The sequence below is a fragment of the Micromesistius poutassou genome (assembly GCF_964030765.1).
Source record: "Micromesistius poutassou genome assembly, chromosome: 15".
NCBI lineage: Eukaryota > Metazoa > Chordata > Actinopteri > Gadiformes > Gadidae > Micromesistius > Micromesistius poutassou.
The window spans coordinates 10,121,685-10,264,554 of record NC_140285.1 but is presented as its reverse complement, the minus strand read 5'-3'; the positions used below and the strand labels follow the sequence as shown (position 1 = coordinate 10,264,554).

The following is a 142,870-nucleotide window of genomic DNA, read 5'->3' as shown; positions in this document are numbered from 1 at the left end:
GGACATACACGTTTGTGTGTGCACAATGTTTGTGCAGAGTTGTCTGGGTTTGAATTTGTGTGAGTGTGTTTGGATATGTGTGTGTGAGATTAGCCATGGGTGTGGGAGAGAGTGAGTGAGTGTGTGTGTGTGTGTCACTGTTTACAAATTGTGAGTGTTTGTGATTGTATGCGCGTGTGTGTGTGTGTGTGTGTGTGTGTGTGTGTGTGTGTGTGTGTGATTATATGTGTGTGAGTGTGATTGTGTGTGTGTGTGTGTGTGTGTGTGTGTGTGTGTGTGTGTGTGTGTGGGTGTGTGTTTAGGAGTGCTTAGGTGCGCCGGGCCCACAGGCCAACCTCAGAGAAGGCTCCACTAATTGCGACCACTGGGTTCCACCTGAGGGGCTTCTTCTCTGGCTAATATCATTACCTAATCTGCTGTGTGTTGTCCCCCTTGCCCTCTCCCTCAGAGCCATGTTCTCCAGCAGCTAAAACCAGTGGTGGCGTGCGTTGCATTCGCCCTCACCCACCCACCCCCTCTCTCCCTCCCTCCCTCCCTCCCGCCCCCACACCACGCCTACACCCACCCCACGCCTGCCTCCCCCAGCCCAGCGCAGACTGCTGAGTCTGGGCTTGTGCTGCTGCTGGAAAGGGCCGTGCATCTGGGCTAAACTGACAAGAAAGATTAATACCTCATCCACACAGACAGACGCACACACATTATATATATATATATTTTAAAAAAAATCCTATAAAAAAAAAAAATATATATATATATATATATATATATATAAATAAATAAATATAATTAGACACACAGAACCATACCTCCAACTATCCTCTTTAACGCAGGTACAGGCACTGCCATCTCTGAAAACCCAAGCTACGGGGGAGGAAGGGGTGTGTGTGTGTGTGTGTGTGTGTGTGTGTGTGTGTGTGTGTGTGTGTGTGTGTGTGTGTGTGTGTGTGTGTGTGTGTGTGTCGGGGGGGGGGGGGGGGTGAGGCAGAGTAGGCATAGTGCCTTCTTCATCCTCCCTTCCTTCCTCCATGCCCAGGACCATTTTAACATCCCCCCCACCCCCCCCCCCCCCCCATATTTCAAAAAGCATCTTCAGGCCACGGAATAAAAAACAACTTTCTGCTGATGTGAGTACTCCTTCATCCTCCTGATCTTTCTTCCTCTCTTCTCCCCACTCCCCACTCACACCTAGACGTGTGGAGTAAATAGCTACACTTGAGCCCTGAGCTCTTAAATGGCCGCGTTCATCCGCGTGGGCTGCAGTCACTCCCAGTGGGTTCCTTCGGTGGTGGTGGTGGTGTTGGTGTTGGTGGGTGGGGGGAAAAACCCCACCACCATAAACACGCACTTGCAGTCTTTTTTTATTTTCATTTCCTACCAAAGCCGAGGCATATATAGTTCACTGGATCAAAGCGGTGGACTGTGGAGGTAGAACACGGAACGCATGTTGTTACCAGAGCTGAAGCAATGTTTTCATATTAACAGAATAAATCTGATATTTGATTCACACACAATTTTGTCTATGTTTTGATCACGTGAATGAATGTAGTTGGAGCTTCAAAGCTATTACTCTATTATGATAAAACACAATTTATGCAACTCCTAGTTTCACATCCAACCCTTCATCAGCTGACAAAACAAGAATGACCGACTTCTAACTAATGAAGTGTTGCAGGGCAGCAGCCCACATAAAAACAACCTCACAACAAGCCCGGGCTTTGAAGCCCCGGGGCCTGGCAGCGTCCGGGGCCCCGCCTAGAAGCTAAACTTCCCAGCGCGTCACCACCTTTCACACGCCTTGTACCCCACCTCTGTAGCGCTGCCCGCAGCCCCAGCAGGTCCCACTGGAAAGTCCCAGGTGTTTCCCTGAGGGCTGCAGAATGTGTGGCTTGGGTTCGGCCCCGGGGTGAGAGAGAGGCGAGAGAGGAGGGGGCTCTGATGAGGGCCGGAGGTGTTGATGTAACCTCCCTCTGCCGCTCTCACCTGCAAAATGCCTGCATGACTCACACACTCCTCCACACCTGTCACGGCGGGCGGGCGAGAGAGAGGGAGAGAAAAAAATGTGTGTGTGTGTGTGTGTGTGTGTGTGTGTGTGTGTGTGTGTGTGTGTGTGTGTGTGTGTGTGTGTGTGTGTGTGTGCGCGCAGAAGACAGACAACAGAGAAAGCAGCCATCATGGGGGAAAAAAAGCGATAGACCTAGGAAGGAAAGAGTTTAACCTCAGAGTGAAGGATCAGATAAAGGAGCGATCACTTAGGCAGAGCCAATCCTGGCCCATCTCCCCTTGCCTAAACACCTCCCCATGTCAGCACATTGGCTGCCTGTCAAGGAACACGCGGTGAGAGAAAGAGAGTGCGAGAGAGAGAGAGACAGATAGAGAGAGATAGGCAGACATAAAGACAGAGAGAGTGAGTCACAGTGTGTGTGTGTGTGTGTGTGTGTGTGTGTGTGTGTGTGTGTGGCGTTGTTCCCAAAGAAAAAGGAGCATTGACATCTATATTGTAATACAAGAGCAGGTCAGAAAGGAGTGTTGACTAATTACACATAGGGGGCTTAATCTATAACAGCTTGAGGGTAGAACTACAGTACAGTAATGAAGAGATTTGTTATAAATGAAAATAAACTACAAATACTGTGATAAAACTTTAACAGAACAGAAAACAAAGCAGAAGGTGGTGACTGCAGGTCCTCGCAATGCAATATGCTCCAACGCCTAGAACACAGAGTACAAAGTACAACCAAATAAACGATTAATAATTGTAGCGAAGTTTTTCATTTACGTTTTTGGAGTTGAAAAAAACAAAGACAGGATTTCACTCACTAATTAATCAACAAATAAATAATTGAATGAAATGCTAAATATATTTAATTTAATATACACGAATGGCTCAGACAATATATCTTAAATTAAATAATTTATACTTAAGAGTTAAAAACACGAAACAATCTAGGCTTAGCTGTTAGGATGTTGTGTCTCTTATACATATATCAATATTTAATTCACCTCTCATTGATGTGCGACTAATGCACTTGCAAAGATACAAAGGAAAAAGCGGCCAGTGCAGTTCAACAGATACAAAGTCCTCCTTTCTTGCCTCTATGAAACAATAAATCTAATATTTTAAATTTAGTCTGCGTTGAATAAAAGCTGCGTAAATATTGGTAATACATATAATATATCGGTAACACTATATACAAAACAATAAAGGCATTTTAACCATTGCAATTTTACTATGAGTCATATTGTAATATCGGAATATAAAAGGGAAATATTTGTGGGCATTACAAAGGGAACAACAGTGTCATGATCAAACTTGTAATGTCGTTTGCCGTGTAGCGCGAGGTGTATTCCCCCCTCTCTCCTCCCTGTCGGCACTCTGTGTCCTTATAAATAATTCATTTTTTAATCTGATTTCCCAGAGCGATTCTCAGTGTATTAGTCACATATTCAATAACGGCGCGCGGTGAATAATCTAGCACCGCATTCCCCTCCCCTTCACTTCACTCTGGCGGAGGTTCGGTGGGGGGGGGGTTGGGGGGGGGGGTTGCGGCGGGGGTCTGCCCGAGTCTCGGGTTGTGGAGCGGCGAGAGAGCCACGGTGGAGAGGAGGAGGTGCAGGAGAGTCACCGTTCAGGGGCATCATCAGTCTGCATCCCTGCAGGCGGAGGCTGAGCAGATGCACGCAGTCCTCGTACACGTCCATGTTTGGGATTATCTGTCTGGCTCACATCACGCCCCGACTCTCTCATCCGACTGTCGTACACTGCTACATATGAATGTCATGGGGGACAATTCCTCATCTGATTATTACATTTGTTTGGGGGGGGGGGGGTGGGGTGGGGGAAGTCTAAGAAAGATAGATAAAGATTTAAAACAATATACCATATCTGTTCTATACCTTAAAAATCATATCAGAAAATGTAGGCCTGTGTTAAGGGGTATATTAAGAATATATCCTATTTTCTGCAATAGCTTTTTTTATTCGTTATTTTATGTAAGGGATTTAGAGCAAAACATGTAAAATGAAAGAACAAATGGGCAACTCTAAATAAAATAACCGCCATATAAAATTTCAATTTCCAAAAGAGTATTACATTCTGGCTCTGGGAACATTTCCAAAACACAATAAAAATGGAAAAACAAGAAATGCCTTTTGAGGTGATAAAAAAAAATATATATATATATATATATATATATATATATACGTACATATATATATATATATATATATATATATATATATATATATTGGGCATTGCCTCTGCAAATAAATTAAAAAAACGCAAAATGTGTTGTGGCAAGGAGAAGACGGCGTGTTTACAGCGAAAGAAGCCAAGTGCTGCAGGAGGAAGGGCAGTGGGACCAGGGTGCGCCACGCCGTGCCAACGCCGGGCCGCCCAGGGGCCCCGTCCCCGCCCGCCATACTGTCTCGCCACACAGACACACAGGGACCCAAACACATGCCCCCACAGCCCACTGTGGTCGTGTGTTGTCCTCGTCCTGCTTTGTTACCCCGTCCTGCGCCAGCACGCTGAACATCTCGTTTAATCTTTCCCCTCCCGTGATTTTCCACTCTGAGACGAGCGGGGTCCCCGCAAGACGATGAGGGGGGAAGGCCAATAACAGGGTTTGTTTTCTGCTGATTAACGTGAATGATCTGCCACAGAGCTGTGTTGCGCCCGCAATGCCAGACAGCCCCGTCTAAATAGTTGGGCCACGATGAGGAAATGTTGATACACGCATCCTTAAGAAACGTGTAGTGTATTAGTGGTTAAAGGGTTAGTTGAATGAATGAAAGGAACTTTGTAATGTGTCTGGTTGGGACAGGGTGAGGTACAATGGAGAGGGTCTTGCTCGTGGAAAACGTGGTATTTCATGTATATACACTCGAATATAGAGACAATAGAGTTGAAAAAAATAAGGAAATATGTATACATTTTACATTTGCCTTTGAATATACAATGTTGATAAATGCACTTTAATAAAAAAAAATCCATTGGACTTATTGGAGGGTCCAGTTGGCTGTATGTATTCATTCACCTGTTCAAATAGGAATGATTGACCAACTCTGAATAAATGAAGAGAATGGGCTAAACTTGTGGAAAACTTTAATCTATTAACCCAATAATATGGTACTGTCTTTGAATAAGTTAGCCTATGACCAATGGTTAAGTGACACAGAGGAAGATGGGGGCAGAGCGGGGCAAGGGGTGTTAATGATAGAAAAGGTCTTGTGGTCAGATGTGCTTAATAGCGGACCAGTAAGCCAACAGGGTGAACAACATCCGCCGAGGTATTTGTTAATACACACGCAGACAGAGAGACTGTGGTATTGGGGGATGGAACCTCAACAGTTGGCTACACTAAACCTGGAGCACCCCCTAGTGGCCATATTTCTAAATATCCACTAGGAATCTTTTTTAATCTGTCAAAAGCCAGTGGATTAATATAATCAAGACAAAATGCGTTGAAGTCAAACTGCTGTTCGATAACCAGTACCGGCGCCGATTTACTTTGCTGTTAACAAAGGTCTCTTGTATGTGTGTGTTTGTTTTCAGAAAAACACATACCTTTTATAAATTTATACACATACTTCATTTCTGGAATAAAATACCTGTCAAGCCAACCATTATTGAGGAGGAAAACATGTATGTTGTACTGTGTATGTAATAAACAGTAACGAGAGAGAAAGATGTGCCAGCCCAATCCACTGTCAGGTATCCGCCTGCAACCCCCCCATAACTCTCATGTGAACCCTTCCCAGCCAGGAGCACGTATCCCCAGGTCTCCCCCTCTCCCCCAAACCTCCAGGTCTGCCTGTGGGGAGCTGAAGGTCATAGTGTGCTCCGATCCCCCCACGGCCTCGCTACAACCTGGGCTGAGATCTACCGTCCGTCCGTTTTCATCCAGGCTTTCCTAAATGGTTGTGATTAAAAATGGGGGATATGAAAGACCGGGCGTTTTTCTGCAATCTTGCACATCCTAATTTGGTACTGGGGGAGTTAACACACCTGCCAGCTTAACTGCTGACGAAGGTGATTTCTCAACTGTTGTTGTTTGTGCCGCTGGTTGAAGGAGAGGCGAAGACGGGGAGAGAGGGAGAGGAAGACCATGCTGCCGGGTACCATGCAAACATGCGCAAAGTACCAAACAACACACACACACACACACACACACACACACACACACCGCAGACACACACACACACACACACCGCAGACTCACACACACATACACAGACACAGCAGACACACACAGACACAGACACACACACACTCCACAGACAAACACACCACAGACACACACACTCCGCAGACACAAACAAATTGCAGACACACACAAACACACATTACCCATAGTTAACACATACACACACATAAAACACAAAAAACTCACACACACACCGCAGATTCACAGACACACACATACACAGCAGACACACACACACACACTGCAGACACACACAGTCACAGACACACACACACTCCGCAGACAAACACCACAGACACATACACACATTCCACAGACACAAACAAATTGCAGACAGACACAAACACACATTACCCATAGTTAACACACACACACACACACACACACACACACACACACACACACACACACACACACACACACACACACCTATGCCCACATACATATACTCCCACTGATCCCTGGCTGCTGCCAATAATGGGCAGCCCTAACATGTGAAAACGTTGACTGCGTGATGATTGATGGTAGTTATTTGTGGCTTTCTAACCCTCCTCCTCTCCCTCCTCTACCCCTCTTCCTCCTTTCGTCCTCCTCCTCTCCCTGCTCCCTCTCATCGTTGTTTTGCTGCTCCCCTTCTCCCACTCTCCGATGAAGGGAACATGATTAATAATGTGTAATGTTGCGCAAACGGCGTCCTGTCCATCATGCCTACCACTAAAGAGACATACCTCCGAACCTTAACTCGGAGTACGAAAACACAGACGCATTTCCAGCAGAGTTGCAGTTATTGCATCAAACAGAAAAGACAAACCTGCTATAAATATGAATATGTATATATATATATATATTTTTTTTTTTAAAGCCACCGCTTTGCCTATGTGTTTGGCGAAACATAACTGTGTACAACCATAAAACCAACCCCAGGAGCTGCTTCTTATACAACAAAAATGTAAAGTGATGTAAAGACTTGCGGAACCACAAACACAAAAGGACTTCTTCATGGCGGCAACGTATGGCTCCGTGCTAGCTGTTCCACTGTGCATGTGCGCTGTATGTATATTTAGCCCTCACTATAAAGGGACACATATAAATAAATAAGTGAATAAAGAGACAAATGAATAAGTAGCAGTGTGGTTCTGGGTGTCCGCTATTATTACCACACTGCCAGCTCCCTATCGATCACTCCCTAATACAGTCTGTGTGTGTGTGTGTGGATGTTTCTGTGTGTGTGTGTGTGTGTGTGTGTGTGTGTGTGTGTGTGTGTGTGTGTGTGTGTGTGTGTGTGTGTGTGTGTGTGTGTGTGTGTGCGCGTGCAACAACGTGTGAATGCATCACATCAGTGAGTGTGTATGGGCATGACCATCCGAAGAAAGAAAGGAGGAAAGCGATGAGAAAAAGAGAAAAGGAGGGTTGGAGAAGGAGGAAGACAAGGAGGAGGAGGAGGAGGAGGAGGAGGAGGAGGAGAGGACAGCAGAGGCCACGGAGCATGCTCCCCATCCATCATTCGACAGGACCCCACTTCGGCAGACAGAGGGCAGCGGCAGGAGGGAGATGTTTTCTCAGAAGGCTCCTTTGCTTCCTTCCTCTTTCCCTCCTCTGGTAATCAATGAGCAGACATCGTGCCCGGGCTGCTGCCACAACACGGGACAGGAATTCCTCCCGTTCTGCAACGTACCCTCTCTTACCCTGGCTTGTCTGCTCCTCTGCCCTCCCGCGCACCCTCTGTCCTTTCTCTGGCCTGGTCTTCAGTCTTCACCTTATTGCGAGGGGCTATACTACAGCGAGGGGTTCCCAGCCCGGCTGCAGACAGAGAGGGCAGGGGCGGGGGCGGGGAGGGCAGACAAGCCAGGACAAGGCCTTTAGACTGAAGATCATTACCTTTACATTATTAATGTATGGCCAAACCACAAAGGACATTCACAGACAATGAGAACGAGAGGCTGCCTCTGTGCTCTCTAGAGTGAAACGTATAGCTACCTCGGTAGAATGCAGAATGTGAACCACCCCTCGACTGGCCAGGAAAGACCACGACTCACACCTGGCAATGTCACATTGTAAAGTTTGCTTTTAGTTTGGAGGAATACGGTTTCAGAACATCTGATTCGATTTTGATTTTGAACAAAAAAGCAAAAACAAAAGCTAAAAGTAAGAAATCAAAACAAGAACAGCCAATGAATTGAACTGCAAACGTAAAAAGCAAACTCTTACTCTCATAAATATTGTACTTAAATATTTAATGCCCGAAAAAGAAGTAGGAAGAATTTAAAAGTTATCAAGTCCGACCCCCTTTCTTTGTAATATTATATCAATAAACCAAATGGTGGACATGTATATTTCAACTCCCCCCCTCTCCAGTGTTCACCAAACACAATGAATCAAATCAAAATAAATAATTCAAAACACAACAAGAACAAAACAATCAGAATAAAATATCTTGACGTCTTTCAAAACTGTGTTTTTGTGAAGAGAAAGTGGTGAACGGCAATGAGGATCTTCAGACCTCTGTGAGGTTGGAAGGAGAACTAAGGAGGGTGAGATGTGCGTTTCATTAGATGCTCAATACATCATGTGTTTTCTGGATCATTTAAGCCCCATTACAGAACAGTGGCACTGCTTTGATTTCCAAAGTGCCTTTCAAAGGCTTCACCTCAGGCGTTTATTCTTGCTCTCTCTCTCCCCCACATGGACACACAAACAAATATGCACACACAAACACATATACAGAGTAGACCATATCGTTACGCTAGATCGTTTCTGTGCTCCTACTTAATCCTCTGTATTGTCTTACTTGTGATGTTGTTTTATAGGTCTACTCTGTGCAGGAGTCCTCTCTCTCTCTCTCTCTCTCTCTCTCTCTCTCTCTCTCTCTCTCTCTCTCTCTCTCTCTCTCTCTCTCTCTCTCTCTCTCTCTCTAATACGTAACAGAAACAAGTACAGAAAAAAGTAGCCTTTTGGCAGCCAGGTGTGTCTTGGCTGCTGAACCCATTTGACTTGCCAGCCTGGCCAGGAAATGAACCCTTAGACTCCTCTAGGTAGTGCCATGGTCAGACTCTTGCTCGCGTGAGCGTGCATGTTCGCGTGTGCGTGTGTGCATGACCCCAGAGTACACACTGTCCGCGCATTAGTACTTGTGTGTGAGTGCAGGTGTCCGAGCAGCTGCAGCCGTGTTTGGGGGCAGGGAGGAGTGGGGAAGGTTCTGTTCATGGGGAGTGTTCGGAGCAATTGATACATTGCAAATAGAATGGACTTCCTGTACGGGGTCTGCGGCTTCGCTGCTAAACACTTCAGGAAACTGGATACACTCACACATCCTCTGAGGAGATAGGTGCTGGGGGAGGGGGGAGGGCTGTTGTGGTGGGCAGGGTTACTGGAAAAGTAAAGAGTAAGTAGAAAAACACAGAGCGAAAGAGAGAGAGAGGGAGAGAGAAATCCTGAATACCTCAATATCGGCCTCATGTTTTCGAATCGGCTTCCCTGTGGTCTCTTCTACCATGGCACTACCTCATAAATCCTTTGAAATTAATAATGTCAATTGACGGTTATGTTTTCGTCAAATAAAAATGATGATGATTATTTAGCCCTGTAGCTATTTTGTGTGGTACTACAGAGCTCATTTCTCAGACGATATAATTTGTCCTCCTCGCCCCTCCATCTAATGAGACGGGCATGTGGTGAAATTAACCGCTGAGAAGCAAAGCTTTGTATATCAGACAATCCAATGATCCTTCACCAAACAAACTCAATATGCATTAGATGGCAGCTTTGTGAATATTGGAAACGGCCTCCCTACTCGTTGAAACTTTGAGTGTGTGTGTGTGTGTGTGTGTGTGTGTGTGTGTGTCTATGCATTTGCACGTGCGTGCGTGTGTGTATGTGTGTGCATGCGTTTGTGTGCGTGTGTGTTTGTGCCTGTGTGAGTGTGTGCGTGAGTGTGTTGGGGGAGAGGGGGTACATTTGGAGGATGCACGGTGGAGAAAAATGCCAAACTGAAATCATCCATCACAATGCAATAAAAAGCCTCGAGCGCTGTGAGTGGGTGAGAACAGAGATGTTTGTATTGGCCCACTGGGTTTCCCCCTGTGTAGGGGCAATCTGTAAATGAACGTGTAACTGTTAAAAAATGTTCTTTTTATTAGAAGAATTGCATCATTAAATCACATTATAAAAACTAAAAATGCACCATTAATTTCGCCCTTCCAAACACTCATAAGTACATGTCTCCCACTCTGTCCCCGGCCCCATCTCGCTGTTCCCCCATGGGGCGGTTATTCCAAAGCCATTCAATTCCATTATGCAAATACACCAAATCGGGTACAGGAGAGAGATCCGTAAACACATGCCTGGACTTGGTGGTGTCCGAATACGAAAACAACAAATTACTTTCTAATCGTCTGCAGCGCGGGTCGAATGACTACAGTCCAAGCCGAAGTCCCAGGGAAAAGAAGGCGGTTTTTGAGGCCCAGCCTCAATCAGGACATCACCAGTAGGATGAATAATAGATGAGCGAGGTGATGAGATGAATCAGTTAAGGAGATAGGGGTGGACAGAGCAGGGCGTGCTCTGGCCAGATGGGACCTCCTGGGAGGGACAGCAGGGGAATGGAGATAAGCAGTGGTCTCAGGCAGCGGAGACGTCATGCCAAATAATGCCATTGTGGGAATGGAGAAACCGCCTTTACTGAGAAAGATAATACACTATGAAAAACACGCACACAAACAAATATTCAATGACCCCAATCAAAATAAAAATCTGGCCGTACTTTGCAAATACAGAGTAATACACACAAGTTATTGTTTTATGGGGGCCTTTAAAAGTCCCCTAATCGTACTTACGTCAAGGGTAATTACTATCTATTTTAAGGTGTTCCCCTTTAAAGTCCCCTTTAAATTCTGACCCTGATACACACACAGTCACAAACACACCACTGAGATATTCATTTTGCTTACACATGTATACATTTAAACACACAGCCAAACAAAGAAACAACACATATGTCATCATAAGCCCGTACCCACACCTATCCCTGCTCGTGCTGACCCCTTGCACAGCCACATCACACATTCTCCAGTGCTGACAATGCCAGCGCCGCATGACAAATGCAAACAAAAGGTTCCCCTATTCGTCACTGTAGGGCTAAGAAGGAGCATAATTATACAAGCCCGCAAATTATGACATTCCCCTGTTTTTTATTTGTCCTCCAAGAGTTTACATGGCGGATGGAGGGGCACCGGGGGGGGGGGGGGAAAGAGCCTCGCAGCCCCTCTATGTGGGCAACCCGAGTGGGCGCACACACACACACACACACACACACACACACACACACACACACACACACCAAAACTAAATATAAACACACACTCCTACCCCAACCAACAGACAAATAAACATACACAAAACATTTTTTTTTTTTCCCGCCCTTGCCGTTGCGTACCCTGTCTCGGTTCGCAAGGCATGATTAATCCATTGCCGAGTGGGGAAATTTTGACCCTAAACAGAAAAGTCCTGTTGAGGCTGCGCAAGGCACTGATTTATTTCTGCGCTCCTTCAATCACATTAATTATTCTGGCGCAGGTGCAGGCCCCAATTCCTCTTCCCCAGCTGTAGCCCGGCCCTAACTAAGTGACACATACACACACATACGCGCCTGCGCAGGCGTACACGCTCTGTCCCCATTGCCTGGTCAGGTCTCGCCTACAGAGTCTGGGTGGCACGGAGAACACGAGCAATCACAAAAAAAGATGAAAAATTACACACGCCGATCTAGCCAAACACAAATAGAAAGCCAATTACTGAAAACACAAATAAAGACGGCACCACATCCTGGAGGGATAGAGAGTCTACCCGATTACACCCGGGTTACACCATCTCTTTTCCCCCGCCAACTGCCCTCTTTTTCACACCGTAGCTGTCCTTAACTGACTTCACAGAGATGAGGTCATTGCTTCTGGTTCTGTGTGTGTCGGGGTGTGTGTACCTGTGTCTGTAATGTATGCACCAGCATCTGCGTGCATCAGCGTGTGCATTTCTGTGTGTGTGTGTGTGTGTGTGTGGGGGTGAAAGGCTGTCAAATGCAGTCACTGCGGCCCTGTGGCCTAGCTAAGTGAGCCATGGGCGTGCGATGTGTCACTGAGAGCTCCCCTCATTATGGCCTGCATTAGCACCCTGCCTGCTCATGATTAGCTCCCCTACTGAGCTCCCGTCCACACCGCAATGTGTCTCCATGTGTCTCTTACACGCAGGCGCGCGTGTGTATCCTTAGTCTGCGCTTGTGTGTTTATGTGTGTGGGGTTCCATGTCTGCATTTGTGTGTGGGTGTGGGTGTCTAGGGGCGACCTCTCTCTCTCTCTCTCTCTCTCTCTCTCTGGAACATTGTCTCTTCATCCCAGTGACAGCTCCCTCATTTCTCCATTACAAATGGCTGCTGGTCCTGGTCGGCATGCATCAGAGGCCCGGACACGGACCCCATCACCACTGCTCTGTCGCTCTCATTTATTACCCAGTTTGTTTGCACTCTTATCCGCGGCCTTGCCCCACCAGTCCATCCATCACACACACACACGTGCACACACATATATACAATCACACACACACACACACACACACAAACACACAGACAGTACTCACACTAAAACTTGCTTAAAACCCATAGGGTGTTCACTATGTAAACGCCACAGTATAGTCTGCATACAGAGTTGCCTCAATGGTTACATCTTCCCCTAAGTGCTCATGCACGTATCTCCACGCCCACCAATCATCAGCTAACAAAGCCTTTGGTTCAAATGGACACCTCTCCCATCTTTATTCATTTTCAATGGCACCACTCCATCATTGTCACAGGGCCATTCTCATCTGTTCCAATGGTCTAATTTACCCCTGCATTCTCGCCCCCATTCAATAAATGCTTTCCCCGACAGCAAATGTGTGTGTAAGACAGTAGCATTGATGAAATCTCCATCAATCTCAATCAATATCTGTCAATATTTCTAATGTAATAGATTTTTAAGTCGATACCTCGTGTCTGGCCCCGGCGTGTTTGCACGCTCTGGGACCTGCTTGAAGAATTCCCAGACAAGATTCCCGATTCAAGAGTTATATTTATCAAATGAAGAGTAAAACACAGGGAAGTTCTGAGCAATGAGATTCTTATGAAAAGGCATGTGTAATTTATGCAGTACGAAGGTGATGCGAAATAACTCGTCATGTTAATTAGAAAATACTTAGTAGTTGGTTATTCCAGATATTAAAGCTATATTGGATTACAGTGCAGATAAAATAGTCCCAATGTGTGCATTGAAGTATACAAGCCAACAAATGAATTAGGTGAGTTTGAGCAATGTTGAAAATGCTAATAGATTTTGGTAGGACACAGACAAAATACAAAATAAACCCATAGAAGATATAGTTAATTATAATAGTCACACCAGTATTGACAGAGGATAGCTTAATAGCAGCTATATCATCAAGAGCATGTAAGTATTCTATCGTTCAAAAGTAAATATAACAGACTGAATTTTGTTCTGATATTTACATCCCTTCACGTAGATATGTTATGCCTTTGTTGATATACAATATGATGGAACCAGACAATACTGTCTGGTTCAAGTACAATAAGACTGTTGTAACTATCACACCACTCTACAGCATTTGTATTGTTTCCTGTTTCAAAAGGCTCTATCAAACAACACAGTGTTCAGACTGCAGTCGATGTCTGCACCTCTTAACCATGTTGGTTTACCTTGTTCCAAGGTCGCGGCAGTGAGCAAAAAGCATCACCTTCCTGGAAAAACCTCCTTTACTGAAACTATTGTTCTTTATGGCAGGAATGGGCGAGCCAGAAGTAATCAATATTGTTAATTGTGTTTACTGGAGAACACTCATTCATATCGACACTCGTGATATCTCAGACTAATGTCCAGTGGAAAGGATGGGACTATGAGGGGGGGAAAGAGGAAAACAAAACTATAGAAAAGTACTTAGGCTTAGTACTTTGGTTTTATAATAGCTCTTGTTTACATCACAGTCTTTAGGACTTGGACAAATGTAGATAATATTGCTTTCAATATTTGGGACAGAGGTTATATCATCCCTTGGGGTGATTATTTTCTTTTCATATCCCACTACAAGTTACTTTATGGAGGAGGGTTTATAAATTATAAATGGAACTGCTCGGTCAATGGACATAGAGCTCAATCAGATACAATATAATAAAACATTTTAAGACGAGAACATTTCTCAAACACTAAAAACGACCCCTATTATGTCCACACCACTTTAACCACTGGGTCCAACTCGTGTGGAGTAGAGTCAAAGTCCAGGGTCTGTAATAGCTTCTGTGTTGTCCTCTCTGTGCACTACAGAGAGGACAACACAGAACCTGGTACAGACAGAGACGCACACAGCCACACACATACACCATCTTTGGGGGCCAGCTGCCAGCAAATGAAGGATCTCCCTCCCAATTCACTTGTTATTGTGCTGTCTGGGTGACAAGTATACCTATAGAGTGAGTATTTATTTCCGGAATGTTTTGTTCCGTTTTCCTGCAATGATGAATGTTTCTTTTATAAATCCATCGCCCCGGCTTTTAAACCATAAACAATATTTCTCTGGCCGCAGATTCCTTGTGCAGCAGTCTTAGGGAACCTTGAGATTTCCAGGCTCTGATTTAATGGCTCATAATTCCTGAAAGGCAATCCCTCTTCCCCTTCCAACGCTCCAATGCTCCATCCGTCCCGCGGCTAACCCCTCCAGGCCTCTGCTCACAGGCGTACCCCCAGGCCTGTCCAGGGGGCCAGTTAAATTCACTTAGCTGGAAACAGCACAGTGCCCCCTCTGTCGATGGCAGCAGCCGACTCACTAATGGCTGACACATTAAGCCTGTGCTTCTTACCCAACCAAATCGCTTTGTTTGTTCCTTTGTTTTGAAGAGATACCGCTTTGCATCATGGGCTTTGCATCATTTGCATGTTCAACACCTGCCAGTTTTGCAGCAAATGATTGCGTGTTGCTTGGATATTTCTTTCATAATCCATGCACAAAAATATCAGAACTTCCAGTTCTAATTGATTGCTGTTATGAGAAAGAGGATAAAACGTATATGTGAATTTAATATTACAGGGAGGGACAGCCGACGACTACAGTAGAGGCGAATCTGGCCTAGAGCCCAGTGCCCTCTCTAAAACCTGAATGATAATGATGATTCATTCCATCAATAGATACTATGCTAATTGGTAATTGATTAGTTTAAGGAAAACACCCGTTGCTTACAAATAAAGGCAGTTGACATCAGGGCCACATGAGGAGCCTTCAGCGAGGATTCCATAAAGGAGAATGATTTTATGGCCAATGTGGCTGTTTGCCTGCGTGGGGCCATGCAGGCTGAGGAGAGGCTCATTTTGAATGCCCAATAAATGTTCCCCCAGCCAGCCAACAAAGTACAAGGGGAGAAACAACAGTGAGTTAAAAAACAATCATTAGACTGGTATCTCTAATTGTCTTCCTTGGTCTCCTCGTGTTTAATCCCTGGTTCCCCGCCTCGCCTTCATTAACAATGGATGAATTAATTAGAAACCTTCATAGGATTTCTGCACAGTGAAGCCTGGAGATAAAAGACATCCTATCGCTCTCCCCCCTCTTTCTCTGTGTTTCTATTATTTTTTTCTATCTATCCCGTCATTGTCCTTAATTGTATTGTTTGCTTGTTGTGTCGATAGCAGGATTAATTTCACTATAGATCAGGATTATTGACCTTCTCGTCAATGTTATTTCATTTCTGTACGGTGCTAATTATAGGGAACAGGGGAAGGCAAATTGCACTGTAACTTGCCTCACTTGTTTTCCAATAGAACAGAAAGAAAACAACATTAAATCCCTTTTAGTTGCTCTCCTCGGTCAGGTAAATTCCCGCTCTATATCAGTGTCTATCTCGCCTCCATTGACAAGCGGGGGCGGGCACAAGACTGGCGGACGCGATAGGTCACTTTTTCCTATTTCAAAATTGTTAACTGTTCCGACCCATTTTCATTGTTCCTCGACGCTCCTTTCTCTGCGGTTTCCCTTCATTTTTAAAGAGCGCTAGGCAACAGTTCATAAACAATTAAGCAGCTGGCTAAGTGACACTCAAGTGCTAACCGACCTGAAAAACACTGTGGCATAAATTCAGGGTGCTAAGTGGAGGAAGGTGAAAATCATCTGTCTGAAACACCCAAATGGGCGCTACCTTAAGCAGTGCTTTACGAGCGTCTCAAAAGCTCCCCAGCATTGCATCCCAATTAGCTAATAAACGGCGAGGGAGAGACCAGACAACAGGTTTGCCTGATTGGGATTGTGCTGGAAATTATTTTTGCTTTGCATGTGTTTGTGAAGATCATGCCGGCATCCAAAACCAGAACAGCCCTGGGGCGTCCCGATGACGACAATCGCCCTAATGAGTCCTTTGTGCGAACGCATCTTTTTTATCCAGGTCTCCGGCAGCACAGCCGCATGCATGCCCCCTACGTTCACCCTGCCTCCCCCTCTCCTGCCATTCCTCTTTCTTCAGTCCTCTAATGAACTGAAAGGTCAGAGCACTAATAAAACTATTAGCAGAAATGAATCTCTCAGATGTGTTAATGCACTTTTAATTCCTGTTAGCAAATTTCATCCTTGAGCAGTTTGCTGCCCGCTAATGAGAAATAAAACGCCCCGCTCTTGGGAAGGGGGGGGATGGGCGCGCCGGTCATACACTGTATGTACATAATACAGACCTATAGTCTCTCTCTCTCACACACACACACACACACACACACACACACACACCAGCGCATCTCACACCCGCCCTGGATGCACTGAGTGTTATTCACGGACCGAGGCCCGTTCTCAGCCCTGTGATTTTGCAGGGTTAATTAAAGAGCACATCTCCATCTGTTCTCAGTCAGCCTCGGCCCGATCCTACACACACAATCAAAGTTATGTGTGGGACGCCCTCTGTCCCTGGAGGAGACACTGGGTAACTTAACGGCCTCCTGGGTTATACAGAAACACACACACACACACAGGGAGAGCAAACGAGAGTGTGTGTGTGTGTGTGTGTGTGTGTGTGTGTGTGTGTGTGTGTGTGTGAGAGACAGTCTGGTCATGATCAGGTGTCCTGGAGTCCCGGTGCCTGGCTGCTGACCTGACTAATTAGGTACAGGCAGGGCTTGACCCGTCTGTCTGGGAGTCACCAGAGAGGTGTAGGCAACCTATTAACCACCCAGTCTGTCACCCTTAGTGATAAAACACCCATCCCTGGCTAAGAGGACGGTCTCTTCATGAACAGAAAGGTGGTAATGTAGCGTCCTTGGAATGAGCACTTTACATTGACCGATTTAAACATATGTTTGAGGAAGGTGGGGAACCAACCAGTGGATAAACACTGTTATAATCGTTCATTTTACACTATCTACAGTGATACAATAGCTAATTAATTCTGCAGTCGCAATAGCTGTAAAATAGATTATATATGATGGTACCATACACTTCCTGAAGCTTGAGAATACCTCAACAATTATTAGCTTTATTATCAACTGTAAGAGAAACATTTTGGGGCATTTTGGGTAGTTGAAGCTTCCCAAGCACACAATCAAATCTACCAAAGAAAGTCTGAAAATGAAAATTCACATGTGCTGTCACATAATAGATTCACTAGAGGCTAGATGTACATACCTTTAGAACTTAGTGAGGACCAAGTCTCTACAAATGAAAGAGGTGCACCACCTTTGTTATGGCCACCAATACAAACTCACTCGTTGACATGGTAATATGTATGTTGATTCATGTGAGGGGATGTGCCCACAAAATATAACTGTCCAAAACAATACTTATATTTAAGCTTCTTTCTAAAAATGTTCTTATTAAGTAGTACAACACATTGTATTCAAAAAGTTTATGTTTTCTGAACATGAAACAAACAAAAAATATTTTTATTTTTTTTTGTTGTTTTTTTTAAGAATCTTCGGCAACCATCCATCATGTTACCAGAGCCCAAAGCAGTCAACAAATACACGTCAACAAATGGAAAATATGTATTCCTTTTTGTCATGAGGAACAGAGAAAAACAACAAAAAAAATTGCATTTCTGAGGCTATAAGCAGCACATATTTGGTATTTGCATTGACAAACTCCCTAAATCGATTGTCAAAATGATACATTTTCTGTAGAAAAAAAATTTGGCAACAGTAAAAATAATTTAATATAACAAACCAGGACGGTTAAGTCACAAGCATGATAACAGCTTGAAGTCAGTAAGTAGCTCCTAACATGCAACACACCATAAATCAGGGCTACGCTCATACATCAGCAGCTTCTGAACTTATAGGAGAAAAAAGTAGAAAAGGAGCACAGGGTGGCCCAGCAGGGAGGGGCGGAGAAATTCTATTACCAAACTCGGCCTTTTAATCAATAAAGAGATAAAAGATATTTTAATCAAAGACATATTTCCTTGTTTGTCTAATACCTCTGCAGCCGCCAAACACATAATCTTTAAACGCTGAAAAGGATGCATAATACTCTCCCAGAGAGCCACTCATCCATATAAACACAAAACAGGAGCAGTCAGCAGAAACACACACCAGCCCAGCCCAGCACACAGACACTCCATAGACGCCAAATTACATTTGGATGGGTATATTAAAGGGAAATTGCATCCTGTGAACTAGGATTTTATCCCCACACCCAACACACACAACTTGTGCACATACAAGAGCAGACACCACAAAAACAGGCACACACACACACACACACACACACTGCCTTGTTTCCGCTAGTTGGTAAAACATGGGTATGGGCTCCGTATTGTTTTGTATGTACGTGCACATGTACCACCACAACACACCCATGCACGCACACATCTGAAACACAAAGCAGCGCTATTAGTATCGGAGCTGTTTGTCTGACATGTGAGCATCCGCTAGCCCTGGCTAAAGCCTTTCAATGAGATTAGAGCGGTAACTGGAGCCCCTTTCCAAGCCCACTGAACTGAGCTCATCCCGGGCTAACGAGTCCGAGTCGGTGGGTCGGCTGGATCACATTCCGGGAGCCGGTGGGTCAAATACCTATTGACACTTAATAGAGTGAAATTAGTGTGTGTGTGAGTGGGAGTGTGATATGTGTGTGTGTGTGTGTGTGCGCATGACGTATGTGTCTGTTTGCGTATGTGTGTTTTGAGTGCGTCTTCATGTGTCTGTTTATGCATTGCTAATCTTGGACCCAGCAGTCCTACTATGTTATAGTTTCTAAAACTATTTGGCTTTACTAAAACCTACTTTCAAGGTTTATTTTGTATTTCAACCTTTTTATTCATTTGAGCCCTTTCATCATTGCGTTTCCTGAATTAAATGTACCAAATGTATTCAAATATATCTGAAGGATCCGATCCCAACACACCAGTGGCGATTTCTCTAAATGGTCAAATATATACTGTTGTGTTAACATTTCATTGACTAAAAATGTGTTAGAACACGTCCGTCTCGAAGACGAGTTCGTTCAGAATCAGCCGCTTATCGCAGGTCGACTGACTCGATTTCCTTCTCATACATTCCCGTAGCGTCACAGTGCAGTTGCCTGTTGAAGCTTAGCGTCCATCCACTTCAATGGGGCTGCATAGAACAGCTTTTTTTTAGTGCGTCGAAAGTCGACAGTCATTGGATAATGCTGCGATTATTTCCCTCCCACGGACACTCAGCGTCTCTGGGGGTGAATGGAGGAGTGGGCTGGCCTGGACGCTGGGCTTCTGCGTGATGATTGGAGGGTCTGCGAAAAACTGAGTTGCTGTTTGATTGACAGCGATTTTGAACTATAAAACGTTGCTGGAGCTCTCTTCAGTCCTCAGTCCCATCGCAGATTTTGCAAGCGAGTCGAAAGACAAACTGCAACCTATTTCTTGATATTTGCTTGGCGAAATTGCTAGACAATTTTCATCCTAAATTTCATAAATTTCATACACTCATACATTTATACACACAATTCCTTGCTTCAGTTTAACATAATTCCCACATTTCCTTGTTCAAGTATAATATCAATTTGGTAGTTGGCCATCAATTGATTCAGGGAGCCTGAGGTCTGAACTTCAAGTCCTGTATTCAGATCAGGACTTGCAGGGTGACAGGGGAAAGCTGTGTGATTTCTTGGTGTTCCTTAAAGACATGGAGTTGGACAGTGCAATGCCTCAGCTTTACAACCTGTTCTCATTAGTGGCAACAATTGGAGCTACATCTGCAGGTGTATAAAGGAGCTTCTCCTGTTTCAAGCGGCTCAAGTCCTACACCCATAACACAATGGGCCAAGGCCCTTTAAGCAGCCTCTCCTGGCCATTGAGAGGACACTAGTCAAGCCACTGGAAAAGACAGCTAGTTGGTATGACAGAGCATTGCCTTGAAAAGGAACAGAGAGGATCATTTACACTCAAAAAATACATTCATAAATTGACAATTTATATGATGTAGGCCGAAAATGAGCTTCCCCTCTTTGAAAGACCAGCAGCCGCCACTGAAACACACTATCCCAACAAAGGACTTTTGCGCATGATCTTCATGATTCAGTGCAGACACATAAATTGCCTGAAGTTGATTTTATTTGTTTATTTAAATAGAGCTCAAATATAGTATTTGCATTTGATTTGTTTAGTTATCACAACACAATTGGTTATGTGTGACAGATGAATATACATTGTGGAGAGCTGTGTTCCATTAGACAGATGTCAAGGTGAGCTTAACTGCATTAGAAACATAAGACTGTTTGGACACATTTGGACAATATAATCTAAACATAATTATTTTTTCTTAAAAAGTAGGATTAGAATAGTATGAACCAGTAATGAACACTGAACACTGTTACAATCAATTCCATCCCCAGTGCCTTGCTACTACCTTCCTCAGCCGCCCGACTCCTCACCTGTACAAAAAAGCGCGATCACATCACCCCGGTCCTCGCATCGCTTCACTGGCTCCCCATCCACTACCGCATTGATTTCAAACTTCTTCTGACTGTCTTCAAATCCCTCCATGGTCTGGCCCCCACCTACCTCTCTGATATTCTCCACCACCACATCCCATCTAGAGCACTACGGTCAGCGGACCAACTTTTGTTGGAGGTGCCCAGGACCAGGCAAAAAACCAGGGGGGACAGAGCCTTTGCTGTGGCAGCTCCCAGACTCTGGAACTGCCTCCCCCTACACATCCGGGCAGCCCAGTCGCTAAATGATTTTAAATCCCAGTTAAAGACCTACCTTTTTTCACTGGCCTTCGATTAGTGTTTTCTTTTTACAAGTGCCAGCAAATAGTGTCCCCTAGTTACCTTTAAATCCTCTTCTATTTTATCTTATTTTAACTCCTAGAGTCATTGTCTTTTAACCCTTCCTTTTCTTTTATTTTATTGCGTTTTTTTGCTTTAGGTCTTTTTCAATGTGTATCTGCACTTTCTGTGAAGCACTTTGGTTGCGGCTCAGCCGCATGTAAATGTGCGATATAAATAAAATTTGACTTGACTTGACTTGACTTCCTCACTTATAGCCTCTTCTGCCAGTAGGTTGGGTTCTGACCCCCTCTAGTACCTCCTTCTCAACCTCATGGATCAGGCTGATTCACCCCATGACATTATTTTCCACTGTATTCCTTTCATCATGATTTTCCTTAATTATATGTCTGTGGATATATATGGGTGAAATCTGTGAGCATACCTGTAGCCAGCTATGAGGTCACCAAGGTCAGGACATCAGTAATTCGTTTTGAGTGAAAAATACAATTTTTAAATAAAATTTGAAAAAAAAAAAACTTTGTGTCTGTCGTGTGTGACATCTGGTTTTGTGGGCAGGAGCCAAGTACACTATTTTTCAAACCGTGGCTATCTACATGTACTGCAGACTATCCCAACAAAGGACTTTTGCGCACGATCTGCATGATTAAAGGGGAATTTCACCGGTGGAGACATGAATCTGTATTGAAAGTGGGTTATATATGTAGTCGAATAGTAACATAAATTTCTAATTTGGTGACTTCTTGACCGAGAAAAGGCAGACAGTGACTTTTTGGTGCCTGTGGATTGAAGACAACAACTCCCACAATGCCAATCAGTGTTCACATCCTGAGGGACGTAACATAACAGCCAATCAGCATTCACTCCCTGCAGTCCAGAGTGAACTGCAGCAGGAGGAGAAGTGATTGTTGCCGTTTGTGGACTCCCAGAGTTCTATATCTAAATAATATAATATTCTATAATATATAGGTATCTATATAATATAATACAGTATAATATATAATATCATGGCCAAAAGCTGTATGCGCCTCTGGATGATATTATGAATTAAAGACTGCGTCGGGTTCGCAGACGTCTCTGGTCCTTCCACAACAAGTTAAGACTCGTAGTGGGGGTTATCTCGGCCAGAGTCCTGCACGGGCTCAGGTACCCGCGGGTACCCAACGGGTGACCCGCACAATTTGGATGAAACGGATGAAAAATAATGTTCTGTGTCGGACAGGGGTGCGGGTCGGGTCGGAGGCCTGAACAGCACGGGTCGGTCGCGGGTTTTGCGATTGCGAGCGAGACTTCTCCGGTGCTGGATATGTTATTCAGGAGCAGAGGAGTCAACTAAAACCGTCCATAGTGGATGATGTGCTTTTTTTGCACAGCAATCTAAAGCACCACGCCAACACCAGGTAGTGTAATTCCCCGGTGTTGCATCTAATGTGTCAAATTTTCCTTTGGGTGTGGGTTGGGCGTCAATATCAATTTATAGCGGGTCTGGTCGGGTGCAGAATGTAATTCGCAGGTACGGGCGGGTACGGGTTTGAAAAATAAGACCCGTGTATTGATTCTCGGCCATGGTGGAGAAGGAATTGGGGGAAGAAATGTTGGCTTTGACTCTCTGAAGGCCAGATTGAACCGTGACTTCAGATTGATGTGGAAGGACCAGAGACGTCGGAGAACCCAACGCAGTCGTTTATTCATAATATCATCCGGACCGGGGGCGCACACAGCTGTTGGCCGTGATATTATATATTATATTATAGATGTATATATATATATATATATATATAATTTTATATCATTTATATATAGAGCTCCAGGTCTCCCGCCGGAGCTCCCGGAGTGTTCCAGAATATCAACACGGCCAAAAGTTGTGTGCGCCGGATGATATTATGAATAAACAACTGCGTCTCTGGTACTACATCATTGCTTCTTTAGCGCTTGTGTGATCTACCGGTCACACGGTAACGTCAAAATCCATACCGTAACGCAAATTCACACCGGTGTACTCTCTATACTGTTTATACCATACACCCCTAAGGGGCCATCCACACGGAGACGCTTTTTGGTTTAAACGCAATGTTTTGCATCGTTTTGGCCGATCGTCCAAACTAATCCTGTAAACGCATCGCATGCAAACTGACTTTTCTGAAACCTGGTCCCAGGGTGAATAAATTCACAAACGCAGCCCTTCAGTGTTCGTCTGGACGGCCAATACGCATACTTGCGTTTCGATGATGTCATCGCCACACCCCTCGAGCGTAACCTCTTGTAACCTGTGACGACGTCTCATAACAACAACAATGGCCGACTACATGCTCGTGTTCCTGCTGGAGAAGATATTGTGCCTATTAGGGTTACTATCGCAAAATTAGTGGTGGGCATTGATTAATTTTTTTAATCTAGATTAATCTAGATTAATCTTGGAATTAATCTAGATTAATCTTGGAATTAATCTAGATTAATCTAGATGGCTCATTTGAATTCTGCCAAAGGCATTCATAATATGTGTGTGCTACCTAAATAATGACTAAAAGTAAGTCTTTGAGAACGGGTTTCTCAAGCCAGGTGGCGCATTAGACCAGGGGCTCATCTCCTGTTTCCAAAATGCATCACAAACTCTAGTATAACTTACTACACGCTTACTATCACAAACTCTAACGCGGGAAAATATAACGGCGCCGGGACACGCTCTTGCTACAGGTCCACGGCACGCTCGTCTCCGGTGCGCGTCGTGGCAGCAGCGGCAGCAGGGGCGGCGGTGGGGGCGGCGTTGACGGCAGACGGCTGGTACGCGTCCGCCTACCGCCGTACCAAGGCGGGTAGCTCGGAGGAAGATTTGGATTATTACAACAACAACAACACCAACTATTTCGACGCTCTGATGTCACGATCAACCCAAAACGTGTCATCGCTCACCCAAGTTGTTTCTATTATCATTGCTACATTGTCTCCAGCATATGGCGCGATTATGGACAGTATATTTTATTAAACACTCAGCTTCTGGTTAGTTCAACTTTGAGAATAGATTAACGGCGATATTTTTTTTATCGCCCGATAAGAGTCTCGCGTTAACGCAGCACGTTAACGCCGATAACGGCCCACCACTACGCAAAATATTATGCTCCTGTGCCACCACGCTGAGCAAAAAAGACTGATGGACAACCACATAAGCCACATTTTACAAACAAACAACAGCCATGTGTGCGCCAATTGAGACGATCAAAAGGGTTGCGTTAACGCTTTATTACTTGAGTGACCGTTTCCGGTGAATTTCTAAAACTAAAACAGCGCCACCTATACGCCTGGAACATGAAGTAGCGTGTTGAGTCGTATTGAGATGGATCCGTGTGGACGCAAATGTTCTTGATACGATGCCAGGGAAAACGGGGAAAAAAAAGATTGTTTTGGTACGTGTGGACTTGGCCTAAGTCCCACCCACTGGAACTAGTGCTTGTAGATTTTTAGAGCCCCCCCCCTTTCTTACACTTTCTGCTTTAAATGACGCAAAAATTGTAATTTTGCGTAATTTAAAGCATGAAGTGTTAGAGGTATATACGGATCTCTCCCGTCTCAGGGGAATTCAAAAATATGACTGGGTTTCTAACAATACACAGCTTAATGCAAATGAGTGGAGTGTCCCTTTAAGTGCAGACACATTCATTGCCTGATTTCAGTTGTTTATTTAAATAGAGCTGAAATATAGTATTTGCATTTGATTTGTTTAGTTATCACAACACAATTGGTCATCTGTGACAGATTAAACTACATTGTGTTCCATTAGACAGATGTCAAGGTGCGCTTAACCAGAAGGCTGCATTAGAAACATAAGCTGTTTGGACATTTAGAATTTGTGGTACGATAACTACAACTGTTAAAGTCATGTTTGTTTTTTGTTTGTGAAATCTATTTCAAGTCATTCTTAATATTATAATCTAAACATAATTATTTTTTCTTAAAAAGTAGGATAAGAAAAGTAATAAAAATTGTAACACCTATTAAGACAACTTTTTGCTTACAAATTAAACAAAGTCTCATAAAAGAAACGTAAAACATGGCCTTGATTTTTCATTGAAGTCAATAACAAAATAACACCAATGAGCATTAGGCCTGCTCTCCCTGAATATGATATGCATTGTTTACAACTGGCAGATTCTTCGTTCTGTTACTGATGAACACTGATGTTACAATCAATTCCATCCCCAGTGCCTTGCTACTACCTTCCTCACTTATAGCCTCTTCTCCCAGTAGGTTGGGTTCTGAGCCCCCCTGGTACCTCCTTCTCAGCCTCATGGATGAGGCTGATTCACCCCATGACATTATTTTCCACTGAATTTCCGCCTTATTATTCCTTTCATCATGCATTTCCTTAATTATATGTCTGTGAATATATATGGGTGAAATCTGTGAGCATACCTGTAGCCAGCTATGAGGTCACCAAATAAACAGTAACAGTAATAAACAGCAATAAACAGTTTGATATGCCCGGCTTGTGGAACGATTTATTATATATATATTATATATATTTATATTTTATTTTAGACCTACTATTTGTGTCCGCCATGTGTGACATCTGGTTGTGTGGGCAGGAGCCAAGTACACTGTTTTTCAAACCGTGGCTAGGTGGCAAACCATATCTACATGTACTGCAGACTATCCCAACAAAGGATTTTGCACACGATCTACATGATTCAGGACAGACACATTCATTGCCTGAAGTTGATTTTTTTTTTTATTCAAATAGAAATCAAATGTAGTATTTGCATTAGATTTTTTTTAGTTATCACAACACAATTGGTCATGTGTGACAGATGAATATAAATTATGGAGAGCTGTGTGCCATTAGACAGATGACGAGGTGAGCTGAACCAGAAAGCTGCATTAGAAACTGTTAGAAAGACTGTTTGGACATTTAGTTTGTGTTACGAGTACTAAAACCAGTAAAGTCATGTTCTGTTTTCGTTAAATAGGTTAAGGATAGTAATAATAAAATGAACACCTGTTAAGGCAACTTTTTTGCTGAGCCTTTCAATGCTGGAAGATCAGCCAAGTCAGCCGTGAAACTATTTTTCAGGACACAAACAGGAGCATTTGGGGCAATGACCATGGTTCCAGAATATAACAATTCTTTCTCTGACAACTCAACGACAAATTTGATGTGTGGAGTAACATGCATCCAAGGAATAGCAACCATCTTTCTGATTCCTTACATGGCTGTTTGCCTCCCATCCAACCTATGGGTGATGTGGCTTATCACTCACGGAACAAAAGATTCATTGGCAGCTGAGCTTTTCCATCTAAATATGGCAATATGCGAGACCATTTACACGTTGGATATTCCTTTATATTTCTACTGCTTGTTGTTGCACAACCAACCCTGTTGGTTGTGACGTTATTCTAATCATGATTACTGAATTTTCGGTGTTCATATGGTTTGGCCGTCCCCTGTTCCAGTGTTGCATCTGTGTGGAGCGCTACCTGGCTGTCGTTCACCCTTTGACCTTCATCAGGTTTTTCATCAGCATTTTCTGGTTCCAGTGAAATTAGCCTAAAATGCTGAGGTTGTGTTTGATTCGATACAAACCACATGTGTCTTGTGTTATGTGACTTGTTACAGGTTCAAGCCCTTGAGATTCAGAGTAGTCTGCAGTGGACTGATGTGGGTCGCCATTACGTTCATGCTGTTGAGCATTTGGAAAGTTCATAAAGGAAGCACAGTCATTATTGCAATCAGTTATTTCATGACACTGTCTGTAATTGTGTTCTGTTGTTTGTCAGTTCTTTGGTCCTTGAAGCAGCCAGGGCCAGTAGAGACAGAGAGGACAGGGGGTAACAATATGAAGAGAAGAGCTTTCAACATCATTGCATTGAATCTGGGGATTTTTTTGGTTACCTATTTGCCCACCTTTGTGATCTTGTCTTTGGCAGATATATTGTCTAAGGATATGTATTCTTATCTGTATAATCCTGCTATGTGTCTGACCGTGTTCAGTGGGATTGCCCAACCTTTACTTCATCTGCACAAGGCTGGGAAACTGCCTGGGACATGTTTTTTTACAGCAGTAAAACCATAGCGGAAAAATAAAAATAGATACAGGAACTTGTTATAACAAGATGTTTTCTCATCATGAGATAATTGTTCTCGTTATATTGACATATTTTCTCGTTACATTGAGATCTTTTCCTGTTCAATTTACATATTTTCTCGTTATATTGACATCTTTTCCTGTTGTAGTGAGATCTTTTCTCCTTATATTGACATATTTTCCTGTTGTATTGACATAATTTCTTGTTATATTGACATATGTTCTCGTTATATTGTGATATTTTCCTGTTATATTTAGGTGTTTTTTTTGTATAATATTTTCTTGTTAAAACAAATAAGTTAATTACAAAAACATAAATAAGATTTTATTAGCTTAAAATTACTTGGAAATATCTGTAGTGAATGCTGATCGATAGTGATTTAAATAATTTTATCAATATAACAATCACTTCCTGTAACTGTTGAAATCTATTAATAAAAATGCTGACCATACGTCTCTTTGTTTACAATACACTACAAAAAACCCTCCAACTCACATTACACACCCAGCCGAGCTATGCTAGTTCAACCCGGTATCATGCGATTTCGTGCTCATGCTCACGAAAATGTATCGATTTAATCATGTCCCATAGCATGATTGTCTGACTTTTTGCATGCTACAGAGAACAAAATGTAAACCCATGCATTTTGAATGGGAGCGTTTCTCAGACTTTTTCGTGCTATACAGAACGACAATTAAACCAATACAATTAAATTGGGAGATTTTCTTCGACTTCAGAAGAAGTGTGCGCAGATAGTACAGTGCACCCTCTAGTTATATATACGTGAAAACCACAAATGCAACAAAGGGTAAATGCTGTATCATGCATACTCCGATTTTTGCAGCAGACCCAAAAACTGAAACTAACCACGTCCCTTACGACGAAATATCATGCTACACAGAATGAAATGTAAACCAATGCATTTTGAATGGGAGCGTTTCTCAGCGTTTCTCAGTATATATTTATATATTACGGTGGCCGAGAAGGGTCACAACACATGCAAACACCACAACACCTGCAAACACTTTCATCGATTACACAACACGTGCGCTGCAAATTCCAAAACACATGCATATTCAGAAAACACCTGCAAATTCAGAAAAACACCTGCAAACTCAGAAAACACCTGCATTGATTTCACAATACATGCGTTGCACATATTCACAACACGAGCAAATAGGGAAACGAACTGCAAGTAATGACAACGGAAATGTTTCCGGGGGGACCATAATCAGTGACGGACCCATATCCGGTTGGCGGTTCTATTCAATTACGAACGTCTTCAGTCATTAGATTCTGCTACAAGAGATACGTGATTCTCTTTCATTATGACAGACTTATCTATGTGCTCTGATAACAACAATTATCTGCATGGACTAATACGTTATGGGTTAGAAAACCACTTTGTTATCAGAGCACATCGACAAGTCTGTCATAATAAAAGAAAAACACGTACCTATTGTAGCACAATCCAATCATAGATATATATACTGACTAGATATCATAGATATATATACTGACTAGATATCGCCTGAGCTGCGCTGTTCAGTGGAACGTCAATGCCGCCGCCATCTTGCGGCGGGGTAACCACTCACCTGAATGAATGAATGTCGATGGAACAGAAGTCCTTTCCCAGTCAAAATCACTCTAAAACACATTTTTTTTCTTTTACTATAATTACACGTCTGACCTATGTCAGAAACCAACCCGCTTGAATATTGCCTTAAAATAAGGTGTTTTAGAGTGATTTAGACTGGGAAAGGACCTCTGCCCCATCGACGTTCATTCATTCAGGTGGGTGGTTACCCCGCATTGTTGACGCATGCTTAGAAGCCGAATGCGATATCTAGTCAGTATATATATCTATGCAATCCAATGACTGAAGACGTTCGTAATTGAATAGAACTGCCAACCGGATATGGGTCCGTCACTGATTATAGTCCCCCCGGAAACATTTCCGTTGTCATTACTTGCAGTTCGTTTCCCTGTTTTCTGAATATGCATGTGTTTTGGAATTTGCAGGGCACGTGTTGTGTAATCGATGAAAGTGTTTTCTGAATTTGCAGGTGTTTTCTGTATATGCAGGTGTTGTGGTGTTTGCATGTGTTGTGACCCTTCTCGGCCACCGTAATATATATATATATATATATATATATATATATATATATATATATATTACGGTGTATTAGGGATATTAGGGATGTCGCAATACCACTTTTTCACTTCCGATACCAATACCCACAGCTTTGGCTATCTGCCGATACCGATGTCAGTCCGATACTTTGTTTGACTCTTGAACAAATAATAATAATTATAAAATATATGGAAAGACTTTGCTCATGATTGCCAATTAGCCACATAAAAACATCTCACTAAAGAAAAGTTCAATGCCTTAATCAAGTAAAAAGATTTGAACAGAGTTCAAAGTCTAAATGGAGTAAACAAGGTAAACATGCACACCATTTAAACAATTTAAAATGGTTGAAAACCAGTATAAAGGGAAGAGTTAAACAAATGACTAAAGTGATAAAGTCTGAAATCATTTGAGATAAAATATAGAATAGCTGAGCTGTTAAAGCTGATCGTTTGAAATGGTTGAATCAAGTGTGTGTGTGTGTGTGTGTGTCTTTGTGTCTCATTACTTGTTGTAACCAGGAAAAGAGTAATTGACGTTATTCTTTCACATGTAGTTTACAGTATACTACTGCTGGCCGAGTTTGTGTTCGCTGTTAATAGCCAATTACGCACTTACAGATCCGCGCCTCCAGCGACATGATTGGTCGAAACAAATATGACAAAACAAAACACTGAAATGCCCAGTTCGACCAGATTTGAGCTAATCTCCCATCAGACTTTAGATGTCAATCTAAAGTCTCAGACTTTAGATTGACATCTAAAGTCTGATTGGTGAGACTAATGCATTGCTAAATGTGCCCAAAGATAAGTTTGTTTCCTGAGCTCTGTATACCACCATTATGTCTCACACACGGCAGGCATGATAGGAGGCCCAACAGCAACTGTAGTAATAGTGATTCATGCTGTTCATCAGCCTCCCCGACAGGCTGTGTTTGAGCCCCTGTTCAATGTGGTGTAGCCGTGGTAACGGCAGCAACAGGACCAGGAACATCATCATAACTACTGGGAGAGTGTTTGGACGCGGGTGTGTGGATTCATCTTCCATTTTGATAGATTGACCCCAGGGTTCTCAATTTTTAAACACTAAAAGAGGCAGGCTGGAATCAGAAAATAAGTGAGAGCAAACAAGAGGACTTGTGGGAGAAAGCGTGATAAATGAGTGACTGAGATGGATAACCGGTCAGTAAAGTATAAACCCAATAACTTTGTTATGCAAGGCAGTGAAGAGACCATAATTCTGTGTTGTTAGCAATTAATTGTCCACCTCTGCTATGCTATAACAGCACAATAAAATGACAATCATATTAATGATGATAACACATGATTAATGATGTTAGAGTTCTACATATAGGCTATATAGAATCTATTTTTGTCTGATATAAATTGTCTCATCACATAAACTGCATCTTAGGCATTGTGAGAAAGAACAGGCATGCACCCAAGGTATTTCATCTCTCCTGCCCTGGCCCCCGGTTCAACAGTGGCCCAACCCAGTGACCTATCGGGATAACACCAACCCTGAGCCTCCTCAGAGTCCTCTGGGGCCCAGGGGCCACCGAGGGCCAGAGAAGGTGCCGGCTCCCAATAACAATAGAGGAAACTGTGTCCGGTCGGCCAGCACCCGGGCTGAGGCAGAAGGCGCCCCGTAACCATTGTTCTGCCATCCCACTGACAGCCAGTGATTTAGCACCGGGGCTAACCCGGGAGCGTTAGGGGAGGGACAGCAGTGGGGGGGGGGGGGGGGGGGGGGTCAGAGAGAACCCCTCCATCCGTGAGATGGCCGAATGAATCATGGCTGACCCAGTGTTGGGCCTGAGCCTGGTCTTTCCATATCCCCCCCCCCCCCCCCCCACCTCAACCCCACCTAACCCAGCCGCCCAGCACCCCCATCGCCCTCACCTCTCTCTGGACAAACATGACAAATTTGGTGTTTATTTACTTAAAAAGACCTGGAGAAGGAGCTAAGGGAGGGGGGCGGATAAAAAACGGTGTAAAATCAATACTAACTTAGCAGTTCTTGCCCTGCTGCGGCCGGTCAGGACCGCTGCGAAGGGAGGGGTGTAATGACGGGACGCAGCTGGCTGACCGTCGGGAGCAGAGGTGGAGAGAAAGACTTGCAGGGAATACGAGCCACCACCGAAGGCATCTTCAATTCAATCCGCTATTCATTCGAGCATTGCCATATTCGTATATCGCCGGGTTATTAATTAGCCGCAAATACAGTCATTTTATATTTTTCATTTGGTTCCCTAAACAGTGTGCATGTGCTGATGAGTGACGCCTTCGTCCCCTCGGAAACACAGCAGCCACGGCCCGGGGTGCCGGTGATGCATGTTCTCTGTCTGATCCTGGGGAGATAAAAATGTCTCAGAGTTGGAGTTCAGACAGAGGATCATTGCATGTCTCGGGGAGCCCCCGGGCTCCGGGACAGGGGGGAAACAGATAAGGAATGTCCCCGGGGGAGAGAGGCTGGGTGGCCGTCGGCAGGCCGAGCCCTCAGCAGCAGCAGCAGCAGCAGCAGCAGCAGCAGCAGCAGCAGCAGCAGCAGCAGCGAACCATCAGGGTCGGTGTCATATCCTACATCACATCAGCCGCCCATTCCATCTCACCACGGGCAGAGCATACACGCAGCATTGGCCATGGATGAAAGTGGTGGAAAATGGGAGTCATTGTAAACCATTTTCTGGAGCCCCGGAGCCCACAGGCCCCCCCCACTCCCCAACCAAACCACCAGCGCAACCCCCTCCATCTCCACCCTCTTCTTCCACAGTTCTCTTGAAGACAAATGGGTCTAGGGTAATGACAGAGTGCCTGGTCCACAAATCAGCAGCGGCCAGCCTGCTCGTCCGCTGCTTCCTCCTCCTCTTGCTGCGGCTCCGCCGCCCCCCCCACCCCGCCCCCACCCACCCCCCTCGCCCCTCCTCAACCTCAGCCCTTCCATTAGTCATGTGCACGCGGGCAACAGCAGCCAGCAGTCGTAATTAGACAAGGACAAATCGCCAGCCATGGACACGGACGGGTCCGGCCACTAAATAAGGCCCCGTTTCCATACCGACCAAGTGGGCGGCGAGCTGGACCAAAGAGATTGGGGTGTAGGAGACTGGAGCCGGGGAGGGGCGGGTACTGTTCAGCCGCGCTGCACTGTGGTCTCGGCCCGGCCTGGCCACTCATTCGTTACCTTACAGGTCTGTAGCTCGGAGCCTCCTTGCTTACCGTACACCCCTACACTTACCTATGCATCCTCATCGTCACAAACACTGAGTCGGCTCCCAGATGGAGCCCAGTGGTGTTGATGTTAGTGCCAATGCAGGCAGTACACCTGACTCTGGGGTCAAAGTGAAGACATGATGGACTCTGTGTCTCTCACTGGAAAAAAATATGTCGGAAAAATGTGTACGTCAATTTATCATACAGGTTATTTAATTATTCCATTCTCGGAAATTATCATTTTGAAAAGAAACCGTTCCGGAATTCGCCGCACGGCATCGCAACAACAGCAATATCTACTTCTGTGGACCGTAATAAACATATGTGAACCATATATGTAATGTCTTCCGCATGGATTATGGATAATGCTTATAATGTAGTGCAGGAACATAAACAGTATGTTGTGCAGTTTATACCCTTTACACGGATAGTTCGTTTATAAAAAGCCTAACCCTAGCATTGAGGTTTATTCAAAACAACAGTTCCTAACAATATGATTACATACAAGGAAAGTGTACTGAAGGTCAGTATTATAGATACATTATAGATAACATGAGTAAACCCTATTTGATGGGGGACATCCCCGCTCAAATTGGCTCTACCACTTAATCGTATTGCAGTTTAAGAGGTTGCAGTATACCCAACTCTTAAATTATAGCGTCCGCATTACCAAGTAACATTTGTCAACAAACAGTGCACATACTTGAAAGTTCAATAAGTGTTGTTTAAAGTAGACCAATTGTACATTTTAAGACTTGCATATTATTTGTGCAGACGATTTCTTGAAAAACCTGAAGCCTCTGCTGCTATCTATCTTTTATGCTCATTATAAACTAACTGTCCGTTTCAACATGGCTCAGGATTCAACACTATTAGTAGGTGCCAGCATTAAACCTTCCAGGAATCTATGTTTATATGGGTTGAAGAGAAACGTATAGGTTAAAAATGCAACAGAGCTGGAAACCCCATACTGCAACTCTCCCGCCCACACCAGTCAATGCAGGACCACTACGTCACTTGTTTTTGCGGTTGTCAAACCCAACTCCAAATAAATAAATTAAGCAAGTAAAGCGAAGCAGGAGCAATAAAGAGGTTTCAGGGTACATTAGGCGTAACATTAGATGGGTGGAATTAGCAAAAACGAAAAACCATCAAATCGCATTACACACTGCCAGAGAAACTAGCCGTCAACAAAATATAAATTAGTGCTATATCAAGGTGGAGCGGGCTGAATCTCCAGAGGAGTATCAGTAACAATTGTTTTGGCCAGGTCAGAGCTGCGCCCCGCCTGCTCCCTTGGTGGAGCGGGGTCGACCATGAACTGACCGCCACACACACATACATACACGGTATGCTCCAGCGGAGCAAACTTTATTGATCTCCATCCTAATTTCCTAATTAGTTTTTTATTGGATTTCATAATCGTCATCAGGACACATCAAAAGAAACCCGAAACCCCAGCAAGATTTTCTGCCCTCCTCGACATAATTTTTTGAGTTTCATTTTTTTTTTCTCAAATGAAGCCATGTATTCAATTTCAACACCCCAGCTGTGAGAGCAACCCTCTGCTTTTTTTTTATTTGCTTTACTTTTCCACCCCAACTCCTTGGACAGCAAACACTGCACAAACACACCATTTTTCCCATGTGCAGTAAGTGATGTTTAGCATCGCACATTTTCTGCATGATCTGCTGCTATTTGTCACACTCCTGCTCTCCCCCTAGTCGCCCCTACTTGTGGCGTTCCTTAAACACACTGCAGGAAGAGGCAAAGAAAATAGTTAAGAAACATTGTCCCTTGCTGACAGTTATTCTGGCCACTGAATTATCAGTGTCCTTTTAGTGTCCCTCACAGGCTTCCATGGCCCAGGTTACTTCATGCGGACCAAAGGATCTGTAGCCATCCTTGGACCCATCTGTTAAAGGGACTGAAGGAAATAGTCGTTTTTACATGAGAAAAAAAACAGCATGATGGAAAATGTATTCAACAATTTTCGGAACTGAAGACGCTTGCCACCTGGCGATATTTCCCATCACATGTACCATAACACGCCCTGCACTATCCTGTAACACTGTCTCTGGGCCCTGGATGACACCAGTTAGTGGGTATTTTGCTTAACACAGGAAACATGGCTGTAGTCCCAGTGTATTGTAAAGCTCTGAGATCATCCACGTGCTGAAAGATTCAGAGTCCAACCCGGGGCAATAGTTTCCAGGAAATACAAAGTTTGGCCGTCATTACAAATATTTGTGTGCCCCGTTGAGAGATTGATGACATATGAGGAATGAAGAATGTCAAAGCGATTAAGGGGACGATGAACATTAATGTTCTCTTACACAGAACGGGACCATTATCACATCATGAAAATCTACTTTAACTACAGACACAATTGTCAAATTAAAGGAACGGGTGTCCTTTGGGTAGTATTACCCTTTGGGTAATTACAAAAGATGTTACTTTTTAGCAGGGACAGCAAGTGTATCAAAAGAGTAAAAGACTAACCAATTCTGTAAAAGTAATTAACCTAGTCTGTACAAGCCAGGCTGGGTTTAAGCCTCAATCCTTGAAGTTCTGCCAATATGCTAGGATATCGTTGTCTACTACTTTTCTCCTTCCCTGCACCCCTCCATCACCACCCTTGGTCAGTATAAGGTGTGTAACGGGGCCACAGGTCAGTGGAAGGGGCTTAAATCCCGGTGAAGATGTTCTTGGCCTTGATCACGGTGCCCATCGATCCCTGGCTGATTCCCACTCAGATACGTCTTATTTTATTAGTGGCTTCGGCCTTCTGCCGCCCAATTTCACTGTGATCAATACCAACATCGGGATAGCCCATATTTTTCTCACTTTTAGTGCCTTAACACTGTTTAACCGTGTCACCTGATAAACGGCACGCCCTTCCCAAACACTGATTTCCTATTGATTTCTCCCTCATTCTACCATTCCTTCCTTCGTCACTCTTCCATTGTTTTTATCTCCGCTTGTCTCCCTCTCTTCTCCTCACTCAATGCCTCACCTCCCCTTCCATCGGCAAGGGAGGGCGCTATGTCGGCCATTTTACTATCTTCTCAACCACAGTCACTCATTCTGTTGATGGTGATGGTGAGCTCAGTCATACCAGGGCACCGTGACACCGTGTACTTCATCATCGCTCTTAATGAGAATAAGTGAAGTATTATCCAAATGCCACAACAATGGTTCATCAATAATTCGTAACATGGCAATCATTTAAAATAATCTGAAGTTTCTCGTAGAAAGTTCTTGCTATAACTGAACAACAATTGCTCATAGTTTCTTGAAAAAAAAAAAAGTTTACATGGCATTGAGGGTTCGTAGCTTGCCATGTACTGTTGGGCTAACCTGCAATGTGTGCGCATGCATACAGGCACTATGTATCTGTGCACGCAAGCATGGATTTAAGGGAGGCCAAGTATCCACAGAGCACAATAGAGTGCACACAACGCAACAGATGCTATGACAACCTGGTAGGAGACAGCTCCATCCATCATCACTTGTAGCCCTGATGATCAAAGCAGGGGCTGGACAGGAGAGCAGCATGCACTGGGAGTTCCAGCAGGCAGTATAGAGTATCTGTGTAAGACACCCTGCAAATGTAATATCTAATTCAAAATTAGATTAAAAAGTTACGAGAATGACATTCCTGAAAAATAGACATTCCTATTAGACCTAAATATAGGTATCAGTTATTGCCCATAGTCATCTGATCATCCATATCAACTAAAGCAAATATTTTAAATTGACTGAGATTATCTCTCCCTATTACAGTTAGATGTAAAATGAGGCCCTACAACACCATGATATATTATTATATTGTTTAAGTGGCAGGGCCTGGATAAGTCAAATTATATACATTTATTACTGAAAAAAGGTGGATTTTTTGTCCAAAGTTTGGACAAAAAATGTTGCCTGAATTAATGAGGAGCAAAAGCCAAACAAAGAGACACTAAGGACTTTCCACCTGATCAAAAGAAAAAATGTTAAACTAGTATGAAAACACATGGTTTACGGTTAGAAAAAAAACTAGTCGGGTCTCTACAAACAGGCATATAAACAGCATCTGTAAGAAGATCCACCAACACAAGGTGACATTTTATTAGTCCTCCACTCCTGCACTGTAACAGTGGGTTACGTGATAAACTGACATTTACAGCCAAGTTACACAGAGCCGGAGGAAGCCCGCTGAGGAACAGACCATGAAGTCACGATAGGAGAGTGGGTGAGAGCAGAGACTTCCGATTAACACAAACGGAGAGTGCAGGGAGCTCCCCGAGAGGAGAAACCAGCATTTTAAACAGCAAAAAAAAAAGCTCAAAAGACATCCCGCCTTTACCGAGCACATCTGCACCAGGTCTGTATCAACCGCCACGACCAGAGAGGAGCTAGAGCACCAGCTAGTGTTGGTGGAGCTTCACCGCCTGTGAGCGCGCCTCACACCCAACACATAAATCACGAGCAGGCGAGTGTAAAATTCAATCGGCTCCTTCCATCCATTTCACGTGAAGCAGACTGAAGGCTGGCCTTGTAGTGCCTGAAAAAGAAGGGAAGGGAAGAAAGTGGAGGGGCTGGGGGGGGGGGGGGGAGGGGGTTGTGTGGAGGGAAGAGGCGCTCCCTACACTTCATCAGGACCCCTACTTCATAACAAATGGAGTGTCTCTACGGCGGAGGAGTGCCATCAGAAACGCGCGTTCTCTCTATCCATTTAATTCCGGCGGTGGAGGAAGGGTCAGGGAGGGGAGCAGTGGGCGCGGGTTCTGCTCTCCGTCCCGGCGCTTTCCCAGTCACACAGTAAACTACCTTTTAGGAATTGTTTCTCAATAAGAAATGATCAGTCCATTTATCTGCACCAGGCGGGCCTGTCTCCTCACCCGGACCTCCAATATTTTTCGTTTGACCTGATCAGGGCTATAAACTAGGCCGAGACACTTTCAATTTGTCACCCACGGAGGCCCCTGCAATTCCAGGCTACTGATTGCATCCTACCTAGCAAATGTAAAAATCACTCCCCTGCTTGAATTTTCTTTGGTGAGGGGCCGGGGGGGGGGGGGGGAATATTTTCAGCCAAGCTGTATCCTGTTTTCATGGAATGATATTAATTCACATCCATTCACTTTATCATGAATGCGATAAGGCTTTTTGTTTTTTAGAGCTGTTGTTCATATATATGATATTGATTTGGATTTATGAGGTGGTATGGTATCATGGATATCAAATACAATTGCATTCAGGCTTTTTACCTTTTTTCCCTGCCAGGTCTGAAATGTTGCTCTTTAGGAATCAAATTTGCTCATCTCATTAAACGGTTTGAGCTGACTGAAATGAACTATGAATGGCTGTACCTTCTTGACCGTCATTATCCACATTACTAATGATCGTGCCATAATCAAAATGTAGACTCTAGTCAAGTCTATTTGAACATTTCTGTGCTATTTGCCTGCGTGTTAAGTTACTTATTTTGAACTTGCTAATACATTTGGTTAATATGTGGTCAAAGAAGGTGGCCAGATATTTGATTGTTTTTGGAACAAAATGTCCCAACGAGAACATTTTGACCTTCTCCAGGTCTTATCCAACATTACACGTGGGCTCACAGTGCTATACCAGTGTTTTAAAGAACCAGCCTAGACCATTTAAAACTGTCAGGCTCAACACGTCATGCTTGAATAGTCACCAAGGAGAGAAAAATTAACCAGTTTGTTTTCTTTCAAAACACGTATAAACTTTGAACAGGGGTAATTACAATTCACACATGACTTCCTTTCCCATTAAACCACCAGAAACAGTTAAACATTCCTTAAATTAGATGGAACATGTCAATGATTTTTTTGAAGCACGGAAACACAAAGGGAAACAGTCAACCTCATACACACAACCTGTTCAAATTGCTGCCTCGTCCAAACCACATGCCCACTATTAATCACTGATACATCCGGCTGTCATGCCTGGTATCATGGCCATCGTTGCACAGCCATAATGGCCAACTGAGTGGAACACAAAAACACATGCAGATATTTCATCTATATTGTCTTATACTTCCATATAGGCGATAGTGACACTTGGACTCACTCAGGTCAAATCTCCTCTCGTGTTCGGTTGACTCTGGATCGTCGACAGCTGGGCTTCAACATGTTATGCTTCCGATGGATCCTGTAATAGCAGCAATAACACAATATCAACGGCAAGCACTGAAAGCATTGGCCTTTAGTGTGTAGTACATCAGCATGATTTATTGGATTATTTATTTGCAATGTACACTTTTAAATAAGGGAAATTACATTACAAAGAGTTGGAATGTGTGCTAAATTAAGAATGTAGGCCTTGCTGTACCTGCTTTCCAATTTCAAAAAGCATTTTGGAAGATCTTTATAATGCATTACTGGAACAATAGCTACAAAAGATAACTATATGGTTATGGTATGAGACTGTGAAATGCATTAACACAGATTCACACATTTAGGACCTCCACTTGACATTAGAATAAATCCAGTAGCATATTTAGATTTTTCGATTTTACTCCTTATTGATTTGTCCCCATAGTAACATAAATGCTAATCGGCTATGTTGGTTTGAATTCACATTGTATACCACCTGAATCAACAGGCGGTGTTTATACTAACGGTAAAGCTAACATCAACACTTTGTGTTGGTTTTACACAGCAGCTATGTGTGAGTTGCAATTTAGAATATTTCTGCTGGGACCCACAACATGGACATAACGAGTGATGATCGTACTTCCGTATTAATTATCGCCCCACGTGGTGTTAGGACCTATATCTGAAGGTATTTACGGTATGACTTATTTTCAGCAGAGCGGGTGGAAAAAACGTTTCCTTGCATACGTTAATTAATTAAATCAAATTAATTTAAAAAGTATTTTTTTGCTGAATAATGCTTTCATGCATGCCTGGTCATCCGGAGCCCGCTCTTGACCCCAGTTCATACATAGCCTAGTAGGCCTACTATACAAATATGACGACTACTGCAACATTATTTTCATGTCTAAACCTATGTCAACGACGAAATACATGCCTAGGAGAAAGGGGCTCAGTGGAGTCTAGAATACATAATTATAAGACTGATTTAGACTAGCATATTGAAACCTTTACATCATCCTCGTCGGTTACGCTCCTTCCCATTCTTGCAAAGTCCAACATTGACACCCCCTGGATAAGTAAGGCACTGCATGCAAACAACAGTCACAGCATCCACAGGCAGACACCTCAGAGCATGGACATACGACTTTATTTGATGATGTATTCGAGAGATGAAAGGGAACAGAGCGCTTTGTCATAGTCAAACAACTACATGGTTTTAAACGTTATAGTTTGGCTGCATACAGATTCAGGGTACCAGCACAAAGGTTAATGAATCATTGTATACGACTGCTATATTTGTGATTAATCTATACACTGATTTCCAATATATTACTATACATCACATGCAGTAATTCATCAGGTTTCTACTTATCTAATCGGATCAAATATTTCTTGTAATTATTGTATTGTCCTTAAAATGGTTAACGGTCTCACTTGATCTAGTTATTTCAAGAATACGTCATCTAAGAAAATCATGCAGGCATGAGTTCATAACGTTGTGGAGAGTTTACTTGACAATTTCACTTTTATGAACCAAATGTAACAAAACAAGAACAATTATTTCCTTGCTCACTGATTGCTTTCAATTCCTTAACCCAACATTTCAACTGAAAATATATATATATAAAAAACAAATAAGGATAAAAGAGAAAACAATATGAGGTAGGCATTCTTTTAAAAAATAAAATAATAAAAAAGAACTAAAGATGTGGTGGATGCCTCGTGGGCACCTCCCGTTGGAGGTGTACCACCCACTGCCTACTGGGAGTAGACCCCCGTGGTAGACCCAGGATGCCCTCGAGGGATTCCATCTTCCAGCCTGCCTGGGAACACCTATAGGGGTCTCCCTGGAGGAGCTAGAGGAAGTTGCCAGGGGAAACGGGACACCTGGACTGCGTCCACCGTAACCAAAAGTGGAGAACCGGTTTCAAAAAGATGGATGCATGGACGGATAGCAAGAAATGTTTTAATCAAAAACGTTGTCATCAATCCTGACAACACGTATGGAAATGCAAATGAAAAAATATATTTTTAAGTGAAAATAACCAATACAGCAAGAGGTGATAAAAACATAAATGCTACTTTCTTTCTGATGCTGTTTGATGAATGTATAAATGGATGCAAGCACAGGAACAAATGGCACTTAATTTTGGTTTTTGAATTCACAGTTTCGTAATTCAAACGCTCAAGTTTTACCTTCACATTCCATTTGAGAATAGAAAGTGAAATATGGTTGATAAAAAATTGGCACAGTGTGGTATCAAGGCTACTTTGAGATAGCCAGTTGTACACTGACAACAGTTTGAAAACAGTAGTCTGAAGGAAAACAACTCATTCACATTTGTCATTCAATCTGGGGTCTTCACACAAATTTTAAAAACATTTCCAGCCACAGCAAGAAACATTAATGTGTTATTAATAGACAATCAAATTAAAGATGATAAGCTTCCAAAATTTGAAAATGAAAATTTGCTCTGCATTGCAAACAAAAACAAACCAGAAACAAACAACAGAAAGAGGCACCCAGTCTATGTGGAAAGATAATAAAAAAATAACTCCCTCAAAAGTAGAAAATCCAAACAATCTAATGTCCTTAATTTTTGTGCTGCACTGCAACAGGAAAATATACAGCTTTATGAAACGAAGACGCCAAGCTCTAGGGAATAGGTCAGTCTCTTACAGAGCTGTCATTGAACACACTTATTACTATGTACAGGTATGTTGGGTCGCCACTATCTGACCACATCTGAAAGGACACAAGTAAGGCACATCCTGAACTCCTGCCACATCCAACAACTGACCAAATCACAATCAGACACTCCGCTGGCTTCTAGACAAAATAACAAAAATAACAAAAAACGCTTACAAACGTAAGCAAATCACCAGTGTCCGATCTAGCATGGCCAAATAGGGCCTCCTTTGTGGAGGGGCGTGACTGTGCAGATGAACAAGAAGTTACATTACATGTATATATAAACAGGAAGATGAATGGGGGCACAGTGGTGCTTTAACTGTGGGGATAACTGTGGTCTTCATAGCTGATCTGGGTGGGTCTCAGAGAACACGGGATCTCTTACTGGCTAGTGACCCATGCTAAAGGAACACAGAGAATAATGTATCTGGTTAGAATCAATGCATGACACAGTTAAGAGTCCACCATTAAATGCTAACAATATGACTGGAATATATCTGCAAAATGGGTTGGCATACTTAATTTTACTGTTTTTATAACTGCATGTTTTATAACTACATGGGTCCCATTAGGATATATTTAGGAATAAAAATAATTATAATACAAATTAAATATAAAAAAATATTTAATTTGAACATATACCATGACTATTTGTGTGTTTTGCTTACCTGGGCTTGCTTGTAAAAGTGTGGAGCCAACTCAACCAACCAGGTGGACTCCACAGCAGTCACGTCACGCATGTAATACTTTGCCGTCTGCACCACTTCATTATAGACCACCCTGAGAGCCATATGATGAGAAACATTAGATACATTATAAAGTTAAGTCACTCAAATCCATCGATTAACTTATTTAAAATGGTAAAAAGGTTCAAACGAATTCCATGTATGTGTAAGTGTACCAGTTCAATATCCTAAGAGGATATTTTTCCTCACATGCTCGAGATTAGCATGCTATTTTGGACTTGAGGGCATATGTTCATAGATTGTCAACATGATTCTAGAGAGTGGATTATATTTTCCATATATTATATTAAATAAAATAAATAAATAAAATAAATAAAATATTCAGAGATTGTAGCATGATTGTAGGGTTTAGCAACATTTCACAAATTGGTTCAGTATTAAATTTGTTGACTTCATCTGGTATTGATCTAGCTGGGCTAGGATGGAAGTGAAAGGGGCAGGTTGTTGATTGTTTGAAAATATACAAAATGTTATTTTTCTCAAAAAGGGAACTTCAGGGTGTATGGATGCCCGTCTCAAGAGGTTTGCGTAAAAATGGTTGACAGGCGAAAACGATAGACAGCTTGTGTGTTGACGTCCATTATAGCCTATCTGAAAGCTAATAGATGAGGCCAACAAACAAAATATTGAATCCAATCCACAACTAACAGTGTCTACATTCTGGAGTCATACTAGACAATACTGGTATGTGGACCGGCCCATGGGTCCAAAATAGTAAGACTCACCATTTTGGAGGTTTTTCACCGTACAACACAGAACTGGGGTGGATATGAAGCTCACGGTCATCCCTTAATGTCCTGCAGAGAGCATTGAGGGTAAATATAGTTTCATGTCAAATGATTATAAGAGTTGGAACATTAACACACAACTAAGAAAGACCCACCTGTATGAACCTGAATGGTGAATCCGGGCTGCGTTGGCAAAGAACCCAGCAACGATGCACCGAAGGATCACGTCTGGGTCGCCTGGATGACAATACAAAAAGAGTTACACCACCCATCCCGCCATGCACCGATCAAATCTCACACACACACACACACACACACACACACACACACACACACACACACACACACACACACACACACACACACACACACACACACACACACACACACACACACACACACACACACACACACACACACCTTCACTGGAAGTCCGTGGCACCTTGAACTTGTTCATGAGCCGTCTGAGCTGCTCCCTCACAGTGATGGCGCGCAGGAGGCCCTTGTAATTGAGGAAGTGCTCCTGGCACCACTGGGAGCTCTTCTGGTGCTGCAGAAGGAAGCATGGTAGGAATACTTGTAAGCTCCTAAAAGCCTTGCCAGGATTTATTATTTTGTCATCAGCAAAGAGGAGCTTGTTGGAAGCTTGTTGTACCTTGAAAAGCTTCGTACACGTTCAACATGGTGAGGTGGTCTCCTTCAGCCACTGCAAACTTCCGGTGCTCACGTGCCTGCAGAATGAGATGCGTGTGTTAAAGGTGTGTGTGTTAGAGGTGTGTGTGTGTGTGTGTGTGTGTGTGTGTGTGTGTGTGTGTGTGTGTGTGTGTGTGTGTGTGTGTGTGTGTGTGTGTGTGTGTGTGTGTGTGTGTGTGTGTGTGTGTGTGTGTGTCAAATATAACAAATATTTTTGCAAGCAATGTTTAACTCACAGCCACTTTCTTCTGATTGGATGGCACCACGAAAATATTTTGAATCTGCATCATGGCCGCGATGGTTACAATCTCTTTGGAGCAGCCGTAATTCCCTGCCTCTAAAAGCATCTTGGCAAACATGGGGCTCAGTGGGAACTCCGCCATCCGTACCCCCATAGGGTCAGTCAGACGTCCGTACTGGTCCAGACCTGAGCACATGATCACAGATGCACACACCAGGTTCAAGGCCATTTAATGGAAAGGTGTTTCAAGGTTGAATACTTTACTGTAGATGGAGGGGTCGGTGTTCAGACACAACATGGAAAAGGAAATTCCCTGGGTGGGATGGGGACTTCATGTTTGAACAGAAGGGTTAAAACCTTATCTCCACAGTCCCTGTACAATTCTGCTGCCCTATTTGTCTTTTACCTCCGAGTGCATAGAGCAGTTCAAGCGCTTGGATCATGGACTGAGCTGGAGGAGGCTGCATGGGGGAGAATAAAGTAGAGCAAGTAAACAAAGTATGTTAATGTGTTTAGTTTCACCATGGAAGTCATCATAATAATGGGCTCTCAATATGCTTAATCTTTTTTTTTTTCCTAAGAAAGCAATTACAATGAAATTAGCTTTCACAAGGCACATCCCAGCCTTGCTTGGGATGCAAAGCAGGTTCCCTTACAGAGAGGAAGCTGAAGCGAAGCACGTTGTCGATGCCGAGGGCTTTGAGCTGCAGTATGACGGGGGCCAGATTAGTGCGCTGCATCTCTGGCACAGTAGAGGCTGGCAGTTTCTCATAGTCCTCCTCTGTTAAAAAGGCACATAGGGGTGGACAGATTGTGACAAGACAGCACAGAGGTGGAAACAATGTGACAAGAAAACACACACACACACACACACACACAGTAAGGCATGCTTATTTACTGCGTACCCGTGTATAATCGGAAGCATTTCCCAGAGCGGTTGCGGCCAGCCCTTCCAGCCCTCTGGCTGGCCGAGGCCTTTGAGATGGGACTGACCACCAGGGACTCGATGGCAGTGGAAGGGTTGTAGGCTCTCAGCTTCACGAATGCACAGTCAATCACAAACACAATGCCGTTTATAGTGATGGAGGTCTCCGCTATGTTGGTGGCCACAATCACCTGAGGGTATAAATAGTTGAGGTTCAGATTTACTGGATGGGTTTGGAGGTGTAACTGCTATACACATATTGTGTGGGGAGAAAAAAACAAAGATGTGAATGCACATGCATCATTTTGCAAACAACTATAGCAAACCTGAATGAACAATATGTACGGACACAATCCATGGAACTAGTACACCAAAGGAAGCGTTCACCTTGCGGACGGTGGGTGGTGCCCTCTCAAAGACCTTCATCTGCTCAGCGTATGGCAGACCAGCGTACATGGGCATTACCCGCAGATATTTCTTCATGCCGTACCGCGACAGAGAGCGAGCCTGTTCCTGCAGCAGAGACACCACCTTCTCCACCTCTTCCTATAAAAAAAACAACACACACAAGAATATTTAGATATATAAACTTTATTACAGGCTCTAGACCCAATAGACAACAACAGATACATAAACACATACAAACATACTCTTATTCATGAGAGTCTTAAAAAAAGGCACCCTTTATATGTCTATGAAAGTAAAACACCTTATCCAGAGGGGATAAAACATGGCTACTAACCTGCCCAGTGAGAAAAGCAAGAACATCTCCATCATCTTCTGTTTCATGGATCTTCATCACAGTTTCCACCGTGGCCTTCACATAGTCTGGTACAGGACTGAAGAACAAAACAAGGACAGCAAACAAAAGGGTTTAGCGTCCATACTGCCTGCAGCTACATACAAAGGCTGTTATTCAGGTTGGCAGTTCCTTGAATTACCTGATGGTGTAGAACATATCCACAGGGAACGTGCGACCTTCTACTGTGAGTATACCACATGTGTCCTTGTTAGGATCTGCAGTCTCGTTTAGGTTGAAGAACTCTTGGAATTTCTTCAGAGGAGGAAAGATGAAGCCAATAAAATATTTGAGCATACCAAGATGAAAAGAAAAAAATACGCCTTTAGCTATTCCGTCAAAACTCCACTAAACTAATGCAGCATCTCAATACAAGTGAGATATAATGGGGATGATGTTTATGTCAAGATGAACAATACTTTGTGCTACATCCACTTTATTTGACACCTTGCCAGATAATATCTTGCTAAGATAAGATATCTAGCGATCTCTTGTAAAGGCATTGCTTCAGTGCAGGTGTTGGGAGGAAACATAATCACCTTGGCATCCAGTGTAGCAGAGGCCACGATCAGTCTCAGGTCTCGCCGCTTCTTCTGAATCTATTCCAGGGAGGAGAGGAACGGCAGCCGGGGACATTAAATGACGTGAGATGGGGAATGATGGGGAGATGTGAGTGTTGTTGAGTGTACACAACGATAATCTTTTTGTGAGGCAGTATATGAAGGGCCATATATCAACGTTACCTTCTTCAGTAAACCAATGGCGATGTCTGTGTACAGGGTTCTCTCGTGGGCCTCGTCCAACATCAACACGCTGGGAATTATGAACACAGTAGACGGTATAGATCAAAAATGGCTTTCCTTCTTGAGTGCAATGCTCCTGTATAATAATATATATTGCTACCTGTATTTTTTCAGAAGAGGATCAGCCATCATCTCACGCACCAGCATGCCATCTGTTAGAAACTAACAAAGACAGGCACGAATAAGCATATACACTGATGAACAGATATTGCATATGTCGGAGGATGAACGACATTCAGAAGGAGTAATACCTTGATTCTGGTAGCTTGGGGATCAGAGCAGTCATCAAATCGAATGGTGTAGCCCACCTCATGTCCCAAGAGGGCCCCCCTCTCCTCTGCAACACGGTTAGCAACCTACCAGAAGATAGACAGAAGACATCTCAGTCAAGTCTGTTTTCATTCTTTTCAAACTGCATCTCTGTGAACATTAGCAGGTGATTGGTGAGTTTGCAGGGGCGGCAGTAGCTCAGGAGGTAGAGCGGGTTGGCTGGTAACCATCCAACAATCCCCAGCTCCTCCAAGCTGAGTGTCGAGGTGTCCCTGAGCAAGGCACCTAACTCTAACTGCTCCCGACGAGCTGGCTGACTGACACTGCCTAAATGCAGTCCATTTGCCATTTGATGTTCATGTATATTCAAGTTTAAAACCTTACAGAAATGGCCGCGACGCGGCGGGGCTGTGTCACTCCGATGACTCTTCCCTCCGCTGCCCAGCCAGCCTCCAGGAGGTACTGAGGAGAGGAACATCAAAAGGGCAGGAAAGACAAAGAGAATAAGAGCGACGAGGGAAAGAGATAGGGACTCAATGAGTATAGCAGACCAGGCATGAAACAGAAAAGTTTGGGCTCATTTGTTCTGAACAAAAGAGAACACAAAGCATATTTTGAAGGTTGTGTTGATTCACAATGGGGAATAAGCCGGTTGAAGGACACCATTCAACTGCTGCATTGGAGAGCACTGCGGCTTTTTTTGTTTGGTGCATATTCAATGTAGGAACTTCCAAATCTTGTTGCATCCGGATGCATTCAAATTGTTCTGGGTTCAAGGAGCGTAACTGAATCTAGAGCCATACAAACCTGAGGAATTTGTGTTGTTTTTCCACATCCTGTCTCACCGACGATGATTACCGTCTGGTAGCTCTCCACTAAGTACAATACGTTGTTTCTGTGCTGGAAACATATTGTAGGGAAAATATGAATAGAATATATTGTGTAGAAGAGGGTACAATACTGACTTGTCTTATTGTGTTATCTTCATCTTTACATGATGAAGTGTAAATATGGACATATATTAACAATATACAGTCACACAAATGAGTTAACTAATAGGTCTTTCATCCATGTAATACTATTGGATAGTTGTGGGCAACCTTAAAGACAGGGAGTTTCTGTCGTTGCTTCTCTATGGAGAGAGCAGTATGCGGGTTGAATATGACTGGGGAACCGGTGGTCTCAGACGTGAGCTCCCGCTCCTCTGTGATCCCTGGAGCCTCTGATCCTGGTGGAGCAGAATTGGGTAGTAAAGGGAAGATTTATAATCGTTTTTTCCACACACAGCTACTGCAACAACATAGGGAACTGGAATGCACATTAAATAAATACGTGTTGTGTTTATCGTTTATTAAGAAAAGCATATATGCCATTTGCGGTTAGGATAACGGTATGGTACGGAAATGGAACACAAAACATTCAGCCAACATAAACAGCACCACTGCCAATTCATTGTAAACCGTCATACTTTGAGACCTAGAGACATAGTGCAGTCCTGCATTGCTACTCTGTCCAGGCAGCGGAACCCATTGATGAACTAGCTGCAGTCTGCATATCACGCAGCTACCACCCAAAGGTGCGTCATAGGGGACTGATGACAGTCCAATAATCCATGACAAATGAATTACTGATATATATTGAAACAGAAACAATGTATTTATGAACAAAATGCGTGTTTTGCATTACTTACCCGGCTTCCAAAATTTCATCGTGGAGAGGGGAGTCGCCATTTTGGCTTCTACGTCACATATTTCTCAATCGGACGGTGACGTCACATGTCGGGATTTCGAATTTCTGAATGTCACCCAAAGACTTGGTACGCAACATTATTCTGAGTGAGCTGAAAAATATAACAATCATGCTTCGTAATTTTACTTTTTCAAATAGCTAATATTTTTCAACAACCCATACTAAGGCCATCTTTTAAAAATACTTACTAACCCTACTACTGTCTATGGTTAAGACAATATATAAACAATCAATCACAGACAATCTCCTGGAAAATGGAGGCTACACAAAGCCCACTTTATTGTGATATTTCAAAAGAGCCCAGTCAGAAAATACAATCCTCGCAAAAACCCTCCATGATGTACCTACTCTATCATTAGTCACCTTGCAACGGCTGTCATTAAAATGTATTCACTATAAAATACTGAGCGGTCTGTTACATCAGTTGAGATATAACTAATACATAGAAAAAAAACAGCATGACATAATATGGACTTAAATCAAAATGGGACATTGATAAAAACAAATCAGGGTGTTTAAACAAATTTCAAAACATTAGGTAAGACCTGATCAGGAAGCTACATATGAAAAACTAAAACAGAAACTTAAATTAATTATATCCACTACTTAAAATCCATCCAAGACAAATGACACCATACATACTAGTAGCAAATCATGGCAGTGCATATAACAGTTTAAGCTTTATTCCATGGACTTTATGCCCTTCAATACATGCATATATTGTTCTTTGTTTCTTACGCAGTCTCCTAGTGTGGCAGCATCATAACTGTTAGGTCTGGACTGATTGATTTTGTTCAGCCAATTTTAAAGTTAAATATTTGTTTACATGTATCACATGTTAGGTATAGGGGCAAATAAAGCAGAATAATCTTGAAAAGTAAGAAAAGGAAAAACAAAAATGTGAATGTATTACTTTGTTATCACAAAAATTGACTGTTGCATTACACTCTTAAAGACTGACATGTGTTGCTTACATTGTTTTACCAATGACCAATGATGACATCATTTCAAAACATGAATTAAAACATTTCATAACATCAACGTTCCAGCATGGAATTGCAGTAACTTTCCCCACTGCTTTTAAGTTAAATAGTGTTTCTTAATGGATCATTATGCCGTCGGTTGGAGAAAGTAAAACATATTTTAGAAGGGATACAGAGGTACCTGAAGTACCTCTGAGACTGTCAAGACGTATTGTTATGTATTTAGTAATGATGTTCTCGAAAAGGAGCTGCTCACTGCTCAAGGAAGAGGTCCTGCTGTTACCGCTCTCCCTCCTTGTACTTCTATGCTGTGTCTTGACATTTTTCCTTCAATTGAAATGTTTGTTTGAATGAATTCTCCCCGGCGGTCCTCTCTCATTCATGATGAAGTGCTGTGTAAAATATTATCCACACCACCTGGGAAGAGAAGAACATCAAATACAATCAAGATGAGTATGGTGGTCGGGGTACTGTGCTGGGTTAGTGTGTGAGCTACATAATGCTCCACACCAGGGGGTTCAGAACCACAATTGGCATACTTTCTCAAAAGGCTAATTGACATGGTGAAAATGCATACGTTGCATTGCCTCATACAATCTGTGGAATGGGATTGGCCATGATATTTCCTCTTGAGTTTAGTATATTTCCAAACATGTCCTCAAACAGACTGCAAATAATTATTATATTAATTATAATTAAGTGTAACATCCATGATATTGAGTCTTATTTGAGACTAGAGGCGTTCATCGCGTGGCATTATAGAATGTGGCATTATAGAATCATGGAATAAAGATATGGACTTTGCCATTTTATAGTCTAAATTAATTGTGATGGGAAGCCTTTAAGATGATTAAGATTGGGACATTATAAAACTTATGTTTGTTAAAAAATAAAAAAAATAAAAGGTAAAGTGATTGGATTTTCTATAGTTATTATCAATGTCATTCAATAAAATAAAGCATGAATCCAATCAGCATTACTAAAAGTGCTTTTGATTGTTATGTCCTTTTATGCAGTGTAATGTAAAATGTAATGAGTCAAATAAAGGAGTCATGAAAGAGGTATTATATAGAAATGTATATAACGGCGTGCCCTAAACAGAAGCCCATAAAACTGCATTAAATCTCGTCAGTTGAAAATGATGAAGGTGGACTGTGTATGCCAGCATTAGAGAGAGTGACGAGGAAAGTAACATGCAAATAGTTTGATGGAGAGTTAACACCTTTAAGCCAGAAAACTGGCAGATGAAAAATTAAATAAATTTTATATTTTATCCTCAGAACATTTAAATTGTAAGGCATTGCTTAAACCTGATTTAAACTGCCTGTTCACTTGATTAGGTAAAACGTCTAATTGTTTGCATAAAGAGTTGAGAAACTTTACCAGAAATAAAGCAAAAGATGTCATGAAGCCTTCTTTAGTGAGTTCCCAGGTGCCCCCATACTCCTCCTCGTCAATCTGCTGGAAACTACTGAAGTACACATAGAGGACGCCAGCATTGATGATGCAGAATCTAAAAGAAAAAACAATAGGATTACCCAAATGCAGTCATTTCACCATCCTTAAAATTGACAAGCCTTTTTTTACTGCCATGCCATTACATGGTAAAAAAAAACGGTAACATTCAATACTTACATGGCTATTCCCAAGAATCCCTTCAGTGGCGCGACACCCCATACCACACCAAGGATTATAGCAATGATTTGCCTGATCCAATAAATGACATCTAAAAATTCATCCTGTTTAAGAAAAGATTGGCAAGATTAATGTGGAGATATTCATTACCATACTTGCCTAATGGGATTTTAATGAATGACATTCATATGTATGCACAAAATAGGACCCAAAAATAAGAGAACCTTTGGAATAACCCTGTGGGTAAAACGATGGATAAAAGCGCTGTAGTTTTGGTTTGTAATTGCTTTAATTGTGGGTCAAAAGCTTGTGTGGGAAAAGAGTAAGCAATTCCCAGCAAGTGTTAGTTGTGTACACTGTTATCCTGCTAAGGTCAACGCTAGGGGGAATAGCGTTTCCTTCCAATCCTTCGATGACGACGAGCGAATAGCTTCAACTATATGGCAATTAAGACTTGCAAACTACACTACTACAGACTACAGTCCTTGTAGACTAGCCGTCCGAGGCCCTCTGCTTACCTTCTCCTCCCAGACAGCATGACTGTTGAAGGCTTTGCCCCATGTGGACTGCTTCACACCTCCGTTGACGAGATGGATCTCTTCTTTCCGCTTGGAACCGTTCCTCATTCTGAGTTCGTTACGCCGGTGAGTGACAGAGATATTGGGCTGAACGTTCAATCCAGTTAGGTCGTTAGGCGGGACAATTATATCTGATATTCCTTCGGTTGGAAGTTATTTAAATCTCTGTGAGTCTGTGAGGAGAAATAACACCCTATGCTGATATGACAGATTGCGGTCCGGCATAAAACTACGTTCTGAGCATGCGCAGAGTTGTTTGACCCCAGAAACGACAACCAATCACAAACTGCGACGTCGCTTCGACGTTAACAAAAACCCACTTGATTTGCGACAGTGCCATCTAAAGACAAGATGGTTAAATGTCTCTCCGAATTTTTTTCGTCGATATAATGCATTAGTTATACGTTATTAATGTCATCCATAAATTGTTTCTTATTTGGGCATAGGTGACATAGGTGAACATGAGTTTTAATGCAGTTTCTGCTTCAAAGGGTGCTGCTGTCACTTGTCATGTACATTTTAGAAAGAGACATCAGTATGACATCATCACCTGGCACTTAGCTGCTGTCTCAAAGAAGCCTGTAGATGTCCTCACAAAACATAGATACATGGCCAGTATCAATTTGAATCAGGGGGTCTGGGCAAAATTATCAAATGGGGTCCCACCACTACTAATAGTATCAACCTTCAATGGGCTGCAAATTCATGATCCCAGGTGGAGTGCTACATTTGCTATTACTTACACTGTTAGTCAAGCTGAATACCGCCTCTGCATACAGAGGCAAGAAATCTGAAGCAAAATAATTGTAATGGACTGCAACTCAATTAGTCAAACAATATGACAGGCCCTTACATTATTAGATCCCATTTATTAGACATTAGATAAGTTATCACTACAGCAACTAAATATGTATGTAACATTCACATGTGTGTTTGCACGTCATTTAATTAAGGCTCTGTTTCAATCGTTTGCAATAATAGTTACCTGGATCTATGACTTCCTGGTCTTGGAAAGTTTTCCCCCAGGTTTGTCAGTGAGTTTACTTTTAAGTAGATTAAACAAACTATTACCGAGGAGTATTTGCAATATAAAAGTTACATCAAAAGAAATGATAGGAGGCTCACAGGTTATATCTGACACAGGAATAGGGTCCACAGCAGAAAAAAATGCTTTTACTCAGGCCATCATTGTTTCTGGCTCTCAATCCAAATGCAGGTGCATTGTTTGGCCTGCATGGGGATATTGGAGTTGGCTGGATACGTTTGTTATTGAGCATGGAAGTCCAGCAGAGGGCGTTCTTTGTCAGAGCCGTTAATTAAAACATGTATTTAAATTCCGAACTCCCCATCTAACCGTTATTTACAAATCACTGTTGTAATAATAATAAATATAAAGTAGACTACGTCCCAGTTCATTCTATAATGTGATGGAAAGTCGAGGTAAACCAATGTATTGTTTGCAGAAGTATTGATTTCTGTTATTGAGTGGTGAGAGAAAAACAGCGCTGACTAAACAGTTTTCAAAACAATATGGATATGTTGCATTATAATTAGGCAATAACACCCTTGTAATTAGCCTATTCAAATATAGGCATACATCTAATTTGACACCGTAGGCCTATCACATGGAAAACGTATAAACAATCAACAGATAGCGCGCTCTTTAACACACCTTTCTTGCCTGAAAAAAAAACACATAGGCATATGTACAAATACGAGAAATAACCAACTCACGAGTTTGGTTGATCGGTGTGTAAAGTGGTTGTGATATATTATTTGTGTCCAATTGCAGGCCTTGGATTGACAACTGAACATAACTTTAATTACTTTGTGTGTGTGTGTGTGTGTGTGTGTGTGTGTGTGTGTGTGTGTGTGTGTGTGTGTGTGTGTGTGTGTGTGTGTGTGTGTGTGTGTGCGTGCGTGTGCGAGTGTGTGGCGGGGGGCGCGTGTGGGTGCGTGTGCGAGTGTGTTTTGGGGGGAGTGCACGCATACGCGCGCGCGTGTGTGTGTGTGTGTGTGTGTGTGTGTGTGTGTGGTGTGTGTGTGTGTGTGTGTGTGTGTGTGTGTGTGTGTGTGTGTGTTTATATGAGTGTGGGGGGGGGGGGGGGGGGGATCGGGGTCCTAAAACAGTGCGTGGGTTGGCTTTCAGGAAGTTACCTGGGGGGCAGGTAGGAGCAGCCTGATAGAGTTAATTGAGGGAGATCTCGTATCTCCCATAGGTCATCCCAAACTTGACTACCGCCGTTCACTTTATTATTGTCATGCATGATGATGGGATGCCTGTCTGACTCACTTGCTTCTCTCCACACACAGTGGAGCTCTCACGCCGACTCGAAGTCTCGACCGTCAGTGACGTTTGCATCACGTGTCTGTCTCTTCACTGGGTACGTACGTCGTATTTTCTTCCACTCTGCCTGCCTGATACCGAGAGCCATTCGAAATAAACAAGAGAAAGGGGCCATTGTGCGACCCTGCTCCAGTGTCACGCTCATCATCCATCGATTAAGAAGGGGGATATACACCTTAGTATAATACATAAACAAATACCAAGTAATTTATCAGCCTTGCTGAAACCGTATCATTTTTTTTTTTACTTTTCTACCGCTACCATAACAGTTTGGCTTGGACAAAGAGGTGAGTGGGGATTTTACCGTATGCTAAAAAGTGTTTGTCTACCTTTCCAAAGTTGCAGGAGCTATATTAGCCTACCTTTGCGGGCTGCGCTAAGCAGCGTTGGCCAGCTGCATGTCGCTTGCTTAAAATGGCGACAGCAAGGGGGCGATTAGTTTTGGGGGCTTGCCTTTGCTATCACTTTAAATCGGCTCCCGTGTTTGTGAAGATTGAATGTATTCGGGTTGTGAAGTTATTAAGGCTCTCTCCAACTTGAGCGCAGGATCAACATGCGCGCTACATTGTAACGAGCTTTCATTTTGAGGAATGCATCAAGCGGCGCTCACTTAACAGAGGCGGCTCGTTTTTGTATCGTATGACAAATACCACTATTCATAAGTTTGTATGATTTAACCTATACATGTATATGATGATAGGTGTCTGGTGTGTATCTGCCTAATACGTATCCGCACCCCTTTGATTTAAAATCACCGGCCAAAGGCTTGTGCGTTACTCTGAGAAACAAGTTGGAAACAATCGCTTTGCATCCTTTTGTATTGGTGTTGTTCTAAATGTTATAGAATGGTTATTCTTATATTATCTGCCGATTATTATTTAGTTACGCCTATCTGTTTTCATGTTGGCGTTACAGACGCAATACAGCCAAGGAGTACCGAGTGATCCCACTCCTAATTGTAGCCTACTGACCTTTTTAATATTTTGACAACTGTATGACTGATGTTAAACGTTCGTTATGCTTTCCATAACACGTTTTTCTATTGTGTTTATTTTGTTGACAGGGCTTATAAATAGGTTTCTCACAGTTAACATAATGTGAATGGATGCTTTGAGTTATTTATCATGTGAACTGTTTCACGAGTGTTGACTTTAGCAATCAAGGCAAAGTTTTAAAGACTACTTGTCTAATATCCTCACACAGAACGTCAGCCTAATCATACTATCTATTCATCACGTATGTCACATCTATCTTCCCTCGGTTTAGGCAAATTAGCAGATTTGTGTCGCTGATTATTATTATTTTTTTTATGTGTGTGTGTGTGTGTGTGTGTGTGTGTTAAATAGCATGCAGCCTGGATGTCCCTTGCCCTGAAAATGGCAAGCAGATGGTCTTTCAACAGGTTAATCTTTATGCCCCCACAGCATCACATCCTGTTATGATGCGGTGGCGTTGATCTTAACTGATGGCTGTTACGTCCACATCTGACTCAATCTTACTTTCTAGAGCTCTCTCCCTACGCAACCTTACTTCCTAGAGCCCTCATCCTTACTTCCTAGAGCCCTCACCCTACTCATCCTTAATTCCTAGAGCCCTCACCATACTCATCCTTACTTCCTAGAGCCCTCACCATACTCATCCTTACTTCCTAGAGCCCTCACCATACTCATCCTTACTTCCTAGAGCCCTCACCATACTCATCCTTACTTCCTAGAGCCCTCACCCTACTCATCCTTACTTCTTAGAGCTTTCTCCCGCCTCAACCTTACTTCCTAAGGCCCTCTCTCTACTCAACTTTACTTGCTAGATCTTTCTTCCTACTCAACTTTACTTTCTAGAGCTCTCTCCCTAATCAACCTCACTTCCTAGAGCCCTCACCCTACTCATCCTTACTTCCTAGAGCCCTCACCCTACTCATCCTTACTTCCTAAGGCCCTCTCTCTACTCAACCTTACTTCCTAGAGCTCTCTCCCTAATCAACCTCACTTCCTAGAGCCATCACCCTTGGACCTTATGCTTTACAGGTCCTCCGTCATCCTTACCAGTGTTTTTCACAAGCCTCTGAATCATATTTGGTCTGGCACCTTATCGACAGGAAGGGGGGGCAGGGGATGGACTCAATGGCTTACTCAATTGTATATTGTAGATCTCCATCTTGACCATGATTTAGACTCGAGATGAACTTGCGTCTTAATCCCCAGCCTCTGAAGTTCAAAATTGGCGTGATAAACAAATAAATCAATAAGTGAATTAATTAATGTTTGCTATTAGTCGAGCGGCCGGCGATCCCCGCTGCATCAACATTTGGTGGACAGTGGCTGCCTCTGATCTGGTGGCTGGTAAACAGCCTGTGATGTCAGCCATTTTAGGTTGGAACAGCAAGGAGCATGGTGCTCCGCCATTTTTTCTCCCCCTCCCTCCTCCCTCACCAATCCACTTTTAACGCCTGCGTTGCCAGTGGCCTCAGTAGTGCAGCCTCCTGCAACTCAGGCAGCCATCCGCACAGTGACCTGAGCGGAGTGGGCTCCGCAGCAGATGGGGGTGGGGTGGGTGGGGGCGTAGGGGGGGGATTGTGTAGCGGCACAGAGGTTGAGGTTAGATTCTGGTTGCTAGAATTGGAGAAATGCACTTATCCCTCAGCCAGAAGAAAACTGATTTCCGGTTGGTTACAGGCTAAATATCAAAACGATTGCCTGGTCAGTAGATGTGTCCACTCTGGTGTGTAAAAAAAAAAAATAGAAGAAAATACTACTAAAAGTGAACTTTAGACCGTGGCCTGTCAGATAGGAGAATGGCTGCTGTAGTCTGTCGTGATTCCTGGAGATAACGTGTAGGGCATCCATAAACAGGTTGGGTTGAGGTCTACAAATGGCAAAAAATAATCGGTTGGCCCCGGCGGGTATCAGAATCACCTTTTACCTTCTCTTTCTAGAGAAGGCCTCTGCTGAGGTTTATGAACCGGTTTGGAGTGGGCAAGCAGGACACTGTGACCGGCCACGGGCAGATGTGTGGACAAAGTGGAGCACTGTGAGGGAACAGGAAGAGACGCCATCGGCTTTGGCCAATCGCGCGGGACGGTGGCAGCGACCACACCTAGCTGGGAGACATGAACGCCGCGTGAGAGGCACTGAAATAGGAGCTGGGCAGGGACTCTCCAATCAGCATTCACTGTGCTGTGTGGAAAAACAAGCCCATCAAGAGCCTGGATGGCGTATGAGGTGTGTGCATGTGTGTGTGCGTGCATGCGTGTGTGTGTGTGTGTGTGTGTATGCATGTGTGTGTGCGGGGGGGCCTGTGCGCAGTGCCACGCACGCTTGTGCTTTAGAGAAATGAGCTGGTGGGAGAGAGGGGGTAGGAGGTGGTTGCCATGGGGACAGTAACACACCAGTGGCGCTGCCGACCTGTCTCGCTGGGCCCAACTTGCTCAGAGGGGAGTGGAAAGGGGGGGAGGAGGGGGTTGAGGTGCTGTGCTGTGGGGGAGAGGAAACAGAAGAATTGGATAAGTTAGAACACATAAATGGTCGTTACTCACACCGTACCATACCATGTGCTGAAGACTGACGCAGGTCATCAGGAGCGCTCATGATTCAGGACCTACAAAGAGTCTTGTTGTGGGTGCGTTCAGGTAGACTCTGAACGAGTTAGAAGAATCGGCAGGCCCTCCGGATGTGTGTGTGTGTGTGTGTTTGAGGGAGAGGGAGTGACTATGAAGGCTATTATTGGCCCCCGCACACAGAGGATATAGCCTCGGCCTAGACTAAAGTCAGGCCAAGGGATGAAGGAAGGTGGAGCGCCGGCGATTCAGGGACATTGCGTGGACATGATTGCAAAACAGGACTTGGCTATTCTGTTTGGATGTCATTGAGGCACTTTTTCTCTCTGTCTCTCTCTCTCTCTCCCTCGCTGTCTCTCTGTCTCTGTCTCATACACAGGAAAAAATGGCCGCCACAGTGCTTCGGTAAACAAGCCTCACACACAGGCATGCAAGTACCCACCCCCGCACGCCACACACACACACACACACACACACACACACACACACACACACACACACACACACACACACACACACACACACACACACACACACACACACACACACACACACACACACACACACACACACACTCAATGTCTCCCCCTTTATTCACAGGAAACCCGCGTTTGCGAGGTCTGACGCATTTAACAGGCGTGCAGAAGCTCCGTTGCCATATGGTCAGCGAAGGCGCAATATTTCTGACCTTAATTTGGTTTGGGCAAATGCCGTCACACCGAGGAGTCGAACACTCTCTCAAATGCCCGGTGTTGTTGCATCAAGCCTAACCCACCTCAAAGGCCTTACATTTTTTCACAAGTCCTTCATCATTGCCCAACTTATTTTTCTGTGGCCTTGCTGTTGTCTTGTTGACACGTTTTCGCTCGTCGCGGCTTCTCTCTTTTTCTGAGGGATGCCAGACTTTTGCCTAACTTTTTTTTAATGTGTCTTTTTAGCTTTAATTCAGATCAGGGGCTCTATGGGGTTGGGATCCTTGGCGTAGGCGTTGGGAAGCGGTTACAGTTAACGGTTACAGTTTCCCCCCCCCCCCCCCCCGTCGTCGTCGTCGTCGTCGTCCTGAATACCACGACTACTGCTGGGGCTCCTTCCAGATGTCCGCGAGGAGAACACCGTGGACGCTGATCTAGATTGCGTTCAGGGTCAGTATTCCTCGTGCCAGCGCGGCGACATGCATGGCGCTGTTTAAACGTGGACACTCGTGCACACATTTGTAGCCCAGGCGTTGAAGCCCTCGGCACTCGGGTTGTGTCCAGTGGCTAGAGAGCCCGGGCTGGAACATTCCAGACTTCGCAGTGCAGCGAAGGAAGGGAGGGGGGGAGGGGGGGAGGGAGGGAGGGAGGGAGGGAGGGAGGGAGCGTGGAGCATGGGGGGAACGACTCTGATTGTAGTGCAGCGCGAGAGTTGTGTGTTGTGGAGCGGGGGTTGGTAGGGAGGGTGGTATCAGGGCAGAAAATTCCTTGCAGAAACACCTCAGTGCTTCCTCCGCGACTGTTAACACCCCTTCTTTCCCTGCCGCCCTCTCTTCCTCCCTCGCTCTGGTCTCACCCCAACACGGCTGCCCATCCCCCACTATATTCTCTCTCTCTCTCTCTCTCTCTCTCTCTCTCTCTCTCTCTCTCTCTCTCTCTCTCTCTCTCTCTCTCTCTCTCTCTCTCTCTCTCTCTCTCTCTCTCTCTCTCTCTCTCTCTCTCTCTCTCTCTCGTGTCATCCCCCTACCCCACCCTGCAGACCCACGTGATGGATGGCTGGGACTGCCCACCCATAAGCCTTTGTGTTTTGGTCATGTGACCAGCCTGCCTTGGCAGAGCTGTGCCCCCTGATGCAGAACTGAATGGCAGGGGGTGTAGGAGGGGAGCACAACAGCCCGAGCCAAGGGCAGTTACTCTCCCTGGGGGGTGAGGAGGGGGAACATGGGGCATCACGTTCCCCTTCACAGTGGCCAACTCAGTTCGCCTGTTAACCCCTCACACGCACACAGCACACACAGAGCTCTACCGTCGGCGACAGAAAGCTGCAGAAAGATGTTGCTCAGCAGTGTTTCCTCTTGAAAACGGGCCGGGTTCACAAACCCGCCGCCAATGACGACCGCAGTTGAAATGGGCTCTGTCACTTTGCAGCATTTTGTTTAACAACTTCTGCAACGCCGATTAGCCGGGCCTGCGGGCCTGCGTCAGGTGATCGACGGGCCACTTAATACCGGTATCGTCAGAACCCTATAAGCGCTCAGAGAGAAACTGACTATGCCAGCGTCGCCTCGGCGGTGTCAGTGGGTGTCTGACTCAACCCAGTTGCACGAGGGGTTAACTGAGCTAATGCACCGTGACCTTTCTCTGGCGAGGCTCGCCTGCATGTGGGCGTGCACAAAAAGTGGGAGCGGGAAGGCAGCGGAGCGGGGCCCGGAGCTCGGTGAAACAGGAACTGGGTTACTGCGAGATGGCGTTGACCTATATCACTCATCGCACGGGCGATGGCGAAGCTTTGGCGAGAGCTGAGCCTCGGCCAGATTATCTAGGCTAGGCGTAAGCAATGCAGGCTGACTCGTGTTTGGGAATGGCCGTGCGCACGTTGTGCTGGAACACGCTGTGCTGGTACTGTTAGGTCGGTCGTCGTCGTCGTCGTCGTCGTTGTTGTTGTTGTTGTTGTTGTGTCCACTGCAGTCACGCAGGCGTTAAGGCTTTCCAGGACAGCGGAGGTTAGACTAGCAGCCTTTGGAGGCTCAGCGTCAGCCGGGCACAGAGTCATTGCCCTGCGCTCCCAACGCCACCGTGTTTATGTCTTTGCACGCGGTGGTGGTGTGTTGGTGGTTGGAGAAGGGTGGGGTTGCTGAGGAGAAGGAGGAGGGGGGGGGGGGGGGGGTCGTCCACACAGGAAGCGGCACCATTTTGTGTGGTGGAGGCAAGGGATTCGGGGTAAAGGTGACTCACGCCGGCTCTGATTCTGATCATTCCAGACCGCGTGTTCATCCACACCTCAACATCGTAATTAGTGGTCACCTTTTTCAAGTCACACCGTCTCACGAACGCTCGTTTGCCCGAACCAGACGAGTAGGCTGGCCTCTCTCTCTCTCTCTCTCTCTCTCTCTCGCCGCCGTGTTCTCAAGAATCCGCTATTCCGGTAGCAAAACATGGCGAGTATTTTTGCTATGTGGAACCATGGAGGCTCTGCATAAAATAGAAAGATGGTGAGCCTCCGCTGTGGGGGTGTGTTTGAACGAGGGGAAGTGAGGGAGGGAAGGAGTCATGGGGGAGGGGTAGGAAAGGGGTAGACAGGAGCTCTCCCAAAAAGCCTTTAGTGAGGGAGCAGGCTGAGCTTGCTTGAATACCCTCATAAAAGAGATAGCCGTGAGTTTCTCGGGCCGGGGAGGCGAGGAGAAAGAAGGGATTTTTATAAGGAGAGGAGCAAGCGGTGCTGAGACTACAGGGGGTTCAAGTGGCCTCTGGACCTTAGACATATTTTTTTTTTGAAAGGGGAGGAGCGGGGAGGGTGTATTTAACCTAAAGGACAGAAAGTTGTGTGAGCGCTTGAGTGCTGCTCCGCTGAAAGAGCATAGGGTATGGCACATCTCTTGTTGTTGACACTCCGATCATCTCTTCTCCTGTGTTCACAACTTCACCTCGTATGTAGGAATCAAGCTTTACAGGTGTGGGCTTACGCTGTGTTGCTGCACGACCCTGACATTTTCCTGTTTTTGTTTCCAGGTCTCCTTTGAAGTTGTGCTGAGGACCACGAAGGGGGCCGGCCTCCGAGAGCTATGGACATTGTCCAGAGTCCACCTCCCCCCATGGCTTGCCCATAGGCAACCGGGAAGCAACCGTCTAGCGCGTCACGCTCCGCCCCCAGCGACCAAACCAGCCCCCCACCCGCCGTCGCCATGGCGAGCAAGAGGAAGTCCACCACCCCGTGCATGATCCCCGCCAAGAGCATGCACCTCCGGGAGGAGCTGGAGCAAGAGCCCCCCGTCCTGGTGCGTCAGGCCTGGGGCTCGGAGGGGGGCCGGCACAGCCCCCGGGACCCCGGGGGGGAGGGCGGCGGCAAGCAGGAGGTGGTGGACGGGGCCGGCACCTACACGTGCAGGCCGTGCAACTTTGAGACGCACGACCTGAACCTCTTCCTGGACCACGTCTACAGCGGGCACCCGGACTTCCGCGCCGACCCCAGCTTCCTGTGCGTGGACTGCGGCGCGTCGGCGCCCAAGTTCGAGGGGCTGGCGCTCCACAACGCCCGCGTGCACCCCAGCACGATGAACACCACCCTGCAGCTGCGCCGGAGGGAGCGCCGCGTGGTGGTGGAGCAGAACCTGGTGGTGGAGCCCGAGGCGGCGAGGGACTCGGAGATCTCCATCACCAAGACCCCCATCATGAGGAGGCTGAAGGGGAAGTCGGAGGCCAAGCGGATCGTGGTGTCCCACGCGGGCTCGGACGACTCCTCCTCCTCGGACACCGTCTCCGTCTCCTCGTCGAGGCTGGTGGAGCGGAAAGACACTCCGGCCGTGACGGTCACCCACGTCCCCACCATCGTCCACAACGGCGTCACCAAGGTGTCCCTGCCCTCGGCCATCCAGATAGTCAACGGCTCCGGGTCGCTGCCCATGCTGAAGACGGCCATCACGCAGGTCTGTCTCTATGCCCTACCTGGCTTCATGGGTCCTTTTCTCTCAACCGTGCGTTGATTTAAAGATGTAAAACGGCCCCTTTCACCGGCTCTCTTTTGAAGGTGGTGTCAGTGGTGCAGAACAGAACCTTTCACCAGTCTTCCCCCATCACGGTGTCCTCGGGCTCGTCCAACTCTTCCTCGACTTCTTCTAAAAACCTTCCCAAGGTGTCCCTGTTGTTCTCAATTTGTTTTTAAATGTTTTCCGATTTTTCTCCATTTAGATAATTCATTTTAATGATGACGATGATTCACGATGTTTAAATGTTTTTTTTGATCAATGACGAGTAGTTGCGTCTTAATGTGCTCCTCTATTCAGTTTGTCAAATGTTGTTTATTTGACTATTTTTGATCGTCATCCGATGGTTCTTTCCCCCTGACTCTGTGTCCAGGTCATGATTCCTCTGAGCAGCATCCCCACCTACAGCGCCTCCATGGACTCCTCGCCCTACCTCAAGACCTCCTTCAGCAAGTTCTCGTACCCCACCAAGGCCGAGCTCTGCTACCTGACCGTGGTCACCAAGTTCCCGGAGGAGCAGATCAAGATCTGGTTCACCGCCCAGCGGCTGAAGCAAGGCATCAGCTGGTCCCCCGAGGAGATCGAGGACGCCCGGAGGAAGATGTTCAACACCATCATACAGACGGCGCCCTCCGGCTCCCACCACCAGCGGCAGGCCTCCAACCAGCACACCATCACCGTCCTGCCCGCCACGGGGATCCCCCACATCCTGCAGGGCTCCCTGGTCAGCCAGGGCGGGGTGATCGTCACCCAGCCCGTCATGGCCAACGGTTTCCAGGTCAGCAGTGCGCCGATATCCCTGGCGGTCACGCCCAAGCCCCAGGCGACGGCCCGGCCCATGATGCAGGCCCGGCCCGCCGCCGCCCTAGTGGCGGACAAGGGCATCAGCATGGTGGTGGGGACGGTGGGGAGCAGCAGTAACGGGAGCAACGTGATCATCAACAGTAGTCGGAGCCTCCTCGGGGGCACCACCAGTATTATCAGCAGCTTCAGCGGGAGCAACGGGATCCGTAGCAGCACCACCGCGAGCGCTCAGGCGAGCGTCATCAACCTGAGTCTCGGCAGCAGCAACCACGGCAACATCAACATCAACAGCAAGATCAACATCGTGAACGGCAAAGTGAGCCGTGCCACTGTCGACGCAATCAACGGCAAGAGCAACGGTATCGCCGACTCTGCCAAGAGTGGCGGCGGCGACAATAATAAGAAGGTTCAAGTGATCCACGCCAGCACTGTCAAGAGTGCCGCTGTAAACAGGCCGAGCGCCGAGGTTAAAAACCCCACGGACAGCAAGAGCACCGACGGCAGCGGCGGCGCAACCAAATGCGTCGCCGGCGCGATCGTCGCCCCGACGAGCGTCGCCGCGCAGACGGTCCCCGCGGCGACCAGCTCCCCCGCGGCTCCCCACAAAGCGGAGGCCGCCTCCTCCCCCGCCTCCAAGTCTGCCTCCCCCTCCCCCGCCTTCCACCCGAGCAGCGCGCCGGGCTCCCGCACGCCCAACGCCCTGCTGGACGCCAGCTGCAGCAAGGCCAAGAAGTCGCAGGAGCAGCTGAACGCGCTGAAGGACAGCTTCCAGGTCACCCAGTTCCCCGACAACGACGAGGTGGACCGGCTCATCTCGCTGACGGGCCTCACGGTGCGGGAGGTGCGCAAGTGGTTCAGCGACCGCCGCTACCACTTCCGCAACCTCAAGGGGTCCCGCACCAGCATCGGAGGAGGAGGAGGAGGTGGAGGAGGCGGCAGCGGCGGGGGTAAGACGGGGGGCACACCCGGAGCAGGGGGCGTGGCGGGCGGGGGCGGCGACGCCCACATGGACGTCCCCGATGGGAACGCCGGCGCCCGAACCCCCCAGCAGGCCTCGGCGCCGCTGAGCCCCACGCCGTCGCAGACGCCCACGTCCCCCACCACACCGTCCCGCCGGACCCCCAGGCCTCCCTCTCCGGACTTCACCGCGATTCGCTACAAAGAGCGGGAGCCGCACCAGGTGAGACATGTTGTCTGTGGCGCATTACTAGGAACAGGAATGTGAAACGTTTGCATAACAAAAAAAATCCTTTATTTACCTTTTTTTTAAAGGGTCACATTGTGAGCTACGTTTGATGTTGTGAGTTTTCTGTGATCTTATGGTTGAGAATATGCGCGGTTGAACTTGAACTTGATACTTGATACAGTCCCAACACATAAACATAAAATATTGCATCTGGGATTTTGGATGACAGAAAACCTTGCCAAAGCGCTCTGTGTCTCTCATCCTTTACAACGCGGTGAGTCAGCCCTGTGCTCTGTCCCCTCTCAGCTCAAGGCTCTGGAGGCCAGCTTCGCCCAAGAGGCGGACCCCTCCGGGGAGGAGGTGGACCGGCTGCGGGCCGAGACCAAGATGACCCGGCGCGAGATCCACGGCTGGTTCGCCGAGAAGAGGAAGAAGGTGGCGGCCGAGCGCAAGAGGGAGGAGGCGGAGCGAGCGCTGAGGGACGCCGCCGACGAGACGGAGCCCAGGGAGGGCGCCGGCGACGGGGGCGCGCGGCGAGAGGAGGGCGAGGACAAACAGAAAGAGGACGGCCTGGGGGAACCCAAGGTCAACCCCATCAAGATCAACCTGAAGATGCTCAAGGTGACCGAGGCCAACGGCAAGCCCGAGAGCGAGAGCTCTGAGGCGGCCGGCGTTCCTCCTCTCCCCCCCGGAGCCTCGCCCTCCCCTTCCCCGGCCCCGCCCTCGTCCGCCGCCACTAAACAGCCTCAATCCCAGTCCCCGAGGCCCTTGGCCTCAGCCGGCACCACCGCAGCCGCTATCATCCCCAAACCCTCCCCTCTCCGGGGCAAAAAGACAGCGGAGCAGCTGCACCTCCTGAAGCAGGTGTACGCCCGCACCCAGTGGCCCAGCGCGCCCCAGTACGACGAGCTGATCAAGGGCACGGCGCTGCTCCGGCCCGAGGTGGTGCGCTGGTTCGGGGACTGCCGCTACGTGCAGAAGAACGGGCAGCTCAAGTGGCTGGAGGCCTACCAGAGCATGGTGCTGGAGGAGGACCTGCGGAAGGACAGCGCGCACACCCTGCAGACCCACCTGGATGCCCACGGAGGCCTGGAGGATACCCAGGTAGGGCCGCCGTGCAGGGCTAGACACAGCTCCGTCCAGCACGCACGCACGCACACACACACACACACACACACACACACAGGCAGTTCTGTGGTGGATTGTTGGTCATAGCAGATGATATGCAATGTGTAGAGGTATTATAGAGTTATTCAATGGCTGAACTGTAGAAAATCATGTCATGATTGATCTGCTGCTACTTCCAATTTATTAGGATGTTATCATGATTTTTTTTTTGTGTTCTGTATTTTACTACTCTTTTATAGAACTACTCACGTATTTTGTGTGTAAGCAGATGCCTCAAATGTCTTGATTTATTTTCGGTTTTCAAATGAATGCTCTGTTGCAACGATTCACGGGATAAGTTTTCTGCCAGGATGCATAACTCTGACCACAGGGCTCGCTTTTAAAAAAACAAGACACTTCTTGGCCAATATCTTCTTTCTACCCAATGCAATAAGTTAATTTATTAAGAAATGTGTTATTGCACAGGGGAGAGAGATCATTTTAACTTCTACTTATGTGTTGTGGAATAATTAGATAACATAAACCTTTGAATTATTGATATTGCAAAACATTACACTATAACAACTGCAAAGTGACCTTTATGTTTGGATTCTGCTGTGAAGTTAAGATGCTAGATTTCATTGCTAGTTAATTACTACTTGCTTTTGAGAAAATACCGTGCAATCGAAAGATAATCAAACAAAGTGTTGCTCATAATTACTAGTCTCCCTCTATAGTTCCAAAAACCTTACCTTTCCACAACTAACCTTTTAAAAGTTAAAGTGTACTGCTTTATTGTTGTTAATACGTTGTGTAAATACAACATAAGCCATTACCATACTAATCAGAATGGCAATAAGTGGCACGTGACTTAACCGATCACTTCCTTTGGCCCCCTGCCAGGTGAAGGAGCTATCCCAGGCGAGCGGCCTCACAGAGGACCTGGTGCGCTACTGGTTCTCCACCAAGACCACCGCTCTCCTGCCGCCACCACAAGCCCAGGCAGAAGCCACGGCTCCGGACAGGACGGGGCACGTTTCACCAGGGACGACGGCAGCAACGGAAACGCAGGAGAAACCGGAGAGAACCGGAGCCTCCGAGTCCCCGCCACTGAAAGCCCCGGGGGAGAGCGAGGAGCCGAAGGCTGACGGAGGAACAAAGGAGCAGGAGGAGGAGGAGGAGAAGAAGAAGAAGGAGGAGAAGAAGAAGAGCAGTGAGCCGACGCCTTCTAAAGGTGTGGCGGCCACTCTTGGCTAAATAACTTTGATATGCGCTCTGTGGCGGCTTAATATTTCCTTATGCAAAATGCACACAAGCTTATGTTTTTCGTGTTGTTTTTGTCTTGCTACAGGAACAGATTGAAGCTGGGTGGGGGGCGTCCACAATGCAGGTGGTCTGTTCATAGAAGGAGCAGAAGACAGCAGATGTGATTGTAACAAGATCACTGGGTACGGACCCCGGAGCCCCGCCTCACTCAGTAACCCCTTCTCCCCACCATGTGGAACGGACACTCGAGTGACTATAGCCCCCCTCCTGTACAGCTGACCAACCCCTGCCAATCCACCACCACCACCACCACCACCCCTGATCGCCTGTACGTTCACACCTTGCACGTTTTCTACTGTCCTCCGAGCCGCCATTTTCCCTTTTTCCAAGGAGGATCCTGTGAGGGACCAGTGGAGGGAGGGCGGGAGTGGGGGGGGGGGGGGGGGTGGGTGAGCGTGGGAGGGAGGGAGGGGATTGGCTGAGGGGGTGGGGGAGTACTGGCTGTGTTTGTTCCGCCTGCCTGCAGCCATGGCTGAACTAGGGGCGGGGGCGGGAGGGGGGGGGGGGTTAGGGGTAGGGGCGGGTGCAGTCGGGACTGACTTGCCGGGCCGGGGGTGTTACAAAGCCCATACAGTCGGCGGACATCAGCTAAGTCTACCCCGAGCCGTAGACCTGTTGGCGTACTTAGAGAGAGACCTTTTTGTTTAGGGGTTTGAAACTCAAAACTGCACAGCTCTTTGAAAGGAAGGTGCTTGCCCAGGCCTTAACATGTAAAATTACCCCTATTTTCTTTTTTCATCTGTGTCTTAACCACACATTTTCCGTTCTGCGACAATGCACACATCCACTTTGGTTGATTTTGCTTACAGCTTGCCTTGATTGTGTTGAGGAAGCTGTTTGCACTGCATCATGGGATATCAATACACTGCTGATGTTTATTCGACTGTTCGGTTTATAAATTTAGCATAAATCCGTTCACTTGCTTTTCGGTACTTTGTTGTCCAGGCCCATCTGCTTAAAGTGGACATGTAACGGTTAGATAAAGTAGGGGAAAAAAGGCTGGAATTGTGTCCCTGAACAGTAAGCACCCTAGTCTGTTAACAGAATGCAACGCAAGGAGTTGGGACTGAAACGTTTGTTTATTAGCATCAAGTGCTTCTTTGTGTCACGGATGTGTACCTATGTATGTTTTTATGGAACTTTCTTATGTAATAAATCCAACTGTAAAAGAACTTTGAATCTTTACCGGAGTTCCTAGACCTGATGTACTTTTTACAGATATTTGCAGAATAAACTAAATGGAACATACTGCTTTGTTTGAATTGTAGGCGTACTGCCACCATTACAGGGAGCAAGACCAATGTCATAATTACCAGCCAATTGAGCTAGGCTTACCTGAATCCTACCATTTCAATTTGCCCTTTACTCCAGACGTGATCAGGTCACATCTGTGTTTCAGTTCAAAATTTAATACAACTTAAACCGGTGGCTAAACTTCCTCTCCCAATGTGTGCAGATTTATCACACCAAAAAACATAACCTTAGTTGAATAAGTACTTTATTTAATGTTCAGGCTTGAATATGTTTCATATGAAAAAAGGCAAAAATTAAAAATGAATACTTTTCATTAGGCACGTTTAAACAAAAAGGCGTTTCGCAAATGAGACAAGTCGGTTACAACAAATTCTGACCAACAAAACATGTCACTGGGGTCCACTACGTGATTAATGTGGCAAAACGGGTGAGCATGGACACACGCAGACAGAGGCACATTGACATCAGCAGGCCGCTCGGCCGCAGGAGCGTTGCAGCATTGGAGGGAAAACATCGCAGCAACACACATCAGTCACCAGATCAACGGGGCAGGGGGATGGTATCAGGGTGCGAATGCTTGTGTGCAAACTGTAATTCTTGAAACCTCGGGCATTAGTAGGCCATTCTGCCCCTTAACTAGTTCTTACCATTATGGCTTTGGAGTTCTGAATATAAATACTGAGATAGCATATTATCAATTAACAATTTGATGCACATATACAGCCAAGGAGGGAGATGAGGGGATGAAGAGATGACAAAAGCTGTTAATTCACACAAGCGTTTCTCAAAGTTTACTTAAAAGGGGACAAGACTATGCAACAAGTATAGTCTTGCCCCTCACGCATAGTCTTGTCTCTCAAGACTTGGTACAACATGGCAGCAAGTTATAAAGCATCTTCCTCCAGACTCACATTTCAAAATATGGATACAATGATCTAAAAAAGGTTGAAGTTCAGAAGGATCAATGCTAGACAGATTGTTGGCCTCCAGTTTCTGAAAGAAAAACACTCAACGGAAACATTTCATAAAAAAAAAAATCATAAAATGTATTTTTACCAGTGTGTGGGGAATGCATCTTTACTGTCACGTTAACACACGTTTTAAACCAACTCTGAAAAGAAATATCCTCCAACTGCAGTGCAGTAAATACATAAAACTATACAGGACGACATGAGGCTTTCTGCTTTGTACTGGCAAAACCTATTAAGCCATTTCTCAATTAGCATTCTGTTCGAGATTAAAACATGACCAAACATGAACACCAATGTGACGAGAAGCTCTTAACTGTACACAACAGACCACAGAATCACTTTGGAGACGATCTTTAAAAAAAAATCTAAAACAATTCCAACGGCAACTAAATCAAAATCCAATGAGAAGTTGTGTTTTGCATCATCAGTTATATGGCTTTGACTGTTATAGGGAATGTTTAGTTCAATGAGGGAAAAAGGGGGAAGATACCATTTCATAATACTTCACAATTAAGTCGACAGACATTACTGAAAAAGAAAAACGAAATGCAAGGCTGCCCAACAAACTGAAAATGTTTAAGATGCGACATTAGCTTTAATAGTCAACATCAAACATTAAAAAATAATACCCAATGTTTCGGAATGTTTACCTTGAGATATTGACCGGTTGAAAGGAGTAAAAAAAAAAAAAGGTTTAAAAGTGCTGCAAATGACGTCAAAGGACATTGGTACTAAAGTTACGGTTAGTAAAAGGATCAGGATGATGCAGCCGCGACGCAACAGACCCAGGCAACCTCCCGGTGATTCCACAAGGACAGGGATGGCTCCAGGATGTGTGTGTATGTGTGTGTGTATGTATGTGTGTGTGTGTATGTGTATGTGTATGTGTGTGTGTGTGTGTGTGTGTGTTTGTGTGTGTGAGTGAGAAAGTGTGTGTGTACACACGTGTGAAATTGGCAACATAGGTGCTTCCATAATACGTCGGAATAACACTATTAAAAATAGCCATAGAGAGCCCTCGTGTTTTGCGCATATACAGCAAGAAAAAAAAAAAAAAAGTCACATTATGAATGCTTAAAAGTTTAAATAATGACAATTATAATCATAATTATAATTTGAAAACAAAGACGGGAGCTCTTTGAGAGCAGGTCAGCCTCCTAGCCCGCTGACATCAGGAATAAATATATATACTCATATACGCCAGCCGTAACCGGGGGTAACCGGCGCCAACAGATTTGTACAGCTCTCTTCGCCCCTCTGCGTTGCCGCTACTTAAAGCGACACCGCCAAAGTCACATATGACGAAAAGAAGAACGGAGAAAAAAGAAAAAGAAACGACAGCAACGATGGGGCTGGAACGGTGTGTCAGCCGTAGTCTATTTAGTCATTTTTGTTCGCATGTTGTTGACATCCGTTGCTCCATCCTGTCCTCCGCCCCCCCACCCCCCCCCTCGTCTCCCCCCCCGCTTCCTCTTCGTCACGAGCCCCGCGCTCTGCAGGCAGGTGAAGGCAGCCCGCTGAGGAGGAGGGGGAGGGGGGGGGGGGCGTGGGGTGATGTCCGAGACTGGGAGGTGGGGGGGGGGGGGAAATAGTGTGTGTGTGTGTGGGGAGGGGATGGGAGGGCAAGGTGGGAGGGGGGGGGGGGGGGAGGAAAAAACGGAGGTAGGAAGAGCTGCCAGAAATGTAGGCCAGAGCGAGCGGCGGTGATGATGGTGGTGGAGAAGGAGGAGGAGGAGGAGGAGGAGGAGGAGGTGGAGGCGTTTCCATGGAAACAGTGTTCACAGCAGTCGGTGACATCATCGGTACGGTGGAGAGTGGCCCGGGAAGATCAGGGTGGGGACGATAAGTAGTTGGTGGTGGATGGGGGGTTGGTGGGGGGGGCTGGGGGGGTGTTGGGGGGGGGGGGGGGGGGTGTTGGGGAGGAGGGTGAGGGAGGGGCTGTCACGGAAATGTGTCTCGATTGGCCGGGCCCCTACACGCGGTTCTCTCCGCCCACCCGAGTCCTCCGCATCCTGGGGTTGGGACAAAGGGAGAGAAGAGCTCCACATTAACAGCAGCTGGGGGGAGGCGGGGGTTGGGGGGGGGGGGGGGGGCGCTGCCGGCTTCACAACACACACAGGCCGGATCGACGCAGACGTTTTGGGACGTCCACGGGTTCTGATCCGACCGGAGCGTCGTCAACCGTATGCAAAGCACACAGAACCTAGGTGTTGTGTTCGTGCCCTAGATAGCTTCGTCAGGACACTAAGAGACCAACGGTTTCGGATCCCCCCCACCCCCCCCCCGCTTACCTTCTGTTCTGAGAGTCCATGTGTTCGAGCAGGGCCTCCTGGGAGACCCGGAAGTCGCCCAGGGGAGACTGGTAGCGGCCGTCGAAGGAGCCCTCCCTGCCCAGGTAGTCGGCAGCCAGGGGGACGGGGGACTGGGGCAGCGGGGAGGGGGCGCTGGAGGAGGCCGCCGCTGGCGTGGAGCCCGCTTCCACCAGGTGCTCCACCACCTCCGCCGCCGCCGCCGGCACCGGGGAGGCACCCGGCGCCGGGAAGGGCGAGTGGGCGTCTCCGTTTTCATCCTTAAAGACAGAGAGAGACAGAGAGACACAGAGAGACAGACACAGAGAGACAGAGACAGAGAGAGACAGACAGACAGAGAGAGACAGAGAGAGAAACAGAGACAGAGACACAGAGACAGACAGAGAGAGAGAAAGAGACAGACAGAGAGAGACAGAGACAGAAGAGACAGAGAGAGACATGCACACGGAATGAGGTCATTTCCAGGTGTTTGTATAGTGCTTGAGCATCAGAATGCATCATGGGAATTTTTTCCATACTAAGAGGAGTCGAGAGTTGTAGCACTGCAGGATCCTCAATCACGATAAATGTGGTGTAATCTGGGCTAATGAAAACGTTGTTTTGCCACGTCTCGCGCGAGAAGCGCTGCGGCACTTTCAAAGACACAATAATGTATCCACGCAATGATAATTAATCTCTAATAAAATTATTATTACTAACCAACACAAAAACGGAGGTCATTGCGATGTGACGTCGTGATGACGCAGCCCTATTATTAGCCCTGAGGCTTTCTCCAGACGACTCACCCTGTTACGGACGATGTCAATGTGGACCAGCAGAGAAGCCAGCTCCAGATCCTCATTGTAGCTGTTCTTCAGCGGGACCGATCGATAACCTAGCACAACAAACACATTCGGAAAGTTGTGTCAACAATGGTAATTATAATGCACTCACTCACTCACTCACACACACACAACCCCCCCCTGCCTTTGGGTCCCATAGAGTAATGAGAGTTACCGGTCTTGAGGCTTTTAATGTGGAAGGTAGCCTGCGCCAGGAAGTTGAGGTCGTTGAACATGTCCATCTCGTTGACCACAAAGCGCAGGAAGGCGAAGGCGGAGTTGCAGATGGTGAACTGGAAGGCTTTGCGCGGCCACGTGGGGTTCAGTCCATTGTCAGCTGGGAGCCAATGGGGGGGGGGGGGAGAGGAAAGACCAACATCATTGGTTTACATTCATACTCGGATCAGACCAGACCAATCACTCTCATTAAAGCACAGCAGCCAAACGTGTTGCCCAAGCATAAAAATGGGACAAACCACAGTTGTGTAGTTACACTTCTGGTTTGGACCCAAACCACATATTAAAACATGATGAACGCCGTGCAATGCATCAGACTGCTTCCGCCGGCAACACGGAGCAGCAGAACGCACGCATGCAGCGCCCTGCGTGCACAGCTTCCTGTTTTGCTCAGGCTCAACAGGAAATGACTTGGGCTGAGCATGCCCTCTTCTCCACTCCCCTCTGTGCTCTTTACTGGAGGCGGGATGGGGAGGGGGACGAGGGGGGGGGGGGGGGGGGGAGAGGGAGGTGAACGGTTAGGCCTCACCTGCCGACTCCGTCTTCAGCTTGGCGCTGTCGTACTCGGCGCCACAGACCTCGATCTCGATCAGCGGACACACGATGCCGCGCCCGTGCTTGGGGAGATGGCGGGCTCCCAGCACCTGGAAGCAGCCAACACACTCCTCAGTACAACAGTGGTGTCAATGACACTGTAGGGCCACGAACTAGCAGCTACCACTAGCGAGAGGCCATCTTGGTTCTACACGCGAGATTGGGGAGGAAAGACTGAGTGTGGATCGCCGCAAGGCGAGTGAGGCCCAGACCTCATTATGTGCTTCTGTCCGTCTCCAACCACCTATTTATCATCGTCCGTCGCCACCATGCTACCACAGCAGAGCCAGGAAAAAGAGCGTCCATCAAAAGTTGGCCGTCAACTTGACAACCACTACACAGCCAGCTGTGCAATGTTTTGACAAAGTCCAGACAGGTCCGGGGGGGGGGGGGGGGGGGGGGGAATAGGATCGTTTTCCTGGGCATGCAGTGAGCAAACTATTTTACATCAATCGTGTTTTTTGACTTGAATTCTGGTACAAGCGGCAAAACTATAAACACTAACTGTTGTAGTTGTAAACTGCCTCCAATACCACTTCTTGATAAGATCTGAATTACAGCACATTCCCAGCTTGTTCCACACACAGCAAATATTGAGACAGAATGGCATTTCTGGTGGCGTTTCTGCCCAATGAAGCCCAATAAGACATCGACGTGGCTCGGGTCAGCACTCTCCCTCTCCCACAGCCTTTGTTATTGTTAAATCTGTTACACCAGATATCAATATCTGTCCCATTAGCTGTTTTTGCAACCCTTTAATCAAACCAGTGTCACTACCCCATCCGCTGAGCTGCCCATTCCACCGTGAACAAATATTCACGTAGTAAAGGCCCATGGATGTAGAAGCGCAATGGTGTTTGTGCTGTAAAGCCGGCATGGAATAAACGTGCCACCTCCTTGAGAACTTTGTGAATTATTTGAGAACACAACATCATACGTCAGCGCATCCTACATTATGCAAGCTTGTGCCATTAAGGGTACCACATTGTTCAGACCTATGGCTGTGCCGGAACTTCACCGGTAATGTAACATCGTCTTAAATGGGGAAATTGGTTACACACACACACACACACACACACACACACACACACACACACACACACACACACACACACACACACACACACACACACACACACACACACACACACACACACACACACACAATGACGGCTCAGGCTGCATGTGCGAAGGGTGCTGCTCTCTCTCTCTCTCTCTCTCTCTGTCTCTCTCTCTCTCTCACCTCGATCTCCAGAGTGACGGCCTCCAGGCCCCGCAGTGTGTGGCGGTCAAAGGGGTCGAAGGTATCGTCCCTCATGACGGGGGGCTGCAGGACGTACCCGCTGCGGCCGTTCAGCATGAACAGGGCCTGGTTCATCTGCATGGGCTTGTCTGGACGCAGGAGAGGGGACCGTGCGAGGGAGAAAGACCATTTGCAGGATGAATAAACGTTCGGCATAAAGCGCTGGTGGCGTTCTTCCTCACTCCCCGACCTCAAATAGTAGGTGAGAGGAGCTCGAATGAGCAGGGACAGATCCTGTCGCAAACTCTATCGGCACACGTATGGAGGAAAAAAGGAAACTACGGCTATTGGTGTCCTCAAGCTGGGTGGTGACGTCGTTCCGTCTCCCGGGGAACCTGCTTGTCAAAATCCCCCAGCTTAAGGCCATTGATAGCTTGTTACTGGTCTTTCTTTTCCGTTTATAGTCCTAGCCTAGTCCACCAATACAAAGTTATGAATAGCAAGCGTATGAAGGTGATAATGCATCGCTAGTCTATTACTCAAACATGCCTAATAGCCTGATTTTGATTTGTTATTGGGATTGATTATGTATGAATGTAAAAAATTGATTTGCAGATAATTGCTTCCACCCTGTGGCAGCAGAGAGCATAGCAGCTGACGGCGCACTGGAAACAGACACTTGATTATTTAACGAAGGCTGAACCGTAAGCCATGATGTTTTAGGGAGAGGCTTCAACTCTTAAAACAGTTATATCGCCCCCACCCTACTGCGGATCAATGGCGATTACATGAGATGAATGCGCCGCAATAAGCCTCGATTTTCTGTCTCTCTTGTGACAGACTAGCCTCGAATAAAAGCTTCCTCTAACTGGACTAAACCGTTAACCCTAAAGCACCTGCTAACTGGACGAATATGCAAACCTTAGTGCACCAGCTAACTGGACTCAACGTAAACCGCAGCGTACCAGCTAACTGGCCTGAACGTTCACCAAAAATACACCAGCTAACTGGACTAAATGTAAATCGGTAGTCTACCAGCTAACTGAACATTAACCGTAGTGTACCAGTAACTGAACTTGAACTGTAGTGAACCAGCTAACTGGACTGAACATTAACCGTAGTGAACCAGCTAACTGGACTGAACCGGGGCCTACCTGCGGTCTGGAAGTTGAGGGCGACCAGCTGAGAGCCGCAGAGCCACATGGGCAGGGGGTCGTAGTTGGAGGAGTCCAGGCGCTGGCCGCGGGGGTAGATCCGGGACAGCTGCAGGCGGTTGTACTGCAGGAACTTCTTGCCCTTGATCTTGTTGACGTACTTCTCCGCCTTGGTCTCGGGGAAGGACGACATGTCCCGGAAGCAGGCTCTTTCCGTACCGATCTCTGAGGAACGGGAAGGGTGTGGAAGAGGTATGCATCAGCATCAGCAGCTTCCATCTTAATTCCAATGTACTGTGACTTCACTGCTCGTGCGGTGCACTCCCTCTCTCCACTCCAGGTGACTGCTGCTTACTCTCTTCGTCGAACGGCACGGGTCTACAGTAGACGACCAGGTCAGAGAGTTCCAGTGCGATCTTCTTCCTCCTCTCCATCATCTTGCCCTCCTCCAGCTGAGGAAAGACATGTTGTTGGACAAATTGTGACGACAATACCTACAGACACCCACATGCGACTCCTGCTTCACCCTCAACCGACGTACAGACAGATGAGTATCCCCATTATTGAAGGAAGGACAGCAGCCAGAGAGATGATGATGGTGTCGTTGCGACCCAATACTGCAGTGGTGCTCAACATTGTTGGTCCCCTGATACGCTTATAGGGTCGCAGGAGAATGCTGACACAAGCTAGAGATATTAGATGATCCATTTTCTTTGTTTTCAGGACTCATAGATGTCCTGTACAAACAAACCGACAGCTATTGATTCAGAATAAATTCACCAAGACGTTGATATTAACGGCAGATGGTGATTGGGTTAAAACGATTTGTGCAGCAGCATTTGCACAAAAGTTAAAGTCACAAACATTTTCAGAGCTAGAAATGGGGCCCAGGGCCAAAAAGGGCTGGGAACCACTGCCATATGGGTTCACAAGTCACCACAGGTGGGACAAATTGGAAATTCCCAACCACTCTTGTCCATTTGCAAGCCAATAGCACCCGCCTTGCTCAGACATTATATGGACTGCTCCGTTGTCTGTAATGTGTGTGTGACATGCTGGGGCCACCATTCTGTTCATAATAATGAAACTCAAAATCTATGCATTTAGTATTTTAGTCCAAGGACATCAACACATGCATGTAAAGTACCCGAAGAACATAAACCTAGGCATTGGGAACCACAGTGGTGTTCTGTGGTGGTTCAAGGCCCATCTTCTCCTCCTCACCTTGGCCTCGGAGGTCATGGTGACCTCCCGGATCTTGGCCACCCACTCCTTGAGCTCCTCTGGGCTGCTGGCAGCAATGTCCACCACCAGGCCAGCCCGGGGGGACGAGGCCGGCACCAGGGAGAACACATGGGGCCGGGAGCCCTTACCCTCCTGCCGCACCACTACAGAGAGAGAGAGACACAGAGAGACAGGAAGAGTGAGTGAGTGAGTAACAGTGAGAGAGAGAGACAGACAGATTAACAGAGTGAGAGAGAGAGAGAGAGAGAGAGAGAGAGAGAGAGAGAGAGAGAGAGAGAGAGAGAGAGAGAGAGAGAGAGAGAGAGAGAGAGAGAGAGAGAGAGAGAGAGAGAGAGAGACAGAGAGAGGCACGTTAGACACCGGCTGTATGAGACACTGACTTTCTCATGCACTACAGCAACGCGGACACTAGATGGAGCCAGCGAGCGGCGTGTGGGGCCGGGACGTGACTGGGTATAGGATTACAGCCAGGACCCACAGTGGTGCTACAGTGAGGGCTGTGCCGGCAGTAATGGTCATTTATTGACCGGATTACACAATGCATTGCAGACCAAGAGTCTGAGGGAGGCGATGAAACACAGACAGCGAACCGCTTGTGGTATAGGATGGAAATGGAGAGGCGATCCGCCCGATAGGAACGAGAATAAGAAAATATGCTTTGGGATTTTCTCAAATTGGGGCAGAGATGTGTGTGTACATGTGCATGTGAGCAAGAGAGGCACAGATACAGAGAGAGAGAGACAGAGCGAGATACAGAGAGAGACACAGGGGCTGCCCTCTGGCAAGGTGACCGTATGCTACGCAGCCCTGCAGCATGGCACAGAGCCGCACAGGAAGGGGCGGGGCCTCACTCACCGATCTGACAGGAAGACACGTCCACACTTCCTCTCAGCAGATCTCCCAGAGGGCTGTTCTCCGTCATCTCCTGTAGGCCCATAGAGAGAGAAGTGCAATGCAACGTTAGAGACCACCTTCCCAAACGTTCCCCTCTGAAGTAGCCATCACACAGGAGATGACTCTGTTATGGGTTTTCATCAAACTTAATTGTTGAACCAATTAAACACGTTTGCACGTGTGTGTGTGTGTGTGTGTGTGTGTGTGTGTGTGTTTGCACGTGTGTGTGTGTGTGTATGTGTATGTGTGTGTGTGTGTGTGTGTGCGCACCCCCCGGTCGGGCTCGGCTGCCGATGGGCTGATCTCCTCCACGTAGTTGGCGGGGAACCACAGCTGCTTCTTCCCCCCACAGTCGCCCTTCCACCTGAGGGACACAGACAGGATAGGGGCCCGGTTGGTTGCTAGGTGTTGCTTTGTCCCACAAACACAAACTCGGCCAGCAGTAGTACACGATAGAAAAATTAGAAAAGAAGGTTGAAAATAAACCCTGTGAAGACTGGCCACTGTAAAAGAAATCCCCTTCAGAAGCGTCATCCTCTCACACTAATGACACACTAATCTCCGTAAAGAAACAGGAAACAAGGAGTAAGTCCGCCCCTTCAGTTTTTGGTTTCTGAACCAGGCCCGTGCAGTTGGCCCCACAGAAGTTCTGCTGTAACAAGGTAGGACTGCTGGAGATGATGTATTGGGGAACTGGTTTCGGTTTTGAATACGCGGTGCTGACTGCTTTTAATTAAATTCAGATTTAATTGAATTGAATCCAACACAATGGTTATTGGTCAGCATGGGTCAGCAAATCTCTGATTGGATAGCACGGCTGTCACTCACCAGCCTCCCTCCTGTTTGTCCACATTGGAGATGGTGGCGTTCTTTATGAAGGAGAGCTCGTCATCTCTCTGGGCCTTGTACTCATACATGGCCCTCACAGTGCACTGTGGAGGGACAGAGGAAACAAGGCGGAGAGTCAGCGCACAGACACCAATTTAAGATTGCAGTATTTCAATATAATAGCCCGATGTTTATCTGTTGTGTCGCATACATTTTGAAATGTATCTTTTTCCAAAGATAATCTTTGCCATGTGAAAGAAGGTTCAATTAAAGTGTGTTTGAATTTGTGTTCGTTCAAAAAGTATGTGATGAAGGGCTGAAAGCTGAAAGTTCAAAACTCAAAAAGGAGGAATAAATAACAATAATATAACGAAAATAAAATAAAAACATTGTTATCGGTCCAAAATGTAACTTTCTGCGTATCCTTAAATATTTGGTGAGGTCCCTGTGGTTTGTGTTTCCCAATCTGAGAACATTGCCTCGTCATCTCTGTTGGCCCGGTGATAGCCTCCATAACACAGGCGGTAGGTGGGTGAGTTGATGATGCACTCTTAAGTATACAACCAGGGGATGTACTCAGACTTTACAAGGCGTGGCGACCATTATTTACCTACTTTGAGCCAGAATTTCCGAGAGAGACTTGGAAACATAAACCTCTAAGTAACTTAGTAACTAAATGTTACACTGTAACCAAACTATGCAACAACCTTTCATGTTTGCTCTTATTATTATTATGTTATATTTATCGTCTGGAGCATTATTTTGTATTGAAGTCAGTATTGTAACAACATTTGTTATATTTTTAGTGTCTTTTTTGTCTGACATCAACAATTGTATGTTCTGAAAAACAAACAATGAAAACACCTTAATAACACACACACACACACACACACACACACACACACACACACACACACACACACACACACACACACACACACACACACACACACACACACACACACACACACACACACACACACACACACACACACACACACACACACACACAAGATTGGGGTCTAAATATTGTGAGCCGGTATTCGGTCAGGAAACACGAGAGATAGCCAGAGGTGTGACCTTACCACCAGAGAGCTGAGGAGGTGGCATCCTGTTCTACACACACACACACACACACACACACCTTAAATGTGGGCATCTGATTGGCTTCCACGTAGAAGCCTGGGTTCCTCCCCTCATACAGGGACCCGTAGTCTGGCTCCTGATAGGACAAGAGACACACGTTGGGTTACAATGAGGGGTGGACGTTCGGCCATGGTACATCCTCCGGACGACACGCAAATCACACAACAAGTACACAGATCAAGAAAACGTCTCTGTATGGTCATGGCCTATTAAAGTGCAGCCTACAGAATGTTCCGTGTGTGTGTTTGCGTGTGCGTGTTTCTCACAGCGGTGCCTATCTTCTCCAGTGTGTCCTCGTTGATGGGGTAGCGTAGCTTCATCTTGCGGTACAGCGGGTGCTTCTCGTAGTAGCTGATGAGGTCCACCAGGTTGTCGAACTCCGATGTGCCCAGCACCACGATCTGGCCCTCCTGCTGCACGCGGCAGTGCTTGATCTTCCCCTCCGCCCTGAGAATGGCACACAGACCGGATTAATCAATCATCATCATCACCATCATCATGATCATCACCAACACCATAATCATCTCGCAGCCGATGGTACCGCAGGGGTCACTGCGGAAGAACATATTTCTAAACAATATGAGTGTCTAAACATCAGCAACGAGATGGATTCAAAGCAGCTTTTGGGTAGTGGGGGGATTCATGTATATTACATACATTTTCGGTTTGATGCCAAGCAGAATATTTGGACATAAGATCGGTTTGCTCATAAATCCTGACTGAAAACCTTTTGTGTAAAAAGGTTTTAAGCTCTATAGCTCAGGAAAAATAATTACCAGACCCACAGAGTGTTAATTGTAATAGGGCTTGTAAACCTGGATGTAACATCGCAATGAATGTTATTGGTAGGAATGGTATTTTGGGAGTTCTTTAACAATTAATCATGACATTTATTTATTTTTAATGGGGAGACATTGTTGTGTTTGAAACACAGCGTTTCACATGTGAGACACAGCAAAACAACGGTTTGATTAGACTAGGTTACGGACTCAGTGTTGGGGAGTAACGGAATACATGTACCAGCGTTACGTATTCAGAATACATATTATAAGTAACTGTAATCCGTTACAGTTAGAAATTTAAATAGTAGCTATTTAGAATACAGTTACATTGTTGAAATCAATGGATCACATGACGATACTTCTCTGTTTCACAAGTTTATTCACTCTCTTGCTTACACATGCTTACACACCAACAGCGTTTAGTGTGCACTAAACGAGTTTGGTCCCTTGGTTCGGTACATTTGCGTTGGTGTGAATGCAACCACAAACCACCTCACTTTGGTGAGCACCAAATCAGCCGATTTGAACCAAGTCAGGTTCGCTTCCAAACGAACCCTGGTGCGGTTCGCCGGAGATGTGAAAGCGAACGCACCTCGGTCCAATCCGGTTCTAAAAAGCATACGCCTCTTTGGATGTAACAGGCCCACGCTCAGCCGCGCACATTATGGGAATTATTGTTTGAGTAGCGGTAACTCCTAGATTGGCAGCACATTGTCGGACCGTCGGGTGAAAATAAGTCGTGGCTCGTGGATATTTGGGCAGACGCCCACATTAAACTTATGCTGGAAAACACACATAAAAATGCCTATGCATTTAACACATTCTGCATCAAGATGAGGGAGAAGGAGTTGGACCGGTCCGCAGATCAATGTGTATCACGCTGGATATCCATGATTGTTTACTTTCACCGGCGCTTTCCCCCCCTTTTTTTAAATTTAACACTTTACCCCGCCCCAGACCTTTTTGTCCAATGATTGATCTTTGCACACATGTGGGTTTGTTGTCAAATTCTGGGACTGAAAATTGCAATGTGAAAAGCAACCGCACCAAACCAAAAAAGAAACATTGTATTTTGGTCCAGACCAAAGAGAGCGAACTAAGGACTTTCCTGGTGTGAATACGCCCAATACTCTCTCTAACTCTCTAGAGTGAGAGATAAGTGAGAGATAATTTGCTGTAGAGTTCCTCTACAGCAAATTATACAATCTAGTGCACTTTCAGGGAGACTTGGGCCTAACACATTCAGCCAGGTGGAACAGAAGAACACACCAGAACAGGCCTGTTTAGTAAGCAGGATTTGATGCCGCATTCCTAAAATGCAATTCAATGAGGAAGTAATCCAAGTATTCAGAATACAATACTCAGATTGCGCAATGTTACAGAATATGTTGCAAATTACATTGTTGGGCATGTATTCTGTATTCTGTAACTGGATACATTTTAAAAGTATCCTTCCCAACACTGGTTACGGTATATTTACATTGCTTTTTCATCACAAAATGGCAGAGGATAGCCAACAGAAAATCCCATGATGCATTCAAGCCCTATGGCTTCTTAGGAGATGTTTCAGAAGGCCGGGAACGCCTCGACGGAATTACCTAAAGGAGATGGCGAAGGAATTGGGCTCTGTCCGCTTGCGGACCAGGAAGGCGCCGTCACGTGGAACCCTCATCAGCATGTTCTCTGCATGGCTCCTGGACAAGTTGGCATGATACCACCTGACACACACACACACACACACACACACACACACACACACACACACACACACACACACACACACACACACACACACACACACACACACACACACACACACACACACACACACACACACACACACAGGTTAAGTTCATACCCTATTTTTTCTCAACTATATTCCTAAATCCACTTTCAAAAAATGTGCACGAAGTTGATAAAAACCATAGAAGTGTAATCAAAATAGAACAATAAACACAATACTGGCAGACAGCAAATCACCAGTGAATTCAATGAAACGTCCGCCTTTGGGACACGAGCGCAGCATTTAATGATGTCATCTGTGTCAGTTGTGCAGGCTGCGTGGGGCGGGGACGGGCTGGGACGGGACGGGGGGGACTTACTCTTTGCTCTCGTGGGCGTTGGTCTGGGGAACTGGCTCGGTCAGCTTCATCTCAAACTCGTTGCAGCGCAGCGCCACCTGCTGGTAGTGCGTGATGAGCGCGAATAGCGTGTCGAACACCAGGTTGTCCGTCAGGTAGAACTTGGGGCTGCCCGCCTCCTGCCGGGAGTGGATCCGGCAGTGCTGGACACGCCCGGAGCGCCTGGAGCGGGACGGGGGGAAGACGGGCAGCATGTTCACCCAAACAGGATTGATTCAATGTCGCTCCATCCATCCACTCACTCTTTAGGTCATATTTGGTGGTTTAATGGTTTTGATCCGATTCCACTTACAGTGAATAATTGTATCGGATGCATGTCTTAAGGGAGCAGGGAGTGCCCCAGTGAAGAACTTACGGCGTATGGCTATGAATCATTAATTGAAATATAACCACTGAAATATAACCAGGGAGGAATGTCAAACACCTCAACCATGAGACCACCCTATACCCTAAACTACCCACTAGACCACCCTATACCCTAAACTACCCACTAGACCACCCTATACCCTAAACTACCCACTAGACCACCCTATACCCTATACCACCCACTAGACCATCCTATACCCTAAACTACCCACTAGACCACCCTATACCACCCACTAGACCACCCTATACCCTAAACTACCCACTAGACTACCCTATACCCTAAACTACTGGCTAGACTACCCCATACCCTAAACTACCCACTAGACCTCTGTATACCCTAAACTACCCACTAGACTACCCAAGAATACTCACTAGACCAACCAATACCCTCAAGTCTAGGCCCTAGACTAGACTAGACTAGTCTAGGGCCTAGACTGCCAAATATGCTTCCTCATTCTGACTGATGCAGTTTCTACTCAGTTTCTACTCTACGTTTCTAGAACTGGAAAGGGCATCATATAGATTTGACCCCCTTAATATACTTCATGGTTAACCACATGTGCCTGATTGGAGGCTATACATGGAGGGTTTTACGTGTGGGACAAGATTGACACCTTAGGGTCAGACCCCTGACATACATACAGTATGTGTCGCAGGAGTGCTGACATAAGCTAAAGACAGGTCTCAGAGGTCCTGTTTATATGAACCGACTGACCGCATAATGATTCATAGCCACGGGCACATCACTTGTGTGTAGTAGAGCGAACGTAACTGGGACATTGATATTACTCAAAACTAATTTGAGTGGAAGCAGAAGTTGGGGTCGCAAATATTTTCAGAGAGAGCAATTGGGTCACGGCCCAGATGAGCTTTAAATGAACCCCTTTGATGCACCGATCCTTATTCCATTACTGCAGTACGGACTGTGAAGCACCCGTGTTGCCTGGCTCAGCTTTGGTGTAAAATCTACAACATACGTTTAGAGAAGAGCTCTTTGTGGAACAACAAAGACGTTTTTTTCTAACAAAGTATGAAATGTGGTAGAACATGTGCAACACAATTGTTCTGTCAACCCAGCGATTCAATTCTCCGGTCCCACAGAGCGATACCAGTGCCACTGAACGGGATGCGGGACACACCAGCGTCATGTTGTCCTGCAGTAGTACTACAGCGAAATCTATAAAAAATACTCACAATTAGATATTTGATCTGCGCTGTGCAGCCCAAGACACAATGCTTGCGGTCACAGAGACCAAAGCGTGACTAACACTGCATTCCATCAATGACTAAACCAGTCGCCATTGATCTCGCCCTTTGCACCCGGTTTGCATGTGTGAAACCACGCAGATCTAAACATGGGACCGTAGATCACTCTTTCAAAATCACAGATATGTAATGCTGGGCTCAATCATCCATCCACCATACAAAAACAAATAAAGTGCACAACCTCTTGTTTTGACGCTACAAACCAAGCATCACACCTGCCATCAGGGAGAGGGCCAAATCAAATAGATATGAGATTTGTTCTTTTAGCTGTTGGGTTATTAAACAAGCTGTAGGCCTATTGCACACACACTGTCAGGAAGACATCTACTGTATGTTATACGTTTTTTTGTTTTTTATGATGTGTATTGGCTGTGTTGACTACTGTTTGCAAACCAAACCGCCCCTCGGGGAGAATAAGGACCATCCTATCCTATCACTATACCACAATCAGCATTGGAAATCAAAAAAATTGAAAAGAAGAACCAGCAGAGCACCGCACCAGAAGGACAGCGTGTAGTCCCCCACGAAGGTCTCGCTCTCCCGGACCAGGAAGGATCCGTCTGGGGCCCCGGTCTCCAGGCAGTACTCGGACAGCAGCCTCTCGGCGATCTGCCGGCCATCCCGCCCAGCACCCAGCTTCCCGTGGAACCATTTCTCCGTCACGTGCTGGTCCATCCCGTTGGTCACCTGGGTGGGGGTGGGGGTGGGAGGGCACAGCCACGCGTTTGTACAACACAGACAGCCTGGATGTTTACCATGAGGGGCTTGCGTATTCAATAATGGGCATTCAATGAAGGGATATTGCTAGGGGTGCAGGGATATGGAAATGATTGGTCAATATGGATATTAATATGCGTATCTTACAACCTACATACAATTCAGATCAGATTATTATCGTTTGTAATCTAAATATTTTTGGGATTATGATAAAAAGTGGTTGTTTTTGGATATAAACACAGCGGCAATGTAATGGCACTAGAACAATTCCCTTCCCTGGATTTGTGGACTATACAACACACTTCACACACATGCGCCTCACCTCTCGGTGCTCCTCCTCATCTTCGTTGCCCTGGTTACTCGTGGTCTCCTCAGAGTAGTAGATCTTGGTGTTTGTCAGGACAAAGAAATGGGGGTACCACTCCTGTAGGGCCAAGTGAAAGAGATGGGGTGATCAAGAATCTCTTTTGATTCATCTCAGCGACGGTGGTTTATTTTAAGATGCGGTTGCAGAGTGACACAAAGACACAGCTGCACTCAAAAATGACATGCCAGCCATCTTCCCCCATTTCAACGACAGTATTAGAAACGGAAAAGGCAGCAGAGGACCAGAGCCTCTTACATGGTTGACCGGGTCCTCCAGGAACAGGATGCCGTTTTTGATGGAGTTGCTGATGTCGTTCTCCGAATACGGTGTTGACGTAGACACCTCCTCGTAGGCACAGCCCTCCGCCAGCTTCTTATGCTGTGGGGGAAGTAGTGAAAGAGAGAGGGGCGGTGTTAGACAGGAAGAACAGAAAAAACTAAACCATCTAACCACAACCTTCTTCTTCCTAAACAAATAAAAAGGTTGTGACACATTCACTTGCACCCACACGATAATCTTTATTTGTTTTTTTCAAGCATCCTCCTTTAGATAGCAGAGTGCGTACATTTTGTGGGTCACACACACACACACACACATCATCATCGACAATGTTTATGTAATGAGTTGGGTGATGATGACGATGATGAGGATTGACAAAGAAAGCCTCTCCCTCACCTTGATGAGGATCTTCCTCTTCAGCTGGTTGGGTGAGGGCAGGCCGTCGGCGGAGATGTCCACCGTCTTGGTCAGCAGCATGTCCCCGAACACTTTCTTGAAGTTGGTGGCCATGTTCCGCTGCTGCACGATGCTACAGTGGTCCTCGATGGACAGGATTATGGGATAGCTGCGGGGGGAGGAGACAGGGAGGGCATTGAGGCTCGAGGGTTGCGACAGCCCACAAGAGACACCAACACTTTTAAGGGCAGAGTCTGCATACGACCGAGAGGTCGGAACAATGGAGCGTCTGAGAAATGATATGGACCCGAAGTGAACTGACAGCTGTCTACTGAAAACATTGCTTTCGCCTCCATGTCGCGTTTCATAATATCAGAGAATATCCCAATCAGTTCAGCCGGGGCGTAATGAATGAATAAAGATCGTAGTTACTACTTTACAACCTCGTTGATGACCCACATTTAGGAAAACGTACTTCTAATTCAGCCTTGGGTGAAATCGAAGCGTAGTGTCTGTGTGCTTCCACCATTACTGAATGCATGCCATGCGCGCTCCCACGGCCAGGGATACGCTTCTTATAGGGGTAACTACATTCACCGGCTTGCTCTATCTTATGTGCCACCTTTTTAAATAAATCTCAGTTTCTCGTTTTCCAACGGCGACAACAACACGTATACCGTCTCCTTCTACTTCCGGCTCACGGCCCCGGGAAAAGATCTCGAGCATGTGCAGAACGCAAACTCCAAAACGATGCTGTGTACATGCAGGTAGAGACCAGACTATGAACGACTTATCTAGGTGTTCTTATCCGATTTAGCTTGTCCATTCATGTGCCGATTTTTGTGCGAAGTAGATGAGGTGTTTACATGCATTTTACAAGTCCTGTTGAGATCTTATTCGTTTAGTTACCCGATTATGACTCTGCATGTATACGTGCTGCATGTCTCATCCGGGGGACTTTAACAACTTCTTTTGCCGGTATATGGTCTACGCGTAGCCGAAGAAGTAAGGCCCTCTTAGAGCTTAGCAATGCCTCTCCCTTTTCTGCAGAGCAAATAATCTCTGATTGGTCGAGCGGGGATCAGGTGTTTTGTTTGGTTTTAGACGGTGGGGCACGGGAATAAGGCTAATGCTCCCGGCAACAAAAAATCGGATACACCATTTAATCGTTTTTTAGTGGCCCATTTACACATGGATGTATCGATCAAGATCTATCTAAAGCGGAAGGAGTCTCTGTAACAATGCACGTGTGTGTCCTTGGATTTTCTCGACAACTGTTCCTCCAAGCGACCTCACACTCTGCAGGACCTTAGAGAGGGTAGTCACCTGGACGAGGTTCTTGCAGCGATAGGACATGCTATCGTTCCGAACAGACACGTTTTGAACGGGCGCTGCACTAGTATCTTTAGTGGAGCGGACTTATACTGTCCCCTTGTGTACAGGTAAACACGACGTGGAAGTAGAAATGCAGACATCGTCGTGTCGCTTGGCAAAGGTACTGTGAATTCAGTTCCGCCTCTCCTCACTATCAACTTAGCTAATACTTTTTTTATATATATATTATTTTTAGATACATGTCTCAAAGGTACAGTGGTTGGGCTTGGTGCTCAAGGACTCCTGTAGACATTGGCATCTGTGGCTTCACCGATTGCTTTTATAAAACCGGAATGTTGACCACGAAATGCTCTCGAGATTTTACCGTAATGGCTCATCTTTCGATCTCAGAAAACACACAAGACAACAAAAGGAAAGTAAGAAACCCGTCTGGTGGAGTTCCCCGACACTTACTCAGAAGTGACAAAAGCGTGTTCTTTGATAGTGGCCAGCACGTCACTGAATTTGATTTTGGTGGTGAGGGTGTGACCGTGGTAGATGACAGGCATTCCCTCTGGCCCGTCCCAGCAATCCACTAAACACACACACACAAAACACAAACACACAGTCAGCAATATTGGATCAAAAAAATAATTTATAAAAACATGGTCCTTGACTCTAACAAGGGCAGGGGCCCAACAGTGTGATGATTATGTGTATGTAGTTAGAAGCAAGTAGAATGTATGCCATTCTATGCCATGTATGCCAGTCTAGTTACATCATATCGGATGTATTTACTCTCTTATGAAGTGACCTGGAACTGTTCCAATACTGGAAACCTGTCTTACAAGGGTTTGATTTATGACCATGCACCGTGCAATGGTGATCCCTTGCTTATTGTGTGCAGGTATGTTCACGTGCGAATCACTTTGAACTCAAACTAAAAATGACACAGAAGGAGGAAGAGCAATCCTGGGCGATGACACTGTTGACAAAGAGAGCGGGTGCGTAGGCGCGTGTCTTACGCTCAATGCAGCGGCAGCCCATTCGCAGGCAGCGCGAGTACGCCTCCAGGGATGACTCGCTCGAAAACTGGTCTCCCGTCAGGTAGCTAAAAATAAAACACATGGCCGGATCAGAGCGCACCTGAAGAGGCTTCCAGTCACAGCGCTGACGACAACTGCACACAAGGGCCAAGAGGCTGCATTGCCCACAGCTGCACACGGCACAAACACATGCAGACGGTCCCTTACCAAAGAGGGGGGGGGGCCATGTGACAAGGAGATTTTGTCGATTGAGTGTAAACACTCACCACTTCCTCGCTCAGTGGGTCCAATCGAAACCCCCTAATCAAAATCGCAACGTTTTAAATCCTTCTATGCCCCCGTGTATTGTTTTACAACTGGCACATAAAGTCGGCATTTGAACTCCCCTTTCACACACTTTCAATTGAAGGAAAAGGACCTGCTCCGGCATAATGGAATCCGGGTTCTTATTGTGTGTTAGAAAAAACACGGTTTTATCTGATGTGATTTCCCCCAGTGAAGTTCAAAAGGCCGGTTGCGGGTGGAGGTTACTCCATCATGGGGATGATGCCATACACACAGTGAGGTCGGGACCCCACTTTTAAAGTCAAGGTAAATCGTCTTTAAGGAGTAGGTTGGGGAGAGGAGGAGAGCAGGTAGGCGGCGGGCCCCGGGCCTTACGTGTTGTGCGAGGAGGAGATCCAGTAGTGGGACAGGGGGTTGTTCATGTCATCGGGACAGACCGTGTCCAGGGAGGCATCCCATATGGTGTTCTCTTTGGAGAACAGGTAGGTCAGGAACTGTAGGCACACACGCACACACACACACACACACACACACACACACACACACACACACACACACACACACACACACACACACACACACACACACACACACACACACACACACACACAGTGTTAACCGCTAGCAGTAGCAACCAGAGTTTGTACAGCTCTGGTATTATAATGAACCCCCACAGGTTTCATTTGAGGATGAACTGAACTTTGAACTGCTAAATTCCTCAGCCCTTTTTATTAGTAAGAGGCCAGGTGGAATAGCATAGCGCTGGTGAGGGGGCGGCAGAAGCCCGACTGTCAGACCACACGCCAACAGGCTTTATTTGCAAAAGAAAAAGCTTGCACATATTACAGCACAAAACGGGACAAAAATTTAAAAAAAAAAGGTCCACCCAGCCTGGAACCCGTTCGCACACACTTCCTGTTTTCTCATGTCAAATGAAAACATTAAAGCTTCTGGACCATGAAGAAGCCCACACAGAGTGCTTAGTGCCACGGCACAGACTCCGTGGGAGGATGCCACCTCAAACCAAGCCCCTTTCTCTCACACACACACACACACACACACACACACACACACACACACACACACACACACACACACACACACACACACACACACACACACACACACACACACACACACACACACACTTTCCAGTAGATCAGCAGCCCAGCTCAGTAAACCCCCTCAACACCCAGATAAGAAATGAAACATACAAAATGTTAATAGAAAGCCAGGAAGGTGGGAGAGGCGTACCTCGTCTTGATGGAAGTACGGCTGTTCCACCTCTCTCAGCGGGTCTTTCAGGTAGCCGAACATAAACTCCTGCACAACGTTGGTGTCTGTGGCCCAAAGCTCCTGCAGTTACGAGAAATACGAATGAATAAATAGCAACAACAACAACAACAGTGGCAATGGCCAAGACTGCCCTTCCAGTGACCAGTGATAGGCAGAACCAGTAAGGGTTCAGAGAGAGGCCTTTACCTTTTGAGTTTCCAGAAGGAAACCCTTGAAATCCTCCAGACTGATCCTCTGTTCCGGTCGGTCAATGACCCTACTACACGACAGAGTTCATTTGACAATAAGCAACACCTTCATAACATAACAGTTGGGTTTGCAGCATGCGCGTGTGTGCCTATGCGCGTGTGTGTGTGTGCACTCGCATGTGTGTTGGAACCTACCTCTGTATAAATGGAATGTCCATCTGAAAGAAAGGCAGGAAACAGCACATGGCCAGGGGTTTAATGTAAATCAATGAGACAATGATCTAGAACAGAATGTGCCCCACATGGGAAAGTGGCTCCAAGGCGCAATGTTGGTTGTGCTTAGTCATGGGGGATAAGATAGGAGGGGGGGGGGGGGGGGAAATGGGGTGCAGTGGGTCGGGGAGCACAATGAGGTCATCCACTTAATCTGACCCAAGCCTGCACCGACCTTTGTTGCAGATATGCGAACGCGTGTGAGTGTGTGTGCGTGCGAATGTGCCCCTAATGGCTCGGGCCAGACCAGATGGGTAGGTTTTAACGGCTCTGTATTGATCAGGCAGCCATTTGAGAGCAGACAAGATAAGGAGGGGAGGGAGGGGTGGTGGCAGAGTAGCCGATATAGGATACCAGAATACTGAAAGAGCCAGGGCTGGATTTCTCCTCTGCTCACAGAAACACTTTACATTGTGTGATGTCAAATTGAACGTACGTTTTTCTGGGCGTCAAACATGAGATTGCGATAGAGATGAGCGAACTGGCTGAAGGATACGTCGCCGTTCCGCAACTCCTGCGAGTCCTGCAGAGAGAGACAGAGACAGAGACAGAGAGTGACACACAGAGAGAGAGTAGGGAAAGAAGAACAGAAGACAGGGGGAGAGAGAGCTGTAAATGGTATCCAGCTGAATCCCCTGACGTACATCCAAAACAATATCTCCTTAAAAGGAGGAAGCAGGTTCAGAGCTGGGGTGCAGCCGGGCCGCGATGAAGGGAAGGAGCGTACCGGAAGCTTCTCTCGGAGGAACCTCATGTTGGGGACCCTGTAGTTGACTTGAACCAGCATGCTCTTCAGATCCTTACAGGATATCCTAAATCGCACACGCACGAACACAGAGTGTCAAACTCAAAAACATGATTATGTGCACGGTGAAAAACAGCCAACGTTGTCCAAGTTGCAAGATTTCCCGCAGCAACAGCCAGGACATAGTTTACAGAAAATTAAACATTGCACGTATACAACATTTCAAAAGCAAACACATGCATGTTGCTAAAAACCACTTTCTTCTCAGCCAGTGGGCGAGCGTTTTGACCTCCATTGTTACTGGTGAGCACAGAAATCTGGCAAGCGAGAGACAACACCGTGTACGGCCATACGACGATGGTTTAGAAAAATGTAGTCACTTCTCCCACAAACTCACACACACAAACATGTACGTGTATGTGTGTGTGTATGTGATGTGGGTCTTCCATCCTCTGCAGTCTTTTTCCTGCCGCAGGAAATGGTGCTGCAAGTGGCTGAGGGGCTTCTTCCCCCGCTACACCTCTCCAGCACAATTTCTGCTATACACAACGCCTGTGTGTGTGCCTACATGCGTGTGTGCGTGCGTGTTTGCGTGCCGAGGGTCGCTGCATTGCAAGCACTGTGCCCAACAAGTGCCACACACATGTGATACCATCTATAGAGACGTTATTGGATATCAAGCCACGGAGGCCAGCTTACTTGTCTTCTCTGTTGCGATCGACGGCGTAGAACTGTTTCCGTAACCACCTTAAATAAAAAAAGGAACAAATTATATTTACTTTTTCAAATTAACATTTGATCACTTGCATCACTATTTCAAACGTTAAAGTTGCCTTTACTTAAAAGTTGGAGCAGAGTTCAGTTTGCTTATTGCCAAAAAAATTGCCAAATGTATCTGGTTAATGTCATCATTGACCTGAAATCAATTTGTATCCAAAAAATCTAAAGAGGGCGGAGGTTCAATACACTGAGTGCATTTACAGCATTTACAGTGCGTATGCGGACTCCTCCGCCGGCAGGGCCAGCTCCTCCGGCTTGAGTCCACATACGACTGAGAGGTCGTAACAATGGAGCATCGGAGAAATGATATGGACCCGAAGTAAACTGACAGCTGTCTACTGAAAACATCTTTCTCAAATGCCGCCTGAGTTTGTTGTTGCTGGTAAAGAGGTCAGCCGGTGGCTGTATTACCACTAGTTGAAATGGGTACAGCGCCACCTATCGTACCGGGGCATGACATGTTTTGGCCAATGAATTGATTTACTCACTGCCATGTATAACGGGACAATTGCAGTTGTCCAATTACGGAGCATAGTCGAACTATGGCTTTAATCGTATTAAGCTGTGCATGTAAACGTACTGACTGCCTTGGCGTGAGAGTAATACGAAACCAGCCATTCAAAACAACCTTCTGGGAGGAAAATGTGCGATGATTTTAGGACTCCAAGGACTAGGGTAAGACATACACCCGTAAACATTCTCAGTGTTGCTGAGAACACGCGGAAGAGAGGTGAGTGCTGGCAATAGGCTTAGAGAGGGTTTACCTCTCAATCTGGAGCGGAGTGGGGGATTTCAGTGTGTCGGCAACCAGCCAGTTCAAGCCCTTCACCCACATAGTCATCTCCTCATCAGAGGTTGCTAGGACACAAGACAACATCAGTTGATTTGAGTTATTTTATGTGAAACATATTTAGAAAATTTATGAAATTAAATAACTGAAATAAAATCTCACAAATTATCTGGTCAGGCAATGGTAAGCGTTGCGTTTGCCGGTTTGATAAGAACTTTGAATGTAGTGCAACTAGGCTAATTCTATACAATTTCCAAAAAGTGTTCCCATGTAGACTTTTTGTTTCATGCTTAAAGAACAAAAGTACAGACAGTCCGCAAATGAGGATAAAATTATTTTATACCATTAAAATAATTAATTAATTTCACCAAATAAATTGTGTTTTAATATATAAATAAATAAGTGTTTTCCTCAACGTGTGCTGTGCAAATGCATGTGGCGCACCTGTGCGCTCTGCAAACAGGTGTATTATTGTGTGTGTGTGTGTGTGTGTGTGTGTGTGTGTGTGTGTGTGTGTGTGTGTACGTGCGCATGTGTGTGTGTACGTGCGCATGTGTGTGTGTGTGTACGTGCGCATGTGTGTGTACGTGTGTGTGTGTGTGTGTGTGTGTGTGTACGTGTGTGTGTGTGTGTGTGTGTGTGTGTGTGTGTGTGTGTGTGTGTGTGTGTGTGTGTGTGTGTGTGTGTGTGTGTGTGTGTGTGTGTGTGTACCTGCAAGGCTGAGGGCTTTGAGGCGGAACTCGGAGCCATGCAGGATGACGAAGCAGTGGGCCTGGTCAAGCCGTCCAGCAGAGTCCTCCACATAGCGCTCAAAGTCCCGAGACTTCTGCCCAGGGCGGACCTCCTTAATCTCCCTGATGTCAACTGGAGAGACGGACACACACATCTTAAAAACAGAGACTACAAACATTTAAAGCAGCGGACAGTTGATTTAAATGTTTGTGGTAGTATTTATTTTTAACGTTTATATGAAACAGGCCTCAAATACAAGCTGGGCTGGGCAAGTTCTGCCGGCATCAACATAATAAGAACAATAACACTTTATATAGAACTGCGCTACATCTTTCGACCACAGAGTTAAAAGATACAACCTCAAGCCACATGCGAGACTGAGTGGAACAGAAAGAAAAACGGGTCAGATACGACCAAGAATCAAGCCAAGGATTTGCCACAGATCAGAGAGGAATGGACTTCAGACGGCACTTTTATCCCATTAGCGGAATAAACAAAAACGAAATACTTGTAATAAACACGCGTCTTCAGACAAAACCGTATGTAGCCTAAATATTATCCATAAGCCAGAAAAATAAGAGAGAAAAGGTGCTGACTTGACTGTATAGTTAACGAATACATGAACTACTGGTATATTAGTGGTGGTTTAAAACTTTGTGAACAGCACAAAAAAGATACCTCTGTACACATGCAAAGGCATGCACTTTGTAGCGCTCCTGCCCTGCTTCCTGAACCACACATCCTGTCCTGTGCTCTGTAGTCTAGCTAAGAAGGGCTGCTCTCTTCTCGTGCCGCAGTTTATTTTTCACTTGCCAAGAAACACACACACACACACACACACACACACACACACACACACACACACACACACACACACACACACACACACACACACACACACACACACACACACACACACACACACACACACACACACACACACTAAAGATTGGGGTCTAAATATTGTGAGCCGGTATTCGGTCAGGAAACACGAGAGATAGCCAGAGGTGTGACCTTACCACCAGAGAGCTGAGGAGGTGGCATCCTGTTCTACACCCCCACGCTTCCTCCATGCCCTCCGCCCCCACAATCAACTCCGACCCTCCCATCATTAGCCGGTCCACCCTCTCCCTCCAACCGCTAACCGCTACTGATCAGTCCTGATCCCACAGGGTATTTAAATAGGACACCATGGAAAGTAAAATAGTTATGTTATGATAGTATATTGTAATGTTAACGTTAAGTATGGCAAATTTAGGATTTCTTGTTTTTTTGTTATTTAACTTGACCTCCCAAATCAAGCTTTACATTAATATCGCAAGTCTAATGGCAGATGATCTAAATTCTGGGTGAGTGAGGCACAGGGGTCTATCAGCATGCGATTGGCCAACATAAACTCTGTCAACTTTAAAAGAAACGAGTAGAGAAATAATTTCCCAGTGACTTGACATTTCAACCAATAATAATAATAATAATAAGAATAATAATAAGAAGAAGAATTTTCCCACTGTGCCTAATATAAAGCCTATAATGGCACACATGTGTTATAGTCACTGTTACACGCACATATAAATGAATATATAAAAAATAATTTAAAAAAAGGTATAGCCTATATTCAATCATGTTAGCTTTATTCATAACATTGTAAAGAATAATTACATTATTTTGACAAACATTGTACAATAGTACTTCAACAAAGGTATCCTTCTCCAGTGTGGTGCCAAACAGATAAACCTCTGTAACTTCTGTATGAAGTCTGTCATATATAGAAAACTGATGAAAACAACTGGTGATTCAACAAGCAACTGCCATCATTTACTTTATTAAGAAATAACTTGTTCTGGACCAATTATATTGATGTACACACACAATGTGTATTGTAATAGTTAGAAGTTGCACGTTTTTGTAATGAAGATGTAGAATGATGTACGTGATTGAATTTCAGATATAAACTGTTGGAAATCCCAGTCCGCTAAAAGGTAGGGTCATTCACTCAATAAGCAAGTCTATTGTAGAAAAAAAAAAAAAGACATTGATACCAAAATGAAAAGGCAGAATCTTATCACATGGATGTCCTGTCTCCATCCGACTGCATATCACAACTACCGGTAGTAAACTATTCAGTTTTAAGAGCAGCAGCAGTCCTGTACACTGCAATGACAAATGCCTGCATACTTTTCTGTCAACAGTTCAACCCTAAAGTGTCGCTGGTTGTTTGTTTGTTTACTAACTGGTTTAGTGAGTCCTATTGACTACAATTAAAAAATATTGTTTGTCTAGCTATCCTTGTTTTCTACACAGAAACATGTTTGCGGTCTCCCCTTGGTTTGTTAAACATACGTAATACATGGAATCAGATGTTCAACAAAAGAAATGATTCACAAAAACTCCAGGAGGCATTAAATACACTTCTCCAATGTATATTTAAATGATACATTTCCAAGAACTTCCGAAATCCATGACGGCCCTGGTTTAGTCTGTCTTGACATTTGAAAGATGAGGAATGACACATCACCTTGTGATCTACTGACCAATGTTATAGACCAGCTCAAATTTCTCGGAAGATAAGACAAAGCTTGATCAGGACCATGGTCATCAATACAAATAGCAATAGGTTATTTAGACGCCATCTGAAATGACCGCTGTAGACTCTGGGACAGCCGTTATCATGGGTCAAACAAAAAATGATGTTGATTGTATTAACATGAACATCGTGAACATCGTTAATGCCTAATTAGATCAAGAGGGCGAAAAATATGCACTGTATCCAGAAACAAACCAGAGGAGCGCAAAAGAAAATGAAGTAAAACGCCAAGCCAAACAAAACCCATCCAGTACCAATCAAACATCCACTTTCAACATGTTTTACACACATTTTGTATTAACCCAAGATACACAGGTCTTGAATATTCCTCCGCATCTCACTGATTACAGGGCAAACCCAGTGATCCCTGTTGTTCTCGTAAACAGTCAAACTACTCCACATATGTACATAAATGAGCGGTCCAGCCCCGTATCGCCTCTCCAGCCGTATCGAGTGTCTGACATGTGATCATATGCCCATAAAACCATGGCATAGAAGATGATACCAAGAGAGTCACACACACACACACACACACACACACACACACACACACACACACACACACACACACACACACACACACACACACACACACACACACACACACACACACACACACACACACACACACGGCTGCATCCAGAGCAAAGTGCAGCTGTGAAGCAGGCATCCTGCTACCCAGGAGGAGACAGACATATGACACACTGCATGATTACAACCGTAAACACTCATACGGGTGGTGTACTACTGTAACTAGGAGCATAAAGCCAAATGTAAATGTTGAACTGTAAAAAAGATCTACTCAGCCTTCGTGTTGTGATTTACCTCCAGAGATACTTATTAACACTTGAAGTGTTTTCTACAATACTTGAAACACTTACTGTGAAAGGGTTAGATAAAAAAGGGATATATTGTCAGAGTAAAGGCTATTGGTTGTTTAGTGAACAGTGGGTGACTGTTGTTATGCATTTCTTCAAATGATGGTTTCGTACAATGTATGCAGGTTATTATATTGTCAAATACATAACGGCCTTTGTGGTAAAACTCAGAATTCCTTTGTGGTGTGTACTTATCCACTTGACCCCTTCACATCGTCAGTGTTGTTTTATCGTCATGAATCTACATCAGTTTTGGCAGCGCTATCTTTAGACTGAAACCTTTGTTGTGGTGGGGTTGTGTTCGTGCGTTTTACTCACTCTCCCCTTCTATTTTATCTGTGCCCCTGGTCCAAACAATCGTCCGTGTCTCCAACTTGACTAGAAAAGTTCTTCTCTCCGGACGCTGAGACTTTTTGGAGTAGAAAAGTGTCAACACTGTCCCCAGTTCCAGGTCCCTGTAAAGGCTGTTGGTCTCCGCCTCATTCTCTGTCCACGGCACAGCACCGTTGGAGAAAAAGCCTGGTGTTCCAGCCATGGTCACTTCCCCTGTTTGTTATCCTTTTCCTTTCTGGACACTTTCCTCACTCCAGTCTCTGACCGAGATACCTATAGAGAAAAGACGGGGAAACGAATGAAATCACTGCTCCCACAGTCCCATACACCTTGTAGCCAGCACCCATAATTGAGGCAATAGTACAGAGTCCTGTCATGGTTTAATTAGTAGCCAAGAAAGTATAGTAGTACGAAAATCAATTCAACGGGTACAGAATACTGTATAATGTAGGGTGTGCATAAATATAAATATATATCTATATATATAGATATATATAATATAAATAATATGTTATACGTGTCCAATTCTATTTAGCAGGTGACGGAAACTAACATGACAGCTGCACCCAACAATAGACAACAAGTGTCGTGGGGGAGATTTACGAGGCGACTCGTTCCAAAGAACTTTCCTCCAGATCCACAGGTTTGACTCCTAATCCAGGAGACGTTTAATAGGATTGGGATTCATCGTACACTCCTGTTCCTACAACGAGATGGCCTATAATCTACTGGAATATATCCCAGTAGAGGCCAGTTACTCATAAAGTTTCACTTTTTAAGCCCCTTTGGTAAAACACGGCATGAACCGGGGACACCAGCGTCGGCGCACCAAAACAACATGGGACATACAACATGGGAAAGAGGGACCAGTCAGGACATTTTTTTCAGGGCGCACAGGAGTGGAGGACAGCGCTTGGTTCGCCCTGCTGTTAAGAAGCAATGGCTGATGTGTGCCTCTGACTAAATAGGTAGCAGCAGCGGTGCAACACACGTTATGTTCGCTCTTTCTTTCGGCGTACGCGTCGTCGGGTCCTACCGTGTGAAAAGGAAAATCAAGTGGAAGAACATGCGAGGAGCCGCACACCAGCAGGAGCTAAACGCGTCGCTCTCGCTCTCCCTCTCTAGCGCCGAAATCTCGGCGACAGCGCATCGCCGACGGCCCGTCTTCACCTCCCGCCTTCCCCTTAGTTATCCTGATTATATCATAGCGGCCTCCTGGAATGGTGTCGCCGTCCCAGCAGGAATGATCCCTTTTCCCCTTTGAGTCCCGCAACAGTAGTCCATAGAGAGAGAGCCGTGTCGGCTCGTACACAAGTTGGTCTGGTCTAGAAGAACGGCTGGGGCCCTTCCCCCCGTCCGACCCCTCCGGTACAACAAAGCGGTGGATAGATCGGCCTCTTAAAGAAACAGCATCTTTCACTTTACCCTCCCTCGCTGTTGTAATTAGCTGCTCACAAATGTCATCTACTGTGGATGATTGGCCCGTTGACAGCACTACTTAAAACGAGATGGGAGATAAAATAGGTATAGGAATTAACATATAGGGCTTAACGTATCCCAGATAATAACTCGTATGAGGCAAAGACATAAATGTGTCGTATGTAAGTTCGTCAAGTATTTCCCAGTCCAAAAGCTATCTGAAAGTTAAAGCCTGGTTTTCTTCATTATATAACGTTGGGGCACTTATTATTCATTGCTTTTTTTTTGTTATTGGATTGATGTTGGTTTCCACTGATCAGTAGGCATACGATACACTGATTGACAGGATTAGGTTTGATTAGATGTGTGTATAGGATACTCTGTGAGCTCCTCTCCTCTCTCATGCTTTGGGTGTCTGAGGTGTTTTAAAGACTAAATCTACTGTTAGTCATACATGTATTATTTTATTAAGATGACACTTTATCATTAAAATAAAAGCAAATAAACTGACAAAAAAAAGAGAAAGTTATGCTAAACTGGGAAATTCTAAAAACCACAAAGACAGATACAATGACGGATTAACATTAACATGTGTCATATAGCAAATAATGCTAAGGGTAAAAGGCAGGCTACAAATTTACATAGAAAGAGGATATCTGTCACCTTCCTCACAACAATACAAAAAGCAACACGTCACAATAATATACAACAATACACTTTTGTGATCGTTTTTGGCAAATCCCCCTAAATACCTCTCACATCACACTTTTTAATTTTATTTGGAAAAGTCTTGTATATATCACTCACTCCCAACGTACACCATTTAGCCACTTCACAAAGCAGTAACACTGTGTTCTTGAAGACGTGAAAGTGCCAAAAGCAAGATCAACATAAGGAAAGCGTGTTGGTGTCAATGTGATCCTCGTCTTTTAAAACATGGAATGTATGCAACAAAAAAGGCAACCATAAATATGTACATCCCTGAAATAAACTAATACAATAGATGAGAAATAAAATACAAGAAAATTGTGGGTGCCAACAGTTCTTCTTCAGCATAGTGTTGTGGTTTCTTCTCTCCCTTTCGACGGATTTCACAGTTCATTTCATGAACACCATCTTCTTCTTCTTTCTCACGCTCTTACACTCAAACGATCCATTTCATTGTATTTCTTTATAAAGCGTGGGAAAAAAAAACTTCTTCATTCGTTATCCTATTAGAATATAGAATTTCACAATAAATTCAATGGCTTATGAATTTGACTAAGGCATTGTCTCTCTCACACACACACACACGCACACACACACACACACACACACACACACACACACACACACACACACACACACACACACACACACACACACCATCACCACCAGCCCTTCTGGCAGCCTGGCACATTGCTTATCTGTGCATCTCCACAATGAACCTAAACACACAACACAAATGTACATCCGCCATGCTCAGCTTCGGTCGTGTCTCTTTCAGTCCTTCCTGACCACCCTGGATTGCCCACACAGTGGAATCATTAAGGGAAACTACAAACTACAATCAAAAGGCATGAGTAGAAAGGGGGGATGGGGGAATTGGTTAGAACTCATAGTCGTCTTCCGCCATGTCGATGGCCCAGGCAAACTTCTCTCGCTGGGTTTTGTTGTAGACCTTCTCGATGGAGATGTCCCACTTCTTGCACCTGCACAGAAGATGACGAGAGGAGCAAAAGAAGGGTCAGAGATGAGGGAAAACCAGATAGGGCTAAGAGAGGACTAGGGCTAGGAATGGGCTAATGCTAGTTGAGGGCTAGGGCTAGGGGAGGGTGGGCTTAGGCTTATCCTGTGGCCCAGCCCAACCACAACAGACACAGAGGGAGAGGGGGAGGGAGAGGGAGAGATCCACATACTACCACAGTAGAGGAAGGAGTTTGTAGTGTGTGTGTGTGTGTGTGTGTGTATGTGTTTGTGTGTGGACGCTCCCGAGCCTTAGAAACAAACCCCATTGTTCCTCACTCTCTCTCTCTCTCACACACACACACACACACACACACACACACACACACACACACACACACACACACACACACACACACACACACACACACACACACACACACACACACACACACACACACACACTTCTCCTCTTATTTTGCTTCTGCGGCTGTTCGTTTTTTCTTTTTTTTTGGTCTCTGCTATTTTTTTTGTTCCCACAGCACAAAAGCATTTCCTGCCTTTCTGTCACAGAGGTGTATCTCTAACGGCCCTTTTTGCTAAGAAAACATGAACAACACACACACACACACACACACACACACACACACACACACACACAAACATACAATCACTACACAGACACACAAACACACCATGCTACTATTATTTCCCCATTTAGAGGGATTGTTATATCCCCCTATTGCTAACCTACACCTATAATACTAATATGTGTACTAATAATGACATAATTTAGAAACTACAGTTTGAAATGAATAATTATTATTATTGATTAATAATCATGTCTTTGATGCAGCAGGCCCAGCGTTCCCTATGCAGCAGCCTCAATAGAGACGTCAGTACCAGGCCACAGAGATGCGGGGGTCCAGGTAGTTGAGCTTCGAGGTTCCCAGAGCGATCTGTTTGTTCTCCTCTCTGTCGGTCGCCTGCATCTGAAGATTCATCAGCTGCTCTTCTATCCTCTGTACTGTCTTACGCTTCGTTTCCACCGTTCTGAGCGAGAGAGAGTGTGAGAGAGAGAGAGCATAGTAGGTGATGGGAAGCCGTGTTGGGGTGAGGCCAGAGCGAGGGAGGAAGAGAGGGAGGCAGAGAATGATGAGATACTTGATCACATTTGATGAGGAACAAAGAGATGAGGATGGAGTTAAAGGCATGATGGTGTCACTTAGACTTTGGAGAAAGTCACAGCTAGCGAAGAGGATAGCGGTCTCACTTTTTGCTCTTTTCATCATGAGAAGCCTTGTGATCTGCCTTGGCAGTCTTCAGCTGTTTCCTGGATGTAGCCAGTTGCTTCTGTTTGTCATCAATCTGGAATCATCACAAACACACTTCTGTTCATTTACTTGCCAAAATATGTATCTATGATCTACGATACGATGCGATATGATAATACTACCAGTCAAACGATTGTACATATATACTGTGAATCTACTGGACAAATCAATTACCACGGGGTACATCCAACTAAATGATGCCGCTGTTTACCTTAGTCTGCAGGTTCTGCATGGACTTCTCAAAGGTCTTTGGTGGGGCTCTCTGGTGGTTACAGAGGACGGCCACTGCCCGGTTGGCCCGGTTGTAAGACAGGATCTTGCCGGGGAGGTTGTCATCGGCTGTCCACAGGAGACAAGAATAACAGTGGGGAAAGCGTCAACATTAGAGCAGAAAAGATCGGACACTCTTGCATATCTTGTTTTGCGTTTGGTTATTCACGTTTGCTTGCTTGAATATAAACTCAAGAGGTATCGGTATCTAGCTTTCTTTTTCCGTTAGGGCACGTCAAGTTCCGTTGGTGTATGCTACACCACCGACGTCTGTGAGAGTCACTCACGGGAGGTCAGGGCCTTGAGCTGCTGCTGCAGGGTGATGGAGGCGTTGTAGGTACGGAACACCTTGGCCGTCAGGCCGTCCATCAGCTCCTGTAAGTGCTTGTTCAGAATGGAGGTCTACCGGGAGAGAGAGAGTAGTAGAGTAGTGAGTGGAGAGTCTGTGCGACAAGAGGAACAGCCTCGGTATGAATTGCATGTGAACTTGAGGAGGAAGGGTACACACAAGCATGTTGCTGTGAGTCTGTGAGTGTGTGTGTGTGTGTGTGTGTGTGTGTGTGTGTGTGTTTGTGTCGTACGTTGAGTCTGTCGAAGAGGTCATCCTCGGGTTGCTTGTTCTCCAGGAACAACTGGAGATTCTTGAAGGCCTGAAGATGTGGATTTAGTATTAATACATATTCCATTTAATGAAAAGTACTACACACGAGTATGGTGTCGTTTGAAATAATGAATGTAATGTCACATGTCTGCCAGCTGGGGATGCCATTTGATCCTTTTCAGGATGGAAAAGCACAGGTGTTTTTGTTCTCCATGTGTTTGTGCAAATAGGGAAACGGAAAGGATTTGGCTTTGGATATTTGTTTCTTTAAGAGGAAAAGAGAAGATGCTGTGTGTGTGCGTGTGTGTGTGTGTGTGTTAGTAATAGCAGGAAACAGACTTCCCCCTGAGGCAGAGTTGACGGAAAGTGTTTAGGGTCTGGTTCACCTGTCTGTGCAAACATCCTCCTTATCTCTCTCTCATAAGCACACTGACACGTACACAAACCACAGTTGACTTGTTGTGACCTTATTAACGCTATTGCCGGCCTTAAGGAACAGCCACAAATGAAGAAGACAGTATATGAACACTTTGAAGTTGTGTGAATCTCATCTGCAATCTCCAATTGCACATCATCATCACACGGTATGTTCCTGTTCCTTTACTTTGAACTATCTCTCTCTGCCTCTCACGCTCTCTCTCTATCTGTCACTCTCCATCTCTATCTTTGTCTCTTTCTATCTGTCTTTCCTCTCACCCTCTTCTCCACAGGGATCTTGTTGTAGTAGCGGATGGAGTCTTTCCCCAGGAAGTCAAACTCCACCACATACTCCTGATCGTCCATCTTGGGGTAGAGGTTGATGTGCTCCACTCTCAGGGAGCAGCAGCCCACCGTGTCCGCCGTCTCGCCCTCCTCCTTCTCGTTACCCGCTCTCAGCGCCAGCTACAGGGGGGAGGGCACACTGCACGTCAGCATCACCAGGCTACAATATGGCCAGAGGAGAGCCTAGCTAGGGCCTGGCTAGAGCCTGGCCAGAGCATGGCCAGGGCCTGGCTAGAACCTGGCTAGGGCCTGGCTAGGGCCTGGCTAGGGCCTGGCCAGAGCCTGGCCTGGCTAGAGCCTGGAAAGACCCTAGATAGAGTTTCACCATAAATCCCCAGTTGAAATGTAGCGCAACACACATAAATACCACACTATTATGTCTGCTGTGTTGCTTCTCCCCTTCGTAGACAGAACCAGCAATTACAGGAATATTAGCTAGACTTCCAGTCCCTCCAAACAGAGACTAGGTTTTCCGCTCACTTTGTCTATGAAGTAGAGGGCCACGGCTCTCTGCCGGATCCTCATCTCCTTGGACTTCCAGTCATCTCTGTACTGAGCTCGCAGACGCTCCACACATTTCTTCAGCCGCCGCGCCGTCTCGTACTTCTGCCAGTCCTTCTCCCCCTATGTGCACGCATGTGTACACACACACACACACACACACGCACACGCACACACACACAAGCAAAGAAACAGATAGAAAGGAAGTGAGAAAAGAAAGTGAATAGTGCAAGACCGAGAAAATGTTGACATTGAATTATTGAGAAATGGAGATATATAAGAGGGAGAGGTGAGAGAGAGTGAGAGTGAGAGTGAGAGAGAGAGAGAGAGAGAGAGAGAGAGAGAGAGAGAGAGAGAGAGAGAGAGAGAGAGAGAGAGAAACGACAACGAAAAAAAGAAAATGTCGTATTCAGAAAAGTGTGTAAAATCTGATGCACGGTGTGGGAAAGGCAGAAGCTCAAGAATATCCATTGAAAACATCTAACGTATTTTTTCAATCCCATACGACAGGAGGGGGACTGCGAGGCGGCGCTGGTGCCACATGGGTACCTTGATCCGGGAGCTGGGGTTCAACATGATGTACTTGATGGAGCCCTGGATGTTCTCTGTCCAGGACACCAGCCACGTCACCTTGTTGTCGTGGCGCAGCTCCTTCCAGCGTGTCCCCGCGGGGGGCTTAGGGTGCTTTGAGTCCCTGCAGACAGGAGAACTACATGTGAGCACTTGGGACCTCGAGCAGTGAACAGCTCTTTGCTGTTGACCGCTAGAGTCATGTTCGGCTGCTGTTGGGACAATGGAGAAATAGCGCGGCAAAAAACACAATCTGTTGAACAGCAATAACGTACGGGGTAATCGTTTCCCCTGGGGAGAAGTTGTTGTTTCGCCAATAACAAAGAGTACAGGAAGACTACATTTGACACAGTGCAGGGGTAGCAAGTGTTTGTGTGTGTGTGTGTGTGTGTGTGTGTGTGTCCCCCTCTATACATGTGTGGCTGTGTTAGTCTACGATATATGCCACACGCATCTCATATCATGTCCAGAACACAGCACACTGTAGGCGGAAGGAATGTAATAACAACAAGGTAAATTAACAAAAGTGATTATTTTGTCGACTGCTGTAACGGAAACTGGGGACCATAACAATAGGACAGGAGAAGGGGAAGGTTATAGTATGAAGGAGAGGTGTAGTATCTGGTGAAAAACAGGAAACCAGATCAAAACTGACACGTACACATTATGATCATTGTTATTATAAGGCACAAGAGAATAGTCATCAACCCACAGTTAGCGTTTCCTCTTCCAGAGAGATGACATGAATCACACACCTGGTATAGAAAAAAAGTATTAACAGTCTTGCACACTGACTCCTCCTTGTGGCCAGTAGGCGAAACTACACGTGACAATGGCTGTGGATTTGGGGCTAGCTAGGTCACTCACTTGCTACAGTTGATGATGATGTCCTCTGGCCTGATGCGGCGCTTGAGCATGCCCATCTTGGGGTGGTCGCCTCGTCCGCGGAAGAGACCGGGGGGCTCGATACGGAAGTTTCCGATGCGCTCTTTGTGGTTGTCCATGATGCAAAAGCCGTACTCCTGAAGGATCCGCTCATTCTCCTCTTTGATTTTCTGCGGAAAATGTTCAAAATGCATTCAAAACTCCATCCATTACATGTGGTAGCAGTTTCGGGGTTAGGGTGTTGTTGGTGACTATGGGAGTATGCTGGCGTTTGGATGTTGTGTGCTTACCAGTTTCTCATCTTTCGACATCTGTTTCCTGGCTTCCGATTGGGCCTTGAAGTACTCGCTCATCTCATTGAAGTTGCACTTGTTGAGGTCGACGATCTTTGACTTCTCCTCTGGTGTCATTTCCTAGGAAGGAGAGCCAGAGAGGAAGATATTGAGCAATGGTACAGGTGAAAATATGCTCTTGAAAACTAAAACGAAGCAGGCTCTCACCTTTCTCCAGTCTTTGAAGAAGTTCTTTCTGAAGATGTCCTTGGTGGTGTACTCGTGATCCAACATCTTGGCGAAGAAAGTGGCTACCTCCTCAGCAGGCGGGTTCAGTTTCATTTGCTTACCTTAAGGAACCCAACATGAAGAGAGAGGTGCGTTCACACATCACCATGAATGAACCCATTGTCGGGAAGTAACATTCTCTGTATAGCCTCAGAAACACTGTGATCCTCACCATCGCAGTAAAACCTGACGTGGAGAGGAAGGGGCTCATAGGGGAGGGCAAACACGGGCCCCTTGTGTTCCAGGAAGCGCCACTTGGACCCATCTGTGGCCCTCTCTTCTTCCCACCTTACAAACCAAACAGAATAAATAATAAAAAACACGACGGGAACATTGGTTGGTGCACACATAGCGGAAAAATGCTATATGACCCTTTTACCCCAATTTAGCATATGTGTTTCACTACTATTTGTATGATATTCGTTATACGTTTATATTACATTTTCTTCATATATGCAATATTAAATGCCCAAATGCTGCACATGTACATATGCCGGTACATGAGCAGAACCACTGTGTATCCCTTGAACTCACCATTTCCACTTCTCTTCCTCCTCCTTCTTGGGTTTCTTTCCTTCCATTCCCTTTTTGACTTTTGTTTTCTTTTTGGGCTTTATGTCCTAATACACATGTCAAGATATAATTTCTGGTTAAGTATATATACACACATATAAAAATATGCACATAAATTAAGATCCCATTGACTCAGTGAATATGTGAAGGAAGGCCCTTCCTCAATGTACCTCCTCCTCCTCTTCATCATCATAGTCTTGTCGCCTCTTCTTGGCCTTTTTCTCATCTTCTTTCTTAACTTTTTTGGGCTTGCAATCAAATCTAACAAAAAAACAAACAAAGACACGAATGATGCATGCGTCACTGGCTGCAGAAGTTATCCATACGCTGGATGTATAACTATGTATTGTATGTGTATGTGTGTAAATGTAACTACATCAGCAGCAACTCGCCCGTCTGACTGTATTTGTAACCATTTAACATTTGTTACTCACTCCTCGTCATCTCGTTCCCTCTTGGTTTGCTTCTGTTTGGGCGAGGGTTCAAATCCATTGTCGTCCGGCTCACTCTTAATAGGAGGTGGGCTTTTATCTCTGAGTCAATATTTGAAGACAGATAGATAATGAATAAACACAAAAGCCAGCTATTGAGTCTATTAAAGCCACCCACCAAACTCATTACATTACTTATTATTCTCTTTGTTGTATCCTTTTTCCAACGTTTGAATCAATTCACCAATCAATTTAATAATATAATAACAGTTATATATACAGTTAAATAAATACAGTTACATTAGTAAGTTATATACAGTTACATTAGTAACTTGTAAGTTACATTAGTAACTTACAAGTCAATTCTTGTATACCTTGCATATCCATTTTCATTTTCCCTTTTCGGTTTGTCTATGTGGATTGATTTGACCTGGGAAGATACAGAAGAGTGTACTTTAAGCATATGTCTGCTCCAAAGGGTTTGTAGTAAAGTCAGACAGACGGCTGCGAAGGCAAACCTTCTCGTCTCTCCTCTTCTCTTTTTGTTTTTCCCTGTGCTTGTCGGCGCTGCCGTTGCTGTGTTTCAGCTTCTCTTTCTCTTTGTCTCGCTGTTTCTTCTCAGAGTCTCTCCCTTCTCTGTGCTCACTGGCAAAACAGAAGTCCAAACAGAGAGGTCAGAGGTCAGCGGGGCAGGGGTCAGACGGTGGCTACTTATCAGATAGTAATTCATTCCTGACTTAATGATAGTAAAGAAGCCATTAACAGTGAAAGGAATTAATGCTGATAGCAACTGACAAATAAAGAGTAGAAAACATCAGTTCATAGGCATGACTAGGAAAATACACAATAACACAGGGCGATGTGTCGATGTGGACGATTGGTCGATGTTATGGATTAACCAAAAATACTTGTAGGTGTATTTGTGTGATTGCTATTAAAGGAAATGTGTTACTTGACATAAAACAACATAATACATTAATCTTGATGATTTACTGAAAATAATGTCTAAAATGTAAATATTGCTTCATTATTTGCTTTATAGTTTTACATTTTAATAATTTACAATCACAATAATCACAGAATACAGTTGACAATCCTCAAAAGGTTGGCAGTAGTAGGATTAAAGGTATTGACTGAGAAGACATGTTGCTTGTTATCCTTTGAGCGTTCCTTTGACATAGAGCTCTCCACTTAAATGATTGGTCAATACAGAGGAGAGGAGAGGAGACATTTGTACAGTAGCCCTACCTGTTGCTGTGCTTGGCTTTCTCACGTTCCTTGTCTTTCTTATGGTCTTTGTGCCTGTGTTCTTTGTCTTTGTGCTTGTCTTTATGCTTGTGAGAGTCTATAGGGAAACATGTGTGGTTCACTTGACATGTAAAAACTCTTCACAAAAGGTGTTAACATATTATTCATCTTGTGAATATAGCAAAATTGACATTCCCGTTAGTATGGCTTTGATATAATTTTTAATATGTATTAAACGATATACATACAAATATATATTTCTAATAGTAAGATGGGAAAGATTACAATATTTTTTACAATTAATATTATTTTACAATAAATGTACAAAGCAGAACTAGGTCCATTAAAATAGAAATTGGAACAACCTATCTTTAGGCTATTCCACCCTCACACAAACTTGTGTTCAAAAGTAAAGCGTTAAAAAATGTACTTGATGAGCAATGTCAAAGCCAGAGAGTTGGTAGAATACAACCCGGGTGCTTTCTAGGAAGCATATCTTGATCAACAGAACCAACACTAGAAAAGGGCTTTATCCTCCTGCTTCAAACCAAGATTATTTTGCTATTGCAACATATTGTCAATTTCTCTGAAGCAGAAATCCCACAACACAAGACGGTGATATTGACCAAGTCAGGTACGTGCGTAAGACCGAAGAAAACATTTCACATTCTTGCAATATTTAGATCAGAATATATAAAGTGCCAGCGGACTTGGCCTTGATCATCACCTCGTGGCGCCCCGCTGTCATCACAGCTGAACAGCGGCTGAAGACATTCCCATAAGAACAATAACAATCATCACTCTGTTCTTATGAAGGGGGCTTGGGCCTAGGCCTACTTTCCAAAAACAATTGCCCCAACATTTGTGGATCAACACAAACATTCCTTAAGTCAAAATGAGTGGCCACATAACAAACATGGGTTTAATTATAAGGAAATCAATGCCATATGCTTTTTATCATGTATTTTACATATTTTCTTATTTGAAAAGTTTACAAGTGAAGTCTAATGATGAATCATTATCGCCCTGACGAAACAATAAACTGCTGCGTGTGATATCATACAGGCACAATACAGCTGGTCAAAGGACCGCGATACGGGCCGACAGTGGAGATAGGCTCCCGGCTTTCGCCTCCATATCACGGCAGGCACTTCCCTCACTGGTCGGCACCCTGGCCGTCAGACAGAGAAAAAGAAAATGGCGTAGAGACTAAGTCCTCAACCCCAATTCTGCTACTTTCGGCTCTAAAATTAGGCATATTTGCACACATATTTAATAAAGCTATCGCATGCATAATAAACACGACGCCACGCACTTTAAGAATCAATCTTTAGAATTCAATATTTACAATCACAAGGGTAATTTTCATACCCTGTTTTTGAACAATAGACGCAAGAGAGTGGAGGAGAAGGGACTTAGTCTCTGGGACGCCATTTCTGTCCTTTAAAAACTAACAGTAGACAGGTCACGATTTACAATAGAAATCAGGCTTAATGTGAATGAAAATCGTTATTGCATGACCTACCGTTTGTTTTAGATCCAGAATTGACCTGAAAATTGGAAAGACAAAGGTATTAAATATTTCTACTTTCTAAATGCCGGTGTCTTGGTTAATCAAGTTCCAGTGGGTAGAACAATAATTCCTGGATACATCACCACATTTAATTGGAACCGCACATCAATTAAAGCTATGATCGTGATAAAGATAAGTATTTAAACTTATTTACTTCTATCGATTATTGCATACCCTATAATTATTAGCCAACCATGACACTTATTATCAATACATAACTGATGTGTGACAGACGTATAAAGACAACGCTGACAAAGAGCTACCTGGTAATCTGTATTTCTATGATCTCCGCTCATCTTCAAGTTGTTGTGTAAGTAAAAGGCAGCCACAGAAGACAGCTGTACAAGAAGCGACGTTGGCACAAGGAATCCTTGATAGTCTATGGAATGGAGTCGGTGTGCGCTGGTTTAAGTCCCATTATTTAGACAGTGCGCATGCTCATATCAATTTGAATGGCGAAAGGAAAAAACTCTGTGGGGTACCTCCCTGACAAAAAAAATCAAAATAATGCATAACTGACTCAAATACGAGTCAGTTACAAATACTTAACGAGGACCCATTCAACTTTCTATTTTACTGGGCTACCATGTGAACATCAATTAAGGTAAATTGTTCCAGACAAAGACTAGTTGAAAGGTTATAATTTAACCAAATTCTGTCAGTACATTAATGCCCATCCCCATTATACACACACACTGTATCCATTATTGCATATATGTATTGTTACTTTTAATGTCAGCAATAAACGAGAATATATAAATCTTAAATAATACAAGGATTTCACAAGACAAAGCAGTAGAAAATTTAATTGACTTTTACAACATAATTATACAATCATAACAAGATCTAATATCGGTCTTCACGTGATTAATCCAGCATTAAAAAACAAAAACACATCATTCACACAACCTCATAACCACACACTAACTACAAACTCACATAATAGCAGGGACAAAACAGAATTTAATTATTTTAAAACAATAATCTGTACATGGGTTACACACTCCAGTGAAATTCATAATTCACAAGCAGGAAACCGTTATCAGATGATTACAAATGTTTAAAGTACAGTTCACAGGGTACCACAACTGCAGTCAGGCCTATTTAGACTTCCTTCGTTTGGCCTGAGTGGGACTCGCTCCAGTCTCTGGGAAAGACAAACAAGAAAGATCATCTGTTGAGATGCATGTGAGTGGAAAGAGTTGCAGCAGTGTTACAGAAATCTATTTGTGGCTGAATTAGAAAAGTAAGGCATTCATGACAACCAATTGTGGATTATAAAGTGATAATATAGTACAGATACAAGAGTACATCCATATGTACACATATTCTCACAGCAATTTCTATTGTGATATATAGCTTTTTTCAAAGCAAATGTCATCATTTACATAAGGGATATAGCCAGTCCCAGAATAAGGACATTTATTCATTGTCATTATTGATACGCCAAATTAGAGGTCCAGGTTCATAGGGAAACCAGTGTCATTGTAAATGTATCACACACACACACACACACACACACACACACACACACACACACACACACACACACACACACACACACACACACACACACACACACACACACACACACACACACACACACACACACACACACACACCTTTGGAAGCAGCACTGGAGGCGGCGGGCCTGGCCGACCTCTTCCTCATCCCGCTGTCCGCTACGGGCTCGTCCTCCGCCTCCTTGTCTGCCCGGGAGCTCCTCCGACTCGGACCCTTGGGCTTCTCCACGGCCACTCTGGAGAGGCGGACAGAGGGAGAGAACGAATCGAGACAGACAGAAGAGTGGGGAGGGAAGAGGAGGTTGTTAATGGGGGTAGGCACAGGAACCCTTTAACCCTCCTCTGGTCAGTTACAATACCACATGGGACTCGGCTGTTTCTCCTCGTCTACCACAGATACTGTCCGTCTTCAGCCCCCACCGTGTCCACTACGAGGTGGCAGGGTCGGTGTGGTCACTGCGCGTGTCTTGGCAGCACCAGTACGGCTTAAATACATACCTTGGGACTAAGTTGATGGGCGTCTTTCTTTTCTTTGCCCATCTGTGATAGAAGTGGAAAAACAGCGGTAAACTAAAAACTGTGGCGCGCACAAAGCATGGGTTTACTTTCCCCTTAATATTTTTGGGAAAATTAAAATAAACCAAGAAAGGAAGAAATGTGATGGCCATAAACAGAAGGTGAGAAGATCACTGAAGAGGAAGCTGTAGCCTCATCCTTAAGAGAATGAGTACTGCGGTTTATCTTTCAGAGACATGCATTTGAATTGTTGAAATGTTGCATGCCATGCATACATACCAAGTGTTGGGGCCACGCGGCTCATTGATTTCACCATGTACCCCCCTGGCCAACCAAATGAACTCCCTGAGTTTCAGTAGAGTTAGAAATGTCTAAGAATTTCCCGTTCACAAGCACTGCACTTTAGACTTGGCCAACTTTTGAGAACATCGGCAGAATGGTATACCTTTATGGAAGCCCAAGCCCACGAATCACCACATGGTTGAAAAAATAATAAATGGTCAATATTATTCCAGAACCTCACCCTTGCTCTGTGACGACTTCTTCAGATGCTGCAGAGTAAAAAAGAGAAAAAAGGTTAGCATCAGTCATAATCGAGATATATAGGACATATATCATTTCTATTACCATGTAAGAATGGAAATAAATAGAAACATACTTGTCTTTTCACTGGCAATAGGTTCCTGTGACTGTGGACCGTCAGGCTCAATTAGTGCTGGGGAAGAGCATGAAGACATGTCAGCTCATACATACAACGGAAAACTCAGTGGAAAGCATCCTGGGAATAGCTGATAGCCAAACACCTACCTGGAGGGACTGGGGCAGACTGCGAGGGAGGGCCCATAGCTGGGGACTCAGATGGGGCAGCAGCCTCTCTGTTAGGATCAGGTGGTGGCGAGGACGTGGATTGGGCCACCTCTGAAGCCGGCACAGGGGCGGCCGTTACAACGGATGCAGGGGGACTTTGTACAGGGGCAGGAGTGGGGAGTGAGGTAGCAGAGGAGGCAATGGTGGGCATAGGAGCCACAACAGGAGCCTGGGTGATTTTAGTCGAGACAGCGGCGGGAGCAGAACTTGAAGCCTGGGTGGGAGCCTGAGGAGGGGCCGCAATGGGTAGGCAGGGAGTTGGGAGTGGGGATGGAGAGGACACTACGGTGGACACTTTTGAAGCAGCTGCCGTGGTCTGGGTCACTAGGGCATCAGTTTGACTGACTGGACAGGCAGAAGTAGAGGGCGGGGCTAGGTGAGCCACAGCTGCAGTGGTAGGCACTGCAGCCTTCTCCTTGGCGCTCTGCGGTGGGTCTGGTGGACAGGGCACGGGGGCTGCCACCTGCACGGGCTTACTCTGAACCAGAGCAGGGGAGGTAGGCCCCACAGGGCTCTTTCTCAGCGGGGTTGTGGTCCCAGGACTAGAACATGTGGGCGGGGAGGCCAGGGGGGGCTGAAAGGGAGACGGTGACGGGGCAGGAGGGCTGAGACGGGTTGGTGGCTGGCTGCCTAATGGACTGGACTTCTGACCGAGGGCTACCTGTACTACGTTATCCGTTTTGAAAGTCCCACAGTTCGTCTGCTGGGGGACCGGGGGTGTGACAGCTGGGGACGGTGAAGACGTATTGGTTGCCAACTGGACCTGGCCCACAACTGTTCTAACGGGCTGAGCGCTGGATACTGTAGTGCCAGAGGGCTGGGTGGAGCCTGGAGCTGGAGAGAGCTGGATGTTTGTGGGTACTGCGATAGGTGCTACCATGGTTACTGGCTGGGACACCATGGTTGTGTTGGGGGCCACAGGGGCTCCAGGGACCTGGAAAATAGGGTTGATAAATACAGGTTTGGTAGTGATGAACTGGGGCGGGCGTGGAGTGGGGGTCTGCTGTCGGATGTCCTGCGGCCTAATATTTTTGTTGGGAACGACCATGGTTGCGACCATGCCTGGTGGTGCCTGCGACGTAGGGGCAGGAGTGATTGGATTCGAGGTAACAAACACAGTAATTTGACTGGGGGCGATGGGGCTTGCCGTGGCGGGTATCTGTATGACAGAGTGAACACCAGTCGCAGGCTTGGGGCTAGGGCTCGGCTTGGAGCCGACAGAGCTGGTGGTGAAGCTGGAGCAGACAGCCACTAGAGGACTGCTGTGGCTAGAAGAGGCTAGCTGGGGGGCTACAGCGAGGGTGACATTAGTGTTTGGAATTAGAGCAGAGGCGTGGGTCGTGGTGACGATGCTCTGAGTGGGATGGACAGCTTGACTCAGGGTGGCGCTATTGTTGAGGCTGGGGACGGAGGTTGGATTAGTGTTGTTAACGTTAGTGCTCGCAGTTGTCTGCACGCCAGGGCTGCTGGTTGGAACGCAGGGCGCCGACTTGGGTTTAGCTTCCACTTCCACCTGGGCAGGGGTTGGAGCCACAGGGCCTGGAATGTCTGAGGTCTGAGAAACACTGGGCTGTTGTCTTTCTGGAGCCGATGGAGGCTTGGGACTCTCCTTTCCCACATCCCTGGCAGGCGCGCTCTGCGTGGGCCTCGGAGGCATACCAGCTGCGTTGGGGTTTTCCAGAAGCTGATTGAGAGACACTGGTGCGTCCTTTGAAGCAGACAAGGCCTCAGGAACAGAGTCTGGCGTGGGTGTCGTGTTCACAGGTTGCCTCTCAACAGAACCTGCTTGCGGTACAACTACACCCTCATGTGGTGTAGGGACACGGGGAGTAGCCATTCTAGTAGGGGCAGATAACTCTCTGGTAGGCTGAGGGTGGGTCATGGATTGGGGCTGAGGCATGTTTCCCTGGCTTTCTTTGGGTCCTTCAGTGGGGTTAACCTGCATGCCAATGAAGGTGTTCTGAGCAGGCTGAGTCTCTGGGCTGGCAGCAACTGGTGAGGGCATGGATACCAGATTGGGGGCTACCGAGGGGTGGTTCAGCATCATGGTCGATCCCGGAACATTTATCATCTGCTGTTGGTTGGGAGGACCAGCGAGAGCCATCTTTGTCCCCTTCTGCCTCCCTGGACTTGGAGTGGCTGCCTTCCGGCTAGAGGCTGGACTGGACCTTCGACTGTTGCTGGGACTGGCCCTTTTGGCCTGCCCTCCGGACTGCTTGTCCTGCTTACTTCCTTGACCTGCCGCCCCACCTGCAGAAGAGAATGATTGCTGCCCATTGTTACCATTGTTTCCACTGCCGTTATTCGTGCTGCCTTGCAGGTTTAAGTTCGGTGGGGCCTGCCCTATAGCCTTCAGCGTAGTGGGGTTTAGACCCTGTTGGTCAAAGCCCCTATTCAGGTTGGGTTGCCTTGGAGGCAAGGGAATGTTGATTTTAGGGGGAAACAGCCCTGCAATGGAGGCATTAAGTCGCTCCGGGGACAGGTTGATTTCGGACGGCTCAGTGCTAGGTGGCCGATTAGTCGGAGTCAGGGGGTGATGGTATGGCCTGGGGCTTGCCCGGTTGGGGGTTTTGGGCCTGGAGCTCTGCGAGGTTGTTGGAACGTTAGGGAAGTGGATGCCAGGCATGGGGCCTCCTTGTTGCGCCTGTGAGGGGAGCTGCTGCTGGGGACTGGCTCCAGGGTGCTGGGGCATGGACGGCGGAAGAGGGCCCTGCTTCATCATGTGAGCATTGGATGCTGGATTGACCATCATCTGTTGTGCTCCATTTCCAGACTGCATCACCAGCTCTGGGACTCCAGGCCTGCCCTGCATCATGTGGGCTCCTCCAGGGGCCTCTTCTGTTTCAGACCCTTGGGAAGCCGGCCCGACATCTGGATGAGACATTCTCCGCGGTCCTCCAACAAGCTGGACAGAGAACAGCACATATAGCATAAGCGTAAGCAAAGTGAAAATCTGAAAATAAACGTCACGTGAGTTTACAAAGTAGGTCCTCACCTGTGCGTTGACCCCCAAAGGCATCCCTCTAGGTTTGTCAGGTGAAGGCGGCACTCCTACATTGCCCTGCAGGTTAATCATAGCAGGCATACTTCCTTGTTGGGAAACTGGCATTCTGTGAACGTCCCCTGGATTGACCATCCCCCTGGGAGGCAGTTGACCTCCAGGAGGAATGGACATACGGTTCTTAGCCTGTTCCTGCTGCATCTTCTGCATCATCATCATCTGCTGCTGCTGCTGTTTGTGAAATGATGTTGTCACAATCTTAAACTGGGGACCTATAAATATATGTATTGTTGTTGCCATCGAAAAAGAGCATTAGAAAGGTTTTAATCTTACCTGCTGTTGAAGGTGTGGTGGCTGGGCTTGCTGTTGTTGTTGCTGCTGCTGCTGCTGCTGCTGCTGCTGTTGTTGTTGTTGTTGTTGCTGCTGCAGCTGGTGAGGATGCATTTGAGCCTGGGGTTGGCCAGGAGGCTGGGTTACGGCCATCCCCTGTTGCCCCTGCATCTGCATTTGTTGCATCTGCTGCTGTTGCATCTGTTGCTGCTGTAATTGCTGCTGTTGCATCTGCTGCTGCATCTGCTGCTGCATCTGCTGCTGCTGCTGCAAGTGCTGCATTTGTTGTTGTTGTTGTTGCTGCTGCTGCTGCTGCTGCTGCTGTTGTTGCTGCTGCTGTTGTTGTTGAATAAACTGCATGGGCACCTGCTGCAACACCCGCTGCTCTCCGGGTTGGGCAGTGAAGGCTAAAGAGGTAATTTAGAAAAAATATATTATTACAATAAAAACCAATGTATATACATTGTACGGAGAATTGGCCTGGGCGATATGGCTGAAAGACATATCACGATATAACTTGATCATATTGATCGATATCGATAACTATTGATAATTTTGATGACCTAAAAAGACTAGGAATTACCATGCTGGATTTAAACACTTCTGTTTAACACTTTATAACCTTCCACCGTTCTTCATTGATAAATACTCCAATGTTGATACAACAATGAAAAACACTCAAATATTGTAAATAAGTATGGAATCATGTTTGTGTAACAAACCCAGTTGCTAGATTCGGTGGTCCAGTCTCAATCATTATTATCAATATATATTGAACATTTATTTATTAATTATTTTTGTTTTATATTAATATTGATCAAAAGTCTATCACAATACGATAATTTATTATTTTATTGCCCAGGCCTAACGGAGAACTTCAATTACTAGAGAAAGGACATGCTGAAGGAATTTCATGTCAAGTTAGATATACATTGATATAATAAACAATTACCTGCAGGCCTGTTGGGAAAATCAGGGAGTTTAGGACCAGAGTTATCCATGACTAAACTGTGATCTCCAGCCATCCCAGGTAGGTCAGAGTCCTCCAGACCAGAAGCCCCATCCAGACCGCTGACGAATGCAAGACAATTTGCAACAACTAAACATACTGCACCATAGCAGCAGTAAACAAAAATGTGAACAAAAATCAAAGCACGTGTGCATGCCTTACCCAAGGCCATCAGCTTGCTCTCCAACTTTAGGTTTCTTCTTCCGTGGGGGTTTCTTCTTCTTGGGCTTGGCCTGGTTATTACCCCCGGGTCCTTGCTTTGCTCCCGGCCCAAACTGGCTGGCAGAGATATCACTCTGGAGCAGGTTGACCAGCAATGGGCTGGTCAGCGTTACATCCTTGTTAACCGGGAAGCCTCCTTGCGGTCCCACGGCCCCCGCCATGGGCATCTGCCCTTGGAACTGTGGGTTGAAGTTCATGCCATGCCCTTGAAAGTGGCCATTGCCCACCTGCATGTGCTGAGGGGTTCCCATCATGCCTTGCTGCTGCTGTCCCTGCATATCGGGCAGCATCTGTTGGACACCCATTTCACCCGGGCCGCTGTTTGGGTCGCCCAGTGGATGTTGGTGTTGCTGGGCTGCCTGTTGTTGTTGTTGTTGTTGTTGTTGCTGCTGCTGTTGTTGCAACATTGCCTGTTGTTGTTTCTGCTGCTGTAGCTGCTGCTGCTGCTGTAGCTGCTGTTGAACAAGGGGATGCCCAGCAGGCAGCCTCATCTGCTGCCCGTGCATTCCCATAACCTGGTTTGGATTCCCGGCCATGGGAACCTGCTGCTGCTGCTGCTGCTGCTGGTTCATCTGTTGCTGTTGCTGTAGTTGTTGTTGCTGCTGCTGCTGCTGCTGCTGCTGCTGTAATTGCTGCTGCTGTTGCATTTGCTGCTGTTGAAGCTGGTGCTGTTGCTGCTGCTGTAACTGCTGTTGCTGGAGTTGAGCCATTTGTTGTTGCTGTTGTTGCTGTTGTTGTGGAGTCAAATGCTGCTGCTGCTGCTGGCCCACCTGGGCCTGGAATGGAACCATGTTCCCTGGAACATTTGGTGAAGGGCCCCGCATCATCTGGCCAGGCATTACTCCTGCCGGAACCTTTCCTACAAAAGCCTGCTTGTTCCCTTGCATCTGATTGGGAACCATTTGTTCCATCATGGTGTTCTGTTGCTGCTGCTGCTGCTGCTGCTGCTGTTGTTGTTGCTGCTGCTGCTGTTGCTGCTGTTGTTGTTGTTGTTGTTGTTGTTGTTGTTGTTGTTGCTGCTGCTGCTGTTGCTGCTGCTGTTGCTGTTGCTGTTGCTGCTGCTGTTGCTGTTGCTGTTGCTGCTGCTGTTGCTGCTGCTGTTGCTGTTGCTGTTGCTGTAGCAGCATGGCCTGGTGCCCCTGGCCTCCAACCATCTGACCCTGCCCATGCATCACCCCCTGGCCTTGTTGAGGCATCAACTGCTTGGGTGGGGTCATCCCGCCTCTCTGCCCCTGATTTAGGGGCCTGGAGAGGACTGTCTGACCTCCACCCTGGCCTTGAACCATCTGGCTGGGGGAGGAGGACACGGGCTGGGCCTGATGCTGGAGGCCCATCATCTGGGTTTGGAGGCCAGGTTGCGTCTGGCCCATACTAGCTCCGGCAGCGGCACCAGGAGGCTGACCACCTGGTACACCCATAACATTAGCTTGGGCATGAGGTGGTCCCTGCATTGCGTTGGGAGCAACGGAAGATGGCTGTGGCCCTATTGGAAAAAAGGAAACAGCAAGTTTTGCAAACAATGTAGATCATGTTTTTTGTACCAAGAATAAAAGAAACGTAATGTCCGCAGCACTGCTTAAGCTCCCATATTAATTTAATGAAAAATTCACAGCAACATTTCGACCCTATTGGGTCTTCTTCAAGAACAAGACCCAATTCATACTTTGCACGTGACGTTGTGGCTGGCAGGCAAGAACTCCAGCAACATTTTGCCAGCGTTTGTTGCCCTCCAGGTATCCATGGTAGTCATGTGACCGCAAACTATGAATAGGGTCGAAACGTTGCTGTGAATTTTTCATTAAATTAATATGGGAGCTTAAGCAGTGCTGCAGACATTACATTTGTTTCACTCTATACTACTTTATTTGTCCTGCACCTGGCCAGAAGGTGGGATGTGCACACAACTACTTTTTTGTACTTCGTACCAAGAATCACGTAACTATGAACACATTTAGAAATAGCATTAATCCAATACCTACACAAGCTTAACAAATACTTTACAATTGAAATCACTGCTATTAATGGTGATCAAACAATAAACATAATGGCATTTTATTATAAAGGGCAATGTATCCACACACATTGCAGATTTCAGCAATATTGATAACTAACCCTAGCCAGGATAACTAGGGATGCATCAATAACACTTTTTCTCAGAGCCAAGTACAATCATGTACAAGTACTAATGTTTTTGGGACTTGCCGATATGATGAAGTACTGATATGAGTACTTAATAATACCATTACAGTTGAAATAGCTAGTGAACCCACTGTTTCATAGGGAATTCGAACACTGAGATTTAAAGTAATTTGCATGGTTATGGCCCACAGCAACTTTGTGATACTTTTTTAGTACAGTTGCTGTGTATAAGCGTTATAATGAGCTCTGTTGTATATGCAATGCACCACACAAATTACTTATTTTATGTATATGCACATTACAGAACTGTATGAGTGAGTGAGTAAATAGCTGGGCCACATATAAAAGCCAAGGAAATGTGAATTTAGTCAACAGTTCTTAATTTCAACATCCATGGCTCCATGTTACCTTGATGAGGCATGGCTTGACCACTCTGCAGCTGCTGACCAGCTCCCCCTCCTGGTGTTCCGGGGGTAGTGGCACTCACTTGACCCTGCACAAAGTTCTGATTTCCAGGTATGTTTGGAAAGCCCATGGGACGCTTTTGCATGCCTGCAATAAGCATTCAGTCCATCAGTTATGTCATACAGACTATCATTAGTCAAATAGTTTTAATCAAGAACATTTTTAAAATCCTCCCAGAATAGTTTGTTAAAGACGCAATCAGAAACATTTCAACTAGCTTGTAGCTTAGCTAAAATAACCTAGACATATATGTAGTCAACACTGATTTAAATAATGTTATCAATAAAATCACATCCTACAACTATAGATCTATTCCACAAATAACATTAGCTGGTCACACAGTTGCTGAGCAAGTTAGAGTGGACAGAACACTGTTAGCGAGTTTTCTTAACCCTGAAAGTCTCCCGCCTTCTAACCGGGAGGGGCTCAATCTTGCACTTTTTTTTTTTCTTTAACCAAGAGCTTAAGTCTGCCTACCTGGCATTGCACCTGGATGAACTTGGGCCCCTGGCTGTCCATGCTGAGGCATTCCCATAAAGCCTTGCTGCATATTCCCTTGTGGTCCGAGAGCCGCTCTTCCTGGGGAGCCCACACCCTGGGGGAAACCCTGGGGGGTGGTTGGTCTCTGGGCCATCATGGGAGGGGTCCCGGGGGAACCTTGCTGGAAAGGAGATGATGAGGAACCGGGGGACTTGGCAGCAAGGTTACTCTGCTGTCCAGGGGCTGGTGGGAGCGGCGGTGGGGGCCTAGGGGGTCCTACTACACCCCCAGGACCTGTCGCAGGGCCTTTAGGCTGAGGGGCTGCAAACTGTCCCATGCCACCCTGCTGCTGCTGCAACTGACCCTGTCCCATGGCATTAAAGACCTGTCCAGCCTGCTGGCTGCCATATGGGTAGGGAGGTGGAGGGTGGTTTGGAGTCTGAACGGCAGCTAGGGAAGGGGGGCGCTGACCGATTTGGCCTTGAGGAGGTGGCTTTCTCCATGCAGGGCCCCCTTGGGCAGCTGGTGGCTGCAGGACCCCAGATGGTAGCTGGTTCCAGTTAGGAGGAACAGCCATCTGACCTGAGGGGTTGAATGGAGGTCTAGGTCCAAGTTGGGACAGCTGTGCTTGCTGTTGTTGTTGCTGCTGCTGCTGCTGCTGCTGCTGCTGTTGTTGTTGTTGTTGTTGTTGGTGCTGCTGAAGCTGTTGCAAGGCGGCAGGGTTAAGCTGCCTGCCAACCTGCAATGCTTGCATGTGATGGGCGGCCTGTGGGGGCATTTGACCTGAGCCGTGGGGACCCGCCTGTTGGTGCTGGAGTTGCTGCTGCTGCTGAACTGACATCATTGGGTCCATCCCGTCTGGAGGAGAAGAATTAGGGTTTAATTTTCTGTGAGCTCAAGTTATGGTATAGCATAAAGTACAGGAAAATAAAGTGACAAACCTATCTGAGTGGTTGATCTTGGACCTCGGGGAGGCATCTGTCCACTGCCGCCCGGAACCATCCCCTGCCCAGCCATGCTGGGCCCAGGGGGCACCATTGATGGATTGGGCATCCTCATAGCTAATAGTCAAAACATGCATGGTCTTATTATAGATTTTTTGCAGGCAGTCACACACCATAAAACTAAACAATTAACTGGAAGATAGTACTCTCTGAAAAATATTACAATTTAAATTTAAAATGTAGTTCAGCGGTTATAAGCAACCTGGGCTTTTCCTTGATTCAACCACCTGTCGTACATTATTTTTGAATAATGGGACATCAAGTCATGGTTTATTTAGCTCAACCTTTCATTATTTGACATTTATCTGCAATATTAATGTTTTTAACAACCCAGTCAGCTAAAATAAGAATATGATTCTGTGACATTTTGAGCATAGTGTTTTTGCGTTGTCAAGCGAGCATCTGGTCGATAGTTCTACTCAGTTGTTATGGTTATGCATTGATTAATAATGGTTAAAATGGGGGGGACTCCGTTATTTAAAATGAACGCACACTTACATTATGGACCAATTCGAATCATGTAATTAACAATGGTGAGGTATGAAAAAATATTAAGGAACGTTAACCGTGTGTGCATCATACCTGGACCAGGCTGACCTTGAAACCCCATGTCCATTCTCATCTGGCCAGGCATCCCGATTGGTCCATTCACCCGGACCTCTTGACCTCTGTTCTGGCCCATGGCGACATTTATGGGTCCCTCCCCTGGACACAGCAGACATAAACACAACAGCAAGCGTTAGGTCAATATTGCCAACATGTGAACTTATTCAAATGGTTTGTGACACATGACAATAACTGAGCTCCACCATACCCTCTATTTGTACTGAGAGGATGCCCAGGTCTCTTAGCTGTTGCTGGTTGTTTTGGGCCAGCAGCCTCAGGCGTTCTGCAGCATCCCTGGGGATGTTGAAGGTAACACGTACACTGTTCCATTTCTCCACGCGCTGTGGCTGCAGTGTTTCTGAGCCTAGAAGGAGAATGGAATATGATGAAGACAATAAACTGAATTGGTAGAGATGGCGGGTGCAAAATGGGATAACATAAGAAGTTGTTAGCGCAGGTGTTCGGAAGCGCGTGCAGCCTGCTGATAAGTGATGCTTTACAAATATCCGACACTTTACCTAAATCAATAATGCTGGGTATGCCATGTACAACTCTGTTGAGTTTTTCTGCAAAGTCTTCATCCTCCAGGTTTCCTTTAAAAGCAACAAAAATTGTAAAATGTCCCTCATCCCCATTGCTCTCTTCTTTGCTTTCTTGCTCAACACAGTCGTCTTGTGTTCCGCTTCCTTGGCAACCACCTGTATCTTCTACTACATCCTCCTCTACTCCAGAGTCCCCATTGGAGTCATTATCACCTTCCAGCATTTTTGCCCCCTGGGGCAGCTGAGGTGGAATATGTGGATGTGCCATCCTCTCCCTATACTAGGAGTGGCCTGGTCAAGCTTAATCCGGTTATGCTGAAACAAAGGAGGAATGGATTTTTTTAGGTCCCAATTTTAATGGTCAACTTCGAAGATTACTAGGACACACACAACGAAAACGTTTTTAAGAAGTACAGTTTCAATGTAACTGAATCTGTTTATGATCAGTTCGATCTGCTGATGCCAGTTCCTTGAGCTCTGTAATCACCGTTCGTGCCCAAACACAATGTGCTGTGCACATATCGTGGCGATTCGATGTCATCGTTTTTTGTGCAGAAAACAACCCGATCTTCTCCTAGACATATGCATATCCACAGGCTCCCAACATAAAGCTGATCCACCGTAATGAGCTAGCTCCTTATCTGCCCGCATCACAGGCCTCGGAACAGCCATCCCTACAGACAACATCTGACACCTGAGAAATTATGCTTTACGTCATCCAGTACATGCTTGCACACGCGACGTTATTGTGTCAAGTGACAAGGTGCTTTCGGGAGTATGTCACGCAAATACTTTTGAACAAGAAAGGCAATACAATACGTTTGAAAACGTCTCATTAAAGCTATAGTCAGCCAGCTAGCCGAATCTGGCTAGCCCGTTAGCATTAATTCATCGTGAAAACATTGAACAATTCTGAACCCCTAAATTAGGCGATTAGTCGGCATGTATTGCTAGAACTAACTCACCAGAATGTACACAGCTTTATACAAAATACAAATATTTATAAAAATCCTTACCAAACACATCCATGAAAATAGAAATGTATCAGTTCGGCCTCTGCGAGCTAGAGATGCTAGCACAACATGATCACATCAGCAGCGCTGCGGAAACCAGAGCCCGTCCCAAAGGTTCCTAGTTGATTAGGTTCCTAGCCCCACGCGAAGGTCCCTTGTTGTGTATGCTCCTAGCCCCACACGAAGGTCCCTTCAATTGTTGTGTAGGCTCCTAGCCCCACACTAAGGTCCCTTGTTGTGTAGGTTCCTAGCCCGGCAGGAAAGCTCCTAATTGGATAAGTTCCTAGCTGTCAGTTAGGTTCCTAGCAGGTCAGATAGGATCCTAGCACGTCAGGTTCAGAGGTCCTACCACCAGACAAGCATACAAGACGTTTAATTGTCCAACATCCACCAATGATTACTTTGAAATGTACTTCAATCAATAAAAGAAAGCATAAGTCATTCGTTCCTACATTTATAAAAAGGCTAAATTTAGCCAAGTCATTATTGGACAACGTTAGGCCTATTATAAAAAATCGTCTATACACAAGAACAATATAAATATTGTTTTATTTTAGTCAACAGCTTTAAAGATGCTTCAAAGTGTTTGGCTTTTTGAGAAATGGGGGAAATAAACATTGCTCTTAAACAGTGTGCAAACATTTTATTTTGGGCATAAGCTTGCTTTTGATCAAAATCAAATACAAGAATAATAAATAATGCAAACATGAGCTGCATGTCCAAATAGGTATTTTAAGACAACTTATTCTAAAGTGAAGGCAACAAGAATCAACAGATTATGTGCAACAAACACCATTCGCAAAAACAACTATGGATGTGTTTGGTCAGAAAGACAGCATTGATATTTCCAGAAGTTAACTTTACAATGCAATAATTATATTACCAATTGTGTACAAGACAATATTGATTGTAACTACAAGGAATAATGAAAAACAAATGTATTTCAGAATGTAACAAAAAATGTATGTTCTCACATAAAAAAATGATAATCATTTACACGGATCACTATGTATTTCTTATAAAAAATAAAATAAAACATTTAAAGTGAATGAAACCATGCACAGTAGTTTTTCTTAAAACCAACATTTAAATGCATTTAATTTACAACTGCTAATAAGAAACGACCTCCCCCAACTACATAAAAACAAAACTTAATAGTATCGATTTGATCTATCCATAAAATAATTATTAAAGTGGTCCAAAGAAAGTTCTGATTGCGCTCACTAAAAGGTACAGTCCACATTCAAAGCATGTGTAGCATCCAACATTTATTGAATATTTGTATACATTTATTTGATACATTTTAAACTTTGTCTTTTGATTTTACTTCTCTTCTCAACCGATGGTCTATGTTTGATGCCAAACCAAAATTGGATACCTTAACATCCTTTTTTAGTCATTTATTAATTCTGAAACAATGTCTTGGAAAGAACACATGCTAGAAATGTGTTTAGTGTATGTTGGTGATTGAAAATAGTTTGACACGCGTCACATCTTTCATTGTAGCTGCTGTTGGAAATAAAATTCCAATTCCAACCATGGCTCTACCCTTTCTTCCAAATGAACTGCATTGTTGACATATACACAATGGCAAATTGCTGTGTCTGTCAGTGTTATGAGTTTCACTATAATACCCAGGAAAGGAAGTCTTACTGTGGGTTATTGTGACCTAGGACCGTCAAGTAGTGTGTAGAGACAAAGGTTTCCGCTAACATCCCTGGATATTGTTTGGCTGCGGCCATATCAACAAAATATAATTTGACTCTTTGATCATTAGCCTTGATTCGTTTTCTAAAAAAGGAGATGTCCTTGTTTGCTAATTGACTAGCCAGCATTTCACCTCCTTCTGGGCCCCTAGCCCAGGAATAATTAAACTCCCGGCATGAAAACCTTTAAATGTGCATTTTAGCTAAGGTAAAACTATCTTTGTAGCATTTGAATACATCCTCCATCTCCCGAGTAAGGCTAGGTCTAGGGCATGTTCATAGACATGGTGAGAGCGGAAGCATCTGCACTCCTAGGGTCCTTCACCCCAATAATGAGATCATTGGTTCTCCTGGTGCCCTCCACCAGTGACAAGACACCCGTCCTCTTCACCTCATGACCTTTGGCCTGTAGGACCAAGACATCCTCCTCCAGAAACTCGGCTGGATTGAATGAAGATACATAAAATTCAGGATGGAAAGTTTGAATTAAAATAAACAATTCTCTACTGACTGAGAAAACACCAATAATCTGAACATTGGACGTGTTTAGGTTCTACAAACATTCATAAAGTTCATACTCACAGTCCACCAAAAGGGTGTTTGGCTGTAATTGTGGGTGGAGTCTTCCATATGCTAAGCTGTCACTCAAGTTCTTACGGGACGACAGCACATTCATCAGCACCTATGAGATCAGAAGACAGTCGCAGATACCAGGAAATATGTCACAATCAAACGAGCCAATAGTATTGGACTTGGGCATTGATGTATTCAATCCTGTAAGCGAGTGTATAACCTGTGTAATGCTGCTGAGGGCCCTCTCTCCATTGGAGGATCCCAGGGCTACATAGGTGCCACACATCCCCACTGCAGGTCTGACAGCTGTGGGCATCAGAAAGGACATGGGCCTCTTTCCAGGCTCGATGTTGTTGTGCTACAATTACCAGGACAGATGATGTACCGAAACATTACAGATTGCTCAAGGAGTTTGGTTGAGTGAATTGTTTAGGGAAATACGTAAATGTTATCATTACTGGGTTATGCTCTGACGTCTGTGTTTTATTAGGCCAGGAAAAGGCCAGGATCTGGCTATTCAAAAGGATTCCTGAAGAACTAAGTATCCCACTTCCGAATGGCTTGTTCACGGAGCTACACAAAAACAGAATTGAAACATAAAAATGCAAATAGAAACTAATAATAATAGTTGTTCTTTTTTTCCACGGATGGCATAATTTAAACCCCAACCAAAGTAGATAGCTAGAAGCAGCTGAAGCTCATCAGTACCCCATGACGGACACTATGAAGTCATCAGGCCCCATGACCATAACCTGGCTCGCCACTCCTTCTTCCTCCATCGCAAATGAGGGTGTGTAATGACCAGCAGGGAACGCCTGTGTGTCATTGATCATGTCCCGAAGTCGGGCGGCCTGGGTCTTACTGGCAAGAAGAACAAAACATATGAAAATATAAATTAAGTATGTACCTATGAATATTACCGTCAAAACTATGCATGATTAACCAAGCAAACCAAGGAGAACCTACCTCAGCATCTCGGACACTACCTCCAAGACTGAACCGTTGTACATGGGGTCCCCCAGTCCACTTGCAAGAGCCAGTGCTATTTTCACTGACTTGGGGAGGGCCATGAAAAAAAAAATAAAAAAAATAAAAAAAATCACTAAATTATCATTCAAGTACTTGCACTATCCTTCAACAGTACCTTCTCATCACATACACAACAATACATTATTTGGTGTATTGGATCAATCTAATTGCCCTGATTTTACTGAAGAATTTGACATTTGGTCTAATTAAGCATTTTAAAACGGTTTAATTCAAAACAATGATATTCATTCACCCTTTCACTATTTATTGTGAGCCACAACAAGATTTTGACTGGCCTTATCTGGTGACCAAAGTATTTTGTTTTTGCCACATTCATGTGAATACATATAATGTTACCTCTGCTATCCAGTGGTAGGTGCTATTCCTGGGCACCTGGTTCGTAATGTTGTAACCTTCCAGGATGTTGAGAGCTGTGATCAAGGCCACGCCAGCATGTGGGGCTGGGGCCGCCATTACCTGGTGTCCTGCACAACAACAAGACATAAGCATGGTGTTAGATGAGGTCGTACGAGTCCACTGGGAAACGCCTTAAAATAATGAGTCAACGATTTTTATTTACATACGTTATCAGAGCTGGTGTTTACCTTGATAGACGACCTCAGCTGGCTGCCTTAAAGCTGTGCTGTAGGTTGAAAAGTCATTTTCAGACACCACTCCTCCCCTTGCTTGAACCTTTTGAAAATATATCATGGTGCGTGTGAATCAATCGTTGTCTGTTTCTGTTTAGCCACATTCATTAAAAAAAATTGGATGTAGAACCCGAACCCCAGTCAGTAATTGCACAAGGGTCTGGATGCAAAAGGTGTTCCTAAACAACGGTCATAAATAGGAATAGAATCACTGATTTCTATGGGGAGAAAAGCTACAGCACAGACTCACAGCAGCAACCATTTCTTGCGTCAGGTTTCCACTGTAGAATTCAGAGATCCCCTTTGAGGCAATCTCATCCAAGATGGCTGCCAGATCGAGACGTCGGGTGAACAAGCCTGAGAGGGGAGGCTGGCCGTTGGGTAGGAACATCCTCATGAACGCTTCGGACATGCTCTGGTTCTTAACTGCAGCTAAAGCTTCAGCTATGGAGAAAAACAAAATGTCAAAATTTGCCAAACAAAATCTTCCCTTTTGATATCTACATACAAAATAAGAACTGTAATACACCTTTTCCACATAAAGTTTAGGTGGGGCCATTAGAAGAGAAATAGCAAACAATATAGCAAACAATAACGTTCACTGGTTAGTACAAAGTGACTACACACCCAAATCATGACTAACGTTGAAGCCATTTCTGGCCACGTCTGCTGCCAATGTCACCACATCCTTCCATGCCAATCTGAAATTGCAAAGGTCATTCAAGTTTCACTGGGTTAACAATACTTAAATCAATGGCCTGTCATCAATCAATGACACAATCTAACATGAAATAAGACTTATCCTCTTTAATGCGGCAAACAAGCAAGAAAGTGTGATTTGCTCACTGCCTTGACAGCTGATGCATTAGATCTGGCTGAATAATTGCATAGTATTAATGTAATTACACACTGACACTACAGGGAGAGGTTTACATTGCATGTTCACCAGAGCATAGCTTCTAATTACAGAGTGCCTACAACTGAGAGATACCCTCAACCGTGTGTTGTATCTTACACCATTATCTAGCATGAGCCAATTTCTAGCACAACATGGTAATCTAAAACTAAGAAGCACAAATGTGCCAAAACAATGAAGGTTTAACCTTTTGGGACGCAAGGACAGGAAAAACCAGAAATGGATTGTCCCGTAAACAGGAACAAAACACACACTACAGGACTCTTTCTTCCCTAAGTGAGTTTCAGTACCTGCCATAGAGCTGGTGAGCCTCGTGCATCCCACTGAGCATGCCCGGTACGCCCACAAGCAGGCCGGGCTATAGGAACAGCAACAGGAAAACAGTCACTGACTAGGGTTGTATACAGTTCAGTTCGTCATTTAATATCTCACTGGGGCATGATAAATATCAAATACATTACTCAATAATGTGTACATGTAATTGTATTTGTACAGTGACTGTGGCGCCTTCCCCCCTGTGAGCTCCATAAGCAGCTGCAGAGGATTTAATAAACACTCAACCTTAGTGATCAACTGCTGCTAGACGAGCCACTCAAATGACTTCATACCAAGCCCTGTGGACAGGCTAAACAGGATATCTCACCCGACGAATCCGGCCAGACTGTCAGCAATTTTACTTGCTCAACCGGCAAACCGCCATATTTTCAATATGGCTGCGACCCTCTGGCATTCGTGAGTGTGGCAGTAATGTCAAGGCACTTGTCAAATCTCAAGCAAGATCCATTTAGGGCATCTGCTAATTCCATGCAACTATCCAAACAACATATGGATTGGTTTGATTATTCTGTCTTTATACTGTAATTTGGACCTCTTCATTTGCAGTTTGACCTCTTTCCTCAAATTTGCCCTCTCTTTATCCGATCCATGAAGAAGCCATTTATTTTGTTGTAAATTGCAATCTCTCACTATATGTTGGGACCAGACATATACTGGACATCTCATCAGCCATTGTTAAGGTATTTAAAAAGGCTCATTGAAAATAAAATCAACCATGAATGATCCAACTAAGCTTATGAACTTGTAAAGCATATTTATCATCATGACATTTACCTATGCCAAATACAAAAAATATGTTAATGTCCTCTACAGCCCAACTTGTGTGAAGGCTATGAAGGCAGGCATATTATTTCACTTCCCCCCACCATACAATGTTTGCAAGGAGCTACTGCACAGCTAGCTAGCAACCCTATGGGTGTTGACAACTGTGCATAATCCAAAGAAATCCTCAAGGATCAATTTACATTCCTCCTCCCTCTTTCCCCATAACAAAATCCTGTTTTACTTGTTATACTTACAATGAAGCAAGTAAGACATGTCCTTTCCCATGCTCTATGATAATGTGGTTAGATGCAAGAGTAAAACAGGAACACAGTAGCCTACCTTTAACTTGAAGTCTGCCTCCAGCATTTCCTCACTGAGCAACGACGGTGCAGTCTCTCGGAAGTCAATCACCTGCGTCTTGTTGTTCCGGATGTCGTGGACCAGCATCACCCCGCCGCTGCACGGCACGTTCACACAGAAACGTGTTAAACTGCTGTTGCATTGTGCCGTTGTCGGTCAAAAGAATACAATCGGTGGAACTCACCCGCCGATCCCAGATGTGTGCGGATGGACGACGCCGAGACACAGGGCGGCAGCGATGGCCGCGTCCACACTGGATCCCTGCCTGGCCAGGACGTCAAAGCCCAGGGACGTGCACTGGGACACATCAGTCACCACTGCCCCCTGGTTATAGATCTACAAATAGCAGGAGAGGACGTTGGGGAGGGGGGGAGGGGAAAAGATGTTTAAAGGAATACTGGTAGTTAACTGTGAGTGTGTGTGTCAAATGATACGATTCAAGGCAAAATAAAACATTCAAGGCAAAATGAGAGAACGTGTTCAATGACGGGACAGAAAAAGCGACAGAAAGATAGCGAGATGGGTGCACACCTGTGGGTCTCCGAAGTATATCTGCATGATGAGAGCCATGGTGACCCCTGTAGCGAAGGTGAGACACGCAGTGATGATGACCGTCAGTCCATCCCGCTGGCAGGCACAGCCTTCTGCTAAGGGGTCCACGGTGGTCTCCTGAAGGGGCGAGATGTCATGACTGGCCAGGTCCGAGGCCGACGACGGGAGACGCTGTAGACGTGCAGACTTCAAAAACCCATCTGGGTCTGTGGAAAATTGTGTTTGAACAAATCAAAAGATCACCATGAAGTAGATCATTGCAATGCAAATGGAACTATTGTCATAGTCGGGAATGCAGACAAAAATAGTATGGCCGGGAATGCTCTGACCTGTATCTTGGTCGCTGAGGCAGTCATCATCTTTGCGAGATCTGAGCGTGTTTTCTCCAGAGAGCACCTCGTCCTCTGGCAGCCGAGGGAAGCTTGTGATGCTCATGTAGTCGACCGGTGAATACGCACTGCCTAAAGTTGTCTCCTGATTTGCGTCTTTATCTGCTATAGGTCCACTTGGATACCCTGCATTTTCGACTGCCGGATTGTACATGACTAGTTTGAGACAAATACAAATATGCAACTGCTATGAGAAGATGGAATGTTATTACAGGATTATGATTCTGCCAGGGGAGAATGGTATAGGCCACCGCTCTTGATCAGACACTGCTGAATCCAGACACTAAATGTTTCATCGGATGATGATGATGATGATGATGATGATGCATATTGTTTGGAAGATCCATGTGCAACATCTGTGGAGGTCGAAAACAGAACATTTTGCAGAGGCAACAGACTCTTTAAAGCCACTTCTTGCCCGCATGTTTGTTTGTCATGACAGTCAGCCACGCCGATCTGCTGTTGAAACACGACAGCAAATAGACAGCAAAAAGGCATAGCGACAAATGAAACATTTAAATGGGAATGTACGCCATTCCCTTTCAACAAATGAACAGTTGACATCATTTTTTCGAGGTAGTGCGCATTTGATACTTTTTTAAAGACGACACTCGGTAATGCACAACTATTACATAATTTACCACTTGAAACACAAGTCGAACCACGCGATGATGTACACTGTCCATTCATCAGACGCTCTTACCGTCTCGAAAAGCAAGCCTCCTCCGACAGCGCGAAAGCAGCCTTTATTGGTAAAGCAGGTGAATTCAGGAGAATTTGTCTCGCAAATCACAAGCTATCGGATCCATGACGTCAGGACGGAAACGTCACCGCCTTAAAGACGCACTGACATGATGTCGAGGCGTGGAAACCTACAGTACAGGCCAATCACGCTCTGGAGGTGTTAGAGGTACAGAGACTCAATGTATTGTTACAGGTAGGCTATTGAGAATGAGGAGTCACGTGATTTTTGGGGAGGGGAGGGGAGGGGTTTGAGCCCGTCCGCCATGATGGCATTCACGGCTATCGGTTGCCAGGGGCAACGTTGTCAGAGCGGCATAGAGACAGATGAGGAAATACTTACTTACTTTTATTGCCCCCTAAGGGCGATTTGGTTTGCAGCAAGACATCAATAGACAACATAGGACAGAAAGTACAACATGACAGACCACTGGGGGCACCCAATGGGTGAAGAAAACATACATGCAGATACTGTAGTGCAGTGTGTATACAGGCATGCTGATAAGCATCCCTGCATGACATCCATGTAAATCCATGTAAATAAGAATAATAATAATAATAAATACTATGTATCAAATAAATAAAAAATTAAAACAGGAAACACTTTCTGCTCTCCATGGAGTACCTTCATACAGCAGAAAATCATACCTCACACTGTGCACCAAAAACACCATGATGTCAGCCCAGAGCTCCAAAATATGAGTTCAGTAGAGAAATGGCACTGGGAACAAATGAGTGTCTATAGGTTTTAACAGCAGGGAATCTGAAACGTGACTTAGAAGGTAACAACTGAAACTCAGGATGAAGAGGATGACCATTTGCTGATAAAATAGATTCTGCTTTTTTTTGGACAAATCTACTGTACAGGTCTGTACGCGACGCAGGAGACATTACGAGATAGAAATAAAGAAATAAATAGAATAAAAAAAAGAATAAGGCAAAGGAAAAGGGTCCTAGTGAAAATGCAGAGAACACAAGAAGACATTAGAAACCATTATAGTAGACTCAATGTATTGTTACAGGTATGTGTAATAGGAGGTGTTACAGTAGGTCATACAGTAGGCCATATAAAGAAATGTTGGCACCATTAGAAGAATACGGGATCTATTATCAAGAAAAATCGTACTCAATCTACCATTAGAACCATGTCTTAATGGTCTGTTTGTATTTAATTCCTCTCAAAATTTAAGCTTTCTTCTTCAGGAAAACTCTCAAATTAGCGTTGTTCAGGCCAAATATTTGTTTAGTATGTAGGCTATGTGTTTATTTTCTGCAACAGAGTGTCAAGAAACGGGAAGTTGATTGACAGGGTTTTAGAATCGGTTGGGTTGTTGATAGTCAAAGTCCAAGTTTATTTATTAGGGGTGTAACGATACACAAAAGTCACGATTCGGTACATACGTCGTTTTTAAGTCACGGTTCGGTATGTTTTTCGGTACAGCAGTTTTTATTATTTTATTTTTATTGAACAATTTGATTTTGATTTGATTTATTAAATTGTATCAAACAAATGCCTTTAAATGATACACCAAATACAATTGAGGATAAAAACACAATTAAGTCCAGGACTTATTTCCATTGTGGTCCTCATCACAAAACATCAGCACAAGACAAGACACTCACAGAGTGTGTGATAATCAATAAAAACTTAAAAAATAATAATACATACAATACTTTTTTTTTTTTGGTACGTACCAAAATGAAACGAGCATCAAAACAACCTATACCGAAAATTTTCGGTACGAATACGCGTATCGTTACACCCCTATTATTTATCCACCAAACGGGGTGCTCCTGTACAGCATAAGATTGCTGTGCAGTCCCAGAAGGTACTCACTGAATTCCTTTCAAGCAGAGGTTCAAGGAAGGAAAGTGGGTGAATGGATGGTGGGTGGAGCAAGGCCGTTTCTGAACTTATGGGGGCTTGCCAAGTTTTCAGAAAATGAGTGGAATTTGAGGGGCAAATTTCTTGTGAATTTCAATGACCACCAGGTCTGGGACTTTTTGACCCAGGCCCGATCTAAACAGGCTGCCTAATAGCTAGAATCTACACTGGATAGATGGATGGATGGATAGACAGAAAGATGGACAGATTCAACAAAAATAAAGCGACACAATTCAGATTTGAGCTTGAGTATTTATTGTTGTTTTGTTTTTGTTAAATTTTCTTTAGTTTCTCTTTTTTTTTGGTGGGTACCTGTATTTTCTAAATGGATGCTTGAAAACCCCATCCGTTGGTTTTGCATAGGTCTCGTCTGTCAATGGACGACTGTCCTTTGGGGTCAAGGGAAGTTCAGTGCATCACAAAAACCATGCAGAAATAGTGAAAGGCACAATCACCATAGATATCAGATACACCAATTTTATAGGTCTATTTATCGCTTTTTTATTGGGGAGATGTGTACTCTTTTAGATGTGACATGGGTGTAGACCCCAACATGTTTTGAAGCTGCCGTCATTTCAGGGCACAACATACATATATAAAACTCCCCAGACATTCAACCCTTTTATTTTTCAAAACATCTTACAATGTGAACAACTCTTCTAATAACTATATTGTAAACTACAAGCTTACTCCATTGTATGTTTTTTAATTTGATTTATTTTGTTGCGGATACTTATGTTTGAATATGATCTACCTCTGACCTTCTCTTCCTCTCTTTACACACACATCTCTCCCACCTCATTGGTTCAACCCACTTGTGACCCCACGCTTTCTTCCCCGTAGTATTGGATGACAGAACCTAGCCTTTCACTAAACAAACACCACACTGCACACAACGCCCTTTTTTAACATTACATTGGTGAGGAAGGGGGAAAAGAAAGGGAAAAGAAATGAATAAAACAGAACATAGTAGGATCTCTCTGATGATAAAAAGCACCCACGCCCACTTGTGATCTCTCCTCGTCTTTGCCTTTGATTTTTTCATTCTTTCTGTGTGACAGCTTTCTGTTCATACACCCCAGGCACAACTAGTTAACCTCCGAGGCACAATCAGGATAGAAACCCTCTCAGGGATTAAGGCAGCCTCAAAAATAATAATGGAGATCTTTGAGGGTGTGGGCGTGTACATCAGTGTTAAACCCACTGAGCCACTGGACTGTTGAGACACATGACACATTCATAAACTACAGGAAAGAAATATATATAATATTAATAATTATATTGTAAATTATTCTGAATAAAACCATTTAAAGGAAAATTGGCATTATTTTAAAGTTTGTGGATTGTGATGACGAGGTAAAATAAAATATATCTGTCTCAAAAGAACTGGAAAGGGCCGGTCATTTCCAAAACTAGCTGAAGGAATCCTCGAAACTCAATCAATATGTCAACGAATCCTCTACCATCGCTTCCACAACAGCAGGAGCCCTATTGTAGTTTTGTCTGTCATCCACTAGGGGGCAGTGGTTGCTTATGGCACAAATACTGTGAACCTAGCCATGTTCCCGAAGCTCAATGCAGGACTTGAAAGTGGAGTGAAACCCACTTTTGGCCATGGAAATAGATAGTAGAGGTGAGGCAGAGAGTGGATTCCCATCAGTCATGTTGGAAACCCCTATGTGGACTGAAATCATGACAGGCTTGACATATAGGAGCATAACAGGTTATTTACAGAGACAAATAAAATACCTTTGTCCATATATAATCTTTTTTTGTTAGTTTTTTAGACTTAGCATGTCATGAAACATTCTCTCTTACAGACAGTTTAATTAAAAGAAAAAAAACTGAAAATAAATCAACAAGCACACTGCACACAACTATAAATTTGACTCACAAAATGTATAACAGTGCAAACTTACATCCATGTCTCAAATAATTTACATTGGTATATATTCATATACACTTCAGCACCATCGTTTACTATTGTTGTTTGAATATATATCAGTTAGCTAGGTCTTAAGGTGGACACTGTTACGGCTAAATGTGCTGTAAGAGAGAGAAAGGAGCCAAAAAGGTGTGCGTTTGTGAAAGAGAAATGGAGAGATAGAAAACAAGAGAAAGAGAGAAAGAGAGAGTGAAAGAATAGAGAGGCCAAAAGTGCAAAAGAAAAAATAGAGAGAGAGCCTGTCACAAATGAAGGACAGCCTGATCATATGTTATTTCTGTGTGTGTGTGTGTGTGTGTGTGTGTGTGTGTGTGTGTGTGTGTGTGTGTGTGTGTGTGTGTGTGTGTGTGTGTGTGTTAGGGACGGATAATCTCATGTTTCTTCTCATCGTCGTTATTCTAAGCATTGTGTTACTCTGCAGTGGTAAGAGGTGCAGTTAGTAAATCTTAGCCGTTTCTTTTGGTGTTGTCATGGATGTCACACTATTCACAACACATGCGCACCACTGGGATGACATGTGCTGGGCTTTTAAAAAAAAATGTATTGTATTTCTCTCTGGAAGCACCTTCCTCATAGATGTATTATTTTTCAGTTCATTCGGTTAAAATAACGTGAATTAAAAGTGTACTTTCTGTGTTTCTCAGGGGGAAAGAATATGTTACGTTTTGAATATCATTGGACATCCGACGGAGGAAGAATGATGTCTGAATAAAAGATGATGAACAGAAAACAATATTACAAAACTGCCTTCCATACCACTCTGGACCTCCTCTTCCCTGCCCTACACTGTAGCCCCCTGGCATGCCACAAGCCTTACATTTGGTCGTAGCTTTTGTCAAGTATATCTTATACGTCTCTTACATCATGCTAGTTATTATGTTTTAGAACCACCTTATTAATGTGCTGGTTGTTATTGTTATTAATCCTATGCCACTTGCTGGTTCCTATAGTGAGATCACACTGACTCAGTAAAAAGTTTGTTAACTCATAGGCTGCACAGAGAGCCACAATACACTTACTTTATCTACCTTATCTAACCACACACCCCTCTTTCAGTATCAACTAACTATCAACCAACTTATTGTGTTTTTGTTCATCCTCTTCCCATCCTCTACTTTGCTTATATCTTTCAAACAGCGATAAGAGGGGAAATGCCAACGGTTGTTTCAGATTAGGAATTTGACTACCTCTTTTTCATCTCAGCTTCTCTTTTTCTAATAGGACTTGATATACTATCATGATCATCAAGAGGCAAGTCCAACACAAGAGAAGCACATTTCTGGCAATTTCCTCCTCACTTGCTGCATAGTGGTACATCCTTCTTACTTCCTTCTCACAAACAAAAAGAGAATGAGGTTTTGGTACAAACCCATTAGAACTCAACATAACATTACATTATTCGATCTTATGTATTTTACTTTTTACTTAACAAAATTAATTCTGATTAACAGAGAAAGTACACCCTTAGTTGTTTTTTTTAAATAATTATAACTACTACAACCAATTCTATACAATATGTCTGGGATCAAATAAAATAAAAATGATTAAAATTAATATAGTCCTATTTTGTGAAAGTCTGGGGCCATTCATATTTATATTTGTTGTTTTGTATAGGTGAAACGTGTTGATGTCCCATCTTCTGTGTGCGAATGACCTTGTACAGCATGTATGCGTATCCTAAGTGTGACTATGATCTAGAAATGCCTTCAGAGTAAACGGCCCTCCCCGGCGAGGACTAGTGGCAGACGCTGCGGTTTCCGGGCTGGTGTAGGAAGGTGTTTCTGGCGTGTGCGGCATGGCGAGGAACCTGCTCCCTGACGCGGTTCTGCCGCTGGATGCGGTTGCGACCCAGGTGGCGCCTCTCGATGCGTGCCTTGCCGCGCTGGACCCGTGCCACCTGGGTGACCTTGGCCAGGGCTCCGGCCTGGGCGGCGGCTCCACGGCTCGCCCTGGTGGGCATGGCGGGAGCGGCGGGCTGGTCGGCTACCCGGCTGCAGTAGGGGGAGGAGGGAAGGGGGGGGGGGGGGGGGGGGGGGTGGGGGGTTAATGCGCTGATCAAAGAGACGCCATGATTGTGTGTTTCAAGGCGGTTCGAGCTCCTACCTCATGCTGCCTGCCAGGCTCACACTCTCCTCGCCCACCACGGAAAGGTTGCCGTTGGAGACCATGGAGAGGTTGCTGGGGGAGACGTAGACGGACATGCTGGGGTGTTCGATGAGCAGGTCCTCCATGGGGCTGGCCTCCGCGGTGGCGCCCTCTGCAGTGAAACAGGGGGGAGGGGTGACAAACCAACTCTCATCCATGCAGCCTCTTTCCGAGCCTGCGCTACTGCTACCACCCCCACCGCCGCCACATTCACGCCCGGAACCGGGGGAGGCGGACAGCGCCGACCCTGCGGCCCGTCTGGACAGGGTCCCGGGCGTCGAGGCCCCCGAGACCCAGGGGCGGGACTTGGCACACGGGCCTAGCGGTGTGACGAGCTCTTGCGCCCGGCCCCTGTGTGTCCTGCGACGCTTGAGAGGTGGGCGGGGCCACTCGGTCTTTGCGAGTGTCGTTTGCATGTTGTCCTGACTGTTCGGTTGTACGTTGCCCGGACATGATTGTACCACCCGCTCACCCTCAAGCGGGATTGTGCAATCAGCTTCCACTGAGAGCACGACGAGTGTCAGATCAGGGATGGTTTGACCAATCGGGGATGGTGTTTAGGGGAGGGCGGGCGTATTGCATAATTTGATGCATAAGGTTTGAGAAAGCCATGCGGGGCATGAGGGGACAATTTTAAAGTGGGGCACGTTCGCACGCACACACACACACACACACACACACACACACAAACCAGTGTGGGGAATGTGAGGTTGTATGAATAAAAATTGGTAGGGGGAGGATTGGGTAAGGACACAACACAGAACATATACGTAAGAATCATATCATTAGTGTACATATGTGTACCCTCTAAGCTCCTCCTTGTTATGTCCGTGACATAATGTTTGTCTTGAGAGGTATGTTTAAACTGCAAAGATCCTTAAAATGGCTTTTTACTCAAAAGGGACCTAAAACATTATTTGCACATTTATGCAAATATATTTATATATTACCTTTGTCATGATTGTGATCATAAACAAAGAGGGGAGAGGTGGATATTCACAGACAATCACATCCATTTCCATCACCAGAGAGAGACAACACTGACCCAATGGTAGCAATAGTGTGAGTTAGCACTCCTCCAAATTAAAATCTGTTATTCACCCCTTTCCGTCACTCCATCAATAGCTTTTTTTAAACGTGTGGTGGCTTTGACCTTTGCTTTCAAAGGACCCCTCCAGCCTTGTGGTGGTGGGTGGATGCTGGCTGAATTGAAAGGGCTTGGGTGGTGGGAGGGGGGACTCACCAGGCAAGTTGACCATCATCCAGCCCTCCTCGTCGGCCTCCGTCACACAGGGGTTCTCCCCCTTTAGCTCAGCGGCCACCTCCTCCACCTCTCCAAAGAACAGACTGCTCAGGCGCTGAAACATGGCTGCTGCTCTCCCTGCTGTCCGATGGACCCGGGCCTTCTGACGTCTCTTGGGTTTTGATCCGCTAAACAAAGCTGTAGCTGCCTTCTTGCTTATTTTTTTTTGGTCTTATTTATTGACCGCTTTTGTTGCTTGTTACTTGTGGTTGATATATTTATTTAATTTGTTTCCTAAGCTTGCTCCTCTGTTGGATCCCTGTGCTTGGTGGACAGGAGTGTGCAGGCTTCCGTAGTGCAAATGTAAGGTTTCACTTGGTTTTGAAGCAAAGGCCTGAAGAAAGAGGAGGGGACGAGGAAGATTGTTATTATGGAGAAGAGATGTTTGTCTATTCCTTCGCTCAGCTGTCTATTCGCTGAAATATAATGGCCCCATGCTAAACGCAATACAACAACAAATGCCGAATCAAACAGAAGACACATTTACCTTCATTGAAAGAACATTGGATGGAAAATAATAATAATAATAATAATAATAATATTTAGAAAACTGTCCATCCCTTCTTGAATTTTGACAATCATTGTGTCTTAAGACAAAGTAAAGTAGCATAAAAGTGTGTATCGGCCCACAAAAATTAGCTCTTGTTGTCATTGAGACCAATCAAAAGTGAAGGGAAGTCGAGTTACGGTGAAAACCATATAAGAAAGGCCCATAGGCAGAAATAAATGAGGCAAAAGACCTGGCCTAGATCCCAACATGATGATGTAATGGCACACAGCTGGTGGAACTGTTTCGGGTTACACATAACATAGAGGTCAAGACAAAACTGTCTCAACAGTCCTGGGCTGTACAGGCCCATAAATACAGCCTGTCTGTCAGAAAAGGGTATGTGAAATTCTGTTTGGTGGAGTGGTTTGGGGAGTTGGAAAGAAGAGATGTACATGGACGCTTGTCTGAAAAGTGAGACTTCCTGCCATTATTTGACTGGTTGCCATGGTGACACTGACAACAGGGCAAGTCTCTTCAGGAGCAGTGTCAACTATGCCGCAAGCAATTCCGCCCTCTGGAAGTTGATTAGTTCCTAAGGCATAGAGCATAGTTTCCCAAGAATAAAATAATGCATTGTTACAGGGGTTTCTTCTGCTAAAGTATTTATTTTAAGTTATTGTTAAGTTATCTTGCAAAAGGTAATGTGACCATGTTGGAAGGTAGTCAAGTCTAAACTGTTAGGTAGAAACTATACAGAACAGTGTATGAAGAGAAGCAGTAGTGCAATTCAATTCCATTTTTCTCTTATTCCGAGAGAATACTCAGGTCGTTTGATTGTCGTAGGATCAATTACGGATGAATTTCTGAAAATATGAGCGAACTATGCATTAAAATAATCGAAACAACGTTTCTTATTTCCCTGCTCCTTAGCCCTCTAGAATCCTATTGAACTCCAGTTCTGTTCAGAGGATCCCCGCCTGCCCCTTTAAGGCTGGGAGGAGCATGAGTGCGCAGGAAGGGAGGGGGGCTGAAAAATAAAAACAAGACTTCAGTGACGACACAAATCCACGTCACTGAAGCTGCAAGATAGGCTCTGCCTCATATACAGTATAATGGTCAGCCCACCGAGCGGCAAGAGAAAAAGGGAAAAAGCAAGAGGAAAAAAAGATACGAATTTATGCTTGATGGCGAAAGTACAGACCCCTACTACCCGTCGTTGTCTCTGTTGAATAATACCGAATAATACGATTGATGCATTTGTCTATGTACAGTGAAATCACTTGACATTTGTCTTGGAAATAACACTGCTCCCGACAGCCAATGTTGACGTTTTTATATGTAAAGAAATTCTAGAGACTTCTTTGGGGGGGGGGGGGGGGGGGGGGAATCTGGCCTGTATTCAAGTCTTTAGGCTATTAAGGTTAACCATGAATTATCTCTGTAAGCTTTCAGCTAAGGGTCAAAGCAATGACAGTTTGGCTCAGCTGCAGAGCAATCACGGAATACATAGATAATGCCATGGGGATTTGAATTTCATAGCCATAACGTAATCGCTCGATTGTGAAATTAGAGCATATTATGAGTGATACAGCAACACTCGTCAAAGACCTGTTTGAACAATATAAATATTCAGTGCGATCCCAATAGAAGGATTGGTCGGCTGTTATCTTTTGAGAGCCTGGAATATAGATCACTGAAGCATCTCAGATACATCATTGCTTTGAGACGACAGCTTTCGAATCTCTTGATCCACATAGCCTACACGACGCAACCATGAACACATCAGCGACTGTCGACTGTCAACAACTGTCGACAGGCATACTCAGCTGATGTTGTGTCGTCTATGTATGCGTTTTGTGTTATGCTTGTGGGCCACATCGGATATATTTTTAGGCCCGAGAAGGGTGCACAAACAGTTGTAGTTTGACACCACTTTAGCTCTCAACCTGACTATAATCATGCAACACCAAACGTAATCGAGCAAAAAGGAAAAGGAACATCTTACCTGCCTTTGTAATATATTTCAAGTTGTAAACGTGATCTCACACACAAAGTAGAAACGACAAAAATTCGTAAAGCATAGCTTTAGGTAGCCTTTAAGTGAGGTAGTTAAAACACTATAATAAAAAAATAAAAGGCTTTCTTCTCAGAAGAAGGACTTCATGTAATATTTTACACCGACGTTTCTCTTCAGATCAAAACATCTGCAGCTTTCCTATGTTTCGTTTATTCCCTGCAGATCGTCGTTCTGTTCTGTTTACTGCCGCCTCCAGCTGATCCTCGGATCAGAATGTAGAACGTACAAAACAGCTGATTGTGAGATCACAATACACTCTGAAACGCCCATTTCCCCGCCCCCTTCACGGTTCGACCTATCAGAATATTACACAAGATGCAAACCGGGCCTCCTTATGGCAACCGAGTGGGGGTTGGGAGGAATGAGCTGTCACCCTGCACCCAGATTGAAGCTCGGACTTTTCCCACAAACGGATCTCCAGGGTCTAAAAACTGATGTTTATGGTATAGACTGAGAGAGGGTAAACGGATGTGCGGGGGGATGTCGTTGAACCAGAGAATATAAGGGTTGGGTTTTTTGTTGATAATTTAATTCATGGAGTAATTGTTAAGTTAGTTTGCAACAGGATCGTTACATTTATTGCATTCTTTGTCAAAATCGTGAACTGAATTGATCCAGTTCAACACATAACCACCACAGCTTCGGATATTAGGCTTACATAAAGGCAACTACTAAATTGTACATTTCCATTTAAGCCTACTTCAATTGGTTCAATCCGTTGATAACATAATTGTTATGCATAGTTAAATCAATGGAACAATATATTGCTTCTACGCGGTAGTTTATTGCATAGGCTACTTGGGAAACATTAAATAGTTTGAGCAAGCATGGGGCTTTATTTGATTGCTAGGTGATGATGGATAGTTCCTCCTATGTAAATGATATACCGTTGACTGTTTGTTATTAACCATGGCAGCTTCCTTGACAAACATAATAGCGCCTCAGTAGTGCAATCGTCGGATTGTAGCTTTGAATTTAATTTTGTAAATAATAACTTTCCCCTCCCCCTCGCCGTCTTCCATTTTCTACTCCACATCTGCTGGGCCCACCGAGTGTCGGTCAAAGCAGGCCAGCCAATGAGAAACGCTTTATCTTCTGAATGCAGCACTTGAGGAGCCAATGAGGGTAGGAGATAGAAAAGCCTCTGGCGTGTTCATTATTCAGTGCAGGCTGTCCCACAAATAATCCGTCGCTACCAGTATCCCATTATTTAAAGACACAGTTAACTGGTGAATCATGAGGATGGGAGGTCCGTTGCGGCGCAGAGAGAATGTGTGTATGGTTTGGTTTGTGTGTTTGTTGGGACGTGGACGGAAAGGGGGGTGGGCGAGGGGGATTATTATGTGCGTTATTATTAACTATGCAAGAGTGGTCAATGTCATAAGCACCAATAGCAACGCATTTATTTCCAAAGATAAATATATCTTTGGAAACACACATACACAGACAGACTACTTACTCAGCATATTTTACTGCTTGTTTTTATCACACTTGTGACCTCACCAGAGCGAAAGAGATAAGGGTGAGAGAGAGTGGGAGTCAGAGAAAGTGGGAGTCTCTCTCTCTCTCTCTCTCTCTCTCTCTCTCTCTCTCTCGCTCTATATATATATATATATAGATCTCTCTCTCTCTCTCTCTCTCTCTCTCTCTCTCTCTCTCACTCTATATATATATATATAGATATCTCTCTCTCTCTCTCTCTCTCTCTCTCTCTCTCTCTCTCTCTCTCTCTCTCTATATATATATATATATATATATATATATATATATATATATATATATATATATATATATATAT

General features: G+C 45.2%; 8 protein-coding genes across 15 annotated transcripts; 1 reads left to right on the top strand and 7 right to left on the bottom strand.

The window, feature by feature from the left end:
- Positions 1–40,971: 40,971 nt before the first annotated feature.
- Positions 40,972–48,637, bottom strand: dhx35 (DEAH-box helicase 35; the record flags this gene model as incomplete). Its single annotated transcript, XM_084480099.1, is given in 22 exon segments — positions 40,972–42,103; positions 42,371–42,482; positions 43,174–43,245; positions 43,332–43,413; positions 43,597–43,726; positions 43,832–43,835; positions 43,837–43,907; positions 44,106–44,296; positions 44,517–44,571; positions 44,767–44,891; positions 45,016–45,226; positions 45,423–45,581; positions 45,778–45,874; positions 45,977–46,089; positions 46,374–46,433; positions 46,578–46,647; positions 46,738–46,799; positions 46,889–46,993; positions 47,292–47,369; positions 47,715–47,807; positions 48,008–48,135; positions 48,598–48,637. Coding segments are annotated over 22 exon segments (2,097 nt in total). The 3' UTR covers positions 40,972–42,064.
- A 264-nt stretch (positions 48,638–48,901) lies between these two features.
- Positions 48,902–52,073, bottom strand: rab5if (RAB5 interacting factor). Its single transcript, XM_084479364.1, has 4 exons — positions 51,793–52,073; positions 51,275–51,378; positions 51,023–51,152; positions 48,902–50,056 (listed from the first exon to the last, which is right to left on the bottom strand). Exons 1-4 carry the CDS (start codon positions 51,898–51,900, stop codon positions 50,015–50,017), a joined length of 384 nt encoding a protein of 127 aa, XP_084335490.1. The 5' UTR covers positions 51,901–52,073; the 3' UTR covers positions 48,902–50,014.
- A 2,105-nt stretch (positions 52,074–54,178) lies between these two features.
- On the top strand, positions 54,179–67,186 carry zhx3b (zinc fingers and homeoboxes 3b). Of its 4 annotated transcripts, none has more exons than XM_084479571.1 (7): positions 54,179–54,236; positions 61,454–62,367; positions 62,469–62,573; positions 62,798–64,408; positions 64,721–65,518; positions 66,425–66,755; positions 66,873–67,186. In XM_084479571.1, exons 2-7 carry the CDS (start codon positions 61,627–61,629, stop codon positions 66,881–66,883), a joined length of 3,597 nt encoding a protein of 1,198 aa, XP_084335697.1. In that variant the 5' UTR covers positions 54,179–54,236; positions 61,454–61,626; the 3' UTR covers positions 66,884–67,186. The 4 variants fall into 4 exon arrangements, with proteins under 4 accessions (XP_084335697.1, XP_084335694.1, XP_084335695.1 ...); XM_084479568.1 differs by lacking the exon at positions 54,179–54,236 and adding an exon at positions 54,258–54,486; XM_084479569.1 differs by lacking the exon at positions 54,179–54,236 and adding an exon at positions 58,786–58,894.
- A 3,602-nt stretch (positions 67,187–70,788) lies between these two features.
- On the bottom strand, positions 70,789–98,397 carry plcg1 (phospholipase C, gamma 1). The gene is made up of 33 exons (XM_084479224.1): positions 98,138–98,397; positions 97,087–97,374; positions 93,286–93,438; positions 92,549–92,642; positions 91,704–91,751; positions 90,987–91,071; positions 90,696–90,782; positions 90,182–90,204; positions 89,985–90,057; positions 89,757–89,858; positions 88,878–88,996; positions 88,197–88,282; positions 87,646–87,766; positions 85,858–86,026; positions 85,438–85,560; positions 85,138–85,239; positions 84,598–84,785; positions 82,428–82,628; positions 81,924–82,043; positions 79,810–79,990; positions 79,542–79,619; positions 78,398–78,501; positions 77,840–77,933; positions 77,531–77,600; positions 76,655–76,818; positions 75,786–75,882; positions 75,431–75,655; positions 74,277–74,425; positions 72,969–73,083; positions 72,378–72,539; positions 72,167–72,255; positions 71,364–71,641; positions 70,789–71,084 (listed from the first exon to the last, which is right to left on the bottom strand). The coding sequence occupies exons 2-33, from the start codon at positions 97,301–97,303 to the stop codon at positions 71,045–71,047; spliced, it is 3,957 nt and encodes a 1,318-aa protein (XP_084335350.1). The 5' UTR covers positions 97,304–97,374; positions 98,138–98,397; the 3' UTR covers positions 70,789–71,044.
- A 1,711-nt stretch (positions 98,398–100,108) lies between these two features.
- top1b (DNA topoisomerase Ib) lies at positions 100,109–109,789 on the bottom strand (the record flags this gene model as incomplete). Its single annotated transcript, XM_084479328.1, has 21 exons — positions 100,109–100,211; positions 101,089–101,238; positions 101,459–101,553; positions 101,731–101,858; positions 102,077–102,191; positions 102,371–102,439; positions 103,087–103,272; positions 103,633–103,776; positions 104,203–104,347; positions 105,091–105,278; positions 105,399–105,521; positions 105,609–105,730; positions 105,841–105,956; positions 106,203–106,288; positions 106,412–106,502; positions 106,676–106,774; positions 107,047–107,102; positions 107,191–107,317; positions 107,921–108,017; positions 109,446–109,470; positions 109,757–109,789. 21 exons carry the CDS (start codon positions 109,787–109,789, stop codon positions 100,109–100,111), a joined length of 2,298 nt encoding a protein of 765 aa, XP_084335454.1.
- Positions 109,790–110,283: 494 nt separating this feature from the next.
- On the bottom strand, positions 110,284–123,299 carry ncoa6 (nuclear receptor coactivator 6). 2 transcript variants are annotated; one of them, XM_084480050.1, is made up of 17 exons: positions 123,214–123,299; positions 122,174–122,512; positions 121,864–122,019; positions 121,632–121,754; positions 120,987–121,106; positions 120,043–120,903; positions 119,509–119,652; positions 116,902–118,444; positions 116,683–116,801; positions 115,734–116,137; positions 115,395–115,631; positions 112,340–115,304; positions 112,191–112,247; positions 112,056–112,083; positions 111,515–111,556; positions 111,116–111,252; positions 110,284–110,640 (listed from the first exon to the last, which is right to left on the bottom strand). In XM_084480050.1, exons 2-17 carry the CDS (start codon positions 122,463–122,465, stop codon positions 110,594–110,596), a joined length of 7,275 nt encoding a protein of 2,424 aa, XP_084336176.1. In that variant the 5' UTR covers positions 122,466–122,512; positions 123,214–123,299; the 3' UTR covers positions 110,284–110,593. The 2 variants fall into 2 exon arrangements, with proteins under 2 accessions (XP_084336176.1, XP_084336177.1); XM_084480051.1 differs by lacking the exon at positions 111,515–111,556.
- Positions 123,300–123,986: 687 nt separating this feature from the next.
- On the bottom strand, positions 123,987–131,378 carry ggt7 (gamma-glutamyltransferase 7). Of its 2 annotated transcripts, none has more exons than XM_084480101.1 (16): positions 131,190–131,378; positions 130,427–130,842; positions 130,077–130,303; positions 129,730–129,881; positions 129,525–129,642; positions 128,375–128,442; positions 127,796–127,869; positions 127,419–127,612; positions 127,124–127,211; positions 126,876–127,003; positions 126,456–126,544; positions 126,198–126,350; positions 125,948–126,062; positions 125,710–125,847; positions 125,499–125,598; positions 123,987–125,357 (listed from the first exon to the last, which is right to left on the bottom strand). In XM_084480101.1, exons 2-16 carry the CDS (start codon positions 130,638–130,640, stop codon positions 125,182–125,184), a joined length of 2,034 nt encoding a protein of 677 aa, XP_084336227.1. In that variant the 5' UTR covers positions 130,641–130,842; positions 131,190–131,378; the 3' UTR covers positions 123,987–125,181. The 2 variants fall into 2 exon arrangements, with proteins under 2 accessions (XP_084336227.1, XP_084336228.1); XM_084480102.1 differs by having other exon boundaries at positions 130,427–130,642.
- Positions 131,379–133,344: 1,966 nt separating this feature from the next.
- Positions 133,345–141,267, bottom strand: tp53inp2b (tumor protein p53 inducible nuclear protein 2b). Of its 3 annotated transcripts, none has more exons than XM_084480362.1 (4): positions 141,001–141,267; positions 138,446–138,839; positions 137,161–137,704; positions 133,345–137,048 (listed from the first exon to the last, which is right to left on the bottom strand). In XM_084480362.1, the coding sequence occupies exons 2-4, from the start codon at positions 138,567–138,569 to the stop codon at positions 136,793–136,795; spliced, it is 924 nt and encodes a 307-aa protein (XP_084336488.1). In that variant the 5' UTR covers positions 138,570–138,839; positions 141,001–141,267; the 3' UTR covers positions 133,345–136,792. The 3 variants fall into 3 exon arrangements, with proteins under 3 accessions (XP_084336488.1, XP_084336490.1, XP_084336489.1); XM_084480364.1 differs by having other exon boundaries at positions 137,161–137,314; XM_084480363.1 differs by having other exon boundaries at positions 141,005–141,267.
- Positions 141,268–142,870: the final 1,603 nt, after the last annotated feature.

What these genes read in the sequence shown, in the direction of transcription:
- rab5if (XM_084479364.1), bottom strand. Translation starts at nt 51,900, where the DNA reads ATGAGGAACGGTTCCAAGCGGAAAGAAGAGATCCATCTCGTCAACGGA. An exon ending in ATGCTGTCTGGGAGGAGAAG is followed by an intron (nt 51,379 to 51,792) that starts GTAAGCAGAGGG and finishes TTTCTTAAACAG; the next exon opens with GATGAATTTTTAGATGTCAT. An exon ending in GGATTCTTGGGAATAGCCAT is followed by an intron (nt 51,153 to 51,274) that starts GTAAGTATTGAA and finishes TTTTTCTTTTAG; the next exon opens with ATTCTGCATCATCAATGCTG.
- zhx3b (XM_084479571.1), top strand. Translation starts at nt 61,627, where the DNA reads ATGGCGAGCAAGAGGAAGTCCACCACCCCGTGCATGATCCCCGCCAAG. An exon ending in CTTCTAAAAACCTTCCCAAG is followed by an intron (nt 62,574 to 62,797) that starts GTGTCCCTGTTG and finishes CTCTGTGTCCAG; the next exon opens with GTCATGATTCCTCTGAGCAG. An exon ending in GAGGCCTGGAGGATACCCAG is followed by an intron (nt 65,519 to 66,424) that starts GTAGGGCCGCCG and finishes GCCCCCTGCCAG; the next exon opens with GTGAAGGAGCTATCCCAGGC.
- plcg1 (XM_084479224.1), bottom strand. Translation starts at nt 97,303, where the DNA reads ATGGCTGGAACACCAGGCTTTTTCTCCAACGGTGCTGTGCCGTGGACA. An exon ending in CAGCCGAGCCCGACCGGGGG is followed by an intron (nt 77,601 to 77,839) that starts GTGCGCACACAC and finishes ATGGGCCTACAG; the next exon opens with GAGATGACGGAGAACAGCCC. An exon ending in CGTGCCGTTCGACGAAGAGA is followed by an intron (nt 75,656 to 75,785) that starts GTAAGCAGCAGT and finishes CCCGTTCCTCAG; the next exon opens with AGATCGGTACGGAAAGAGCC.
- ncoa6 (XM_084480050.1), bottom strand. Translation starts at nt 122,465, where the DNA reads ATGGCACATCCACATATTCCACCTCAGCTGCCCCAGGGGGCAAAAATG. An exon ending in CTTTGGGGGTCAACGCACAG is followed by an intron (nt 115,305 to 115,394) that starts GTGAGGACCTAC and finishes TTCTCTGTCCAG; the next exon opens with CTTGTTGGAGGACCGCGGAG. An exon ending in GAAGTCGTCACAGAGCAAGG is followed by an intron (nt 111,557 to 112,055) that starts GTGAGGTTCTGG and finishes CTTCTATCACAG; the next exon opens with ATGGGCAAAGAAAAGAAAGA.
- ggt7 (XM_084480101.1), bottom strand. Translation starts at nt 130,640, where the DNA reads ATGTACAATCCGGCAGTCGAAAATGCAGGGTATCCAAGTGGACCTATA. An exon ending in GCTCACCAGCTCTATGGCAG is followed by an intron (nt 127,870 to 128,374) that starts GTACTGAAACTC and finishes TTGCAATTTCAG; the next exon opens with ATTGGCATGGAAGGATGTGG. An exon ending in AGACGTCAGAGCATAACCCA is followed by an intron (nt 125,848 to 125,947) that starts GTAATGATAACA and finishes TGGTAATTGTAG; the next exon opens with CACAACAACATCGAGCCTGG.
- tp53inp2b (XM_084480362.1), bottom strand. Translation starts at nt 138,569, where the DNA reads ATGTTTCAGCGCCTGAGCAGTCTGTTCTTTGGAGAGGTGGAGGAGGTG. An exon ending in GATGATGGTCAACTTGCCTG is followed by an intron (nt 137,705 to 138,445) that starts GTGAGTCCCCCC and finishes TCGTGCTCTCAG; the next exon opens with TGGAAGCTGATTGCACAATC. An exon ending in AGCCTGGCAGGCAGCATGAG is followed by an intron (nt 137,049 to 137,160) that starts GTAGGAGCTCGA and finishes CCCCTACTGCAG; the next exon opens with CCGGGTAGCCGACCAGCCCG.